Below are 126056 nucleotides of genomic sequence, written 5' to 3' on the forward strand. Positions count from 1 at the left end.
TAGAGGTATACATGTAATTAAATTTCTGTTTGGTTTTTGCCTATTAATCTATTTTACTACAGGTGGGTCTCAGCCAAGAACCTAGAAAAGTAGGTTCTCTCTAGAAAGATTTCCCTCTCGAACGGCAGAGGGAACATTATTTTTCCTCCTCTGCAATGCTCTCTCGATCTTATTCACAGCATGCTCCATTCTGATAGTTTCACATGTACCTCTGCTTCATTCTTTAAGTTGCCCAGTTGCTGCAGCTCCAGTTCCAAACCTGGCATTTCATTTTGGGTGTTTGAAGCTCTAGCGTTGGAATTACCTCTTTAATTAATAGAGAGATGCTCCTCCCAGACCATATGAGTCAAACCATATGGAGGTGTACTGAGAATCAAGCCTAGTGCTGTGCCTCCTATACTTCTTCCAGTTCATAACAAGCTGGTGGAGCTTTGGTTTCCTGCCTACTAAGCAGTTTAAAGGTATACTTTTTTGTTGAATGCACTCACATGAAATGTATCATTGTGCACTCTTGGGTTTGTGAATTGGCATTACAGGGCAAGAATGAGATTCAAATTATTTATAAACCAGTAGTTCAAAGTCACTAAATAATCAGAATAGACATAAGGCTTAGCTCTAGAAGAGGAGCCCTTCTCATATTCTTGACTTTCTTTCTTACTGGATCACTAGAATGCATCATGGCAGGGGCACTCTGGGAGCTCAGGGCATTGTTTATTTACCAATAGAACATCATAGCAGCCAGTACAGCTGAACTGGTGCTACTCTCTGAGCACCATGCTGGCCTGGAACTTCCCTGATACCCAACCCTAGTGGTTCACAGTGGAGATCTCTAAGTAATATAAAGGCATGACATAGCTTTCTTACAATTTTTTTCTGTTTACAAAAGAAAAACAAGTCATTAAAGAAAAAGTGAAGAAAAAGTATTAAGAAGAAAATTAAATTTCCATAAGTCTATCAACCAGTGATAATTACTATGCACATTTCTGGTAATGATGTCAATATTTATCTATATATATATATATGGTTTTTTTTTCCACAATTCAGGTTACACTGTATATTCTATTTTGATGTCATTGTTGTTCAGTTGCTCAGCTCAGTTGTGTCTGACTCTTTGTGACTCCATCGACTGAAGCATGCCAGGCTACTCTGTCCTTCACCATCTCCGGGAGTTTGCTCAAACTCATGTCCATTGAGTTGGTGATGCCATTCATCCATCTCATCTTCTGTCTCCCTGTTCTCCTCCTGCCTTCAGTCTTTCCCAGTATCAGGATCTTTTCCAGTGATTCAGCTCTTCACAACAGGTAGCCAAAGTACTGGAGCTTCGGCTTCAGCATCAGTCCTTCCAATGAATATCCACAGTTGATGTCCTTTAGGATTGACTAGTTTGATCACCTTGCAGTCCAAGGGACCCTTAAGAGTCATCCCCAGCACCACAGTTCGAAGTCATGAATTCTTTGGTGCTCAGCCTTTTTTACTGTCAAGCTCTTACAGCCATACACAACTACTGGAAAAGCCATAGCTTTGAATATATAATGTCAAAGTAATATCTTTGCTTTTTAATACACTAGGTTTGTCATTGCTTTTCTTCCAAGGAGCAAGCATCTTTTAATTTCATGGCTGCAGTGACCATCTGCAGTGATTTTGGAGCCCCCCCAAACAAAGTCTGTCACTGTTTCCATTCTTTTCCCATCTATTTGCCATGAGATGATGGGACTGGATGCCATAATCTTTGTTTTTTGAATGTTGAGTTTTAAGGCAGTTTTTTCACACTCCTTTTTCACCTTCATCAAGAGGTTCTTTAATTCCTTTTCAATTTCTGCCATAAGGTTGGTGTCATCTGCATGTCTGAGGTTATTGATATTTCTCCCCACAATCTTGATTTCATCTTGTGCTTCATCCAGCCCGGCATTTCACATGATGTACTCTGCTTATAAGTTAAATAAGCATGGTGACAATGTACAGCCTTGATGTACTCCTTTCTCAATTTTGAACCAGTTTCAATTCTATTTTATACATAAATATAATTTTTTAAATAACACAAGCACTGGTTCCCACTCCAGTGGTGATTCCTGAAGGGCTATGTCCCATTGCAGACACATTGTTCTCTTTTTAAATTTTTTATTAGAGTATAGTTTATTTACAATGTTATGTTAGTTTCAGATGTGCAGCAAAGTGAATCAGTTATACGTATACATATATCCACTCTTTTTAAGATTCTTTTCCCATATATGTCATTACAGAATATGAGCAGAGTTCCCTATGCTATACAGTACAGGGAACTGTCCTAAATTTATTTTCTACATCTGTGACTCTATGTTTTGAAGATAAGATCATTTTTACTCTTTTTTAAGATTCCATATATAAGCAATATCATATGATATTTGAGTATGTTGTTCTTTTAAAAAAAAAAATCTGCCAACATTTTAAGTCCAGGAAACGAGATGAGAACACAATTTGTGTATCCTGGGTTTCTCCTATCTATACACTGACCAATTTTGCTTAGAACTGACCACACTGATAAAAATTTTACCCTAACTTCTCATCTTACCTACAAGTCGCTCAGTCATGTCTGACTCTTTGTAACCCCATGAACTGTAGTCCGCCAGGCTCCTCTGTCCATGGAATTCTCCAGGCAAGAATACTGGAGTGAGTAACTTTTCCCTTCTCCAGGGGATCTTCCCAACCCACCTAGGGATTGAACCCAGTGATCGAACCGAGGTCTCCGGCATTGCAGGTGGGTTCTTTACCATCTGAGCCACCAGGGAAGCTCATCTTAAGATTCCATCTTCTGAGATTTCCTTTTGAACTGAATGTACAACTAAATCTTTTTTTTTTTTTTCCTATAAGGAATGCTACAAAAGTTGTGAGCATGGTAAGATCCACAAATGTGGAAGGGTGACACCTGGACTACTCCATGTCAAAGTTCATATGACAACGCTTTGTGGAGAACTACAGTATCTGTAAACATAGAAGATCCCTGCAGGGAAGAAATGACAGGAAATAATTCAGGAGCAAAAAGCAGATAGGTGAGGGTCAGCATATTCAGCTTAGAATGTTTAACCAGTATCTGTAGCAAAGGAAGACAACCAAATATGATGCAGGAAGAGTCACTGAGATAAATGCTAATCCATAAAAATAGGAAATTGTTTCCCATCCAATTTGGAAAATATAATTGCCTGATTTAATAATTCCTCACTTATTAGGATAAACAGTAACAAAAAAAAGAGCTCCTTCAGCAGAGTATAAAACAGGACCTGGAGCAAGAAGGCATTCAGATTCAAGAAATATGCTCTTCTGAAAATCGTCCCAGAACCTCTACCCTCTGACACCATGGTCAACTTTTTTTGGGGTTCCATCTGCTCTGACCAGAGCTGTGGCCAAGGTCTCTGCCAGGAAACCTGCTGACCCCCGCAGCTGCTGCCAGACCACCTGCTTCACAACCACCTGTTGCGTCCCAGCTGCAGTGTGTCCAGCTGCTGCCTGTCTGCTGCCAGACCACCTGTCACCCCCGCTGTGGTGTGTCCACCTGCTGCCACCCCACCTGCTGCAGGACCACCTGCTGATGCCCCACCTGCTGCAGGACCACCTGCTGCCACCCCCGCTGCTGTATCTCCAGCTGCTGCAGGCCCACATGCTGTATCTCTAGCTGCTACCACCCCAGATGCTGCAAGACCACCTGCTGCCACCCGGTCTGCTTTAGAGGTTCTTGCTGCTGAACGCCCCGTCCTGCACCATCAACCAACCTGATCAATAGAGTCCAAGTGTTAGCTGAACCATGAGAGGCCAACTGTCAAACCTCAGTTCTAACAGATTCTTATACTAAATTTGGCCTCCAAATATATTGCCCCCTCTCCATCATGATACTATCTCTACTAAACAAGCACAAAGTACCAATTTTCTCTGAAATCTGTCAACAAATATATTCCAATTATATATTTGTTTCCCACCAAATTTTCTTATATGGAGCTTTTCCTAAATCTTAAAGTTAAATCAATGTTAACTGTCCATGCCAGCAAATAAAAAGAATTGTGTCTCATTAGTTTTCATTCTTGAATTGTCATCCTTACCTGTCAATCATTCCATGGTTATTCTCTGCAGAAAGAATAGACTATAGCAGGTGATTTATGGATTTCCACCTCCAGTCACTCAGCACTCCTTATTCTAATATGGGAAGATGATTTCTTATGGGAAGCACTTGGATCTCTCTGCCTGAGGACTTTCTCTGGATGAAGGAGCAAGCTCTGGGAAGGTCAGAGATAGGAAAGTTAATGTTTCAGAGCAAGTAGTGCTTGATTAGTGGACAGAAGTAGGTGGATAAATGACTTAGCTTCTCTTCCCTTGAATGAGGGTATATCATACTAGTTCCTAGAATTCCTTACTGGGATTGAACCCCAGCTACCTTCAGGAGTAATTTGCTCTTTAAAGCTTTCTATTGGCTTCTGTCCCTTCCCTGAATCACTTCCCAAATTCCCTAAAGTGCTTCTTAGGGTCATCTCGCAAATAAATTGTGCTAGTGCTAAGTCACTTCAGTTGTGTCCGACTCTGTGCGACCCCATAGACGGAAGCCCACCAGGCTCCCCCATCCCTGGGATTCTCCAGGCAAGAACACTGGAGTGGGTTGCCATTTCCTTCTCCAGTGCATGAAAGGGAAAAGTGAAAGTGAAGTCGCTCAGTCGTGCCCGATTCTCAGCGACCCCATGGACTACAGCCTACCAGGCTCCTCCATCCATGGGATTTTCCACGCAAGAGTACTGGAGTGGGGTGCCATTGCCTTCTCCGAATAAATTAGTTGCTCTCAAATTCCTGGCTTTGGATCTACTTCTGAGGGCACCCAATCTAAGACACCAGTGTTCCAAATCTAAGTTTCAGTATACTTCAAAAATTTTAATACCATATGGATGGTCGCTATGTTGTTAGACAACTTTTGAATTTGCTGTCAATTGAACCTCTAAATGGTTTGAACATTTTGCTGTTTCTTCTAACAACTTTTGCCTGATTATTTTTAACCTCAGTTCAGTTCAGTTGCTCAGTCGTGTCCGATTCTTTGCAACCCCATGAATCACAACACACCAGGCCACCCTGTCCATCATCAACTCCCGGAGTTTACCCAAACTCATGTCCATCGAGTTGGTGATGCCATCCAGCCATCTCATCCTCTGTCGTCCCCTTCTCCTCCTGCCCCCCAATCCCGCCCAGCATCAGAGTCTTTTCCAATGAGTCAACTCTTCACATAAGGTGGCCAAAGTATTCTTTAAAATGGGGTTTTTCATATCATTATATCTGAGGGACAAAACATACCCACCTAAAGTAACTTGGCTCACCATATTATTAGCTCCCATTCTAAAGGAGACTGTATTTAAAGGGGTACCATCCATTTGTGGATACATCCTTGTTCTGGCAAAGGTGCTAGTATAATTCAAGGAAGCTATGAATCATGCTATGCAGGGCCACCCACAATGGATAGGTCATAGCGGGGATTTCTGACAAAATATGGTCCACTGGAGGAGGAAATGGCAAACCATTTCAGTATTCTTGCCACAAGAACTCCATGATGTGTATGAAAAGGGAAACAGATATGACACTGGAATATGAGCCCCTCATGTCAGATGGTGTATAATAGGCTACTGGGGAAGAATGGAGGGCAATTACTAATAGCTCCAGAAAGAAGGAAGTGGCTGGGCCAAAGTGGAAACAATGCTCGGTTGTGGATGTGTCTGGTGGTGAAAGTAAAGTCCGATGCTGTAAAGAACAATATTGCATAGAAACTTGGAATGTTAGATCCATGAATCAAGTTAGATTGGACATGATTAAGCAGGAGATGGCAAGAGTGAACATCAACATCAGTGAACTAAAATGGATAGAATTGGACAAACTTACTTAAGATGACCATTATATCTACTACTGTGGGCAAAGAATCCCTTAGAAGGAATGGAGTTGCCCTCATAGTCACCAAAAGTCTGAAATGCAAAAACGACAAAATGATCTCCATTCATTTCCAAGGCAAACTATTCAATATGACAGTGATCCAAGTCTATGCCCCAACTACTAATGCCAACGTAGCTGAAGGTGGAGAGCTACAAGACCTCCTAGAACTGATACCAAAAAAAGGATATCCTTTTCATCATAGGGTTTTGGAATGCAAGGGTAGGAAGACAAGAGATATCTGGAGTAACAGACAAATTTGGCCTTGGAGTACAAAATGAAGCAGGGCAAAGGTTAACAGAGTTTTATCAAGAGCACATACTGGTCATAGCAACCCCCCTCTTCCAATAACACAAGAGAGGATTCTACACATGGACATCACCAGATGATCAATATTGAAATTAGATTGATTACATTGCTTGCAGCCAAAGATGGAGAAGTTCTACACAGTCAGCAAAAACAAGACTTGGGGCTGACTATGACCCAGATCATCAGCTCCTTATTGCAAAATTCAGGCTCAAATTGAAGAAAGTAGGGGAAACTAGGCCATTCAGTTATGACCTAAATCAAATCCATTATGATTATGCAATGGAGGTGATGAATAGATTCAAGGGATTAGATCTAATAGACTGAGTGAAGCACTATGCACAGAAGTTTGTAACATTGTACAGGAGGCAGTGACCAAAACCATCCCAAAGAAAAAGAAACGCAAGAAGGCAAAGTGGTTGTCTGAGAAGGCTTTACAAATAGCTGAGGAAAGAAGAGAAGTGAGAGGCAAGGGAGAAAGGAAAAGATATACCCAACTGAATGCAGAGTTCCAGAGAATAGCAAAGAGAAACAAGAAGATCCTCTTAAGTGAACAATGCAAAGAAATAGGGAAAATAACAGAATGGGAAAAACTAGAGAAATTCAAAGAAATTCAAGAAAGTTGGAGATATTAAGGGAACATTTCATGCAAGGAGGAGCACAATAAAGGACAGAAATTGTAAGGACCTAACAGAAGCAGAAGAGATTCAGGAAGAGGTGGCAAGAATACACAGAAAAACTATACACAAAAGTCTTAATGATCCAAATAACCATGATGTTGTGATCACTCACATAGAGCCAGACATACTGGAGTGTGAATTCAAGTGGGCCTTAGGGAGCATTACTATGAACAAAGCCAGTGGAGGTGATAGAATTCCAGCTGAGCTATTTTGAATCCTAAAACATGATTCTGTGAAAGTGCTGCACTCAATATGTCAGCAAATTTGGAAAACTCTGCAGTGGCCACAGGACTGGAAAAGGTCAGTTTCCATGGCAACCCCAAATAAGGGTGATGCCAAAGAATGTTCAAACTACTGCTCAAATTCAAGGCTTCAGAAGTATGTGAACCAAGAACTTCCAGATGTACAGGCTGGGTTTCGAAGAGGCAGAGGAACGAGAGACCAAATTGCCAAGATTTGCTGGATCATGGAGAAAGTAAGGGAATACCATAAAAACATCTACTTGTATTTCATTGACTATGCTAAAGCCCTTGATTGTGTGGATCACAACAAACTGGAAAATTGTTAGAGAGAGGGGAAAACCTGTCTTCTGAGAAACCAGTATGCCAGTCACGAAGCAACAATTAGAACCAGACATGGAACAAGGGACTGGTTCAAAATTGGGAAAAGAGTAAAACTAGGCTGTATATTGCCATCCTGCTTATTTAACTTCTATTCAAAATACATCATGTGAAATGCCAGGCTGGATGAATCATAAGATGGAATCAAGACTGCCAGAAGAAATATCAACAGATTCAGATGTACAGATGATACCACTCTAATGGCAGAAAGTAAAGAGGAATTAAAGAGCCTGTTGATGAGGGTGAAAGAAGAAAGTGAAAAAGCTGGCTTAAAACTCAACATTCAAAAAACTAAGATCATGGCATCTGGTCCCATTACTTCATGGAAAATAGAAGGGGAAAATTGAAAACAGTGACACATTTTATTTTCTTGGTCTCTAAAATCACTGCAGACAGTGACTGCAGCCATGAAATTAAAAGACGCTTGCTTCTTGGAAGGAAAGCTATGACAAATCTAGACAGCATATTAAGAAGCAGAGATATCACTTTACCAACAAAGATGTGTATAGTCAAAGCTATGGTTTTTCCAATAGTCATGTATGGATGTGAAATTTGGACCATAAAGAAGACTGATGCTGAAGAACTGATGCTTTTGAAACTTGATACTGGAGAAGACTTAAGAGTCCCTTGGACTGCAAAGACATCAAACCAGTCAATCCTAAAAGAAATCAACCCTGAATATTCATTGGCAGGACTGATGCTGAAGCTGATGCTCCAATACTCTGGCCACCTGATGCAGAGAGCCGATTCACTGGAAAAGGCCCTGATGTTGGGAAAGATTGAGGGCAGGAGGAGAAGGGCGTGACAGAGGATGATGGTTAGCTAGCATCACTGACTCAATGGACTTGAATCTGAGCAAACTCTTGGGGATGGTGAAAGACAATAGAGCCTGGTATGCTTCAGTCCATGGTGTCACAAAGAGTCAGACATGAAGTAGAGTGACTGAACAACAACAACCACCCCAATTTGTGTATCTTATATTGGGTATGCTAGAAGCAGAGCCTAAAACAGGGATTCTTGCACAAGAGATTCATAAGGAAGTACTCTCAGGAGAAATCATTAAGAAACTGATGGATACATGATAAGGTAGTAGAAAAAGATAAGCCAAAATTATGTTTCATTTGAATGCTATCCTCATCTGACCCCATGGATGAGGCATGTGAATGATCACAAATCTATCCTTCCAAGAGGCAAGGTGGTTGGATATCAGTTATCACCAGCTTTGGACTGACTCTGAGGGCAGAAACCTCCAGGTGTGGTGGCTTTTTAAGGCTGAGAACAAATACTTGGAGAACAGTGTGTGAGAACTGTGTGAACCACTAGAAGTCATGTTCATCGCAGCACTGCTTATAATAGCCAGGACATGGAAGCAACCTAGGTGTCCATCAGCAGATGAATGGATAAGAAAGCTGTGGTACATATACACAATGGAGTATTACTCAGCCACTAAAAAAATACATTTGAATCAGTTCTAATGAGGTGGATGAAACTGGAGCCTATTATACAGAGTGAAGTAAGCCAGAAAGGAAAACACCAATACAGTATACTAATGCATATATATGGAATTTAGAAAGATGGTAATGACAACCCTGTATGCGAGACAGCAAAAGAGACACAGATGTATAGAACAGTCTTTTGGACTCTGTGGGAGAGGGAGGTGGGGATGATTTGGGAGAATGGCATTAAAACATGTATAATATCATATAAGAAACGAATCACCAGTCCAGGTTCGATGCATGATACTGGATGCTCGGGGCTGGTGCACTGGGATGACCTGGAGGGATGATATGCGGAGGGAGGTGGGAGGGGGATTCAGAATGGGAACACGTGTACACCTGTGGCAGATGCATGTTGATGTATGGCAAAACCAATACAATATTGTAAAGTAAAAAAAAAAAAATTAATTAATTAAATAATTTAATTAATTAATTAAAAAAAACAAAGATCCTGGAGGGAACTTTCTTCTCTTAGAGCTGGGACTTCTAGATGCACAGAGCCCACAGACATGGTGAGGGAGGCATAATTCTGGACCACATGGATCACTGGGAGTGAAGATGAGTGGGGTGACCCTCCTCAAACTCTGTGCTGCATTAATATATTCTAATGGGAGGCCATGGATACAGATCATAGGTAAAAATTTTAAGAAGGAGAACACAAATGATGTCTCTCCTCAGTGAAGTTTTGATTTTCATTGAAAAAAATTCAATGTGCTATCTGTAGTAATTTCCCATTATGGTTCTTAACCAATGTTCTGTTTTTCATCCAAGTATAGCTTTTGGTTTTGATATTAGAGTCATCAGAAAGAGTAAAGAGAATTATCCATTTTTCCATTTAAAATTGCTCAAAGTTCAGTGTTCCAAATTCAGAGTCATTTTTCTCCACTATATGTATGGTACCAATTATTTTTTAATATTTTAGCTGCTTCTGCTTCCAATGTAAAATAGCTTAAGGAGGTGGGTCTCAAACTTGTCTGCACAGTAAGATTCCCTGAGAAGCTTTAAAAAATTCTGACACACACCATACACCAGACCAGTTAAATCAGAATTTTTCTGGGCAGAAGCCGGGCAGCAATGGTTTTTTAAATCACTCTTCAATGGATTCCATTATGCAGCCTGCTTTGTGAACCACTGGTCTTTGGCTGTGATTCTCTTCACACTTCTTTATAATGATGACATACCCTGCTTTTGCAGCTGTTTCAAAAACAGGTTTCTTAATCTCCTGGAAATATATAGGAAACACTCCCCTAGTAATCAAAAACTCTCTTATGTTTTATTTCCCCCTAACATCTCACATATAACAAATCAAGTGAAAATCTCTGTCCCCCATATACCATGTTACCTGATAATATAATTATTCAAATGTCTCATATACTTTAGTTTTGCAAACACAAGTTTATAAAATAAAAACATATGAATCAAGTGTTTACTAAGAAAATTTATTGTGATAAAAATATTCCAAGGGACCTCCCTACACCAATAGTGGGAATGTAATTTGGTACAACCACTATGGAGAACAGTATAGAAGTTCCTTTAAAAAGGAAAAACAGAGCTACCATGTGATCCAGCTATTCCACTTCTGGCAATATATCCAGTTCAGTTCAGTTCAGTTCAGTTGCTCAGTTGTGTCCGACTCTTTGCAACCCCATGAATTGCAGCACGCCAGGCCTCCCTGTCCATCACCAACTCCCTGAGTTCACTCAGACTCATGTCCATTGAGTCAGTGATGCCATCCAGCCATCTCATCCTCTGTCGTCCCCTTCTCCTCCTGCCCCCAATCCCTCCCAGCATCAGAGTCTTTTCCAATGAGTCAACTCTTCTCATGAGGTGGCCAAAGTACTGGAGTTTCAGCTTTAGCATCATTTCCTCCAAAGAAATCCCAGGGCTGATCTCCTTCAGAATGGACTGGTTGGATCTCTTTGCAGTCCAAGGGACTCTCAAGAGTCTTCTCCAACACCACAGTTCAAAAGCATCAATTCTTCGGCACTCAGCCTTCTTCATAGTCCAACTCTCACATCCATACATGACCACAGGAAAAACCATAGCCTTGACTAGACGAACCTTTGTTGGCAAAGTAATGTCTCTGCTTTTGAATATGCTATCTAGAGAAAATCATAATTCAAAAAGATGCATGTGCCCCACTGTTCATTGCAGCACTATTTACAGTAGTCAGTACATGGAAGCAACCTAAATGTCCATTGATGGAAGAATGGATAAAGAGAATGTGGCATATATATATAATATTATATATATTACCACAAAGAGTCTGTCTGCAATGCGGGAAACCCCAATTTGATTCCTGGGTCAGGAAGAGCTCCTGGAGAAGGGATAGGCTACCCACTCCAGTATTCTGGCCTGGAGAATTTCATGGACTATATAGTCCATGGGTCACAAAGAGTCAGACATGGCTGAGCGACTTTTGCCAATAGGTATATATATATATGTGTGTGTGTGTGTGTGTGTGTATACACATACATATATATGGATATATATAATGGAATATTGCTTAGCCACATAAAAGAATACAATAATGCCATTTGCATTGACATGGGTAGACCTAGAGATTGTCAACTGAGTGAAGTAAATCAGAGTAAGGCAAATATCACATGAAATTGCTTTTCTGTGGAATCTGGGGGAAAAAGGTACAAATGAGCCTGTTTACAAAACAGAAATAGAGTCCCAGATGTAGGAAACAAACTTATGGTTACCAGGGGAGAAGTAGGGAAGGATAAATTGAGAAATTGGGATTGACATACACACACTGTACTGACCTAGCCTGTTGCTCAGTCGTGTCTGACTTTTTGGGACCCCATGAACTGTAGCCCGCCAGGCTCCTCTGTCCATGGGGATTCTCCTGGTTAGAATACTGGAGTGGATTGCCATGCCCTCCTTCAGGGGATCTTCCCAACCCAGGGATTGAACCTAGGTCTCCCACTTGACAGGCAGATTCTTTGCCATCTGAACCACCAGGGAAACCCAAGAATACTGGATTCCCCTATCCCTTCTCTGAGGGAAATTCCTGACTCATGAATTGAACTGGGATCTCCTGCATTTCAGGCAGATTCTTTACCAGCTGAGCTACCAGGGAAGCCCATACACACACTACTACATATAAAATAGATAACTAATAAGAACCTATTGTATAGCACAGAGAACTCTACTCAATACCCTATAATGACATATATGGGAACAGAATCTAAAAAAAGAGTGGGTATATGAGTATGGATAACTGATTCACTTTATTGTACAGCAGAAACTAAAACAACATTGTAAATCAACTATGCTCCAATAAAAGTTAATGAAAAAACATGGCAAGGTATTTCACTTCAGTTCAGTCATTCAGTCGTGTCTGACTCTTTGCAACCCCATGAACTGCAGCACACCAGGCTTCCCTGTCCATCACCAACTCCTGGAGCTTGCTCAAATTCATGTACATCAAGTCAGTGATGCCATCCAACCATCTCATCCTCTGTCATCTCCTTCTCCTCCTGCCTTCAATCTTGCCTAGCATCAGGGTCTTTTCCAATGAGTCAGGTCTTCACATCTGGCCACAAGGTGGCCAAATTATTGGAGTTTCAGCTTCAGCATCAGTCCTTCCAATGAATATTCAGGACTGATTTCCTTTAGGATGGACTGGTTTGATCTCCTTGTAGTCCAAGTTACTCTCAAGAGTCTTCTCCAACACCACAGTTCAAAATCATCAATTCTCCCATGCTCAGCTTTCTTTTTAGTCCAACTCTCTCATCCATACATGACTACTGGAAAAACCATAGCTTTGATTAGACAGACCTTTGTTGGCAAAGTAATGTCTCTTCAGTGACAAACAAGTTCAAACAACCAACAGGGAGGGGCAAACAACCAACAGGGAGGGAACACAGTCCTACAGATCAGACAAGCAGATTAAAATTTTAATGAGCATGGCCCTGTCCACTAGAGGGATAAGACCTGGCTCTACCCACCACCATCCTCTCTTGCACAAGCCTCTTAGACAGCCTCATCCACCAAAGGGCAGACAGCAGAAACAAAAGCTACAACCCTGCAGCCTGCATAATGAAAACCATAGTCACAGAAAGTTAGACAAAATGAAATGGCAGAGGATTATGTCCCAGATGAAGTAACAAGATAAAACCCCAGAAAAACAACTAAGTGAAGTGGAGACAGGCAATCTTCCTGAAAAGAATTCAGGATTATAATAGTGAAGATTATCCAGGATATCAGAAAAAGAATGGAGGCAACAATTGAGAAAATGAAACAAATGTTTAATAAGATCTAGTACTCTTGCTTGGAAAATCCTATGGGCAGAGGAGCCTGGTAGGCTGCAGTCCATGGGGTCTCAAAGAGCCGGACACGACTGAACGACTTCACTTTCACTTTTCACTTTCATGCATTGGAGAAGGAAATGGCAACACACTCCAGTGTTCTTGCCTGGAGAATCCCAGGGACGGAGGAGCCTGATGGGCTGCCGTCTATGGGGTCGCACAGAGTCGGACACGACTGAAGCGACTTAGCAGCAGCAGCAGAAGAACTAAAGGACAAACAAACAGAGATGAGCAATATAACAACAAATGAAAAATCAATAGCAGAATAACAGAGGCAGAAGAATGGATAAGTTACCTGAAAGACAGAATGGTATAAATCACTGCCACAGAACAGAATAAAGACATTTAAGAATGTCATCAGAAGATGACCAACTTGTCTGTGTTTGCCTGAGACTTTCCTGGTTTAAACATTGTAAGTCCTAAGGCTTGAAAGCCCCCAAGCCCTGGGCTAATAGGAACGATTGGTCACCCCACCATGAAATTAATTGGTAATAGCTAAAATGCAACATTGGTACTTCATCAGTACAGCTCTTAATGCATCAGTGTTAACAATTCTCACAGATTATATGCCAAGCTAAAGATGCTAGACAGAAAAGAGACTACAGTATATATCTTTTGCTTGAGTTTCTAGATCAAAACTAATCTGTGGTGAAAAATATTAAAACAATGATTGTCTCTATAGATGTGGGAAGTTTAATGAAGTGACTTGTGGGAACTTTCTGATGTAATAGAAATGTGCTGTATCTTGGTAGGTGTGGAGGTTACATGGATGTATCCATTTATTAAAACTCATCAAATAACACATTAAGATTTGTGCATTTTGATGTTTTACCTAAAATGTAATAAATTGTAAAATAAAGTTAAAAATATTGACTAGATATATTTATTCATGAATAAACTTCTGTCTTTACCGAACTGTCATGTTGGCTAATTTGCCTTCAGCACAATTTTTTTAGTTAAATTACACTACTATGAACTCCTTTGTTGTTGCTTTACTATACTAAATTATTACAATTGTGTGTGTGTGTGTGTGTGTGTGTGTGTGTGTGTAAGGTCTTCCAAGTAAACCATAAATTTCCTGGGAGGTGACTCTGAAGTACATTTGCAACATCATTACATTTGTAATATCATTACATTTGTAACAACGACTGGCAACATGTGTCTCTCAGATAATCCATTCAACAAGTCTGCTTGGTACATAAGGCAGGAACTTGATACAGGCAATTCCTCAAAGCTTAAATGAACAGAACAAATCAGTAGATCCCCGAGTGTGATCCTTGAATCCCACATCAGAATCATCTGGGTGACTGTTGGAAATGCAGAACCTCAAATTTAACCCTGCAATTAGAAATTCTGGGAGTAGTCTCATGCATACTTAGTCACTCAGTCATGTCCTACCCTTTGCAACTCCATGGACTGTAGCCTGCCAGGCTCCTCTGTCCATCAGGATTCCTCAGGCAAAAATACTGGAATGGGTTGCCATACCCTTCTCCAGGGGCTCTTCCCAACCCAGGGATTGAACCCAGGTCTCCCACATTGCAGGAGGATTTTTTTTTTTTTTACCATCTGAGCCACCAGGGAAACCCTGGTAGTCTCAACCATCTTTAATAAGCCATCTAGAGGATTCTAATGCATTCTCAAGTTGGGCTATCACCAATGGAGGATATGTAGAAATAAAGTTGAATTTACTAAAGTTTACTCACATTTCAAATTTATACAAAAAAAACTTGTTCTATAGATTTCCCAGCTTTGGAAGTAAGTTCTGAAGACAGCCACACTCTGATTAGTCAACCTTTTTTTTTTTTTTTTGCTCCACTGAAGAAATATTAATTAGGAATGAGGTAAAAAATAAAAATGAGGCTATGTCTTACAGAATCTAAGAGACAAACTGGAGAGATATGACACAAACATTTAAGATAGCAAAGTAACCACTTAATCAACAATGTGACCTAGTAGTAGCAGGAACCATAAATTATCTGCCAGGGTTTTAGAATATCAAACATGATCCAAAGTTTGAAGCATCCAAGGAAATCCACTCCAGTGGCATAGAGATCATCAGTGTCATACACATAGAACTGTCCCGTCTTCACTGCTCAAAAATGAGCCACAGAACAGGGCCTTTTCCTCATGTCCCATGCAAGGTGCCATGCTGTGCAGATGGGATTTCTGCATTGGTCATGGGAAGAAATATACAACAAGAAATATGATTTCCCAAATCCCATCCTGGTGGAAACATAGGAGGGGAGAGGAGAGAAGAAATGTAATTCCAGATGCCAAATATCACGTGATAGCCCTCTGTGGAGGACAATGACGCAAGTGTGGGCTAGAAGATGCCAGTGGGTGTGAATCAGAAGGAAAAGCAGATTGGATAGAATTTATTGTATCTAGAAAAGAAATTTTGTTTCCAGTAAGATTAAGCCATTAAATAGACAGCCATAATTGTATATTCTGATAATTACTTAAATGTTATGTAAACAAAAAAAAAGGAAAACATTTTGACAACTCACCCTGTTCTGGCAGTATAAAAGAGGCTATGACACAAGGAGAAGGGGATGGCACCCCACTCCAGTACTCTTGCCTGGAAAATCCCATGGATGGAGGAGCCAGGTAGGCTGCAGTCCATGGGGTCGCTGAGGGTCGGACACGACTGAGCGACTTCACTTTCACTTTTCCCTTTTATGCATTGGAGAAGGAAATGGCAACCCACTCCAGTGTTCTTGCCTGGAGAATCCCAGGGACGGAGGAGCCTGATGGGCTGCCGTCTATGGGGTCGCACAGAGTCGGACACGACTGAAGCGACTTAGCAGCAGCAGCAGCATGACACAAGGAGGCTTCCAAACTTGAGAAATTCACTCTCCTGGAAACCCACCCAGCATCTCCACCCTCTGACACCACGGTCAGCTCCTGTTGTGGCTCCGTCTGCTCTGACCAGAGCTGTGGCCAAAATATCTGCCAGGAGACCTGCTGCCTGCCCAGCTGCTGCCAGACCACCTGCTACCGTCCCAGCTGCAGTGTATCCAGCTGCTGCCGCCCTGTCTGCTGCCAGATGACCTGCAGCCCCAGCTGTGGTGTGTCCAGCTCCTGCCGCCCAGTCTGCTGCCAGCCCACCTGCCCTCGCCCCACCTGCTGCATCTCTAGCTGCTGCTGCCGCCCCTCCTTCTGTGTTTCCAGCTGTGGTTACAGCTGCTGCAGGCCTACCTGCTGCATCTCCAGCTGCTGCCGCCCCTCTTGCTGTGGCTCCAGCTGCTGCCGCCCGAGCTGCTGCCTGCGCCCAGTGTGTGGCCGGGTCTCCTGCCACTCAACTTGCTATCGCCCCACCTGTGTCATCTCCACCTGTCCCCGCCCCGTGTGCTGTGGTTCTTCCTGTTGCTGAATCTCTGCCCATGATTTTTGTCATACTAAGTGTGTCCTCAGAAATCATATAAAATGTGTTGGAGCCAGCCAGTAACTGGGGAATGGGCACAGTGGCCAACTCCTTCTGATTTGGCCTTCAGAGTTGGTGCTCAGTTGTAGGAAGTGACAGATGAAAACATTATTTGTCATATGATTTTAACTCAGGCTCAAATACATCTGTTCTTAGACCAGTAATGTCTTCATCTGAAGTACACGGATTTTGATGATCTCATATGACATTGTTTTTATATGTTCTTAATAAACACCCATTTCCCTAATACTGAAATCTCCTGATTTGGTAAAGATACAACGTGTGTGCATGTGGGTATGTGTACATATCTTTATCACTTTACATTAAGGATCATCTTGCTTCAAATGCAGGAGAGTATGTTCAGGAACAGTTACTTACATTAGGGGTCCTCCTCAACCTACCTCAAGTCCTTTTTTCTCCCTCTTCTTTCCTTTCCTTTCTTCCTTTCCTCCCTCTGTCCTTTGCTCCTTCCTTCCTTCTTTCTCTCCTGTCTTCCTCTCTAAACATAAGACTTTTTCAGAATACTAAGTATACCTTCTAAATCCAGATTTCTGGAAATTAATAAAGATCATGGCAATTTTTCCATAAAAATTCAAAACTTTCTAGTAAATAGATGCTCAAAACTTAAGTACTTCCAGACTAAAACCCCTTCATAATTTTAGTTTCTCATATTTCTGAGATTTCTCCATCTTCTTGTTGGTTTTATTCTTTCATTTTAGGCTTTCATCACCTTCCTTGGTCTTACTTAAGAATGCATGGGCCCTTAAGAGTGCATGAGTCTTTGAGACTCAACTTTCTCATCACCAAAACTCAAGTAAACACGATCCTTCTTAGCTGTGAAAATGTGTCAGAATATATGCAATAGTACTATTTCTACACAACTCTAAGAGTCTATAAGTTTTGTTTCATAATCAGGAGTATATTAAAAACATTTTAAACTCAAAATTTGTTTATATTACCTGTGCTATATTTCTAAATAGTGAACATAACAAAGGGTTTATTATTAGTTCTAGAAAACATTTAGATGTTAACAGACAAAATGGATGGAAGCTCACAGACATCATGTGGGTTTCACCCCAGTGTAGATTGGGAGCTATTTTCTTAGTTTACCATAGAAATGTCTTATACACATTTTCAGATTCACCTTTTTCATCTTACACTGAAATGTTTTGCAGACAGCCCTCTCATTTCATACACTGCTGCTGCTGCTGCTGCTGTGTCACTTTAGTTGTGTCCAACTCTGTGTGACCCCATAGATGGCAGCCCACCAGGCTCCCCCATCCCTGGGATTCTCCAGGCAAGAACACTGGAGTGAGTTGCCATTTACTTCTCCAATGCACAAAAGTGAAAAGTGAAAGGGAAGTTGCTCAGTCGTGTCCGACTCTAGCGACCCCATGGTCTGCAGCCTACCAGGCTCCTACGTCCATGGGATTTTCTAGGCAAAAGTACTGGAGTGGGGTGCCATTGCCTTCTCCACATTTCATATGCTAGAATTGACAAATGTTTTATCATCCTATGTGTTTTTCTTTGATAACTGCTAATTAAAGGATACAGACTATGGCTTTAACATTATGCTTTATTAGTTAGTGCTAAATCAAAAATGGAGGTGTACACTGTCTTTTTCAGTATTAAAATATCTGAGGCATATACTTTCCTGTTTTTACAACAAGAACTGGGTCACAATGGGAATGAGATGGCCCCTGTATCTGGATAATAAAAGGACTATTTAAAAAGGCACTGATAGAGTTTAGGAAAAGCGGCACAGAATAGCTCAGCACCCAGGACTCATAATAGCAAGGAACAGCTACCCCTCATCCTATGCAATGACTTGGATGAAGTAGCCCAAGAGTGGCATGTGAGACTTCTTAGGGTTGCTCTATACAGGCACTTAATATACAACAATTGCCACCAGGGAGAGTTATAGTGTTTTAAAAGATCCCAAAGTGACACAGAAGATATTGTAAAAGTAAAAACCATGAGATAAAATTATGAATCAGAAAGTGTGGCCGGAGTGATTATTCTGTGGTCCAGTCAACTTTATCTTAGGATGGATTTCAAGTGAATAGAGCATCCACTAAATGTACCCTTCACTCAGTCTCATTTGGCCATGCTAATCCTCTGTTTGGCACTGTTCAAGCCCTTCTAGATGGAAAATAGTAAGCAATAAATCATTTCAGGAAAGTATCACAATTCCTGCAACAAGCTCTGCTTCAGGAATAGCTAAAGCAAAATCATAATTCCCACAAGCTCCTTTAATAGTCCTGTCTGGTTAGTATGTGGGAAGACAGTTCTCAGAAATTAACAGCAGACTTTCAAGGATAAAACAAGATGGTTCCTCTGAACTGTTCAGATGTAACTTATATACAAGAATTTACAGGAAGCACAAGTCTAACAAGACTAATATGTCATCACAGACTTGGATACTGTCTTCTTTAAAATGCCAGCCGGAGAGTCCAGCCAGGTGCAATTTATTTTCTCATGGCAGGGAACCCAGTGTACATTTACTGTTTTGCCACATACAGATATTTGAGTTAACTAGCATATTACCACAATTTTAGACTTGAACTTGTAGCCATTAAGATCAAATTAATATTATGCATATTAATATTCTAGTGCATGAAAAATCATTAATGAATTTTAAAAAACAAGTCTAAAACTAGACACAAATACACAAGAGAATTTAATATTTAAAAGTGATATAGGGGAGGAGCCAAGATGGCGGAGGAGTAGGTCGGGGAGAACACTTTCTCCCCCACAAATTCATCAAAAGAGTAAATTCCACAAAACAACTTCTGAATGCCAGCAGAGGACATCAGGCACCCAGAAAAGCAACCCAAGTCTTCGAAAGGAGGTAGGAAAAAATATAAAAGACAAAAAAAGAGGCAAAAGAGGGAGGTGCAGAGTTCCATCCCGGGAAGGGAGTCTTAAAAAGAGAGAAGTTTCCAAACACCAGGAAACCTTCTCACTGCCGAATCTGTGCCGAGCTTTGGAAGCACAGTGGCAACGTAACAGGGAGAAAAAATAAATAAACAATTAAAACTCGCAGATTGCGAGCCCTATGGTAACTCCCCCAGCGGAGAAGCAGCACGGACGCCTGCACACACCATTAGCAAGCGGGGGCTGGGCAGGGAGGCGTGGCGCGGGCTGCATCGCTTAGAGTAAGAACCTGGCCTGAATACCCTGAGCGCTATCTGAGGGAAATAATTTGGGCTAGCAAACCAGACTGTGGGGTATCTACCACGCGAAAAGCCAGCCCTAACCTAAGACACCGCCAGGCCTGCACACAGAACAAAGGACCGAACAGAGATAGCCGGCTGCAGACCTTCCCCCTCCGGTGACAGGCAGCCAGAGCCAGAAGGGGGCAATCGCAGCCCCAGAGAGACATTATCTATAAAACTGTAAGCAGGCTTCTTTGCTAACTAAAACTTCTTGGCGGTCTGGACGGTCAACATCTGCCTGAGAAGGTGCGCCAGTTTTACACCCAGATAACCAAGTGGCGGGGAGGCGATAAGTCGCAGCAATCGCGCTCGCCAAACACCTCATCATCTGAGCTACTCGGATCTGGGAAGGGCACAAAACGCAGGCCCAACCGAGAGTCTGCGCCTCTGAGGACTGCCCAAGTGTCTGAACCCGAGCGGCTTGGACCTGGTAAGTGCAGGCAGCCCAGGGCCGGCCTCGGATGGTTCCCGGTGGAACAACCTAGAGCCTGAGCAGTGTGGGCAGGGAGGCTACACATGCCGTGAGCGGGTGCAGACCCAGTGTGGCTGAGGCACTGCAAATGCACACCAGTGTTATTTGTTTGCAGCATCCCGCCCTCCCTCCCTCCCCACAGCGTGACTGAACAAGTGAGCCTAAACAAAAAAGTGTCCTCCACCGTCCCCTTTGTGTCAGGGCGGAAACCAGACACTGAAGAGACCAGCAAACAGAAGAAGCTATAACAGAGGGAAACGCCTTGGAAGCTACAGGCCATAGATTAAAACCCTGTGGTTACTACGGACTACATAGGAAGGGGCCTATAGATCTTGAGAAATGTTAAGTCGGACCAAGGAACTAGCCAAAAATGAACTGAACCCACAATACTCACAACAAAACCAGAGAAAGACCTAGATATATTTTTACTATTTTTACGATCATTCTTCCTTTTTTTTTTAAATTTTTAAAAAAAATTTTAAGTCCTCTATTGTCCTTTAATTTTCACTTTTATAACCTATTACTTTGCAAAAAACAAAAAAAACAAAAAAAACCCTATATTTTACTTCTTCAGCAAACTTCATATACATATTTTTTATAATTTTTTGACCTTGTTTTTTTGTTTTATTCTTTTCTTTAACATTGTATTTTTGAAATTCCAAACTCTACTCTGGATTTTTAATTTTAGCTTTTTGGTATATGTTATCAATTTTGTACCTATAGTTTTTTTTATAATTTCTATGACTTTTTTTTTCTTTCTCTGTTTCTTTCTCTTCTTCTTTTCTATAACATTGTATATTTGAAATTCCAAACTCTACTCTAGATTTTTAATTTATGCTTTTTGGTATTTGATATCAATTTTGTACCTGTATTTTCTTTATAATTTTTGTGACATTGTTTGTTTTTGTTTGTTTGTTTGTTTTCTCTCTTTATTTTTCTTCTTCTTTTTTTTAACATTGTATTTTTGAAATTCCAAACTCTACTCTAGATTTTTAACTTTTGCTTTTTGGTATTACTTATCAATTTTGTACCTATATTTTCTTTATAATTTTTGCGACCTTGCTTATTTTTGTTTGTTCGTTTTTTCTCTCTTTCTTTTCCTTCTTCTTTTCTTTAACATCATATTTTTGAAATTCCAAACTCTACTCTAGATTGTTAATTTTTGCTTTTATGTATTTGTTACCAATTTTGTACCTTTAAGAACCCAATCTTCAGGACCCATTTTTCACTAGGGAGCGAGATTACTGGCTTGACTGCTCTCTCTCCCTTTGGACTCTCCTTTTTCTCCACCAGGTCGCCTGTGTCTCCTCCCTAACCCCTCTCTACTCTACCCAACTCTGTGAATTTCTGTGTGTTCCAGACGGTGGAGAACACTCAGGGAACTGATTACTGGCTGGATCTGTCTCCCTCCTTTTCATTCCCCCCTTTTATCCTCCTGGCCACCTCTGTCTCCTGCCTCCTTCTTCTCTTCTCTGTATAACTCCGTGAACAACTCTGAGCGATCCAGTTGTGGAGTGCACATAAGGAAGCGATTACTGGCTAGCCCACTCTTTCCACTATTGATTCCACCTCATTTCATTTGGGTCACCTCTAACTCCCTCCTCCCTTTTCTCTTCTCCATGTAACGCTGTGAACCTCTCTGAGTGACCCTCACAGTAGAGAAACTTTTCATCTTTAACGTAGATGTTTTATCAATGGTGCTGTATAGAAGGAGAAGTTTTGAAACTACTGTAAAAATAAGACCAATAACTGGAAGCAGGAGGCTTAAGTCCAAACCCTGACTCCAGGGAACTCCAGACTCCAAGGAACATTAATTGACAGGAGCTCATCAAACGCCTCCATACCGATACTGAAACCAAGCACCACACAAGGGCCAAGAAGTTCCAGGGCAAGACATACCAAGCAAATTCTCCAGCAACAAAGGAATACAGCCCTGAGCTTCAAGATACAGGCTGCCCAAAGTCACCCCAAAACCATAGACATCTCATAACTCATTACTGGACATTTCATTGCCCTCCAGAGAGAAGAAATACAGTCCCACCCACCAGAACACCGACACAAGCTTCCCTAACCAGGAAACCTTGACAAGCCACCTGTACAAACCCACACACAGCAAGGAAACGCCACAATAAAGAGAACTCCACAAACTGCCAGAATACAGAAAGGACACCCCAAACTCAGCAATTTAAACAAGATGAAGAGACAGAGGAATACCCAGCAGATAAAGGAACAGGATAAATGCCCACCAAACCAAACCAAAGAGGAAGAGATAGAGAATCTACCTGATAAAGAATTCCGAATAATGATAGTGAAATTGATCCAAAATCTTGAAATTAAAATGGAATCACAGATAAATAGCCTGGAGACAAGGATTGAGAAGATGCAAGAAAGGTTTAACAAGGACCTAGAAGAAATAAAAAAGAGTCAATATATAATGAATAATGCAATAAGTGAAATTAAAAGCACTCTGGAGGCAACAAATAGTAGAATAACAGAGGCAGAAGATAGGATTAGTGAATTAGAAGATAGAATGATAGAAATAAATGAATCAGAGAGGACAAAAGAAAAACGAATTAAAAGAAATGAGGACAATCTCAGAGACCTCCAGGACAATATTAAATGCTACAACATTCAAATCATAGGGGTCCCAGAAGAAGAAGACAAAAAGAAAGACCATGAGAAAATACTTGAGGAGATAATAGTTGAAAACTTCCCTAAAATGGGGAAGGAAATAATCACCCAAGTCCAAGAAACCCAGAGAGTCCCAAACAGGATAAACCCAAGGCAAAACACCCCAAGACACATATTAATCAAATTAACAAAGATCAAACACAAAGAACAAATATTAAAAGCAGCAAGGGAAAAACAACAAATAACACACAAGGGAATACCCATAAGGATAACAGCTGATCTTTCAATAGAAACTCTTCAGGCCAGGAGGGAATGGCAAGACATACTTAAAGTGATGAAAGAAAATAACCTACAGCCCAGATTATTGTACCCAGCAAGGATCTCATTCAAGTATGAAGGAGAAATCAAAAGCTTTTCAGACAAGCAAAAGCTGAGAGAATTCTGCACCACCAAACCAGCTCTCCAACAAATACTAAAGGATATTCTCTAGACAGGAAACACAAAAACGGTGTATAAATTCGAACCCAAAACAATAAAGTAAATGGCAACGGGATCATACTTATCAGTAATTACCTTAAACGTAAATGGGTTGAATGCCCCAACCAAAAGACAAAGACTGGCTGAATGGATACAAAAACAAGACCCCTACATATGTTGCCTACAAGAGACCCACCTCAAAACAGGGGACACATACAGACTGAAAGTGAAGGGCTGGAAAAAAATTTTCCATGCAAATAGGGACCAAAAGAAAGCAGGAGTAGCAATACTCATATCAGATAAAATAGACTTTAAAACAAAGGCTGTGAAAAGAGACAAAGAAGGTCACTACATAATGATCAAAGGATCAATCCAAGAGGAAGATATAACAGTTATAAATATATATGCACCCAACATGGGAGCACTGCAATATGTAAGACAAATGCTAACAAGTATGAAAGGAGAAATTAACAATAACACAATAATAGTGGGAGACTTTAATACCCCACTCACACCTATGGATAGATCAACTAAACAGAAAATTAACAAGGAAACACAAACTTTAAATGATACAATAGACCAGTTAGACCTAATTGATATCTATAGGACATTTCATCCCAAAACAATGAATTTCACCTTTTTCTCAAGCGCACATGGAACCTTCTCCAGGATAGATCACATCCTGGGCCATAAAGCTAGCCTTGGTAAATTCAAAAAAAATAGAAATCATTCCAAGCATCTTTTCTGACCACAATGCAGTAAGATTAGATCTCAATTACAGGAGAAAAACTATTAAAAATTCCAACATATGGAGACTGAACAACACGCTGCTGAATAACCAACAAATCACAGAAGAAATCAAAAAAGAAATCAAAATTTTCATAGGAACAAATGAAAATGAAAACACAAGAACCCAAAACCTGTGGGACACTGTAAAAGCAGTCCTAAGGGGAAAGTTCATAGCAATACAGGCACACCTCAAGAAACAAGAAAAAAGTCAAATAAATAACCTAACTCTACACCTAAAGCAACTAGAAAAGGAAGAAATGAAGAACCCCAGGGTTAGTAGAAGGAAAGAAATCTTAAAACTTAGAGCAGAAATAAATGCAAAAGAAACAAAAGAGACCATAGCAAAAATCAACAAAGCCAAAAGCTGGTTCTTTGAAAGGATAAATAAAATTGACAAACCATTAGCCAGACTCATCAAGAAACAAAGGGAGAAAAATCAAATCAATAAAATTAGAAATGAAAATGGAGCGATCACAACAGACAACACAGAAATACAAAGGATCATAAGAGACTACCATCAACAATTATATGGCAATAAAATGGACAACGTGGAAGAAATGGACAAATTCTTAGAAAAGTACAACTTTCCAAAACTCGATCAGGAAGAAATAGAAAATCTTAACAGACCCATCACAAGCACGGAAACTGAAACTGTAATCAAAAATCTTCCAGCAAACGAAAGCCCAGGTCCAGACGGCTTCACAGCTGAATTCTACCAAAAATTTAGAGAAGAGCTAACACCTATCCTGCTCAAACTCTTCCAGAAAACTGCAGAGGAAGGTAAACTTCCAAACTCATTCTATGAGGCCACCATCACCCTAATACCAAAACCTGACAAAGATGCCACAAAAAAGGAAAACTACAGGCCAATATCACTGATGAAGATAGAGGCAAAAATCCTTAACAAAATTCTAGCAATCAGAATGCAACAACACATTAAAAAGATCATACACCATGACCAAGTGGGCTTTATCCCAGGGATGCAAGGATTCTTCAATATCCGCAAATCAATCAATGTAATACACCACATTAACAAATTGAAAAATAAAAACCATATGATTATCTCAATAGATGCAGAGAAAGCCTTTGACAAAATTCAACATCCATTTATGATCAAAACTCTCCAGAAAGCAGGAATAGAAGGAACATACCTCAACATAATAAAAGCTATATATGACAAACCCACAGCAAACATTATCCTCAATGGTGAAAAATTGAAAGCATTTCCTCTAAAGTCAGGAACAAGACAAGGGTGCCCACTTTCACCATTACTATTCAACATAGTTTTGGAAGTTTTGGCCACAGCAATCAGAGCAGAAAAAGAAATCAAAGGAATCCAAATTGGAAAAGAAGAAGTAAAACTCTCACTGTTTGCAGATGACATGATCCTCTACATAGAAAACCCTAAAGACTCCACCAGAAAATTACTAGAACTAATCAATGATTATAGTACAGTTGCAGGATATAAAATCAACACACATAAATCCCTTGCATTCCCATACACTAATAATGAGAAAATAGAAAGAGAAATTAAGGAAACAATTCCATTCACCATTGCAACGGAAAGAATAAAATACTTAGGAATATATCTACCTAAAGAAACTAAAGACCTATATATAGAAAACTATACAACACTGGTGAAGGAAATCAAAGAGGACACTAACAGATGGAGAAATATACCATGTTCATGGATTGGAAGAATCAATATAGTGAAAATGAGTATACTACCCAAAGCAATTTATAGATTCAATGCAATCCCTATCAAGCTACCAATGGTATCTTCACAGAGCTAGAACAAATAATTTCACAATTTGTATGGAAACACAAAAAACCTCGAATAGGCAAAGCAATCTTGAGAAAGAAAAATTGAACTGGAGGAATCAACCTACCTAACTTCAGGCTCTACTACAAAGCCACAGTCATCAAGACAGTATGGTACTGGCACAAAGACAGAAATATAGATCAATGGAACAAAATAGAAAGTCCAGATATAAATCCATGCACCTATGTACACCTTATATTTGACAAAAGAGGCAAGAATATACAATGGATTAAAGACAATCTCTTTAACAAGTGGTGCTGGGAAATCTGGTCAACCACTTGTAAAACAATGAAACTAGAACACTTTCTAACACCATACACAAAAATACTCAAAATGGATTAAAGATCCCAACGTAAGACCAGAAACTATAAAACTCCTAGAGGAGAACATAGGCAAAACACTCTCTGACATACATCACAGCAGGATCCTCTATGACCCACCTCCCAGAATATTGGAAATAAAAGCGAAAATAAACAAATGGGACCTAATTAACCTCAAAAGCTTCTGCACATCAAAGAAAACTATTAGCAAGGTGAAAAGACAGCCTTCAGAATGGGAGAAGATAATAGCAAATGAAGCAACTGATAACTAATCTCGAGAATATACAAGCAACTCCTACAGCTCAACTCCAGAACAATAAATGACCCAATCAAAAAATGGGCCAAAGAACTAAATAGACATTTATCCAAAGAAGACATACAGATGGCTAACAAAAACATGAAAAGATGCTCAACATCACTCATTATCAGAGAAATGCAAATCAAAACCACTATGAGGTACCATTTCACACCAGTCAGAATGGCTGCGATCCAAAAGTCTACAAGTAATAAATGCTGGAGAGGGTGTGGAGAAAAGGGAACCCTCTTACACTGTTGGTGGGAATGCAAACTAGTACAGTCACTATGGAGAACAGTGTGGAGATTCCTTAAAAAACTGGAAATAGAACTGCCTTATGATCCAGCAATCCCACTGCTGGGCATACACACTGAGGAAACCAGGAGGGAAAGAGACACGTGTACCCCAATGTTCATCGCAGCACTGTTTATAATAGCCAGGACATGGAAGCAACCTAGATGTCCATCAGCAGATGAATGGATAAGCAAGCTGTGGTACATATACACAATGGAGTATTACTCAGCCATTAAAAAGAATACATTTGAACCAGTTCTAATGAGGTGGATGAAACTGGAGCGTATTATACAGAGTGAAGTAAGCCAGAAAGAAAAACACCAATACAGTATACTAATGCATATATATGGAATTTAGAAAGATGGTAATAATAACCCTGTGTACGAGACAGCAAAAGAGACACTGATGTATAGAACAGTCTTATGGACTCTGTGAGAGAGGGAGAGGGTGGGAAGATTTGGGAGAATGGCATTGAAACATGTAAAATATCATGTATGAAATGAGTTGCCAGTCCAGGTTCGATGCACGATACTGGATGCTTGGGGCTAGTGCACTGGGAGGACCCAGAGGGATGGTATGGGGAGGGAGGAGGGAGGAGGGTTCAGGATGGGGAACACATGTATACCTGTGGCAGATTCATTATGATATTTGGCATAATTAATACAATTTTGTAAAATTTTAAAAATAAAATAAAATTAAAAAAAAAAGTGATATACACAATGGAGTATTACTCAGCCATTAAAAAGAATACATTTGAATCAGTTCTAATGAGGTGGATGAAACTGGAGCTGATTATACAGAGTGAAGTAAGCCAGAAAGAAAAACACCAATACAGTATACTAACGCATATATATCTAATTTAGAAAGATGGTAACAATAACCCTGTATACAAGACAGCAAAAAAGACACTGATGTATAGAACAGTCTTTTGGACTCTGTTAGAGAGGGAGAGGGTGGGATTATTTGGGAGAATGGCATTGAAACATGTATAATATCATATATGAAACAAGTTTCCAGTCCAGGTTCAATGCACGATACCGGATGCTGGAGCTGGTGCACTGGTACGACCCAGAGGGATGGTATGTGGAGGGAGGAGGGAGGAGGGTTCAGGATGGGGAACACATGTATACCTGTGGCGGATTCATTTTGATATATGGCAAAACCAATACAATATTGTAAAGTTAAAAAATAAAATTAAATTTTAAAAAAGTGATATTAATATTTTCAATACATGGGGGGAATATATTACTTAATGGTGTTGGGCTATATTCATATCAGATTCAAAAATGCTTAAACTGCATATTCTATATCTGTATAAATACCTAATAGACCAGTTGAGGTATTTCAAATTCTAAAAGATGATGCTGTGAAAGTACTGTAGTCAATATGTCAGCAAATTTGGAAAACTCAGCAGTGGCCACAGGACAGGAAAAGGTCAGTTTTCATTCCAATCCCAAAGAAATGCCATGCCAAAGAATGTTCAAACTACTGCACAATTCCACTCACCTCACACACTAGCAAAGTAATGCTCAAAATTCTGCAAGCCAGACTTCAACAGAACATGAACCAAGAATGTCCAGATGTTCAAAATGGATTTAGAGAAGGCAGAGGAACCAGAGATCAAATTGCCAACATCTGTTGGATTGTAGATAAAGCAACAGAGTTCCAGAAAAACACCTACTTCTGCTTTATTGACTATGCGAACGCCTTTGACTATGTGGATCACAACAAACTGGAAAATTCTTAAAGAGATGGGAATACCAGACAACCTGAACTTCCTCCTGAGAAATCTGTATGCAGGTCAAGAAGCAACAGTTAGAACCAGACATGAAACAATGGACTGGCTCCAAATTGGGAAAGGAGTTTCATCAAGGCTGTATATTGTCACCCTGTTTATTTAACTTATAAGCAGAATACATCATATAAGCTGAGATCTTAAGCAATCTTAAGCACCATATAAGCATAAGCTGGAATCAAGATTTCTGGGAGAAATATCAATAACTTCAGATATGCAGATGAAACCATCCTTATGGCAGAAAGCAAAGAGGAACTAAACAGCCTCTTGATGAAAGTGAAAGAGGAGAGTGTAAAAGCTGGCTTAAGATTCAACATTCAAAAAACAAATATCATGGCATCTGGTCCCATCACTTCATGACAAATAGACCAGGAAACAATGGAAACCATGAAAGACTTCATTTTTGGGGGCTCAAAAATTATTGCAGATGGTGATTGCAGCCATGAAATTAAAAGACACTTGCTCCTTGGATGAAAAGCTATGACCAACTCAGCATATTAAAAAGCAGAGACATTACTTTGCCAACAAAAGTCCATCTAGTCAAAGCTATGGTTTTTCCAGTGGTCATGTATGGATGTGAGAGTTGGAGATGTATGGCAAAACCAATACATATGTAAAGTAAAAATAATAATAATAATAATAAGTAAATAAATAAAATAAAATAAAAAAAAGAAAGCTGAGCACCGAAGAATTGATGCTTTTTGAATTGTGGTGCTGGAGAAGACTCTTGAGAGTACCTTGGACTGCAAGGAGATCAAATCAGTCAATCCTAAAGGAAATCAGTCCTGAATATTCATTGGAAAGACTGATGCTGAAGCTGAAACTCCAATAATTTGGTCACCTGATGTGAAGAACTGACTCATTGAAAAAGACCCTGATGCTGGGAAAGATTGAAGGCAGGGGGAGAAGGGGATGACAGAGGATGAGATGGTTGGATGGCATCACCGACTCAATGTACATGAGTTTGAGCAAGCTCCAGGAGTTGGTGATGGACAGGGAAGCCTGGCGTGCTGCAGTCTATGGGGTCACAAAGAGCTGGACATGACTGAGCAACTGAACTGAATTGAGAACAATATTTGAAAATATAAAACATGAAACTTTGAACTTCACAAAAGAAACTATGGGACAATGTTTATGCAAATTTACAACTGGATAGATTTTTCAAAGTGTGACGCTTGCCCCAGGAGCCATAAAAGAAAAGATGAATAAATTTGAGTATAAATTCAATGCATGAAGGAGGGCACCCAGAGCTGGTGCTCTGGGACAACCCAGGGATAGATTTGGGAGGGAGGTGGAAGGCAGTTTCAGGATGGCGAGACACATGTACACCCATGGGTGATTCACGTCGATGTATGGCAAAAACCAACACATTATTGTAAAGTAATTAGCCTCCAATTAAAATAAATAAATTAATTTAAAATGTAAACATCTATGTGGTAAAAACACAGAAGCAAAGTTAAAGAAGAAAGACAAACTAGGAAAAATGTTTGAAATTCACATTATATGAAAAGGCTAATTTTGATAATATACAAAGAGCTCCTGCAAAAATCACTGTATGAAGGCTAAACACAGTGAAAAAACAAAAGCATAATTATAGATATTATGGAATTTTTCCCTACAATTTTCTTTGTAGAAAAAAGTTTAAAAATAAAATAAAATTTAAAAAAAAAAAGAAAAAATACCAATAGCTCTTTAACATATGAAGAATTGTCTAATCTCCTTTACGATACGGTAGGCTGCCGTCTATGGGGTTGCACAGGGTCAGACACGACTGACATGATTTAGTACCAGCGTCAGCCTTTACTATAAGAGAAATGCAGATTAAAATCGCATGGAGAAACCTTTTCACCTACCATCATGTTGACCAAAATATGTACATAAATAGATGCCTATATATAGAAATATATGTCTATATGTGTATCTATAGATCTGCCTGCATGCCAGAGACCTGGGTTTGATTCCTGGGTCGGTGAGCTCCCCTGGAGAAGGAAATGGGAACCCATTCCAGTGTTCTTGCCTGGAGAATCCTTATGGACAGAGGAGCCTGGCAGCCTACAGTCCATGAGGTCACAAAGAGTGGACATAACTGAAGTAACTTAGCATGCAGCACGTAGGCACATTAAGTGCATAACTGTGCCAAATATTCCATTTTAATTTTTTGATGCATACATCTTTTCCATATCTCCAAGTGATTTCAGTTCCTCTTCTTCTTCTTTGTTTTTTAACACAACTTACCATTTCTGTTAGTCTATCCTTTAAATGTTTAGACTAATATCCCCTAGGAGGTAGGATGGAGAAGGAAATGGCAACCCACTTCAGTATTCTTGCCTGGAGAATCCCGTGGACAGGGGAGCCTGGCGGGCTGCCGTCAATGGGGTCGCACAGAGTTGGGTACGACTGAAGCGACTTAGAAGCAGCAGCAGCAGGAGGTAGGAAGCTTTCATATACACTACTGTTAAGTTACTTCAGTCGTGTCCGACTCTGTGCGACCCCATAGACGGCAGCCCACCAAGCTCCCCCGTCCCTGGGATTCTCCAGGCAAGAACACTGGAGTGGGCTGCCATTACCTTCTCCAACGCATGAAAGTGAAAGTGAAGTCGTTCAGTCGTGTCCGACCCTTAGCGACCCCATGGACTGCAGCCTACGAGGCTCCTCCGTCCACGGGATTCTCCAGGCAAGAGTACTGGAGTGGGGTGCCATTGCCTTCTCCAACATATACACATACACATATATATATACACACATACATATATATATATATATATATATACACACACATATATACACACACACACATATATATGTGTGTGTGTGAGTGTGTGTGTTTGTGTGTGTGTGTGTTCAGTGTCTGACTCTTTGCATCCCCGTGGACTGTAGCCCACCAGGTTCCTCTGTCCATGGAATTTCCCAGGCAAGAATACTGGAGTGGGTTGCCATTTCCTCCTCTAGGAGATCTTCCCAACCCAGGGATCGAACCCACATCTCTTATGTCTGCTGCATTGGCAGGTAAATTCTTTACCGCTAGTGCCATCTGGGACATTTGTGTGAATGTATATACATATAAAGTGTATAAATGGCTAAACTGAGATATCTTTTGTAACTCTTATGAAGATCCCTTCTTATAGTTCAGTTTGGTCAAAGTATCTGCTGATAATTTCTTTGCAATAACTCTATGATGTTTATTGCCATCACCTGATTCTGAGAGCTCACCTCTCACCCTGACCCAGTTCAACCTTTTAAGCAATGTCTCCCTCATTTTAGCATTTCTAAATGCAGATCAAAATAGTTCATATATAGTGTATATATTTTATTACCTCCCCACCTAAAGACTTAATAGATCTACTCCTTTTTTTTTTTTCTTCTAGAATTCAATGCTACATAAGACCTCTCCCACATTCCAGGAATCTCAACTTCTCTCTCATTACCTCTTAAAATAGACTTTCCAGACATACCCCTTTCAGCATCACAAACCAGGGTTATGCCCAATCTCAAATATAGCTCCTTCTTTTAAATCCCCCTTCTGTCCATCTATATGAATAACACATGTTTTCAAGGTCAGTGTGTCTTCTTTGATGGTCTAGACAAAATCTTCACTCATTACACAGACATCTCCTTTATCAAAAACTCATCTCATTTCAGTCCCTGAAGACATGAAGATGAGTAAATCGGAGTCTTTGTACAAATGGAGTTTATATTCTAGAGTGAGCCAGATACATAAGTGCATCTCTGGTAGAGAATTATATGATAGAGCCCATGAATACACAAAGCACAGCAGAAGTGCATCAGAGGAAGGACTTGACTTTTCATGGCATCAAGGAAGATTTTGGAGGAAGATGGCAGTTGAACTCACTGATAAAAGTCACTAGGAGAATGCTGAACTCACAAGATTTTGCAGGAAGAGGGAATATCAAGAAGATTACCTTCTCTTTCCTAGAATGCTGTTTTTCTCTAAATGCCTGTGGCACTAAAGAGACCTCTAATTTAGCAGCCTAATCATATCTGGTTTTGGTTATAAAGCTTTTTATGGATGCAATTTCTATATAAGTACAGGTAAGATAATGAATGTTATTTATATTCCTCTTAATGCATCTAAGAATATCTTAAGCATAAGTAATACTACAAAAACTGCTAGGCATTTTAGCTCAGAATATTTGAAAAAGATTTTAATAAAATGTCCACAAAGCATAACTATGACATATTTTGATTCAAAACTATTGTGTCAATTACTGTACCCTAGCCTAGAAGACACATCTGAAGATCAAAGACATTTCTGATTAATCTCAGATGACTGTTTGCTACTTAAAAACACTGAGTCACAGCTAACTGTTTCAAAGTCCATCAGGGTGATGAGAAATAACACAGTTTGTAATGTCATTAGTTCAGTGACCACCCAGTATACACACAATGAATCATAAGTTTTTGAATCATAAGTTTTCTCACATTCAAAAAGTAGAGCTTACTTCCATTTTCTCGACAAACATGCCATCTGATTGAAACGTGAAATTTCCACTAGAGATCCTAATCTCATCAGAAACTCTCCCAAAATCATATCAAGGTGAGAAATAAACAAGGAACAGAGGCCCACCGATGTCACATGATACCCAGGGACTGAAGTCTTGTAACCTTACAAACTAAAGAAGAAACAGAAGAGGTGATTCATGTGAGAACACTGGGGAACTTGAGAAAAGGGAAATGATTATTTTCTATATATTGCCAGATTTTACTAGAAAAACACATATGACTTACTAATTGCATTTTAGTCATATAAACCAAAAGAAGGAACTAGTCTCTTCATAATCACAGAAGTCCCTCAGTTGGGTATAAAAGAGGACATGGGAAGAGAAACTTCCAAATTTGAGAAACTCACTCTCCTAGAAACTCACCCAGAACCTCCACTGTCTGACACCATGGTCAGCTCCTGTTGTGGCTCCATCTGCTCTGACCAGAGCTGTGGCCAAAGTCTCTGCCAGGAGACCTGCTGCCGCCCCAGCTGCTGCCAGACCACCTGCTGCAGGACCACCTGCTGCCGCCCCAGCTGTGGTGTGTCCAGCTGCTGCCGCCCGGTCTGCTGCCAGCCCACCTGCCCTCGCTCCACCTGCTGCATCTCTAGCTGCTGCCGCCCCTCCTGCTGTGGGTCCAGCTGCTGCAGGCCTACCTGCTGCATCTCCAGCTGCTGCAGGCCCCAGTGCTGCCAGCCTGTGTGCTGCCAGCCCACCTGCTCTCACCCCACCTGCTGCATCTCTAGCTGCTGCCGCCCCTCCTGCTGTGCGTCCAGCTGTGGGTCCAGCTGCTGCAGGCCTACCTGCTGCATCTCCAGCTGCTGCAGGCCCCGGTGCTGCCAGCCTGTGTGCTGCCAGCCCACCTGCTCCCACATCTCCAGCTGCTGCCGCCCCTCTTGCTGTGGCTCTAGCTGCTGCCTGCGCCCAGTGTGTGGCCGGGTCTCCTGCCACACCACTTGCTATCGCCCCACCTGTGTCATCTCCACCTGCCCCCGCCCCGTGTGCTGTCCCTCCTCTTGCTGCTAAGCCACCTCTCTGAACCCACCCTCTCCTCTTTATCCATCTTATCACAGAAGCAGACTCCATTCGTCACACAGACACCAGAGGAGAGGCCATTCCCGTAGTCTGTGTGTCCACATCCTGACCTCAGGCCAGACTCTCTCCTTTGTTGGCCTTTTCCTTACTAGCAAATGAAACTAGGTGGTATTTATAGAAAGAAATTAGCAGAGTTGCCCCAGTTCTATACTTGACCTTTTGATTTGGGGCTACTGGGTCTTCCAGTCCCAAACATGAAAATTCCTACAGGGCCTATAGGGGCCCTGGTGTCACAGCCTCAGATTTGAAAGTCTGGGGACTGCATCCTATAAAGCTTTTACAGTGATATTTTTGTATCTTGTTTCTGCTTCTGAATAAAGCTCCACTTTCCTGGCCCATACAATGTTCTTGTGTTTGCTGCTTTATAATGATTGTCCTCTTTTCCTGGGAAATGGTATTCAACATATTAATACAACTCTATCAGGCTTACCAATTTCTGCTTTCACCTTTAGGACAAATCCAACATGCAGTGACATAGAAGAAAACAAACAAGCCCAGAAATAATACGTAACGCAATGTCTCCAAGAGAACTGAAAAATAATAATTTCTTTAAAAAATTTAAGGTTATGGAGGAGAAGGATTATACCCCACAGCAAACCTTTCTTAAATATTTTTAAAGCATGTGCTGTATGCTCAGTCATGTCTGACTCTTTTCGACCCCGTGGATTGTAGCCCACCAGGCTACTCTGTCCATGGGATTCTCCAGGCAAGAATACTGGAGTAGGTTTCCATTTCCTTCTCCATTTTAAAGCATATATTTCCCTAAAATTCCACTCCTCTCTTAGTTGCCTCATCCCTCCATTTTCCTTGCTTCCTTCCTTCTTTTTCCTTCCCTCTCTCCAAATGCACTGCTCTGCCCTTGCTCTTCTCCTTGGAAAACCAGAGTCCTCCCTTGGGTTTATCTATCCCACATGTAACCCAATTTATTACACTCTTAGACTTCTTATTTCCTCTCCATCCACTGACAACAAAATAATTGTTTAGCAAATCAATCTTCCTGAGAAGTTGGGGGCTAACAGAATACTGAAAATATTCAAATTTTAGTATTTTCTTATCTTAACGACTTTTCCAGGATGTGTATTTGACAGATGGGTCTGAGGTACCTTGTCAACATATCCTATGAGAAATGTGGAAACTAGTAGGGAACCCAATTAAAGGACCAATTTTGATCTTAGGTTAACTCAGAACCATCCCAAATTCCTATGAAGTCTATCCTAGGAAAAAAGGATAAAAACAAATTCCTGATGAATTTATGCTAGTAAAAGTAGGAGAAATATATAGAAAGCTTTGTATATGCATATTCTAAGAGTTATAGGGTAAATAAGTAATTCAATGGTAATGAATCATGAATGTGTTTGACTTCCATAAATTCTACACATAAATAATAATGAGATAATAATTTAAGTTGTATGGGGCATTATTGCTCACTCTTACTCAAAGCACAGAATTCCAAATGAATCTGAGATGGTAGCTGAGAATTGGTTGCACCTTCTCTTGGTCTCAGCATAAGAAAAATTTTTTGTTTTATTTTTCTCTGGAGTGAGGGGCTCTTTCAGTACTTTTCTTCACAATAAAGAAATATTTACTCATTTAATTATTTTTTTAATTTATGTTTAATTAGAGGATAATTGCTTTATAATATTGTGTTGGTTTCTGCCATACATCAACATGAATCAGCCATAGGTATACATATGTCTCATCCCTCTTGAATTTTCGCCCCAGAAACAGAATATGTGAAGAATTGGAAAGGAAATAAACCAATATATCTATCATTATTTGCAAATAATATGATTATCTTCATGGAAAATGCAGTAGACTTTCACAGACCAGGAACTGGTTTGTGTATTAGTTACCTAATGTTGGTTAACAAGTTGTCCCCCACAAAAACATTTATTATCTCATTAACTTTCTGAGGGTTAGAAATCTGGAAGTGGCATGTCAGGAGCTCTCATGAGGTTGCAGACAAGTGGTTGGCCAGGACTGCACTCTTATGAAAACAGGAAAATCCACTTCCAAGCTCACTCACATGGCTGTTGGCAGGAGGACGTTCTTCACCACATGGACTGATCACTCAAGGTAGCTGGCTTCCTTCAGAGTGAGTGACCTGAGAAGGATCCAGAAACAGAAAGAAAACCCAAATCTTACAACAACCTAGTCTGGAAAGCCCTATGTCCTCGTTACTGCTGTATTCCATTCATTTGAAGTGAATGGAATGTCCAGCTTACACTTAATGGGAAGGCATTTCACAGGACATGAGTCAGAGGAGGTGGGATCCTTGAGAGTCATCTTAGTGTCCTCCTACCACAGTCTGCAAGTGAGGCACTTACAAATCGAAAATGATTTCTAATGCCATGGGCCAGTAGGTGTTTTCTTGGGTTATAGGAAGTTAGATGTCTAAAGAGAGGATACATATGGCCTAAACTAATGGAAAACTCCAACATTTGTAAGTTGAAAGAGGAGCAACAGCAACCACAAGAGAATGGAAAGGGATAAATAGAGAGGTTAAAAAGACAGCTAGTAGACTGCAGGGTCCAAAAGAGAGGCTTCTTGAAAAATTAAAGGACAGAATGTAACTTCCAGCCATGACAAAGCAGATATAAGACCAAACCTCTCAATGAGAATGGCTGTGAGAAACAGATAAAGTTAGGAAAATAGTCATGTACAGTTGTGAAAGCTGGATCATAAAGAAGGCTGAGGGCTGAAGAATTGATTCTTTTGAATTGTGGTGCTGGAGAAGACTCTTGAAAGTCCCTTGGGCTTCAAGGAGACCAAACCAGTCAATCCTAAAGAAAATCAGTCCTGAATATTCATTGGAAGGACTGATGCTGAAGCTCCAATACTTTGGCTACCTGAAGCAAAGGGCTGGTTCACTGGAAGAGAGCCTGGTGTTGGGAAAGATTGAAGGCAAAAGGAGAAGGGGACAGCAAAGGATGAGAGAGTTAGATAGCATCACTGAGTCAACGGACATGAATTTGAGCAAGTTCCGGGCGATGGTGGGGAATAGAGGAGCCTGGCATGCTGCAGTCCATGGGGTCACAAAGAGAGGGGTGGGGCATGATTTAGTGACTGAACAACAGTCTTTGGGAGTTGACTTATGCAGGTAGTATTGAGAACCCACAGTCCAAGAAGAAAATAAAATCTGTTCCAGGTAGAAGATAAAAAATCACCTCAAGCCTCTACAGTTTTTTACATATGTTTGGCATTCAATAAAAATAATTACCAGGTATATAAGAATCAAAGGACCATATTATTAAAAACAAGGAAAAGTCAACAGAAATAGACTCAAGGATTTTTTGTGGGGAATATTTTGTAACATTTTCCCTTTTGGGTAACTCATGAAGTCTATGTGTAGTCTTAGAAGCTTATTTCTCTTCACAGTTAACGTTATTTTGTTTTTTAAGGGATTATTTCTCTGTGCTATAATTTCTGCTTTTGTCTCTGATGTTTCTAAGGATGTTCACTATTTTGTTAGCGTTTCTCAACTTGAGATTCCTCTCCTATTCATTTAGTGTGAATTGGAAAGCTTAGTGATACTGCTGTGGTTTAGATGTCCACAGGCACTTTGATCACCACTTACAATTCCTAGTGGGGAGATAAGGTTTTCTTGTCCCCATCTTACTAGGTTCCACTTCAAGAATGCAAACTATGGATAGAACGCTCCCTTCCTAGACCTTGTCTTGTGAAAGGTTTAAAGTCATTTCTTGCACCTACCTGGGTTTCATCTACCAGCCTCCCATTTTGAAAGCTTATAACTAGATACCAAACCTTCACAATCTTGGATATCAGCTATCATATGCAGTTGGCATTCTCTTTTTCTTTCTGGAAAATGAGAATTTTTCTTTCCCTTTAAGTTTGGCTATGTAATGGAAATATTTTAAAAATATTTCTCAAGGATTTCTATTTGCTTGACCTAGAAGGTGGGTCTGTTAGCATCAACTTCATCTGCCATGTTGTTAAAAGTCCTATATTTTCAGGGACCCAAGAAGATGAAAAAGATTATGGCATTAGTTAGAAACACAAGAAAGTCTTCTTATAGTAGAAGCTCCTATTAAGATTTATCATATACTTTAATATTTCCCCCCAAAGACACAAACTACTTCCTCTTAATATACTAACACTGCAGGAAAAGATTTTTAATCTTAATTCGTTTAAATATTTTTTTACTTTTTATTTTTTTTCACATACCTCTGTTTATTTGTTATCATTTAAATAGGCACTTGCTTATTTACGAGGGATGTTGGATTATTTTGTGGTACTTTCTTTTTCTTTTAATTAATTTATTTATTTTAGTTGGAGGCTAATTAGTTTACAATATTGTGGTGATTTTTGCCATACATTGACATGAATCAGCCACGCGTGTATATGTGTCCCCCATCCCAAACCCCTTAACACCTCCCTCCCCAAAACACAAATTTAAACCACAATGAGGTACCATTTCATGCCAGCTGGAATGGCTGCTATCTATCAAAAAATCTACTTTTTATTTTAAATTCAAAGAGTAATATGAACTTCTTTATACCATATAGTTTTTACCTATATTCAAAATCATGCCACATTTTTTTTCTCTCATAGATGGATATAGGTAGGTAAATAGATGATAGGTAGAAATAGATAGGTAGATTATGATATGATTTAGATAAAAATAGACTTAGAGTTAGGATTAGGGCTACATGAATCAAATTTTACTATGAGGATGGTAGACAGTGATTTTTAACTCCCTTTTTATTTCTGTATTTATTAGCTGACATTCTACTGTCATGGATAACTTTCTCTTATTTTTTTACACAATGGGCCTCAGTATCGACTCATGGATTTTTATTTAATGGGTTAAAATTCTTTACTGCCATTTATTCATTGTGTGGTTCAAGTTGCTCCTTATTGGGTCCGTGAGAGTCCCTTCAAGGTGGCTCCAAATAGTTTTTCATACTTAAAAAAAATGAGTCATTGGTAACAGGTTCAAATTGGATACAGGAAGTAGTACCTGACACATCCTTTGAAGCACCAGAGACAGTCCGGTATCTAGTCAGCATTCTTGACTCACGGATTAGATCTGTCTTCCTCATGGCGTACAAGTAACTCACAAGGACGACCATTTTTCTCTCTATTTGCCTACAATAATTCTGCTTCTATTTTGACATCAAAATAGATCTTAGCATCATGACGACAATCCATCCAAACAACATCATGGAGTCATACACAGATCACAGGTAAATTCCAGTGATGGAGTCTGCGACAAACAGGGAAAGAGGAAAAGCAATTCTGTAAGAAAGGCTGGACTGGAAAATTTTAACACACTGGGAAAAGGAAATCTTATTTTCCTTCATTTTAAAATAGTTAACGAGAAAAACATGATGATCTAACATAATGACTAATGTTTCTTTAGTAGTTTCTTTAGTAGTAATGTTTCTTTAGTTTTTAGGTAACTGAACTAGGAAGCAGTCTAGGACATGAACACAGCAGTCTCAGTAGGGTATAAAAGAGGACAAGCAGCAGAGATACTTCAAATCACTAAGTTCACTCTCCTATTAACATCAGAACCTCCACCCTCTGACACCATGGTCAGCTCCTGTTGTGGCTCCATCTGCTCTGATCAGAGCTGTGGCCGAAGTCTCTGCCAGGAGACCTGCTGCCAGCCCAGCTGCTGCCAGACCACCTGCTGCAGGACCACCTGCTGCCGCCCCAGCTGTGGTGTGTCCAGCTGCTGCCGCCCGGTCTGCTGCCAGCCCACCTGCCCTCGCCCCACCTGCTGCATCTCTAGCTGCTACCGCCCCTCCTGCTGTGTTTCCAGCTGTGGGTCCAGCTGCTGCAGGCCTACCTGCTGCATCTCCAGCTGCTGCAGGCCCCAGTGCTGCCAGCCTGTGTGCTGCCAGCCCACCTGCTCCCACATCTCCAGCTGCTGCCGCCCCTCTTGCTGTGGCTCCGGCTGCTGCCTGCGCCCAGTGTGTGGCCGGGTCTCCTGCCACACCACTTGCTATCGCCCCACCTGTGTCATCTCCACCTGCCCCCGCCCCGTGTGCTGTCCCTCCTCTTGCTGCTAAGCCACCTCTCTGAACCCACCCTCTCCTCTTTATCCATCTTATCACAGAAGCAGACTCCTTGTGCTGTCCCTCTTCTTGCTGCTGAGCCCTCTGCCCTGTGACCACTGTCTCCATTTACCTCTGTCCCCATAGATGCAGACCCTCCTTTGGGGTTGATGTTGCTCAGCTAAACTGGGCTTCATAATTCCCGTGAGGAACCAGACCAAGCTGTTGAAGGAGATGGATATGGCATGGAGCACTTCTCCAGTAACAGATTTTCCCCTTTCAACTGAAAATTGGTAAACTCATTCTTCTAACTTCTTTTCCTAAGACTTTTCTATAACCTGATCTATTTCTGTACCAAAATAAAGTGATACTTTCCTGTAATAAAAATTCATTGTGACTTTTTTCTCCTTTAAGATTTTGTCTTTGTTGCTAGACAAACTACACCCACAGGACACACAGCAGGGCCTTGCCACTTCTCAGTGATAGTCATTCACTATCTAATTCTTTCCTAGGTGCCTGCTAATTTCATGAGCAAATCAGCTAACAATATAAATCCTAGCCCTGGGAAAAGAACAAAAAAGTGAAAAGTAGTTTGGAGAACTTCTCGTATATAAAAGCAAAAAGAACACAGTATATGGTTCAGGCATCACATCAGCTATGATAGCTACACAATGTGCTATTTAACAGTCTGCAAGTTTATATTCAGACTTGCACTCAATGCTATTGGTGTCATCCATGCAGCAAACCAAGTGTGCACTGATTCTCCCCTATTTACAATAGGACCTCAGTGGTGATTTTTTTTTTCCTGAAGAAGTTTTAAATCCACACGTACTCAAAGGACAGATAGGTGACCTAAACAAGTGAAGCAGGTCTTTGATAAGACAACATGTTTGCTGGAAACTGGCAAATTGCAGTCTGCATGACCACATCTGAGAGTAGCGTTGAGCTCCTGTCAACTGTTTCTGTAGGAAAATGGGAGCCAATATTTTCACTGAAAAGTTTGGCTGCTTTCAGTGGTTCCTTCCAGATGTCATTCTTTTCTTTCATTCATTCTTGGATATTTATTAAATGTGAGACACTGTTAAAGGCACTGAAGTATCTGGGGAAAACAACACAGAACAAACTCTCTGCACTAATGGGGTGACATTGAAGTGGACTTTCTCAGAAAAAATCACTGTTTGGTGTGTTTACTTGTAAATATTTTTTCTATACATTTATCCACTCAAGTTTATGCATAGTTTTTTTTTCTTCTATGCTTTTACTTATACAAATAAGATGAGCTTTTGAGCCATTCTTTAGATGCAGGTATTAGTGCTACAAATGGGGACAGAGTCCCCTTTTAAAAGGTTTTAAAAGTTTTTCTGAAAGTAGAGAATCAGCTGACAGTAGCCTATAAATTGGGCTCATAGAATATTATATATAGATATTTATATAAAGGCAATTGTCAGTGCAAAATACATACTTTCCTAAATATTAAAAGACATACTAAGAGAAAAGAAGATAAAGCAAATAATGAAAGATTATATATAAAGGTACAGAGATACATGTATTAATATATACATTAAATATGTATATATATAATTCACCATACACTATACATCACCATTCATTATCTATTTTGTTGTTGTTCAGTTGCTACACTGATTTGACTCTTTGTGTCCCCATGGACTCAGCACTCCAGGCTCCCCTGTCCTTCACTATCTCCCAGGCTTTGGTCAAATTCATGCCCATTGACTCAATGATGTTATCTAAACATCTCATCCTCTGCTACCCTCTTCTCCTTTTCCCTTCAATGTTTTGCAGCATCAGATGACTCTTTTCCAATGAGTCAGCTCTTCTCAACCAGTGGCCAAAGTATGGGAACTTCAATTTCAGCATAAGTCCTTCCAATGAACGTTCAGGATTGATTATCTTTAGGATTGACTGGTTGAATCTCCTTGCAGTTCAAGGGACTCTCAAGAGTCTTCTCCAGCACCACAATTCAAAAGCATTAATTCTTCGGTGCTCAGCCCTCTTTATGGTCCAACTTTCACATATTGGAAAAATCATAGTTTTCACTATATGGACCTCTGTCAGCAAAGTTATGGCTCTACTATTTATTAATAATACACTTTCTGGGTTTGTCATAATTTTCCTTCCAAAGAGCAAGCGTCTTTTAAATTCATGGCTTCAGTCACCAACCACAGTGATACTGGAGCCCAGGAAAATAAAAGCTGTGACTGTTTCACTTTCCCCCCTTCTATTAGACATGAAGTTATGGGACCAAATGCCATGATCTTGGTTTTTATAATGTTGAGTTTTAAGTCAGCTTTTTCACTCTCCTCTTTCACCCTCATCAAGAGGCTCTTTAGTTGCTTTCGTCTTCTGTCATTAGAGTGGTATCATCTGTATATCTGAGGTTGTTGTTATTTCTCCCTGCAATCTTGATTCCAGCCTGTGATTCATCCAGCCTGGCAATTTGCATGATGTACTCTGCATATAAGTTATATAAGCAGAGTGACAATATACAGCCTTGACATACTCTTTTCCCAATTTTGAACGACTCTGTTGTTCCATGCCCAGTTCTAATTGTTGCTTCCTGACCCTCATACAGGTTTCTCCAGAGATAGGTAATGTGGTATGTTTTTCTCATCTCTTTAAGAATTTTCAACAGTTTATTGTGATCCTCACAAAGCCTTTAGTATAGTCAATGTAGCAAGAAGTAGATGCTTTTCTGGAATTCCCTTGCTTTTTCTGTGATCCACAAATGTTGGCAATTTGATCTCTGATTCCTCTGCCTTTTCTAAATCCAGCTTGTACATCTGGAAGTTCTGAGTTCACTAACTGCTGAAGCCTAGCTTGCAGGATTTTGAGCATAATCATGCTAGCATGTGAAATGAACACAATTGTACAGTAGTTGGAACATTCTTTGGCATTGCCTTTCTTTAGGGTTGGAACGAAAATGGAACTTTTCCAGTCCTGGGGTCACTGCTTTTTCCAAATGCAGCACTTTAAACAGCATCATCTTTTAGGATTTGAAATAGCTCAGCTGAAATTCCATCACCTCCACTAGTTTTATTCATAGTAAATATGCCTAAGGCCCACTTGACTTCATACTCCAGGAGGTCTGACTCAAAGTGAGTGACCACACCATAATGGTTATCTGTGTCATTAAGACTTTTTACATACAGTTCTTCTGTGTTTTCTTGCCACCTCTTCCTGAATCTCTTCTGCTTCTGTTAGGTCCTTACTGTTTCTGTCTTTATCATGTCCACCCTTGCATGAAATGTTTCCTTGATATCTCCAGTTTTCTTGAAGAGATCTCTAGTCTTTCCCCTTCTATTGTTTTTGTGTGTTTTCTGCAATGCTCACTTAATAAGACCTTCTCATCTCTCCTTGCTATTCTCTGGAACTCTGCACTCAGTTGGGTATATCTTTCCCTTTCTCCCTTGCCTTTCACTTCTCTTCTTTCCTCAGCCATTTGCAAAGCCTCCTCAGACAACCACTTTGCCTTCTTGCATTTCTTTTTCTTTGGGATGGTTTTGGTCATTGCATCCTGTACAATGTTACAAACCTCAGTTCACAGTTCTTCAGGCACTCTGTCTACTGGATCTAATCTCTTGAATCTATTCATCACCTCCACTGTATAACCATAATGGATTTGATTTAGGTCATTCCTGAATGGCCTAAAGGTTTTCCCTACTTTCTTCCATTTAAGCTTGAATTTTGCAATAAGGAGATGATGATCTGAGCCACAGTCAGGCTCCAGGTCTTGTTTTTGCTGACTGTATAGAACTTGCTGCAAAGAATATCATCAATCTGATTTTGGAATTGACCATTTGATGACATCCATGTGTAGAGTCGTCTCTTGGGTGGTTGGAAAAGGGTGTTTGCTGTGACCAGTGTGTTATGTATTCTCTTGACAAAACTCTGTTAGCCTTTGCCCTTCTTCATTTTGTACTCCAAGGTCAAACTTACTCCAGGTATCTCTTGACTTTCTACTTTTGCATTCCAATCCCCTGCAATGAAAAGGACATCTTTTATTTATTTATTTTCTTTTTGGTGTCAGTTCTAGAAGGTCTTATAGGTCTTCATAGAAAGAGTCAACTTCAGCTTCTTTGGCATCAGTCGTTGGGGCAAAGCCTTGGATTATTGTTGAATGGTTTGCTTGGAAATGAACCAAGATCATTCTGTCATTTTTGAGATCGTACCCAAGTACTGCATTTCAGACACTTTTGTTGACTGTGAGGGCTACTCTATTTCTTCAAAGGGATTCTTGCCCACAGGAGTACATATGATGGTCATCTGAATTAAATTCACCCATTCCTGCCCATTTTAGTTCACTCACTGATTCCTAAGATGTGGATGTTCACCCTTGTCATCTCCTGCTTGATCACATTCAATTTATCCTGATTCATGGACCTAACATTCCAGGTTCCTGTGCAACATTGTTCTTTACAGCATCAGACTTTACTTTCACCACTAGTCACATCCATAACTGAGTGTCATTTCCACTCTGGTCCAGCTGCTTCATCTTTCTGGAGCTATTAGTGATTGCCCTCTGCTCTTCCCCAGTAGCATATTGGATACCTTCCCACCTGGGGTCTTATCTTCCAGTGTCATATCTTTTTGCCTTTTCATACTATTTGTGGGGTTCTTCTCATAACAAGAATAATGGAGTGGTTTGCCATTTCCTCCTCTGGCAGGCCAGAGGAGGAAATTTTTGTCAGAACTCTTCACTATGGCCCATCTATCTTGGGTATCCCTGCATGACATGGCCCATAGCTTCATTGAGTTATGCAAGCCCCTTCACCATGACAAGGCTGTGATCCATGAAGATATCAGTATATTTTATATATATTATACTTTATGTTACTATATATATTATATATATAGTAAAAACTACTTGATTAAAACCAACAAATTGATCAATTGATGATACCAATACATGGAACAGGCTAAATAAGCCACATTATGTCCAGAGAATGGGCTACTTTGTGGCTGAGAATGGAATGAAGAATATCTGAACATACTACTATAAAGTAATCTCTGGGATAAATTGTTAAATGAGAAAAAAGCAACTTGGAGTCAAGTGTGTATATTATATACCATTTATCCAAGAAACAAAGGAGCTACAGATATGCAAAAATGTTTTTGAAATAGCAATAAGAAGGAAAACTTTAAATTATAAAAATGACTATCTATGGGGAGCAAGGGAATGCACAGAGGGATTAGGAATAACTTCTTTGGATAAGCCTGGAGTTGTAGAATTTAGTTTGGAGCCACACATACTTTGTGTAATTACACAAACAAATTTAGAAAGTGATTCCTAGAAATGCAAAGAAAACACTGGTGATGTGCTCCATTCCATGCATGTTGATGATGATATATGGTCCAAGAGTTCACCTCAGGTATTTACTGTCCAGCTGGAGACAGACATTTAGGTATAGTCCAATGTGCAAAATTCTAGTGTTGCAAATGTAATGAAGTAGAATGGAGGAGCAGATGATTTTTCTTTAAATATGTCAAGGAAAACCATAAGAAGAGACTTCTAAACTGGAACTCAAATGAAAAATAAAAAAGTACTGAGTTGTTATAGGAAAAAGAACATTCTAAGGAGATATAACAGCATGATCAAAGGTGTGGAATTAGGAACACTGGACTGGAAGAAACACAAGCTAGAATCAAGATTGCCGGGAGAAATATCAATAACCTCAGATATGCAGATGACACCACCCTTATGGCAGAAAGTGAAGAGGAACTCAAAAGCCTCTTGATGAAAGTGAAAGTGGAGAGTGAAAAAGTTGGCTTAAAGCTCAACATTCAGAAAACAAAGATCATGGCATCCGGTCCCATCACTTCATGGGAAATAGATGGGGAAACAGTGGAAAGAGTGTCAGACTTTATTTTGGGGGGCTCCAAAATCACTGCAGATGGTGACTGCAGCCATGAAATTCAAAGATGCTTACGCCTTGGAAGGAAAGTTATGACCAACCTAGATAGCATATTCAAAAGCAGAGACATTACTTTGCCAACAAAGGTCCATCTAGTCAAGGCTATGGTTTTTCCAGTGGTCATGTATGGATGTGAGAGTTGGACTATGAAGAAGGCTGAGTGCCGAAGAATTGATGCTTTTGAACTGTGGTGTTGGAGAAGACTCTTGAGAGTCCCTTGGACTGCAAGGAGATCCAACCAGTCCATTCTAAAGGAGATCAGCCCTGGGATTTCTTTGGAAGGAATGACGGTAAAGCTGAAACTCCAGTACTTGGGCCACCTCATGTGAAGAGTTGACTCATTGGAAAAGACTCTGATGCTGGGAGGGATTGGGGGCAGGAGGAGAAGAGGACGACAGAGGATGAGATGGCTGGATGGCATCACTGACTTGATGGACGTGAGTCTGAGTGAACTCTGGGAGTTGGTGATGGACAGGGAGGCCTGGCATGCTGAGATTCATGGGGTCGCAAAGAGTCGGACACGACTGAGCGACTGATCTGATCTGATCTGATCTGATACTTCAAAGACTGGCTTCCACAGTGGCTCAACTGGTAAAGAAACTGCTTGCCAATGCAGGAGACACAAGAGATGTAGTTCAGTCCCTGATCAGGAAGATCCCCTGGAGATGGAAATGGCAACCCAGTCCAGTATTCTTGGCTGAAGGATCCCAGGAACACAGGAGCCTGGTGGGCTACAGTCCATGGGGTCACAAAGAGTTGGACAAGACTGAGTGCTCACGCACACATGCACATACTTTATAGACTATTAAGATTATAGGCTTTGCAATCTTAATTCATTCTTATGTGGACTCTTAGAGAATAGCAAGTACCTTATGGGGTCTTTGATAAGAAAAATCAAGATAATAATTACAAAGCATTCAGCAGAATATTGGGCACATGGCAAGCACTTACAAATAGTAGCCATTTATATTATCTCATTTTTTTTGAAAGTATGTAATACTTGTTGTATTTATTTTTGGCATTATTCTGGCCTTTTAATAGATGATATATTATTGGAAAGAAAGAAATAACAAATATAAAATATATAATTTTAAGGCAAAAATAACATTTTAAGATTTAAGAGTACTCAGAGAACTGTTTAAGCTAAGGCAAAAGATCAATAACTATTGTGAAAAAGAAATATTAGTTCCAATATATTGGCCGGAAGTTTTTCCCAGGATATTTTTTATTATAATATTTTATTGGAGTATGGTTGATTTACGTTATGTTAGTTTCTGTTGTACAGCAAAGTAAGCCAGTTACACATACACTTACGGAAGTGAAAGTAAAATTCACTCAGTCGTGTCCAACTCTTTGCGACCCCTTGGACTATACAGTCCATGGAATTTCCCAGGCCAGAATACTGGAGTGGGTAGCCATTCCCTTCACCAGGGGATCTTCCCAACCCAGGGATCGAACCCATGTATCCTGCTTTGCAGGTGGATTCTTTACCAGCTGAGCCAGTAGGGAAGACTAAGAATACTGGAGTGGGTAGCCTGTCTATTCTTCAGCGAATCTTCCTGACCCAGGTATCGAACCAGGGTCTCCTGCATTGCAGGCAGATTCTTTACCAACTGAACTATCAGGGAAGCCCACACATACATGCATATCCACTCTTTTTAGATGCTGTTTCCTTACACAGAGTATTGAGTAAAGTTTCCTGTGCTATTCAGTTCAGTTCAGTTCAGTTCAGTCGCTCAGTCGTGTTCGACTCTTTGCGACCCCATGAATCTCAGCACGCCAGGCCTCCCTGTCCATCACCAACTCCCGGAGTTCACTCAGACTCACGTCCATCGAGTCAGTGATGCCATCCAGCCATCTCATCCTCTGTCGTCCCCTTCTCCTCCTGACCCCAACCCCTCCCAGCATCAGAGTCTTTTCCAATGAGTCAACTCTTCGCATGAGGTAGCCAAAGTACTGGAGTTTCAGCTTTAGCATCATTCCTTCCATTCAGTAGGTTCTCTTTATGTTAGTTATCTATATGCAGTAGTGTATATACAACAATCCCAATTTCCCAGTTTATCCTTGTTTTAAACACATAATGCTTGTTTTGGAAACTCATGCTTTGGTGTTTTGACTACTTGTCAAAATCTTGCCTTTTAACATATTTGACTGTCTGTAGGATAAGGAGCATGGAGAAGAAAATGGCAACCTACTCCAGTATTCTTTCCTGAAAAATCCTACGGACAGAGGAGCCTGGAGGGCTACAGTCCGAAGGGTCACAAAGAGTTGAACACGACTGAGTGACTAAGCTTGAGCAAGAGGATAAAAAGCAAGGCTTGCCTATTTATAGCCTCTTTAACCAGAATGACTTGAATTCAAATTTTTGAAAGAGTACAAGAAAAAGATGCTTTAAATGAAACCTTCTGTATAATGCAGAATTCATTGCATATGTTGGCTTATGAAGACAGGTCAAACCCACTCATTTTTAGCACACTATAGGGAAAAGTTCTTACCACTGAAAAGGAAAAATTAAAAGCTAACTCTTGAGGTAGTCATTACAATGAGACTGGAAGTCTTTTGTAACCCCCTGACTCTCTAATCAGCCAGGAAACACACCCTAGTCTTCTTTCATTGTACAAAAGTGTCAATAAGCCTACCTCCCCACCACAGTCTCCCCACACTGTACACAGAACCCCAACAAGAGTCTTTCTTCTTATTTCCTTATCAGCACTCTGCCTGTCAGTAGCATGCATTATTTCCACTTTGACATAAAAAGAGACAGGGCCATTCTCAAAGTAGTATCATGGAGTTATACACAAAGAAGGAAAAAAAGTGACACATAAAAACTCAGTGATAGAATATCACATGATATTTCCAACATAGAAGACACATTAGAGGAAGAAAAACAAAGTGGCTACACACGGCTTAACAAGATTCAGTGAATCATAACAATAGAAAAAAGGAAATGATGCCTTAGATATTGATGCTTTCAGATAATTAACTTCATAAACACAATTATGAACTTAGTAGTAATGTTAATTGATTATCCAGAAGGAAAAATAACAAGGAAAAAGCATTGCTCATGGTAAGACCAGTTAAAAGCAGAGTATAAAAAGAGACAGGAGTAAGGAAACAGTTAAAAACAAGAAGCCACCCTCTTGCAAGCCCACTCGTGGATCTCCACTCCTTCCATTGACACCATGGTCAGCTCCTGCTGTGGCTCCGTCTGCTCTGACCAGAGCTGTGGCCGAAGTCTCTGCCTGGAGACCTGCTGCCGCCCCAGCTGCTGCCAGACCACCTGCTGCAGGACCACCTGCTGCAGGACCACCTGCTGCCGCCCCAGCTGTGGTGTGTCCAGCTGCTGCCGCCCAGTCTGCTGCCAGCCCACCTGCCCTAGCCCCACCTGCTGCATCTCTAGCTGCTACCGCCCCTCCTGCTGTGTTTCCAGCTGTGGCTCCAGCTGCTGCAGGCCCACCTGCTGCATCTCCAGCTGCTGCAGGCCCCGGTGCTGCCAGCCTGTGTGCTGCCAGCCCACCTGCTCCCGAACCTCCAGCTGCTGCCGCCCCTCTTGCTGTGGCTCCAGCTGCTGCCTGCGCCCAGTGTGTGGCCGGGTCTCCTGCCACACCACTTGCTATCGCCCCACCTGTGTCATCTCCACCTGCCCCCGCCCCGTGTGCTGTCCTTCTTCTTGCTGCTAAGCCCGCCACCCTGTGACCACTGTCCATGTTTACCTCTGTCCCCACTAATGCAGACCCTTCTTTTGTGCTGATCATTAGGACACCTGGGCTGGGGCTGATGTTGCTGAACTGATTTGGGTCTCATGATTTTAATGAGCCCACCACAGGCCCACTATCTCTGTGAGCACATTCTGGCATCAGTCCAAATTCTACTTGTCTGGACCTCTCCCCTTCATCCAAGTGTGAATTTGTTTGTATTAGTAACATACCAACTCTTGTGTTGATCAATTCACTTCAAATTCTCCTTCTTAACTTTTGGCCTTCAAGTCATCAAGCAGCTAAAATTCAATTTCAGTATTTCTGCATTATGAATTTTTATAGTTGCTCTCTTAATTGCTCCAGTGAAAATTCCCCTTTATCATTTTTATTCCCCAAATTTTACTAAGTTGTAACCCTATGCCAAAAATAAACTATCACTTTCCTATATGAAACATGTAGTGTGATGATACACTTCTTTGAGATTTTTTATGCATTCTGGACAACTGTATTTTACCTACACTTGTAGAATAGATAACATGGCTTTGTTAATTTCACAATAGAGGTTAAGCTCCCTAGTCACAGCTCAGGTCTCATTGTAAGTCTCCTTAGTTCTTAGACAAAATAGATATTCTCAGGAATTCATGAATAAAAATCAAAGAAATGATACCTTCTGCAAAATCTGGAAATAATTAATGCTCTATGGGACCTCTTTTTCATACTGTCTACCTGTGAAATCAGTTAATAATTATAAGAATAATGGAACTGAATGTTTGTAGCTGGGAGAAAACACAATGAAAGGTTAAAGGTGATATGTTAGAAATTAAAAGAAAGGACACATGTAAAAGCCAGAAGTTTCATTAAAGTCGAAGTCAAAGTGTTAGTCGCTAAGCCATGTCTGTCTCTGTGCAACCCCATGGACTGTAGCCTGCCTGCCTTCTTTTAGTCCATGGAATTCTCCAGGCAAGAATACTGGAGTGGGTTGCCATTCCCTTCTCCAGGGAATCTTCTGACCCAGTGATTGAAACCCGGTCTCCCGCATTGCTGGCAGACTTTTTACCACCTGAGCCACAGTTCAGTTCAGTCGCTCAGTCATGTCCGACTCTTTGCGACCCCATGAATCGCAGCACGCCAGGTCTCCCTGTCCATCATCAACTCCCAGAGTTCACTCAAACTCACGTCCATCGAGTCGGTGATGCCATCCAGCCGTCTCATCCTCTGTTGTCCCCTTCTCCTCCTGCCCCCAATCCCTCCCAGCATCAGAGTCTTTTCCAATGAGTCAGCTCTTCGCATGAGGTGGCCAAAGTACTGGAGTTTCAGCTTTAGCATCATTCCTTCCAAAGAACACCCAGGCTGATCTCCTTTAGAATGGACTGGTTGGATCTCCTTGCAGTCCAAGGGACTCTCAAGAGTCTTCTCCAACACCACAGTTCAAAAGCATCAATTCTTAGGCGCTCAGCTTTCTTCACAGTCCAAATCTCACATCCATACACGACTACTGGAAAAACCATAGCCTTGACTAGACGGACTTTTGTTGGCAAAGTAATGTCTCTGCTTTTGAATATGCTATCTAGGTTGGTCATAACTTTCCTTCCAAGGAGTAAGCGTCTTTTAATTTCATGGCTGCAGTCACCATCTGCAGTGATTTTGGAGGCCCCCAAAATAAAGTCTGACACTGTTTTCACTCTTTCCCCACTATTTCCCATGAAGCGATGGGACCAGATGCCATGATCTTCGTTTTCTGAATGTTGAGCTTTAAGCCAACTTTTTCACTCTCCTCTTTCACTTTCATCAAGAGGCTTTTGAGTTCCTCTTCACTTTCTGCCATAAGGGTGGTGTCATCTGCATATCTGAGGTTATTGATATTTCTCCCGGCAATCTTGATTCCAGCTTGTGCTTCTTCCAGCCCAACGTTTCTCATGATGTACTCTGCATATAAGTTAAATAAACAGGGTGACAATATACAGCCTTGACGAACTCCTTTTCCTATTTGGAACCAGTCTGTTGTTCCATGTCCAGTTCTACTGTTGCTTCCTGACCTGCATACAGATTTCTCAAGAGGCAGGTCAGGTGGTCTGGTATTCCCATCTCTTTCAGAATTTTCCACAGTTTATTGTGATCCACACAGTCAAAGGCTTTGGCATAGTCAATAAAGCAGAAGTAGATGTTTTTCTGGAACTCTCTTGCTTTTTCTATGATCCAGTGGATGTTGGCAATTTGATCTCTGGTTCCTCTGCCTTTTCTAAAACCAGCTTGAACATCTGGAAGTTCACGGTTCACGTATTGCTGAAGCCTGGCTTGGAGAATTTTGAGCATTACTTTACTAGCGTGTGAGATGAACGCAGTAGTTTGTGCAGTAGTTTGAGCATTCTTTGGCATTGCTTTTCAAGCTCAAAGGAAACTTTCATTGGCAGCATAGAAATCTACTCTCATCTCCTGCAGCTAGAGGGTAGATCAAGCTGAGGATCAAGCCTAGTTCAGTTCAGTTCAGTCTCTCAGGCATGCCCAACTCTTTGCAACCCCATGGACTGCAGCATGCCAGTCCATCACCAACTCCATAGCTTACTCAAACTCATGTCCATCGAGTTGGTGATGCCATCCAACCATCTCATCCTCTGTCATCCCCTTCTCCTCTGCTTTCAATCTTCCCCAGCACCAGGGTCTTTTCAGGTGAGTCAGTTCTTCGCATCAGGTGGCCAAATTATTGAAGTTTCAACTTCAGCATCAGTCCTTCCAATGAAAATTCAGGACTGATTTCCTTTAGGACGGACTGGTTGCATCTCCTTTAGTACTGGAAAAACCATAGCCTTGACTAGATGGACCTTAGTTGGCAAAGTAATGTCTCTGCTTTTTAATATGCTATCTAGTTTGGTCATAACTTTTCTTCCAAGAAGCAAGCATCATTTAATTTCATGGCTGCAGTCAGCATCTGCAGTGATTTTGGAGCCCCAAAATTAAAGTCTGTCACTGTTTCCATTGTTTCCCTATCTATTTACCATAAAGTGATGGGACTGGATGCCATGATCTTAGTTTTCTGAATGTTGAGCTTTAAGCCAACTTTTTCACTCTCCTCTTTCACTTTCATCAAGAGGCTCTTTAGTTCTTCTTCACTTTCTGCCATAAGGGTGGTGTCATCTGCATATCTGAGGTTATTGATATTTCCCCTGGCAATCTTGATTCCAGCTTGTGCTTCTTCCAGCCCAGCGTTTCTCATGATGTACTCTGCATATAAGTTAAATAAGCAGACAGAAGGCAGACAGACTGAAATCACAATCACAGAAAACTAGCCAATCTGATCACATGGACCACAGCCTTGTCTAACTCAATGAAACTAAGCCATGTCGTGTAGGGTCACCCAAGATGGACGGGTCATGGAGGAGAGGTCTGACAGAATGTGATCCACTGGAGAAGGGAATGGCAAACCACTTCAGTATTCTTGCCTTGAGAACCTCATGAACAGTATGACTAGAGTTGCTACAACATAATTTGCCCAGAGAATGGCTGAACTTGCTAATGAGAGACTATATTCCCAAAAGATATGCAGGACTCTGACTGCTTCATAGTTAGTGGTGTTCTTTTTCCATCAGGAAGCACATATTGTCGTGTTGTCTTTCTTTTTGTGATATTAGCTGCTGTGGGTGATTATTGCCTAGAACCCCTGCTTCATTAGCCACAGCAAAAACATCATTTTGCAGTTCTATTATTCCTCTGCCATGTATTACCTAGAATAATTCCATAAAGAGAAAATTCCCCTCATCAGTGTTTGGTTATCTTGAGGAATAGTATCTGCAGAAAAGGCAAAATAAATGCTTGAGTCTTTCTCTTTATTTAGCAGGGTACCTCCTTCAAAAGAAACCAAAGAGTTTTATAAAATTCCCATCAATATGAACTTATGGATTTCAATATACTTGACGGTGTATCAATCCATTCCAGTTCACATGCCAAGTGATGTTCAAATAAGCAACTTCCAATTGGCCTTGGGTTTTTGTGAATGAATCTGGTAGTCCTCAAGGACTTCCTTGCTTTTTAATATAACAAGATATTCCAAACTCATTTGTATATTTCTTTCCCCAGATTTCTAATCACTCATTTCTCCAAGGAGTCCTTATTTCTTTCAGAAGGAAACACTGTTTGAGACCATAAGTTGAAATATGAGAATGCTCATTACTCCTAAAGCATTTTCTATCAGCCTTTTCAGTGTTTACAACTAGAAGACATAAATATAAAGGCAGACCATGGCATGAGTTTCTACTGAGAACTACAGGGTTTTTACTTAACTTCAGATACTTTTACCTACAAATCTCTTTTCTACCAATGCCCCAAATACCAGTTCTCAGTGACACCAGTGTAATAACTCACTTTGTTTATCCCTCAATGTTTGCATACCAGTTCAGAATAATATCACCAACATTAAAAACAATATAGTTACTGAAAATAAACTCAAGATTGCTTTTTAGCTTTTAAAACAATCTTGGAACTGCTCCTGTCCCTGAAGTTATACCTCGATATATAGTTAGGTTCCTTTGTTGCTTTTGTTGTTATTTTAACAATTTTGAGAAATTTTTGAAAATTTGTTTTTTATAATTTTGCAAAATATTTGCATAGGTTCAAAGTCAAAGCTACAGAACAGGGTGTATTCAATGAGATAACCTTTTATCCTTTGTCTTCCCTACCCTATTCCCTCCACCCTTTATGGTCAAGATTTTTTTTCTTTAACAGAAGTATTTTAATTTTTATTTATTTTTTTCACTTTACAATATTGTATTGGTTTTGCCATACATCAGCATGAATCCACCACAGGTATACACGTGTTCCCCATCCTGAACCCCCCTCCCACCTTCTTCCCTGTACCATCCCTCTGGGTCAAGATTTTTAAAAATTATGAGTAGTACTGCCATTACTTTTTTTTCAGCCTTGTTAACATACAATTGACATACAAAACCTACATATACTTAAAATGTACAATTTTCTGTTTTATATGTGCATACTCATGAAATCAACACTACCATCAAGATAAAGGACACCCATCACCCTCTTTTGTGGGTGTGCTTCTCTCCCATCCCCTGCCCATGGGCAACTGCCATTCTGGTCACTATAAATTTATTTGCATTTTCTGGAATTTCATGTAAATGGAATTCTTCACTCTGTACTCTATCTTGCCTGGCTGTTCACTCAGCCCAATTAGACTGAGATTCATGTGGTTGTCTGTATTACTAGCTCATTTCTTTTTATTGCTGAGAAATGTGGACTTGTAACATTTTTTTATCCACTCACTTGTTGATGGACAGTTGGGTTGTTTCTGGATTATTTTTTCTATCACAAATAAAGTCACCATGAATGTTTGTGAACAAGTCTTTGTACAGATCTATACTTTAAATTTCTCTTGGGTAAATACTTTGAAGTGGAAGGGTTAGGTCATATGGTACGTGTATCTTTAACTCTTTAAGAAAGTGTCAAACTGTTTCACAAAGTGATTGTGCCATTTGATGTCCCTTCGTTGTACAACAGCTTCAATAACTTCACATTAACATCAATGTTTGCTAAGATCAGTCTTGTTAATTTTAACCATTGTAGGTGTGTGTGGGCTTCCCAGATAGCACTAGTGGTAAAGAGCCCACCTGCCAATGCAGGAGACAGAAAAGAAGAGGGTTCAATGCCTGGGTCGTGAAGATCTGCTGAAGGAGGGCATGGCAACCCACTCCAGTATTCTTGCCAGGAAAATTCCATGGACAGAGAAACCTGGCAGGCTACAATCCATAGGGCTATAAAGAGTTGAACATGACTGAAGCAACTTAGTACGCAGAGTGTGTATAGTGTTATTGTGATTTTAACTTGTATTTTCCTAATGGTTAATGTTGTTGAACATTTTTTCCTGGGTTTCCTTGCCTTCTGTGTATTTTCATTGGTGAATTTCAAATCTTTTGTTCATTTGGAGGTAGAGGGTTATTCATTTTCTTATTATTGAATGGTAAGAGTTCGAGTTCTTTATATGTTCTATAAAAAATTATTTGTTAGATTATGTTCTATATTTTCTCCAAGTATGTGGCTTACCCTTTTATTGCCCAAAAGGGTAATGAAAAATTTCATTTTGATAGAGTCCAATTAATTGATTGTTCTGGGGTGAACTTAAGTTACTTAATAGTTTGATCCTCTCAAGACTTACTTGTAAGCTGTGTGAAATAGTACCAGAGTAGCTTTACTCCAGAAAAATTTGTGAACAGAAAATTTGCCCAGAAAAATTTGCCTCACTCTTGAGTCAATACCTTTCAGAGTATTCTAACCATGATTTATGAGGCTCTTCACTCTGAATCATGGAAACATGGACTATTTCTGGCCCAGTGTTAGCTCTGAGGATTGCTCCCTCTGCCTTTTACTGGGATGACTAGTGGGGGGGTTCTCTGCCCTTGACTAGTTTCTTCGCTTGCATGCACTGATCGGTAATTAGCTCAACATTCCAAGTGGACTTTCTGCGGATCTCTGGGGTTCTCTATGCAGCTCCCTTCTCTCTAGTATCCTGCCCTGCAAATTCTAGCTGTCTTTCCTCCTTCATCCCAGCTCCATCTCAAGTCAGCATAATTACCAGGCTCTATCTGATTCTCCCTCTTGGAGCTGCATCCCAGAAACTCTCTTCAAGAGATAAACTGGGGCAGCCCTAGGATCACCTTAGCTGCTTCCCTTCTCTAAGGCACCAGTGTTGTCTCTTGATTGCCAAGCCAATCCCCATCACTCCCTCTTAGCTGGAAGTGTAGTCCCTCTTTCTTGTTTTCTCATCTCCTCTTTCTTTATTCTTCCATTATTTTATAAAATAATGTAAGCAAATATTTTCTATATTTATTTTCTTGCTTTTAGAGATATTATAGAACACTACAGATATTTTATCCATTGTCTTGACCATATCTTAGCAATATATCCTAGACATTACTTCATAGTAGCATGTACAGATTCTCCTTATCACTTTTTACCCCTGAATATCAGGTTGGCTCAAAAGTAATTATGGTTTCTGTGAATTTTAAATCATTATAACTATGCTCAAATACATCTTTATTAGGAACCATTACAATCAACTCATTTTTGCCAATGAGAAATGTTTGTTCATTCCCGTAGCATAAAAATCCATGCTTCAGGGTTCACTGAATTCTTGGAAAGCATTTTCTGCCTCCTGAAAGTTGTGGAAGTGTTTTCCCTGCAAAAACTTGTTGAGATGCTTGAAGTGGTAGTTTGTTGGCTAGAGGTCAGATGAATATGGCAGATGAGGCAAAACTTCGTAGCCCAATTTCTCCATCGTTTCAAGTGTTGGTTGTGTGACGTGCAGTCTGTAATTGTCTTCAAGAATTGGGACCTTTCTGTTAACCAATACTGGCTGAAAGCATTGTAGTTTTCAGTGTATCTTGTTGATTTGCTGAGTATACTTCTCAGATGTAATGGTTTTGCCAGGATTTAGAAAAATGTAGTGGATCAGTTGGGCAGCAGACCATCAAAGAGTGACCATGACCTTTTTTTGGTTGCAAATTTTGCTTTGGGAAGTGCATTGGAACTTCTCAGTGCAACCACTGAGCTGGTCATCAGTGGTTGTCATATAAAATCCATTTTTCATCACATGTCACAATCTGATTGAGAATGGTTCATTGTTGTTGTATACAGTAAGAGACAACAAAATGATTTTTTTGATTTTCAGTCAGCTCATGAGGTACTCACTCAAGGAGCTTTTTCATCTTTACAATTTGTTTCAAATGCCAAATGACTGAAGAATGGTTAATGTTGAGTTCTTTGGCAATTTCTTGTGTAGTTGTAAGGGGATCAGCTTCAGTGATTGCTCTCAATTGGTCGTTGTCAACTTCTGATGGCCAGCAACCATGTTCCTCATCTTCAAGGCTCTCATCTCCTTTGCAGGACTTGTTGAATCACCACTGCACTGTATGTTTGTTAGCAGTTCCTGAGCCAAATGCATTGTTGATGTTGTGAGGTGTCTCTGCTGCTTTACACCCCATTTAAACTCGAATAAAAATATCGCTTAAATTTATTTTTTGTCTAACATCATTTCTATAGTCTAAAATAAATATAAAACAAACAGCAAGTAATGTCATTAGCAAAAATCAAAGTGATAAATGTGCATTAAAATGATGCATAACATAACCACACTTATTTAAGAATGTATTCCAATATCAAACAGAAAATTTCAACAATGCACAACCGCAATTACTTTTGCACCAACCTTAATATTATTCCATAATGGGAACACACTATAGTTTATTCACCAGTACCATATCGAAGGACATCAGATTTACCGTTGCTTTGTTTTTACAAATAGCACTGCTATGAATAATCTTGCATGTTTTCATATTTTTTCCTGAGTACTTTTTGGATAATTTATAGACTTGGAATAGCTGAATCAAAGAATAATGCTGCTAATTATTATCAAATCATCACAAGAAAACTATGAGCAAACTTATTTCCATAGTCTTATGATCAGAGAATGTTGTCAGATCTTGAATTTTTGACAGTCTCACAGGTGCGAAGTGGTATCCCATATAATTTCATTCCTATTATTATGAGTGAGATTCGGTATCTTTATATGTTGAAGAAACAGCTGCATTTTATTTTCCATCAGATTTTAGGTCTTTTATCTAATTGAATCTAATTTTATAAGTGCTTTATATATTAAAGCCATTAACTCTTTGTCTTTGCCATACATTGCAAGTAATTTTATTTTCAATTCATCAGTTCATTATTCGTCTTTTTTTTTTTTTACTTTGTTTATGGGGGATTCCTATGTATTTCTTTTTCATTACAAATAATTGTCTTTTCACTGTTAGAACTTAATTGCCAAATGTATGTGTATACCATTGAAAACTATTAAACTGAGTCCTCTTTAATGATGAGATCTTCTAGTGCTTCCATTCCCATCTTGTAAGTGGTCCTAGTTGACTCTCTTAGAAACATCTATTGCTTGAATATCTTCCTTACCACACTCATTGTAACCAACCCAGAAAGGCATTCACCTCTCACCCCTAGACTGCAACCACCACCTGTCTTCCCACTTTCTGTCACTCCACCCACCTCTAGCTAAGTAATATTTACAAAGCTGAGATATTGATTCACAACTTACTCCCAACTGTATGATGATATCCACTTTCCTTTGTATAAATTCAAGATTATCTTTAAATTCTCTCATTCTATCAGTGAACATTATTTTTTTTTCTATTCTTCTACATTTACCAGCCAGACAAGTCATCTACTTAATCATAAGTCAACCTACGCCCTCATTCAATAATGTCCCCATTGTCTGCTCTTCTCTTTTCCATCCATCTAGATCATCTGTAGCATGTTAAAGGATAAGTAAATGCCCTGTGTTTTCAATAAATCCATGGTCATTCAACTAACATTCACTCAGGGCAATTGCTGGGTATCATATCTATAAAACTGAATAAGACAGTGCTTGACCTCATAGGGGCAAACAGAAGGACTGGAAATAGACATACAAACTAGTTACAATCAAGTGTGATACTCTAGATCAGAGGCATATCTTAAAACAAAAGGAGGGAAGGACTCATTTTGAATGTGGTAGAAACCAAGAAAGACATTAGAGATGATTTTGTGTCTTGGCTGGACATTTAAGTACAAGCAAGTGTTTGCTGCGTTGACAAGGGATAAAGCATATTTACACAAATGAGACAGCAAGAAAATTACTTAGGAGTATAATATTCATAACTTCTTTGAATGTTCTATGGGAGAACCACCTTCCCTGCTTACTGTGTGACTTCAATCTATCTGAGCCATATTACTTCATGTCAGAAGAATTAAGAAAATTGTGTTTACCTCGCAGAGTCCTTGTGAAGTGTAAACAAGATAACAATTATATAAGACTCAGAAAATTCCTAACATGTAGTAGGCACTCAAAAATAGTAACTATTAGTGTTATATTTCATAAAAGTATATGGATTTAAATATATAATTCGTATTTTGCTTAGTAATCACACTCTAAATAGCTGCAAACCTCATGTGTGTGTCTTATTTGTCTTATTTGAGTGTATGTGGGAAAGAAATTAAGCCTTAATCCCTTAATCTTTCCTTTATATCAAGGAAAAATCTCAAATGTATCTTGCTAAGAGACAATACCTCATAATATAAAAAATATACTTCAATAATACTCAGTTATACATAGTTCACTGAGTATGTTGACCTACTAAAATATAGATTAAAAAAACTTATAATATGTAATCTCTGAGGAACATCTCAATAATAATTTAATAATGTTAAAAAGGATCCATCATGCCAAGGTGTTTTTACTATTTAGAAGTAGTGAATCACTGCACTACAACTCTTTCAAGTTGAATAGATCCAATAAAGAAAACACTTTATAGATAGAACCAATAAAGAAAGTGGCGCCAGTGGTAAAGAACCTGCCTGCCAGTGCAGGAGATGTAAGAGACGTGGATTCATTCCTGGACCGGGAAGATCCCCTGGAGGAGGGCAGGGCAACCCACTCCAGTACAGCACAATAAAGAAAATAGGTGCTTCCTTTGGGATCTTTTAAAAAACTGAGACATTACTTTGCCAACAAAGGTCCATCTAGTCAAGGCTATGGTTTTTCCAGTAGTCGTGTATGGATGTGAGAGTTGGACTGTAAAGAAAGCTGAGCGCCGAATTGATGCTTTTGAACTGTGGTGTTGGAGAAGACTCTTGAGAGTCCCTTGGACTGCAAGGAGATCCAACCAGTCCATCCTAAAGGAGATCAGGCCTGGATGTTCATTGGAAGGACTGATGCTAAAGCTGAAACTCCAATACTTTGGCCACCTCATGTGAAGAGTTGACTCATTGAGAAAGACCCTGATGCTGGGAGGGATTGGGGGCAGGAGGAGAAGGGGACGACAGAGGATGAGATGGTTGGATGGCATCACTGACTTGATGAACATGAGTTTGGGTAAACTCTGGGAGTTGGTGATGGACAGGGAGGCCTGGCGTGCTGCGATTCGTGTGGTCGCAAAGAGTCGGACTGACTGAGCGACTGAACTGAACTGAACACCTTAATGAACATCCAGTAGTCCAAAGGAATCAGAGTATTCTTCATTGTACATGAGTGATCCTCTCTCCTAATCTATGATGGGTCTTTAATCCTATTTTCCCACCAGCATTTCATATGATTGCTCTTAACCTCTTTGACAGCAGAGGAGATTTAGTCCTCACTCTCAGCATATTATCCTGGAGTTAAATACATAAATAAAAACTTGTGAAATCCAGCAAAACAATGTCTTATAATGAGTCTACTTGAAGGATACATCAGATAAGGGAAGAAATATGGGTGCTGATTCACTTGGCTTTAACCAAATTAGATAGCTCAGAATACAAGAGGAAAAGGAAATGTGCCATTTTTAAATATAGGAATATTTACCAGATAAACACAATTATATAATTTGCTAAAAATGAACTGATTTTCTAGTGAGATAAAAACAACAACAATAATCCTGCACATGCTCAAAGTAGTCCTCAGCAGGGTATAAAAGTGACAGATGGCAAGGAAAGATCATACTCAAGAACCTCACTCTCCCATTAACATCAGAACCTCCACCATCTGACACCATGGTCAGCTCCTGTTGTGGCTCCGTCTGCTCTGACCAGAGCTGTGGTCGAAGTCTCTGCCAGGAAACCTGCTGCCGCCCCTGCTGCTGCCAGACCACCTGCTGCAGGACCACCTGCTGCCGCCCCAGCTGTGGTGTGTCCAGCTGCTGCCGCCCCGTCTGCTGCCAGCCCACCTGCCCTCGCCCCACCTGCTGCATCTCTAGCTGCTACCGCCCCTCCTGCTGTGTTTCCAGCTGTGGGTCCAGCTGCTGCAGGCCCACCTGCTGCATCTCCAGCTGCTGCAGGCGCCAGTGCTGCCAGCCCACCTGCTCTCACCCCACCTGCTGCATCTCTAGCTGCTCCCACCCCTCCTGCTGTGGGTCCAGCTGTGGGTCCAGCTGTGGTTCCAGCTGCTGCAGGCCCACCTGCTGCATCTCCAGCTGCTACCGCCCCTCCTGCTGTGGTTCCAGCTGTGGGTCCAGCTGCTGCAGGCCTACCTGCTGCATCTCCAGCTGCTGCAGGCCCCAGTGCTGCCAGCCTGTGTGCTGCCAGCCCACCTGCTCCCGCATCTCCAGCTGCTGCCGCCCCTCTTGCTGTGGCTCCGGCTGCTGCCTGCGCCCAGTGTGTGGCCGGGTCTCCTGCCACACCACTTGCTATCGCCCCACCTGTGTCATCTCCACCTGCCCCCGCCCCGTGTGCTGTCCCTCCTCTTGCTGCTGAATCTCTGCTTTGAACATACTGCTTCCTCATTTCCTCCCTCCCCACAGCTGCAGAGCTTCTTTTTAAAATTGGAGGGTTCAAGAGAACTGGTCCCTTGAATTTCACTGGCAAACACCAGACATACCAAGCCCACGTTCTAACTTCTGTCTAAACTCCCTTCCTTTCTAAATTAGATCACTCAGAATCTCGTAGGAAATTACAATCTCCCAGCACTCCTCCCTTTTTCTTGAGCACATCTATTTTTCATACTTAAGGAATTTGTCTCCATCACTTTTGGGGCCACTGATTTTTATTTAACATGGAATTCCAATGAAGATTTCTTTGAGTACTCTTTTTTAAAGATTTTCTTATGTCTTCTTATTTCCATGAACCAAAATAAACCTCCTCCTACCAGTACTGAGAATTGAATCTGATTGTTACTCTCTTTCTTTTTTGTAAGGATTCTTATTTTGATCCAAATAATTGTATTTTGCCTGCACCTTCCAAACAACACACATTAGTTGACCTTCAAGAGAGGTCAAAAGACATTGATCACTTCTTAGTTATGTCTAAAAAATAGATAAATTAATCATTTTCTAGTCTTCATGGGGGAAAGGGGTGAAATTGAAGTGATAGGGAATCTATGAACATAATTACAGGAGAAAAGATTTGGAGATTGAACACAATTCATGATTTTTAACACCACCACCTTTCAGGGTTTTTTCACCTATAAAAGCATCACATAGATAGTTTAGTAAAAGTCTATGCATTTTCTACTTAGGGTCACATGCAATGAGTCCTTCATCTACATACACAGTGAAAATGTTTGTCACTCAGCTGTGTCCAAGTCTTTGTGACCCCATGGAATGTAGACCACCAGATTGCTCTGTCTACCTAACTCTGCAGGCAAGAATACTGGAGTGGGTTGCCATTCCGTTCTCCGTGGATATTTCTGCCCCAAGTACCAAACCCCAGTCTCCTGCATTGCAGGCAGATTCTTTATCTTCTGAGTCCCCATGGAAGCCCCTGCATATTCACTGGAGTTCTGCTTTATTTTTGTAGCCAGAGCTTCAGTAGATTTGGTTTATTATTATTATTCAGAATATTCTGTTTATTCTGCCTTATAGTGGGGCTACCTTCAGTGCCAGGCAGGTGATATAAAGCAATGAAACAGACCTGGTGACAGTTCCTAGGTATTGCTGGTGACTGTGAGTTTAGGTCCAAGACAAAGAAGGGACCTTTCCAGTGCCATGCTTTATGTCCACTGAAACTCTATCCCAGCTTGATTTCTCCAGCTGTCCACTTCTGCTCATTTCCCTTCCCTTTTCTTCTAGAAGTCCTAATCCAAGAACACTTCTCAATAAACAACCTGTTTGCAATTTTTCATCGCTGGGTCTGCTTCTTAGGGAACTCATACAGTCCCCAAAAGCAATTTGTAATTCACAACAGTTAATTTGAGAGCTGGATAGACTGACTGAAATGTAGTTTTCATTTTTTAGTGTATAATAAGTTGGAGCTTAAACATAAACTTGGAAAACTTATGGAACTGAATATGTAGAGAGAACTGTGAATTTTATCCAAAGTACACATATTCTTTTCTAAGGATTTTATGTCACTTATACACCAATATCAGCTTTAGTTAAAAAAATTTAAATAACACAAAAGAATGTGTTCAGAAGTGAGTTTCCTGTTGTTGGTCTTTGCCAATTCCATTCAAAACCTATTTTCACAAACATACATTCTTATTGGATGCATTTGTATGACATTTATGTCTTTATTCATTAACCCAGCTTTAGCTGTACATTTTTTTGTTCTGATGTTTATTCAATATTATTTTTTGGCCTTCAGAAAATGTGAATACATTCCTCCAATATGAGATAAGTACATTATTTCACAGACTTCTCTACATATTTTTTATATTTATTACACAGATCTGTGAATTCATTTTTCCCACTACATGTTATGAAGAAATCTTGCTAAATACATGGGAAATCCATCAGTTTTCTATATCAGCCAAATTCACTGTTAACAATAATATTCAGTTGATTCTGTGGGATTTCCTGATGTACAATCATGGCAGCTAAGAGCCCCAGCCTCAGAATGTCCCCAGATTCATTCCCCAGTAACCCACAGTGGTAATCGCGTTATTAACTCAGACGTTTAGGTTTTTCTTTCTTTCCTGTCTTTGTTTCCACTTCCTCATCTGTACTTCCCAGAATCACTCCGCAAAGTGAACTACTTGCACTCACATCTCTGTCTCAATATCAACTTTGGGTGAAATTCAAATAAAAACAATAGATGTTCAGCAAATATTTTTAGCTGATTGATATTAAACCAGTGATGGTGGTTAATTCTCACAAAAGAGATCTAAATTGTGATATCTGGAAGTGCAGACAAGTGTCAACACTTGTGTTCACCTTCTTTCTATCATATCTGTTTCTGTGTTACTATATCACATGTATCCATGGTGTCCTATAAGTAAGTTCCATTCTATGAATCAAGTTTGAATTTCCACAAATGTGTTTTATCAAGTGACACGTTGCTTTTCACATAAACAAATGTGGTTTTCCTTAAGTGTAACCATGATCCCTTTGTTTGGAATGTTTCTTCCACTTTTCTCGACCAGGCAAACATACATATATTTTTTTTTTTTTATTTTATTTTTAAACTTTACATAACTGTATTAGATTTGCCAAATATCAAAATGAATCATATTTTTTAAAGAAACATGACATACCCTTAAGTCACCCCAAAGCCTTCATTCACTTCACATACATTTGTCACTAATGTGCTCTGTCTCAGTAACGAAATTAAATTTTATAGTTAATGCCTTCAGGGTGTCTGCATCGCAATAGTGGAATGACAGAAAGTAACTGTGGGACAGCAGAGAGTGCAAAATTCAGAGCACAATGCAGGAACAAATTATATTTAAACAGGGTAGTTAATCATTGGGAGGAAGCATTGAGGGGAAACCTGGGGTTCTGAGAAAGGAATAGTAGTTTGCAAAGATAACCATAAATATAAAACATTCCAAGAAGATGAAATGGCTTCAGCAAAGGCTTGCAAGCTTTATTTTCCACCTCTTCCTCAGCTGTCTTAAAACAGCTTAACTTCTGTTTAATCTTACAGAATATTCTTTTCCCCTTAATGTTTCTATGCTTCTTTGGCCTATTGCTTAAAGAAGTAGTAAGAATACATACTACATTATAGCTGCATTAAAGATTCAATACAAATAAAAGATATTCAGCACAATGCTCAGTGAACTCAGCACAATACCTGGTAAATTTAGCATGCTGCTGCTGCTGCTACTGCTGCTAAGTCGCTTCAGTCGTGTCCGACTCTGTGCGACCCCATAGACGGCAGTCCACCAGGCTCCCCTGTCCCTGGGATTCTCCAGGCAAGAACACTGGAGTGGGTTGCCATTTCCTTCTCCAATGCATGAAAGTGAAAAGTGAAAGCGAAGTCGCTCAGTCGTGTCCGACTCTTCGCGACCCCATGGACTGCAGCTTACCAGGCTCCTCTGTCCATGAGATTTTCCAGGCAGGAGTACTGGAGTGGGGTGCCATTGCCTTCTCTGAAATTTAGCATAATGCACAGTAAATACTCTGCAAATGATAAATATCATTATTCCTCACCTTTTATTGAAGATGTATGAAACTTATCCACATACTATATATGCTGATTTTAGTTTTTCATTTAAAAATAGCATAGGAAGCTCAGTCTGGTGCTCTAAGACAACCTAGAGGGGTGAAACGGGATTGGGGTGGGAGGGCGGATCAGAGGGAAAGGATATATATACAGTTAAGGCTGAATCACATTGTTGTACTGCAGAAAGCTACACAACCTTGTAAAGGAATTATCCTCCATCTAAAAAATAAGACTTAAAAAATAACTGCCATTCTTTTGAAAATGAAAGTTGCACATTCATGTCTAGCTTGTTGCGACCCAATGGACTATACAGTCCATGGAATTCTCCAGTCAAAATACTGGAATGGGCGGCCATTCCCTTCCCCCGGGGATCTTCCCAACCTAGGGATCAAACCCAGATCTCCCACATTGCAGGTGGATTCTTTCCCAGCTGAGCTATCAGGGAAGCTCTTCTTTTACCTATTTCCAAACTGTTTCTTAGGCATGTGTCTCATTCAAGCATCTACAGGAGGAAGATGAGGAGTTACATGTCAAGTTCTCTTACTACCCAACAGAATGTCTTCACTCAGTTGAAGCCTTATTAATTCCAAACATTTTTATATATAACGAATGCTTTTGTAATGAAATCTCCTGTGTACGTGTCTGACAACTAAAAGATAAATCAAAGTATCCCATTCTGGTTACCTAACCTGGGAGGCATAGAGCAAAAATGTGTTTCTTCTATTTAAAAGCTGTGAGTACTGCTAAGTGCTTGAGACCTTGGAGTGAAATCAGACACAGAATTTGTAACTTCCTCGTGGTCTATCTACCTGACCATCCAAGAGGCCCACAGAGGATCACATTCATCCATATTATTTGTGGGACATCCTCCCCTCAAACAGCTTGTTTTCTAATTCGTTTCCAGTGTTTAACCTCACCGGCACTTGTTCCCCTCACCTTTGAGACAAAAATATACATGAGTCATATAAGAAACTTTTTCTCTCTGAAGTTCAGAGAGCAGTGATAGGAGAGAATATCACACTCAAAAAATAAGTGTTGGAGTCATGACTAATGCTTTGTAAGCATTGAACCCACCAGGAGTAAAGGTGACACCCACAACAGGAGAACTAGGACAGGGCTTTCAATTGGACACACAGGTGCTTACCAGGAAAAGGAAAGGTATTATTTTCTCCATTTTCGAATACTGAATAAGAAATACATAATTATGTAATTAAATGATCAATTTTCCTAAGAGGGTAAACAATAACAAGGAAAGAATTATACAATGATAGCAGCTCTTCAGCAGGGTATAAAGGGGGCTGTGGGCTGAGAAGACTCTCAGACTCAAGAAGCTCACTTCCCTGGAAATTCACCCAGACCTCCACCTTTTGACACCATGGTCAGCTCCTGTTGTGGCTCCGTCTGCTCTGACCAGAGCTGTGGTCGAAGTCTCTGCCTGGAGACCTGCTGCCGCCCCAGCTGCTGCCAGACCACCTGCTGCAGGACCACCTGCTGCCGCCCCAGCTGTGGTGTGTCCAGCTGCTGCCGCCCGGTCTGCTGCCAGCCCACCTGCCCTCGCCCCACCTGCTGCATCTCTAGCTGCTATCGCCCCTCCTGCTGTGTTTCCAGCTGTGGTTCCAGCTGCTGCAGGCCTACCTGCTGCATCTCCAGCTGCTGCAGGCGCCAGTGCTGCCAGCCCACCTGCTCTCACCCCACCTGCTGCATCTCTAGCTGCTCCCACCCCTCCTGCTGTGGGTCCAGCTGTGGGTCCAGCTGCTGCAGGCCCACCTGCTGCATCTCCAGCTGCTACCGCCCCTCCTGCTGTGGGTCCAGCTGTGGGTCCAGCTGCTGCAGGCCTACCTGCTGCATCGCCAGCTGCTACCGCCCCTCCTGCTGTGCATCCAGCTGTGGGTCCAGCTGCTGCAGGCCTACCTGCTGCATCTCCAGCTGCTGCAGGCCCCGGTGCTGCCAGCCTGTGTGCTGCCAGCCCACCTGCTCCCGCATCTCCAGCTGCTGCCGCCCCTCTTGCTGTGGCTCCGCCTGCTGCCTGCGCCCAGTGTGTGGCCGGGTCTCCTGCCACACCACTTGCTATCGCCCCACCTGTGTCATCTCCACCTGCCCCCGCCCCGTGTGCTGTCCCTCCTCTTGCTGCTGAATCTCTGCTTTGAACATACTGCTTCCTCATTTCCTCCCTCCCCACAGTTGCAGAGCTTCTTTTTAAAATGTGGAGGATTCAAGAGAACTGGTCCCTTGAATTTCATAAGTAAACATCAGACAGACTGAGCCCTCGATCTAACTTCTCTCCAAACTCCCCCACTTCTAAATGAAATCACTCAGAATCTACCCAAAAATTACAATCTCCCAACACTCTTCCCTATTTCTTCAGGACATCTGTTTTTTCATGCTTAAGGGATTTGTCTCCATCACTAGTGAGGCCACTCGATTTTTATCTCTCTGATATGGAAATCCAATGAAGATTTTTTTGCTGTACTCTTTGGTAAAGATTTTCTTATGTCTTGTTATTTCCATGAACCTAAATAAACGTCTTCCTACTGGCACTGAAAATTGAATCTGATTGTTACTCTCTTTCGTTTTTTAAAGGATTTACATATTGATCCAAAGTAATTGAATTTTGCTTGCACCTGCCAAACAGCACAAATAATCAACCTTCAAGAGAGGTCAAATGACATTGACCACTGCCTAGTAATGTCAAGGAAATAGGTATATCAATCATTTTCTAGTCCTTATGGGGGAAAGGGGTGAAACTGAAGTGATAGAGCATCTATGAATATAATAACAGGAGGAGATATTTGGAAAGATTGAACACAATTCATGATTTTTAACAACACTAGCTTTCAGGGTTTTTTCACCTATAAAAGCATAGCATAGATAGTTTAGTTAAGTCTATGCATTTTCTACTTCGGGTCCCATGCAATGAGTCCTTCCTCCACATACACAGTGAAAATGTTAGCACTCAGCTGTGTCCAACTCTATGCGACTCTGTGGATTGTAGCCCACCAGGTTCCTCTGTCCACGGAATTCTGCAGGCAAGAATACTGGAGTGGGTTGCCATTCCGTTCGTTCTCCAGGGGATCTTTCTTCCCCAGGAATCGAACCCAGGCCTCCTGCACTGCGGGCAGATTCTTAATCTTCTGAGCCACCATGGAAGCCCCTACATGTATACAGTGGAATTCTTTTATTCTGGTAGCCAGAGCTTCAGTAGATTTGTTTTATTATTATTATTCAGAATATTCAGTTAATTCCGCCTTGTGGGGGGGCTACCTTCAGTGCCAGGCAGGTGATATAAATGAATGAAACAGACCTGGTGACAGTTCCTAGGTATTGCTGGTGACTGTGAGTTTATGTCGAACAGTAAAAAGGACCTTTCCAATGCCATGCTTAGATGTCCACTGAAACTCTATCCCAGCTTGATTTCTCCAACTGTCCACTTTTGCTCACTTCCCTTCCCTTTCCTCCTCCAAGTACTAATCCCAAATACACTTCTCGATAAATACCCTGTTTGCTAATTTTCATATCTGCGTCTGCTTCCTAGGAAACTCAAACAGTCCCCCAAAGCAATTTGTAATTCACAATAGTTAATTTAAGACTTGGAAAGACTGACTGAAATGTAGTTTTCATCTTTAGGTTTACAGGAAGTAGAAGCTTAATCATAATCTGAGAAAACTTATGGAAATGAATCTGTAGAGAGGACTGTGAATTTTATCTAAAGTACATTTATTCTTTTTTAAGGATTTAATGTCACTTATACACAAACACATGCTTTTAAAAAAAATGAATAACACAAAAGAATGTGATCAAAATGAGTTGCTCATCATTTAGTCTTTGCCAATCCCATTCAAAACCAATTTTTACAAATGGAAATACATTCTTATTGAACGCATTTGTATAACATCTATGTCTTTATTCACAAAGCCAGCTTTAGTTATACATTTTTTTTCTGATGTTTATTCAAATATTATTGTTTTGCCTTCAGGAAATGTTAATACATTACTCCAATACCTGGTCCTATATTATTAAATTATATTATTTGACAGATTTGTTAACATATATTTTATATTTATTGTTGAGAACTGTGAATACATGTGTCCCATTAGATTTTATGAAGAAATATTCCTAAGTGCATGCGAACTCTATCAGTGTTCTAAGCCAGTCAACTTCACTGTTAACAATAATATTCAGGTGATTCTTTGGGATTTTCTAGACATATAGTCATGGCAGTGAATAGCTCCCAGCCTCAGGTATGTCCCTGGATTCATTCCTCAGTTACCCACAGTGGTAACCGCATTATTAACCCAGACTTATGGGTTTTTCTTTCATTCCTGCCTTGCTTTCTCATTTCCTCATGTGTACTTCCCAGAATCCCCAACCCCACCCCCCAAGTGAACTACTTGCACTCACATTTATGTTTCAATATCTATTTTGGGTGCAATTGAAACAAAGACAATGGATGTTCAGCAAATTTTTTTGTTGATTGATATTAAACCAGTGGTGGTGGTTACTTCTCAAAAAAGAGAGCTAAACTGGGATGTCTGGAAGTGAAGAGAACTAGTTTCAGCATTTGTGTTCACCTCCTTTCTATCATATCTGTTTCTGTGTTAATACAGTATATGTATCCATGGTATCCTACAAGTAAGTTCCATTTTATGGATCAAATTTGAACTTCCACAAATGTGTTTTATCAGGTGACATGCTGTTTGCCACATAAACAAATGTGGTTTTCCTCAAGTGTAACCATGATCCCTTTGTTTGGAATGTTTCTCCCACTTTTCACTACCAGGCAAATGAGTAATAATTTTTAAAGTTCCATTACCTACCCATAAGTCATCCAAAAGCCTTCATTTACTCAACAAACATTTGTCACTAACATGCTCTATCCCAGTAACCAAATTAAATTTTATAGTTCATGCCTTCAGGGTGTCTGCATAGCAGTAGTGGAATAGAAAGTAACTGTGGGACAGCAGAGAGTGCAAAATTCGGAGCACAATGCAGGGACAAATTATATTTGAACAGGGTAGTTAATCATTGGGAGGAAGCATTCAGGGAAACCTGGGGTATGGACAGAGAAATAGTAGTTTGCAAAGATAACCACAATTATAAAACATTCCAAGAAGATGAAACGGCTTCAGCAAAGGCTTTCAAGCTTTATTTTCCACCTCTTCCTCAGCTGTCCTAAAACAGCTTAACTTCTGTTTAATCTTACAGATTTTTTTTTTTGGTCCTCTTAATGTTTCTGTGCTTCTTTGGACTATTGCTTAAAGAAGGAGTAAGAATATACACTATATTATATGCTGTAGTAAAGATTCAAAACAAATATAAGATATTAAGCACAATGCCTGGTAAATTTAGCATCAGTTCAGTTCAGTTCAGTTCAGTTGCTCAGTCGTGTCCCACACATTGCGACCCCATGAATCATAGCACGTCAGGCCTCCCTGTCCATCACCAACTCCCGGAATTCACTCAAACTCACGTCCATAAAGTCGGTGATGCCATCCAGCCATCTCATCCTCTGTCGTCCCCTTTTCCTCCTACCCCCAATCCCTCCCAGCATCAGTCTTTTCCAATGAGTCAACTCTTCACATGAGGTGGCCAAAGTACTGGAGTTTCAGCTTTAGCATCATTCCTTCCAAAGAACACCCAGGGCTGATCTCCTTCAGAATGGACTGGTTGGATCTCCTTGCAGTCCAAGGGACTCTCAAGAGTCTTCTCCAACACCACAGTTCAAAAGTATCAATTCTTCAGTGCTCAGCTTTCTTCACAGTCCAACTCTCACATCCATACATGACCACAGGAAAAACCATAGCCTTGACTAGACGGACCTTTGTTGGCAAAGTAATGTCTCTGCTTTTGAATATGCTATCTAGGTTGATCATAACTTTCCTTCCAAGGAGTAAGCATCTTTTAATTTCATGGCTGCAGTCACCATCTGCAGTGATTTTGGAGCCACAAAAAATAAAGTCTGACACCGTTTCCACTGTTTCCCCATCTATTTCCCATGAAGTGATGGAACCAGATGCCATGATCTTAGTTTTCTGAATGCTGAGCTTTAAGCCAACTTTTTCACTCTCCTCTTTCACTTTCATCAAGAGGCTTTTGAGTTCCTCTTCACTTTCTGCCATAAGGGTGGTGTCATCTGCATATCTGAGGTTATTGATATTTCTCCCGGAAATCTTGATTCCAGCTTGTGCTTCTTTGAGCTCAGTGTTTCTTATGATGTACTCTGCATATAAGTTAAACAAGCAGGGTGACAATATACAGCCTTGACGTACTCCTTTTCCCATTTGGAACCAGTCTGTTGTTCCATGTCCAGTTCTACTGTTGCTTCCTGACCTGCATATAGGTTTCTCAAGAAGCAGGTCAGGTGGTCTGGTAGTCACATCTCTTTCAGAATTTTCCACAGTTTATTGTGACCCACACAGTCAAATGCTTTGGCATAGTCAATAAAGCAGAAATAGATGTATTTCTGGAACTCTCTGGCTTTTTCCATGATCCAGTGGATGTTGGCAATTTGATCTCTGGTTCCTCTGCCTTTTCTAAAACCAGCTTGAACATCAGGAAGTTCACGGTTCGCGTATTGCTGAAGCCTGGCTTGGAGAATTTTGAGCATTACTTTACTAGCATGTGAGATGAGTGCAATTGTGTGGTAGTTTGAGCATTCTTTGGCATTGCCTTTCTTTGGGATTGGAATGAAAACTGACCTTTTCCAGCCCTGTGGCCACTGCTGAGTTTTCCAAATTTGCTGGCATATTGAGTGCAGCACTTTCACAGCATCATCTTTCAGGATTTGAAATAGCTCAACTGGAATTCCATCACCTGCACTAGCTTTGTTCGTAGTGATGCTTTCTAAGGCCCACTTGACTTCACATTCCAGGTTGCCTGGCTCTAGGTTAGTGATCATACCATCGTGATTATCTTGGTCATAAAGATCTTTTTTGTGCAGTTCTTCTGTGTATTCTTGCCACCTGTTCTTAGTATCTTCTGCTTCTGTTAGGTCCATACCATTTCTGTCCTATATTGAGCCCATCTTTGCATGAAATGTTCCCTTGGTATCTCTAATTTTCTTGAAGAAAAAAAATTTCTCTTCAAGAAATTTAGCATAATGCACAGTAAATACTCTAAAAATGATAAATATCATTATTCCTCATCTTATTGAAGATGTATGAAACTTATCCACATACTATATATGTTGATTTTAGTTCTTCATTTAAAAATAACATAGGAAGCTCAGTCCGGTGCTCTATGACAACCTAGCGGGTGGGATGGGATTGTGGTTTGAGGGCGGCTCAGATGGCGGGGACATATATATATACTTATGGCTGAATCACATTGTTGTACTGCAGAAACCTACTCAATCTTATAAAGGAATTATCCTCCATTTAAAAAATAAAGACTTAAAAAAATAACTGTCATTCTTTTGAAAATGAAAGTCACTCAGTCAAGTCCAGGTCTTTGCAACCCAATGGACTACCCGGTCCATGGAATTCTCCAGGTCAGAATACTGGAATGAGGGGCCTTTCCCTTCTCCAGGGGATCTTCCCAACCCAGGGTTGAACCCAGATCTCCCACATTGCAGGTGGATTCTTTCCCAGCTGAGCTATCAGGGAAGCCCTTAGTTTAACTATTGCCAAACTGTTTCTTAGGCATATGTCTCATACAAGCATCAACAGGAAAAAGATGAGGAGTTACCTGTCAAGTTCTCTTACTACCCAACAGAATTCTTGGATCCATATTTTTGAAGGCTTAATAACGCCAAACTTCTTTGTAATTAATGAATGCTTTTATAATGAAATATCTGTGTACATGTCTGACAACTAAAAGATAAACCAAAACAGCCCATTCTAGTTGCTTAGCCTGGGAGGCATACAGCAAAAATGTGTTTCTTCTCTTAAAAGCTGTGAGTATTGCTAAGGGCTTGAGATGGTGTGAAATCAGACACAGAATTTGAAAATTCCTCATAGTCTACCTATCTTCCTGACCATTCAAGACGCCCACTTAGGATCACATTCATCCACATTATTTGTGGGACATCCACCCCCAAACATCTTTCTTTCTAATTCCTTTCCAGTGTTTCACCTGACCAGTACTTGTTCCCCTCACCCTTGACAACAAAATATAAACGAGCTGTATAAGAAATTTTTCTCTCTGAAGTTCAGAGAGCAGTGATAGGAGAGAATATCACATTCTAAAAAAAGATGCTAGAGTCATATGATAAAAGCTTTGTAAGACATGAACCAACCAGTAGAAAAGGAAGAAGTGGGACAGGGCTTTCAATTGGGCACACAGGCACTTACCAGGAAAAGGAAAGGTATTATTTTCTCCATTTTGGACTACTGCATCAGAAACACACAATTATGTAATTAAATGATCAATTTTCCTAGGGGGTTAAACAATAACAAGGAAATAATGATGTAATGGTAGCAGCTGTTCAGCAGGATATAAAGGGGGCTGGGGACCAAGAAGACTCTCAGACTCAAGAAGCTCACTTCCCTGGAAACTCACCCAGAACCTCTACCCTCTGACACCATGGTCAGCTCCTGTTGTGGCTCCGTCTGCTCTGACCACAGCTGTGGCCGAAGTCTCTGCCAGGAGACCTGCTGCCGGCCCAGCTGCTGCCAGACCACCTGCTGCAGGACCACCTGCTGCCGCCCCAGCTGCGGTGGGTCCAGCTGCTGCCGCCCGGTCTGCTGCCAGCCCACCTGCCCTCGCCCCACCTGCTGCATCTCTAGCTGCTACCGCCCCTCCTGCTGTGTTTCCAGCTGTGGGTCCAGCTGCTGCAGGCCCACCTGCTGCATCTCCAGCTGCTGCAGGCCCCAGTGCTGCCAGCCCACCTGCTCTCACCCCACCTGCTGCATCTCTAGCTGCTGCCGCCCCTCCTGCTGTGCGTCCAGCTGTGGGTCCAGCTGCTGCAGGCCCACCTGCTGCATCTCCAGCTGCTGCAGGCCCCGGTGCTGCCAGCCTGTGTGCTGCCAGCCCACCTGCTCCCGCATCTCCAGCTGCTGCCGCCCCTCTTGCTGTGGCTCCGCCTGCTGCCTGCGCCCAGTGTGTGGCCGGGTCTCCTGCCACACCACTTGCTATCGCCCCACCTGTGTCATCTCCACCTGCCCCCGCCCCGTGTGCTGTCCCTCCTCTTGCTGCTGAATCTCTGCTTTGAACATACTGCTTCCTCATTTCCTCCCTCCCCACAGCTGCAGAGCTTCTTTTTAAAATGTGGAGGATTCAAGAGAACTGGTCCCTTGAATTTCATAAACAAACACCAGACATACTGAGCCCACATTCTAACTTCTGTCCAAACTCCCTCCCTTCTAAGTGAGAACACTCAGGATGTTCAAGGAAATTACATTCTCCCAACACTCTTCCCTATTGTTTTAGGACATATGTTTTTCATGCTTTAGGAATTGTCTCCATCACTTGTGGGGCCACCGATTTTTATCTCTCTGACATGGAAATCCAATGAAGATTTTTTTGGTGTACTCTTTGTTAAAGATTTTCTTATGTCTTGTTATTTCCATGAACCTAAATAAACGTCCTCCTAGTGACACTGAAAATTGAATTTGTATGTTACTCTCTTTCTTTTTTATAAGTATTTACATTTCATTCCAAAGTAATTGTATTTTGCCTGCACTGCCAAATAGCACAAATTAATCAACCTTCAAGAGAGGTAAAATAACACTGATCACTATTAGTTATGTTTAGAAAATAGATAAATAATCATTTTCTAGTCTTTATGGGGCAAAAGGGTGAAACTGTAGTGATAAAGCATCTATGAATACAATAACAGGAGGAAAGTTTTGGAAAGATTGAACACAATTCATGATTTTTAACAACACCACCTTTCAGGGTTTTTTTCACCTATTAAAGCAATGGATAGATAGTTTAGTAAAGTCTATGTATTTTCTGCTTTGGGTCACATGCCATGAGTCCTTCATCCACATACACAGTGAAAATGTTAGTCACTCAGCCGGGTCCAACTCTATGCGACCCCGTGGGTTGTAGCTCAGCAGGCTCCTCTGTCCACAGAATTCTGCAGGCAAGAATACTGGAGTGGATTGCCATTCCGTTCTCCAAGGGATCTTTCTGCCCCAGGGGTCGAACCCAGGTCTCCTGCATTGCTGACAGATTCTTTATCTTCTGAGCCACAATGGAAGCCCCTACATATACAGTGGAGTTCTGCTTTATTTTTGTAGCCAGAGCTTCAATAGATTTGATTTATTATTATTATTCAGAATATTCCATTTATTCTGCTTTATAGAGGGGCTACTTTCAGTGCCCGGAAGGTGATATAAATGATTGAAACAGACTTTATGACAGTTCCTAGGTATTGCTGGAATGTGTGATTTTATGTCCAAGAGAAAAAAAGGGAACTTTCTAGTGCCATGCTTAGATGTCCACTGAAACTTTTTCCTAGACTGATTTCTCCAACTGTCCACTTCTGCTCACTTCCCTTCTCTTTCCTTCTACAACTGCTAATCTCACAAGCACTTCTCAATAAACATCTTGTTTGTATATTTCAATCTCTGAGTCTGCTTCCTAGGGAACTCAAACAGTCCCCCAAAGCAATTGGTAATTCACAATAATTAATCTGAGAGCTGGAAAGACTGCCTGAAATGTAGTTTTCATCTTTTAGTATATAATATGTACGAGCTTAAACATAAACATAGAAAGCTTATGAAACTGAATCTGTAAAGAGAACTGTGAATTTTATTGAAATTACATATTCTTTTCTAAAGGTTTTATGTCACTTATACATAAACACATGGCTTTTTAAAAAATTTAAATAACACAGAAGAATGTGATCAAAATTTAGTTTCCTATCATTAGGCTTTGGCAATCCCATTCAAAACCTAGTTTTACAAATGGAGATATATTCTTATTGAATGCATGTGTATGACATTTATGTCTTTATTCACTAACCCAGCTTTAGCTCTACATTTTTTTGTTCTGATGTTTACTCAAATATTATTTTTTGGCCTTCAGGAAATGTTAATACATTCCTCCAATACCAGGTACATATATTATTTTACAGACTTGTTTACATATTTTTATATTTTAGCACAGATCTGTGAATTCATTTTCCCATTATATTTTATGAAGAAATCGTGCTAAATGCATAGGAAATCCATCAGTTTTCTATATTAGCCAACTTCACTGCTGACAATAATATTCAGTTGATTCTGTGGGATTTTCTAGACACACAGTCATGGCAGCTAATAGCCCCCAGCCTCAGGTAGGTCGCCAGATTCATTCCGCAATTACCCACAGTGTAACCGCATTATTATAGACGTATGGGCTTTTCTTTCATTCCTGCCTTGCTTTCCCACTTCCTCAGGTGTACTTCCCAGAATCGCCCCCCCCAAAGTAAACTACTTGCACTCACATCTTTGTCTCAATATATACTTTTAAACCAGGGATGGTGGCTAATTCTCACAAAAGAGAGCTAAATTGGGATGTCCAGAAGTGAAGAGAACCAGTGTCAACATATGGATTCACCTCCTTTCTATCATATCTGTTTCTGTGTTAATACAGTATATGTATCCACGGTGTCCTATAAGTAAGTTCGATTCTGTGCATCAAATTTGAACTTCCACAAATGTGTTTTATCAGGTGACACGTTGCTTGCCACTTAAACAAATGTGGTTTTCCTCAAGTGTAACCATGATCCCTTTGTTTGGAATGTTTCTCCCACTTTTCTCAACCAGGCAAAACAGACATATTTTTTAAAGGACCATTACATACCCTTAATTTATCCAAAAGCCTTCATTCACTCGACAAACATTTGCCACTAATATGCTCTGTCCCAGAAACAAAATTAAATTTTATAGTTCATGCCCTCAGGGTGTCTGCATTGCAGAGAGTGCAAAATTCAGAGCACAATGCAGTGACAAATTATATTTGAACAGGGTAGGTAATCATTTGGAGGAAGCATACAGGGGAAACCTGGGTTTTGAGAGAGGAATAGGAGTTTGCAGAGATAACAACAAAGATGAAACATGGAATGAAGCGGCTTCAGCAAAGGGTTGCAAGCTTTATTTTTCACCCCTTCTTCAGCTGTCCTAAAACAGCTTAACTTCTGTTTAATCTTACAGAAGTTTTTTTTTTTTTTTTTTCTTTTCCTCTTAACGTTTCTATGCTTCTTTGGCCTGTTGCTTAAAGAAGTAGTAAGAAAACACACTATATTATATGCAGCATTACAGATTCAAAACAAATATAAGGTATTCAGCACAATGCTCAGTGAACTCAGCACAGAGTCTAGTGAGTTTAGCATAATGAATAGTAAATATTCTACAGATGATAAATATTATTATTCCTCACCTTTTATTGAAGATGTGTGGAACTTTTCCACATACTATATATGTCAATTTTAGTTCTTCAGTTAAAAATAACATAGGAAGCTCAGTCCTATGCTCTATCACAACCTAGAGGGGTGGGATGTGATTGGAGTGGGAGGGCAGATCAGAGGGAGGGGATATATATATATATACTTATGGCTGAATCACATTGTTGTACTGCAGAAAGCTACAAAACCTTGTAAAGGAATTTTCCTCCAATTAAAAAAATAAAGACTTAAAAATATAACTGTCATTCTTTTGAAAATGAAAGTCACTCAGTCATGTCCAGCTCTTTGTAACCCCATGGACTATACAGTGCATGGAATTATCCTGGTCAGAATACAGGAATGGGTAGTTGTTCGCTTCTCCAGGGGATCTTCCCAACCCAGGGATCGAACCCAGGTCTCCCACATTGCAGGCGGATTTTTTTCCCAGCTGAGCTATTAGAAAGCCCTTCTTTTAACTATTGCCAAACTCTTTCTTATGCATATGTCTCATTCAAGCATATACAGGAAAAAGATGAGGAGTTATCTGTCAAGTTCTCTTACTACCCAACAGAATGTCTTGGATCCATATTATTGAAGACTTAATAATTCCAAACATGTTTATATATAATGAATGCTTTTGTAATGAAATATCCTGTGTACAGTCTGACAACTAAAAGATAAACCAAAATATCCCATTCTGGCTGCCTAGCCTGAGAGACATACAGCAAAAATGTGTTTCTTCTATTTTTTTTTTAATTTTTATTTTATTTTTAAACTTTACATAATCGTATTAGTTTTGCCAAATATCAAAAGCTGTGAGTACTGCTAGCAGTGCTTGAGACAGTGGAATGAAATCAGACACAGAATTAGAAACTTCCTTGTAGTGTAACTATCTTCCTCACCATCCAAGATGCCCACATAGGATCCCATTCATCCATATAATATGTGGAACACCCTGCCCCCAAACATCTTTCTTTCTAATTCCTTTTCATGTTTAACCTGACCAGCACTTATTCCCCTCACCCTTGACAACAAAATATACATGAGTCATATAAGAAACTTTCTCTCTGAAGTTCAGAGAGCAGTGATAGGAGAGAAGATCACATTTAAAAAAAAAGTGCTAGAGTCGTAAGACTAATGCTTTGTAAGCATTGAACCCACCAGGAGTAAAGGTGACACCCACTAGGGAAGGCTAGGACAGGGCTTTCAATTGGATACACAGGTGCTTACCAGGAAAAGGAATGGTATTATTTTTTCCATTTTCGAATACTGAATAAGAAAAACACAATTATGTAATTAAATGATCAATTTTCCTAAGAGGGTAAACAATAACAAGGAAATAATGATGTCATGAGAGCAGCTTTTCAGCAGGATATAAAGGGGGCTGGGGACCAAGAAGACTCTCAGACTCAAGAAACTCACTTTCCTGGAAACTCACCCAGAACTTCCACCCTCTAACACCATGGTCAGCTCCTGTTGTGGCTCCGTCTGCTCTGACCAGAGCTGTGGTCGAAGTCTCTGCCTGGAGACCTGCTGCCGGCCCAGCTGCTGCCAGACCACCTGCTGCAGGACCACCTGCTGCCGCCCCAGCTGTGGTGTGTCCAGCTGCTGCCGCCCAGTCTGCTGCCAGCCCACCTGCCGTCGCCCCACCTGCTGCATCTCTAGCTGCTACCGCCCCTCCTGCTGTGGGTCCAGCTGTGGGTCCAGCTGCTGCAGGCCTACCTGCTGCATCTCCAGCTGCTACCGCCCCTCCTGCTGTGCGTCCAGCTGTGGGTCCAGCTGCTGCAGGCCTACCTGCTGCATCTCCAGCTGCTGCAGGCCCCGGTGCTGCCAGCCTGTGTGCTGCCAGCCCACCTGCTCCCGCATCTCCAGCTGCTGCCGCCCCTCTTGCTGTGGCTCCGCCTGCTGCCTGCGCCCAGTGTGTGGCCGGGTCTCCTGCCACACCACTTGCTATCGCCCCACCTGTGTCATCTCCACCTGCCCCCGCCCAGTGTGCTGTCCCTCCTCTTGCTGCTGAATCTCTGCTTTGAACATACTGCTACCTCATTTCCTCCCTCCCCACAGCTGCAGAGCTTCTTTTTAAAATGTGGAGGGTTCAAGAGAACTGGTCCCTTGAATTGATAAGCAAACACCAGACATAACGAGCCCACGTTCTATCTTCTCTCCACAGTCCCTCCCATACAAATGAGATCACTCAGAATCTCCCAGGAAATTACAATTTCTAAACACTCCTCCCTTTTTCTTCAGGATATCTCTTAATCATGCTTAAGGAATTTGTCTCCATCACTTTTGGGTCCACTGATTTTTACCCCTGATATGGAAATCCAATGAAGATTTTTTGGTGTACTCTTTGGTAAAGATTTTCTTATGTCTTGTTATTTCTATGAACCTAAATAAATGTCCCCCTATTGGCACTGAAATTTGAATCTGATTGTTACTCTCTTTCTTTTTTAAAAAGGATTTACATTTCAACCCAAAGTAATTGAATTTTGCCTGCACCTGCCAAACAGCACAAATTAATCAACTTTCAAGAGAGGTCAAATGACATTGACCACTGCCTAGTTATGTCTAGAATATAGATAAATTAATCATTTTCTAGTCCTTATGGGGGAAAGGGGTGAAACTGAAGTGATAGAACATCTATGAATATAATAACATGAGAAGAGATTTAGAAAGATTGAACACAATTCATGATTTTTAACAACATCAGCTTTCAAGGTTTTTCACCTATAAAAGCAGTGGATAGATAGTTTAGTAAAGTCTATGTATTTTCTACTTTGAGTCACATACAGTGAGACCTTCGTCCACATATACAGTGAAAATGTTAGTCACTTAGCTGGGTCCAACTCTATGCGACCCCGTGGATTATAGCTCAGCAGGCTCCTCTGTCCATAAAATTCTGCAGGCAAGAATACTGTAGTGGGTTGCCATTCCATTCTCCTGGGGATCTTTCTGCCCCAGGGATCAAACCCATGTCTCCTGCATTGCGGGCACATTCTTTATCTTATGAGCCAACATGGAAGCCCCTACAGGTATGCAGTGGAATTCTGCTTTATTCTGGTAGCCAGAGCTTCAGTAGATTTGGTTTATTATTATTATTACTATTCAGAATATTCAGTTTATTCTGACTTATAGTAGGGCTACCTTCAGTGCCAGGCAGGTGATATAAATGAATTAAACAGACTTGGTGACAGTTCCTTGGTATTGCTGGTGACTGTGATTTTATGTCCAAGACAAAAAAAGGGACCTTTCCAGTGCCATGCTTAGATGTCCACTGAAACTGTATCCCAGCTTGATTTCTCCAACTGTCCACTTCTGCTCACTTCCCTTCTCTTTCCTCCTAGAACTACTAGTCCTTCTCGATAAATACCCTGTTTGCTAATTTTCACCTCTGTGTCTGCTTCCTAGGGAACTCAAACAGTCCCGAAAAGCAATTTGTAATTCACAACAGTTAATCTGAGAGCTGGAAAGACTGCCTGAAATGTAGTTTTCATCTTTTAGTGTATAGTAAGTAGAAGCTTAATCATAATCCAAGAAAACTTATGGAAATGAATCTGTAGAGAGAACTGTGAATTTTATCTAAAGTACTTTTATTTTTTTCTAAGGATTTTATGTCACCTATACACACACATGCTTTTTTTAAATTTTTGAATAACACAAAAGAATGATCAAAATAGTTGCCCATCATTTGTCTTTGCCAATCCCATTTAAAACCAATTTTTACAAATGGAGATACATTCTTATTGAATCTTTTTGTATGACATTTGAGACAGCAAAAGAGACACAAATGTATAGAACAGTCTTTTGGACTCTGTGGGAGAAGGAGAGGGTGGGATGATTTGGGAGAATGGCATTGAAACATGTATAATATCATATAAGAAATGAATCGCTAGTCCAGGTTCGATGCAGGATACAGGATGCTTGGGGCTGGTGCACTGGGATGACCCAGAGTGATGGTATGGGGAGGGAGGTGGGAGGGGGGTTCAGGATGGGGAACACGTGTATACCAATGGCGGATTCATGTTGATGTATGGCAAAACCAATACAATATTGTAATTAGTCTCCAATTAAAATAAATAAATTTAAATTAAAAAAATAATAAAATAAAAATTTTGAATAACACAAAAGAGTGATCAAAATAGTTGCCTATCATTTGTCTTTGCCAATCCCATTCAAAATCAATTTTTACAAATGGAGATACATTCTTATTGAACCCTTTTGTATAACATTTATGTCTTTATTCAGAAACCCAGCTTTACTTGTACATTTTTTTTTGTTCTGATATTTATTCAAATATTATTTTTTAGCCTTCAGGCAATGTTAATACATTCCTCCAATACCTGGTAAGTATATTATTTGACAGATTTGTTTACATATTTTTTATATTTATTGTTGAGAACTGTGAATACATGTTTCCCATTAGATTTTATGAAGAAATATTGCTAAGTGCATAAGAAATCTATCAGTGTTCTAAGCCAGTCAACTTCACTGTTAACAATAATATTCAGGTGATTCTTTGGGATTTTCTAGATGTATAATCATGGTGGTGAATAGCCCCCAGCCTCAGGTATGTCCCCGGATACACTCCTCAGTTACCCACAGTGGCAACCTCGTTATTAACCCAGACATGGGTTTTTCTTTCGTTCCTGCCTTGCTTTCTCATTTCCTCATGTGTACGTCCCAGAATCCACCCCCTCCCCCCACCTCCGCCAAGTGAACTACTTGCACTCACATTTATGTTTCAATATCTATTTTGGGTGCAATTGAAACAAAGACAATAGACGTTCAGCAAATATTTTTTGTTGATTGATATTAAACCAGTGGTGGTGGTTACTTCTCAAAAAAGAGAGCTAAATTGGGATGTCTGCAAGTGAAGAGAACCAGTGTCAACTCTTGTGTTCTCCTCCTTTCTATCATATCTGTTTCTTTGTTAATACAGTATATGTATCCATGGTGTCCTATAAGTATGTACGATTCTATGGATCAAAGTTGAACTTCCACAAGTGTGTTTTATCAGGTGACATGTTGTTTGCCACATAAACAAATGTGGTTTTCCTCAGGTGTAACCATGACCCCATTGATTGGAATGTTTCTCCCACTTTTCTCTACCAGGAAAAAAGACATATTTTTTAAAGGACCATTATATACCTGTAAGTCATCCAAAAGCCTTCATTCACTCGACAAACATGTGTCACTCATGTGCTCTGTCCCAGTAACAAAAATAAAATTTATAGTTCATGCCTTCAGGGTGTCTGCATAACAATAGTGGAATGATAGAAAGTAACTGTGGTGCAGCAGGGAGTGCAGAAAACAGCACAATGCAGACACAAATTGTATTTGAACAGGGTGGTTAATCATTGGGAGGAAGCAAGTAGCGTAAACCTGGGGTTTTGAGAGAGGAATAGGAGTTTGCAAAGGTAACGACAAAGATGAAACATTCCAGGAAGATGACATGGCTTCAGAAAAGGCTTGCAAGCTTTATTTTTTACCTCTTCCTCAGCTGTCCTAAACAGCTTATTGCTACTGCTAAGTCACTTCAGTCGTGTCCGATTCTGTGCGACCCCATAGACGGCAGCCCACCAGGCTCCCCCTTCCCTGGAATTCTCCAAGCAAGAACAGTGGAGTGGGTTGCCATTTCCTTCTCCAATGCGTGAAAGTGAAAAGTGAAAGTGAAGTCACTCAGTCATGTTCGACTCTTAGCGACCCCATGGACTGTAGCCCACCAGTCTCTTCCATCCATGGGATTTTCCAGGCAAGAGTACTGGAGTTCTGTTTAATCTGACACAAATTTTTTTTTGCTCTTAAAGTTTCTATGCTTCTTTGGACTATTGCTTAAAGAAGTAGTAATAATACATGCCGTACTATATTTTGCATTAAAGATTCAAAACAAATATAAGATATTCAGCACAATGCTCAGTGAACTCAGCACAATCCTGGTAAATTTAGCATAAGGCATAGCAGATACTCTACAAATGATATAAATGATAAATATCATTATTCCTCACCTTTTATTGAAGATGTATGGATGTATGTTGATTTTAGTTCTTCATTTAAAAATAACACAGGAAGCTCAGTCCGGTGTTCTCTGACAACCTAGAGGGGTGGGATGGGATTGGGGTGGAGGGCAGATCAGAGGGAGGGGACATATATATACTTATACCTGAATCACATTGTTGTACTGCAGAAAGCTACACAACCTGGTAAAGGAATTATCCTCCAATTAAAAAATAAAGACTTAAAAAAATAACTGTCATTCTGAAAATGACTTTTGAAAATGAAAATGACTTTGAAAAAACTTTTGAAAATGAAAGTTGCTCAGTCATGTCCAGCTCTTTGTGACCCCATAGACTATATAGTCCATGGAATTCTCCAGGTCAGAATACTGGAATTGGTAGCCATTCCCTTCTCCAGGGGATCTTACCAACCCAGAGATCGAACCAAGGTCTCCCACATTGAAGGCATTCTTTACCAGCTGACTTACCAGGGAAGCCTGTTTTTAAACTATTGTCATGCTGTTTCTTATGCATGTGTCTCATTCAAGTATCTACAGGAAAAGGATGAGGAGTTATCTGTCAAGTTCTCTTACTACCCAACAGAATTCTTGGATCCATAGTTTTGAAGAATCATTCCAAACATGTTTATATACAGCAAATGCTTTTAAAATGAAATATCCTGTGTACAAGTTTGACAACTTAAAGATAAATCAAAACATCCCATTCTGGTTGCCTAGCCTGGGAGACATACAGCAAAAATGTGTTTCTTCTCTTTAAAAGCTGTGAGTACTGCTAAGGGCTTGAGACAGTGGAGTGAAATCAGACATAGAATGTGAAACTTTCTTGTGGTCTACCTATCTTCCTGACCATCCAAGATGCCCACTTAAGATCACATTCATCCATATTATTTGTGGGACATCCTCCCCCAAACATCTTTCTTTCTAATTCCTTTCCAGTGTTTCACCTGACCAGCACTTGTTCCCCTCACCCTTGATAACAAAATATACATGAGCCATATAAGAAATTTTTCTCTCTGAAGTTCAGAGAGCAGTGATAGGAGAGAATATCACATTCAAAAAAAAGATGCTAGAGTCATAGGATAAAAGCTGTATAGGACACTGAACCAACCAGTAGAAAAGGTGACACCCAAAAGGAAGAACTGGGACAGGGCTTTCAATTGGACACACAGGCACTTAACAGGAAAAGGAAAAGTATTGTTTTCTCCATTTTGGACTACTGCATCAGAAACACACAATTATGTAATTAAATGATCAATTTTCCTAGGGGGTTAAACAATAACAAGGAAATAATGATGTAATGGTAGCAGCTGTTCAGCAGGATATAAAGGGGGCTGGGGACCAAGAAGACTCTCAGACTCAAGAAACTCACTTTCCTGGAAACTCACCCAGAACATCCACCCTCTAACACCATGGTCAGCTCCTGTTGTGGCTCTGTCTGCTCTGACCAGAGCTGTGGCCGAAGTCTCTGCCAGGAGACCTGCTGCCGCCCCAGCTGCTGCCAGACCACCTGCTGCAGGACCACCTGCTGCCGCCCCAGCTGTGGTGTGTCCAGCTGCGGCCACCCAGTCTGCTGCCAGCCCACCTGCCGTCGCCCCACCTGCTGCATCTCTAGCTGCTACCGCCCCTCCTGCTGTGGGTCCAGCTGTGGGTCCAGCTGCTGCAGGCCTACCTGCTGCATCTCTAGCTGCTACCGCCCCTCCTGCTGTGGGTCCAGCTGTGGGTCCAGCTGCTGCAGGCCTACCTGCTGCATCTCTAGCTGCTACCGCCCCTCCTGCTGTGGGTCCAGCTGTGGCTCCAGCTGCTGCAGGCCTACCTGCTGCATCTCCAGCTGCTGCAGGCCCCAGTGCTGCCAGCCTGTGTGCTGCCAGCCCACCTGCTCCCGCATCTCCAGCTGCTGCCGCCCCTCTTGCTGTGGCTCCGGCTGCTGCCTGCGCCCAGTGTGTGGCCGGGTCTCCTGCCACACCACTTGCTATCGCCCCACCTGTGTCATCTCCACCTGCCCCCGCCCCGTGTGCTGTCCCTCCTCTTGCTGCTGAATCTCTGCTTTGAACATACTGCTTCCTCATTTCCTCCCTCCCCACAGTTGCAGAGCTTCTTTTTAAAATGTGGAGGGTTCAAGAGAACTCATCCTTGAATTTCATTGGCAAACACCAGAGATACCGAGCCCACGTTCTAACTTCTCTCCAAACTCCCTCCCATACAAATGAAAACACTCAGAATCTCCCAGGAAATTATATTCTCCCAAAACTCGTTCCTATATCTTTAGGACATCTGTTTTTCATGCTTAAGGAATTTGTCTCTATCACTTGTAGGGCCCCCGATTTCTATCTCTCTGATATGGAAATCCAATGAAGATTTTTTGGTGTACTCTTTGGTAAAGATTTTCTTATGTCTTTTTATTTCCATGAACCTAAATAAACTTCCTCCTATTGGCACTGAAATTTGAATCTGATTGTTACTCTCTTTCTTTTTTTAAGGATTTACATTTTGATCCAAAGTAATTGAATTTTACCTGCACCTGCCAAACAGCATAAATTAATCAACCTTCAAGAGAGGTCAAATGACATTGATCACTGCCTAGTTATGTCTAGAAAATAAATTAATCATTTTCTAGTCTTTATGGGGAAAGGAGGTGAAACTGAAGTGATAGAGCATCTATGAAGATAATAACATGAGAAAAGATTTGGAAAGATTGAGCACAATTCATGATTTTTAACAACACCACCTTTCAGGGTTTTTTCACCTACAAAAGCAGCAGATAGATAGGTTAGTAAAGTCTATCTATTCTCTGTTTCGGGTCACATACAATGAGTCCTTCGTCCACGTACACAGTTGAAATATTAGTCACTCAGCCGTGTCCAACTCTATGCGACCCTGTGGATTGTATCCCACGAGGCTCCTCTGTCCACGGATTCTGCAGGTTAGAATACTGTAGTGTGTTGCCATTCCATTCTCCAGGGGATCTTTCTGCCCCAGGGATCAAACTCAGGTCTCCTGCATTGTGGGCAGATTCTTTATCTTCTAAGCCACCATAGAAGCCCCTGTACATACAGTGGAGTTCTTCTTTATTCTGGTAGCCAGAGCTTCAGTAGATTTGGTTTATTATTATTATTACTATTCAGAATATTCAGTTTATTCTGTCTTATAGTGGGGCTACCTTCAGTGCCAGGCAGGTGATATAAAGCAATGAAACAGACCTAGTGAGTTTCTTGGTATTGCTGGTGACTCTGATTTTATGTCCAAGAGTAAAAAGGGACCTTTCCAGTGCCATGCTTAGATGTCCACTGAAACTCTATCCTAGCTTGATTTCTCCAACTGTCCACTTCTGCTCACTTCCTTCCCTTTCCGCCTAGCAGTACTAATCCCAAGATCACTTCTCAATAAACACCCTGTTTGCTAATTTTCATCTCTGGGTCTTCTTCCTAGGGAACTCAAACAGTCCCGAAAAGCAACTTGTAATTCACAACAGTTAATTTGAGAGCTGGAAAGACTGACTGCAACGTAGTCATCATCTTTTAGTATATAATAAGACTTCCCTGGTGGCTCAGATGGTAAATCATCTACCTACAATGCGGGAGACCTGGGTTCAATCCCTGGTTTGGGAAGATCTCCTGGAGAAGTAAATGGCAACCCACTCCAATATTCTTGCCTGGAAAATCCCATGGACGGAGGAGCTTGGTAGGCTACAGTCCATGGGGTCGCAAAGAGTCAGACAAGACTGAGCAATAATATATAATAAGTACAAACTTAAACATAAACATATAAAACTTATGGAACTGAATTTGTAGACAGAAGTGTGAATTTTATCTGAAGTACTTTTATTCTTTTCTAAGGATTTTATGTCACTTATACACAAACACATGCTTTAAAAAAAAATTGAATAACACAAAAGAATGTGATCATAAGTGAGTTGCCCATCATTTGTCTTTGCCAATCCCATTCAAAACCAATTTTACAAATTGATATACATTCTTATTGAATCCTTTTGTATGACATTTATGTCTTTATTCACAAACTCACCTTTTTTGTACATTTTTTTTCTGATGTTTATTCAAATATTATTTTTTGGCCTTCAGGCAATGTTAATACATTCCTCCAATACCAGATAAGTGTACTATTTGAAAGATTTGTTTACATATCTTTTTATATTTATTGCTCAGATCTGTGAATTCATTTTGCCATTACATTTTATGAAGAAATATAAAAGTGCATAAGAAATCTATCAAATTTCTAAGATAGCCAGCTTCACCATTAACAATAATATTCAGTTGATTCTGTGGGATTTTCTAGGCATATAACCGTGGCAGCTACTAGCTCCCAGCCTCAGGTAGGCCCCAGATTCATTCCTCAGTTACCCACCATGGCAACTGCATTATTAACCCAGAATTTTGGCTTTTTCTTTCTTTCCTGTCTTCCTTTCCCACTTCTTCATGTGTACTTCCAAGAATTGCTGCCCAGGTGAACTACTTGCACTCACATCTTTGTTTCAATATCTACTTTGGGTGCAATTCAAACAAAGACAATAGATGTTCAGCAAATATTTTTAGCTGATTGACATTAAACCAGTGATGGTGGTTATTTCTCATAAAAGAGAGCTAAATTGGGATGTCTGGAAGTGAAGAGAACCAGTATCAACATTTGTACTCACCTCCTTTCTATTATATCTGTTTCTGTGTTAATACAGTATCTTTATCCATGATTGCCTGTAAATAAGTTCCATTCTATAGATCAAATTTGAACTTCCACAAAAGTGTTTTATCAGGTGACACGTTGCTTGCCACTTAAACAAATGTGGTTTTACTCAAGTGTAAACATGATCCCTTTGTTTGGAATGTTTCTCCCACTTTTCTCAACCAGGCAAAACAGACATATTTTTTAAAGGACCATTACATACCCTTAATTTATCCAAAAACCTTCATTCATTCGGCAAACATTTGTCACCAATGTGCTCTGTCCCAGTAACAAAATTAAATTTTATAGTTCATGCCCTCAGGGTGTCTGCATCACAGAGAGTGCAAAATTCGGAGCACAATGCAGGGACAAATTGTATTTGAACAGGGCAGTTAAATCATTTGTAGGAAGCATTCGGGGAAAGCTAGGGTTTTGACAGAGGAATAGTAGTTTGCAAAGATAATGACAAAGATGAAACATTCCAGGAAGGTGAAGCAGCTTCAGCAAAGGCTTGCAAGTTTTTTTTTCACCCCTTCTCAGTTGTTCTAATACAGCTTAACTTCTTTGTAATCTTACACACAAGCTTTCTTTTTTTCCTCTTAACATTTCTATGCTTCTTTGGCCTATTGCTTAAAGAAGTAGTAAGAATACACTCTATATTATATGCTGCATTACAGATTCAAAACAAATATAAGATATTCAGCACAATGCTTAGTGAATACAGTACAATGCCTAGTGAATTTAGCATAATGAATAGTGAGTACTGTACAAATGATAAATGTCATCATTCCTCACCTTTTATTGAAAATGTATGGAGCTTATCCACATACTATATATGTTGATCTCAGTTCTTCATTTAAAATAACATAGGAAGCTCAGTTCAGTGCTCTATGATAACCTAGAGGGGTGGGATGGGATTAGGGTGGGAGGGCAGCTCAAAGGGAGGGGACATATATATAATTATGGGTCAATCACATTGTTGTACTGCAGAAACCTACACAACCTGGTAAAGGAATTATCTTCCAATTAAAAAATAAAGACTTAAAAAATAACTGTCATTCTTTTGAAAATGAAAGTCATTCAGTCATGTCCAGCTCTTTGCGACCCCATGGACTATACAGTCCATGGAATTCTTCAGGTCAGAATATTGGAATAGGTAGCCATTCCCTTCTCCAGGGGAACTTCCCAACCCAAGGATCGAACCCAGGTCTCCCACATTGCAGGCAGATTCTTTTCCAGCTGAGCTATCAGGGAAGCCTTTCTTTTAACTATTGCCAAACTGTTTGTTTTCATACCATTCATGGGGTTCTCAAGGTAAGAATACTGAGGTAGTTTGCCATTCACTTCTCCAGTGGACCATGCTTTGTCAGAACTCTCTACCGTTACCTGTCTGTCTTGGGTGGCCCTACACAGCATGGCTCATAGTTTCATTGAGTTAGACAAGGCTGTGGTCCATGTGATGAGATTCGTTAGTTTTCTGTGTTTGGTTTTCAGTCTGTCTGCCCTCTGATGGAGAAAGATAAGAGGCTTATGGAAGCTTCCTGATGGGAGAGACTGACTGAAGGGAAAACTGGGTCTTGTTCTGAGGGGTGGGGCCATAGAATTTTCTGTTGATTGGCAAGGCTATGTTCCCTCTGTGCTATTTACCTGGGGCCAAACTATGATGGAGGTAATGAAGATAATGGCTTCCTCCTTCAAAACGTCCCATGCACACACTGTTACACTCAATGCCCCCAACTCTGCAGCAGGCCACCGCCAACCCACACCTCTCCAGAGACTCCTGGACACTCACAGGCAAGTCTGGGTCAGTCTCTTGTAGTGTCACTGCTTGTTTCTTCTGGGTCCTGGTGCACACAAGGTTTTGTTTGTGCCCTCCAAGAGTCTGTTTCCCCAGTCTTGTGTAAGTTCTGGTGGCTCTGTGGTGGGGTTAATGGTGACTTCCTTCAAGGGGGCTATGCCATACTTCCTCCAAGGGGGCTATGCCAGGTCTACTGTACCCAGAGCTCCTGCCCCTTCAGCAGCCCACTGCTGAACGGTAACTCCTCAGGAGACACTCAAACACAGTTCTGTCTCAGTCTCTGTGGGGTCTTTAGGTCCTGGTGTGAACAAGGTATGTTTGAGCCTTCTAAGCATCTCTAGCATGTATGGACAGTGATTCTAAATGCAATTTTTCCCCTTCTACCATCTTTCTGGGACTTTTCCTTTGCCCTTGGACTTGAGGTATCTCCTTAAAGTCATTCCAGTGCCACACAGCCACCACTCCAGCATCAGCTACCATCTTGCAGGTGCTTCTCTGCCCTTGGATATGGGGTATCTCCTCACAGTCACCCCAGCACCGCATAGCCAATGCTCCAGGGCCTATGGACTTGCTGGAGCTGCTGCATGCCGAAGAATTGATGCTTTTGAACTCTGGTGTTGCAGAAGACTCTTGAGAGTCCCTTGGACAGCAAAGAGATCCAACAAGTCCATCCTAAAGGAAATCAGTCCTAAATATTCATTGGAAGCACTGATGCTGAAGCTGAAACTCCAATACTTTGGCCACCTGATGCGAAGAACTGACTCATTTGAAAAGACCCTGATGCTGGGAAAGATTGAAGTCGGGAGAAGAAGGGGATGTCAGAGGATGAGATGGTTGGATGGCATCACCGACTCAATGGGCATGAGTCTGAGTAAGCTCCAAGAGTTGGTGATGGACAGGGAGGCCTGGCGTGCTGCAGTCCATGGGGTCGCAAAGAGTCAGACATGACTGAGTGACTGAACTGAACTCACTGAATCTGTTTCTTATGCATGTGTCTTAGTCAAGCATCTACAAGAAACAGATGAGGAGTTATCTGTCAGGTTCTCTTACTACCCAACAGAATATCTTGGATACATATTTTTGAAGGCTTAATCATTCCAAACATGTTTATATACAACGAATGCTTTTATAATGAAATATCCTGTATACAAGTTTGACAACTAAAAGATAAATGACAACATCCCATTCTGATTGCCTAGCCTGGGAGACATACAGCAAAAATGTGTTTCTTCTCTTTAAAAGCTATGAGTATTGCTAAGTGCTTGAGACAGTGGAGTGAAATCAGACACAGAATTTGAAACTTCCTTGTGTTCTAACTATCTTCCTGATCATCCAAGATGCCCACATAGGATCACATTCATCCATATTATTTGTGGGACATCCTCCCCACAAATATCTTTCTGTCTAATTCCTTTTCAATGTTTCATCTGACAAGCCATGTTCCCCTCACCTTTGACAACAAAATACACATGAGCCTTATAAGAAACATTTTATCTCTGAAGTTCAAAGAGCAGTGATAGGAGAGAATAGCACATTCAAAAAAAAAAAATGTTAGCGTCATATGACTAATGTTTCATAAGACATTGAACCCACCAGGAGCAAAGGTGACACCCACTAAGGAAGAACTGGGACTGGGCTTTCAATTGGACACACAGGAGCATACTAGGAAAAGGAATAGTGTTATTTTCTCCATTTTGGAATACTAATTGAGAAACACACAATTATGTAATTAAATGATCAATTTTCCTAGGAGGGTAAACAATAAGAAGGAAATAATGATCATGATAGCAGCTTTACAGCAGGATATAAAGGGGGCTGTGGGCCAAGGCGACTCTCAGACTCAAGAAACTCACTTTCCTGGAAACTCACCCAGAACCTCCACCCTCTAACACCATGGTCAGCTCCTGTTGTGGCTCCGTCTGCTCTGACCAGAGCTGTGGTCGAAGTCTCTGCCTGGAGACCTGCTGCCGGCCCAGCTGCTGCCAGACCACCTGCTGCAGGACCACCTGCTGCCGCCCCAGCTGTGGTGTGTCCAGCTGCTGCCGCCCAGTCTGCTGCCAGCCCACCTGCCGTCGCCCCACCTGCTGCATCTCTAGCTGCTACCGCCCCTCCTGCTGTGGGTCCAGCTGTGGCTCCAGCTGCTGCAGGCCTACCTGCTGCATCTCTAGCTGCTACCGCCCCTCCTGCTGTGCGTCCAGCTGTGGTTCCAGCTGCTGCAGGCCTACTTGCTGCATCTCCAGCTGCTGCAGGCCCCAGTGCTGCCAGCCTGTGTGCTGCCAGCCCACCTGCTCCCGCATCTCCAGCTGCTGCCGCCCCTCTTGCTGTGGCTCCAGCTGCTGCCGCCCGAGCTGCTGCCTGCGCCCAGTGTGTGGCCGGGTCTCCTGCCACACCACTTGCTATCGCCCCACCTGTGTCATCTCCACCTGCCCCAGCCCCATGTGCTGTCCCTCCTCTTGCTGCTGAGCCCACTGTCTCCACTTACCTCTGTCCCACATATGTAGATCCTTTTTTGTGCTGACCCATAGGACTCATGGAGTCTAGCTGACATCATTCAGTTAGTTGAATCTCATGATTACAGTGGGTCCACCACTGTTCTTCTGACTCTGTGAACATATTCTGGCTCATTTATAATTCTTCCTTGTCATATTTTCCTTTCTATATCAGCACCAAATAAGAATTAATTTGCAATCCATCAGATGAGAAATTGTCTCAGTCCTCTCAATGTTTCATTCTTCCTGATATTTTGGTCATGATCTGCAGGTGGTCCACAAGGTGGCTATTATCTGCAGCTGCTGAGTGGCACTGACTTGACACCCTGAGATCGGGGGTTGGGGGGTCCAATTTACCCTTTATTTTCTCCTCAAGTGAATTTCTTTTGTTTTGTCACTTCTCTGCTTTCTAATAAGCTTCTCTGCATATAAAAATTCACTGGTATTTTTTCCTATTATTTTCATGATCATTTTACTTACTAACTAGGCAATTTATATTGTATATGAAGATATAGGAAGAATAACCCATGTTGAAATCACTTTGACAATAGATGCTACATCAGATATAGATGATTTAAGATTTTAGAGCAAAACTGGCATGTATGTATATGTGCATGTGCATGTGACTTAATATACTAAAGTAGGGCAGAGTTAATCAAAACACATTATACCCTTTAATACTAGCTCCCTTTTAGAAAAAAAGGATAAAATTTCTGAGTGTGGAGTACATGTCAAAGAAATTTTTAAAAATTGCCTGTAAAGAATTTAATGTATTCAATTCCTTTCACTTAATAAACAACATTTCCAAGTTATAATCATAGATGGGTTATATGTCCCATTGAGTTCAGTTGAGGAGATACCATGTTTCATTGTATTTAAAAAAAAAAAAAAAACACTTTATTAAGGTCTGATTGATGTATTAAAAAGTTATATATGTTTAATGAATACAACTCAATGAGTTATATATTACTGTATTTTTTTCAGCTTTTATTTTATTTTATTTTTTAAAATTTAAATTTATTTATTTTAATTGGAAGCTAATTACCTTATAATAGTGTATTGGTTTTGCCATACATCAACATGAATCCGCCACGGATGTACACGTATTCCCCATCCTGAACCCCCCTCCTTACCTCCCTCCCCATACCATCCCTCTGGGTCATCCCAGTGCACCAGCATCCTGTATCTTGCATAAAACCTGGACTGGCGATTCATTTCTTATATGATATTATACATGTTTCAATGCCATTCTCCCAAATTATCCCACCCTCTTCCTCTCCCACAGAGTCCAAAAGACTGTTCTATACATCTGTGTCTCTTTTGCTTTCTCTCATACAGGGTTATCGTTACCATCTTTCTTTTTTATTTTTTTATATTTTTTTTATTTTTAAACTTTACAATATTGTATTGGTTTTGTGTTACCATCTTTCTAAATTCCATATATATGTGTTAGTATACTGTATTGGTGTTTTTCTTTCTGGCTTACTTCACTCTGTATAATAGGCTCCAGTTTCATCCACCTCATTAGAACTGATTCAAATGTATTCTTTTTAATGGCTAAGTAATACTCCATTGTGTATATGTACCACAGCTTTCTTATCCATTCATCTGCTGTTGGACATCTAGGTTGCTTTCATGTCCTGGCTATTATAAACAGTGTTGCGATGAACATTGGGGTACATGTGTCTCTTTCAATTCTGGTTTCCTTGGTGTGTATGCCCAGCAGTGGGATTGCTGGGTCATAAGGCAGTTCTATTTCCAGTTTTGTTTTGTTTTGTTTTAGATTGTTCATTATTTAATTTTATTGGAGTATGGTTAATTTACAATGTTGTGTGGGTTTCATGTTTACAGCAAAGTGATTCACTTATACATATACATGGAAATGTATCATCTTAAGAATTGTAATTGATTTCAGCATTATATTTGCCCCCTTCCCCCAGGAACTCTTGAAATCTTTTCACTATAACTGTGCTGGGAGAGTATGTGTGACATTGCCACTAGAGAGAGAAAAAAAGTTGTTTATCAAATGTTTCTTACTATTCTCTCCCAGCATTGTTTTGACAGGAACTATAGTGTTTTCAACAAAAGTATTGACAAACTTGAAAATCAGCTTCTCCTTGATCATCACAGATGGCATCGATGAAGCCATTTGATGCTGCTGTTGTGTAAATTTTGTTACATTTTGTTCTGGGAATGGGGTCAATATGGTCATAGATTGAAACCTGGGCACTTGGGCAGCAGTGAGATCAATGCTGTTCTACATTTCTTTCATCGATAAGCTCTGGAGAACCACACTCAGACCCCACTCTGCATTCGTATTTTGGTAGACATTTCTCCAAAAAAGTGGATATTAACTCTTTCCTATATGATAGAAATAACCAGCAGCACATTCCTACTTCAAGAATCAGAGGTTTATAAACTCCCAACAAAAGTTTATCACGATTTAATTTGTTAGATCTCTAGGATATTCTACACCTTGTCCTCTCTTGGTGCACCTGAAGGGTACAATTGTTAATCTTAAGAAATTAACAGACAAACATAGGTATCTCTACAGTATAGCTTTTTTTTTTTATCTCAGTTCTTTTTTTTTTTTTTGAATTTGAATAATGCTTTTTGTTTTTTTTTTATTTTATTTTTAAACTTTACATAATTGTATTAGTTTTGCCAAATATCAAAATGAATCCGCCACAGGTATACATGTGTTCCCCATCCTGAACCATCCTCCCTCCTCCCTCCCCATTCCATCCCTCTGGGTCATCCCAGTGCACCAGCCCCAAGCATCCAGTATCGTGCATCGAACCTGGACTGGCAACTCGTTTCATACATGATATTTTACATGTTTCAATGCCATTCTCCCAAATCTTCCCACCCTCTCCCTCTCTCTCAGAGTCCATAAGACTGTTCTATACATCAGTGTCTCTTTTGCTGTCTCGTACACAGGGTTATTGCTACCATCTTTCTAAATTCCATATATATGCGTTAGTATACTGTATTGGTGTTTTTCTTTCTGGCTTACTTCACTCTGTATAATAGGCTCCAGTTTCATCCACCTCATTAGAACTGACTCAAATGTATTCTTTTTAATGGCTGAGTAATACTCCATTGTGTATATGTACCACAGCTTTCTTATCCATTCATCTGCTGATGGACATCTAGGTTGCTTCCATGTCCTGGCTATTATAACAGTGCTGCAATGAACATTGGGGTACACGTGTCTCTTTCCCTTCTGGTTTCCTCAGTGTGTATGCCCAGCAGTGGGATTGCTGGGTCATAAGGCAGTTCTATTTCCAGTTTTTAAGGAATCTCCACACTGTTCTCCATAGTGGCTGTACTAGTTTGCATTCCCACCAACAGTGTAAGAGGGTTCCCTTTTCTCCACACTTTTTTGCTTGTAGACTTTTGGATCGCAGCCATTCTGACTGGTGTGAAATGGTACCTCATAGTGGTTTTGATTTGCATTTCTCTGATAATGAGTGATGTTGAGCATCTTTTCATGTGTTTGTTAGCCATCTGTATGTCTTCTTTGGAGAAATGTCTATTTAGATCTTTGGCCCAAACTTTTGATTGGGTCATTTATTTTTCTGGAGTTGAGCTGTAGGAGTTGCTTGTATATTCTCAAGATTAGTTGTTTGTCAGTTGCTTCATTTGCTATTATCTTCTCCCATTCTGAAGGCTGTCTTTTCACCTTGCTAATAGTTTCCTTTGATGTGCAGAAGCTTTTAAGGTTAATTAGGTCCCATTTGTTTATTTTCGCTTTTATTTCCAATATTCTGGGAGGTGGGTCATAGAGGATCCTGCTGTGATGTATGTCAGAGAGTGTTTTGCCTATGTTCTCCTCTAGGAGTTTTATAGTTTCTGGTCTTACATTTAGATCTTTAATCCATTTTGAGTTTATTTTTGTGTATGGTGTTAGAAAGTGTTCTAGTTTCATTCTTTTACAAGTGGTTGACCAGAGTTCCCAGCACCACTTGTTAAAGAGATTGTCTTTAATCCATTGTATATTCTTGCCTCCTTTGTCAAAGATAAGGTGTCCATATGTGCGTGGATTTATCTCTGGGCTTTCTATTTTGTTCCATTGATCTATATTTCTGTCTTTGTGCCAGTACCATACTGTCTTGATAACTGTGGCTTTGTAGTAGAGCCTGAAGTCAGGTAGGTTGATTCCTCCAGTTCCATTCTTCTTTCTCAAGATCGCTTTGGCTATTCGAGGTTTTTTGTATTTCCATACAAATTGTGAAATTATTTGTTCTAGCTCTGTGAAGAATGCTGTTGGTAGCTTGATAGGGATTGCATTGAATCTATAGATTGCTTTGGGTAGTATACTCATTTTCACTATATTGATTCTTCCAATCCATGAACATGGTATATTTCTCCATCTGTTAGTGTCCTCTTTGATTTCTTTCACCAGTGTTTTATAGTTTTCTATATATAGGTCTTTAGTTTCTTTAGGTAGATATATTCCTAAGTATTTTATTCTTTCCGTTGCAATGGTGAATGGAATTGTTTCCTTAATTTCTCTGTTTTCTCATTATTAGTGTACAGGAATGCAAGGGATTTATGTGTGTTGATTTTATATCCTGCAACTTTACTATAGTCATTGATTAGTTCTAGTAATTTTCTGGTGGAGTCTTTAGGGGTTTCTATGTAGAGGATCATGTCATCTGCAAACAGTGAGAGCTTTACTTCTTCTTTTCCAATTTGGATTCCTTTGATTTCTTTTTCTGCTCTGATTGCTGTGGCCAAAACTTCCAAAACTATGTTGAATAGTAATGGTGAAAGTGGGCACCCTTGTCTTGTTCCTGACTTTAGAGGAAATGCTTTCAATTTTTCACCATTGAGGATAATGTTTGCTGTGGGTTTGTCATATATAGCTTTTATTATGTTGAGGTATGTTCCTTCTATTCCTGCTTTCTGGAGAGTTTTGATCATAAATGGATGTTGAATTTTGTCAAAGGCTTTCTCTGCATCTATTGAGATAATCATATGGTTTTTATTTTTCAATTTGTTAATGTGGTGTATTACATTGATTGATTTGTGGATATTGAAGAATCCTTGCATCCCTGGGATAAAGCCCACTTGGTCATGGTGTATGATCTTTTTAATGTGTTGTTGCATTCTGATTGCTAGAATTTTGTTAAGGACTTTTGCATCTATCTTCATCAGTGATATTGGCCTGTAGTTTTCTTTTTTTGTGGCATCTTTGTCAGGTTTTGGTATTAGGGTGATGGTGGCCTCATAGAATGAGTTTGGAAGTTTACCATCCTCTGCAATTTTCTGGAAGAGTTTGAGCAGGATAGGTGTTAGCTCTTCTCTAAATTTTTGGTAGAATTCAGCTGTGAAGCCGTCTGGACCTGGGCTTTTGTTTGCTGGAAGATTTTTGATTACAGTTTCAATTTCCGTGCTTGTGATGGGTCTGTTTAGATTTTCTATTTCTTCCTGGTCGAGTTTTGGAAAGTTGTACTTTTCTAAGAATTTGTCCATTTCTTCCACGTTGTCCATTTTATTGCCATATAATTGTTGATAGTACTCTTATGATCCTTTGTATTTCTGTGTTGTCTGTTGTGATCTCTCCATTTTCATTTCTAATTTTATTGATTTGATTTTTCTCCCTTTGTTTCTTGATGAGTCTGGCTAATGGTTTGTCAATTTTATTTATCCTTTCAAAGAACCAGCTTTTGGTTTTGTTGATTTTTGCTATGATCTCTTTTGTTTCTTTTGCATTTATTTCTGCTCTAAGTTTTAAGATTTCTTTCCTTCTACTAACCCTGGGGTTCTTCATTCCTTCCTTTTCTAGTTGCTTTAGGTGTAGAGTTAGGTTATTTATTTGACTTTTTTCTTGTTTCTTGAGGTGTGCCTGTATTGCTATGAACTTTCCCCTTAGGACTGCTTTTACCGTGTCCCACAGGTTTTGGGTTGTTGTGTTTTCATTTTCATTCGTTTCTATGCAAATTTTGATTTCTTTTTTGATTTCTTCTGTGATTTGTTGGTTATTCAGTAGCGTGTTGTTCAGCCTCCATATGTTGGAATTTTTAATAGTTTTTCTCTTGTAATTGAGATCTAATCTTACTGCATTGTGGTCAGAAAAGATGCTTGGAATGATTTCTATTTTTTTTAATTTACCAAGGCTAGCTTTATGGCCCAGGATGTGATCTATCCTGGAGAAGGTTCCATGTGCGCTTGAGAAAAAGGTGAAATTCATTGTTTTGGGATGAAATGTCCTATAGATATCAATTAGGTCTAACTGGTCTATTGTATCATTTAAAGTTTGTGTTTCCTTGTTAATTTTCTGTTTAGTTGATCTATCCAAAGGTGTGAGTGGGGTATTAAAGTCTCCCACTATTATTGTGTTATTGTTAATTTCTCCTTTCATACTTGTTAGCATTTGTCTTACATACTAAGGTGCTCCTGTGTTGGGTGCATATATATTTATAATTGTTATATCTTCTTCTTGGATTGATCCTTTGATCATTATGTAGTGACCATCTTTGTCTCTTTTCACAGTCTTTGTTTTAAAGTCTATTTTATCTGATATGAGTATTGCTACTCCTGCTTTCTTTTGGTCCCTATTTGCATGGAAAATCTTTTTCCAGCCCTTCACTTTCAGTCTGTATGTGTCCCCTGTTTTGAGGTGGGTCTCTTGTAGGCAACATATGTAGGGGTCTTGTTTTTGTATCCATTCAGCCAGTCTTTGTCTTTTGGTTGGGGCATTCAACCCATTTACGTTTAAGGTAATTACTGATAAGTATGATCCCGTTGCCATTTACTTTATTGTTTTGGGTTCGAATTTATACACCGTTTTTGTGTTTCCTGTCTAGAGAATATCCTTTAGTATTTGTTGGAGAGCTGGTTTGGTGGTGCAGAATTCTCTCAGCTTTTGCTTGTCTGAAAAGCTTTTGATTTCTCCTGCATACTTGAATGAGATCCTTGCTGGGTACAATAATCTGGGCTGTAGGTTATTTTCTTTCATCCTTTTAAGTATGTCTTGCCATTCCCTCCTGGCTTGAAGAGTTTCTATTGAAAGATCAGCTGTTATCCTTATGGGTATTCCCTTGTTTGTTATTTGTTGTTTTTCCCTTGCTGCTTTTAATATTTGTTCTTTGTGTTTGATCTTTGTTAATTTGATTAATATGTGTCTTGGGGTGTTTCACCTTGGGTTTATCCTGTTTGGGACTCTCTGGGTTTCTTGGACTTGGGTGATTATTTCCTTCCCCATTTTAGGGAAGTTTTCAACTATTATCTCCTCAAGTATTTTCTCATGGTCTTTCTTTTTGTCGTCTTCTTCTGGGACCCCTATGATTCGAATGTTGTAGCGTTTAATATTGTCCTGGAGGTCTCTGAGATTGTCCTCATTTCTTTTAATTCGTTTTTCTTTTGTCCTCTCTGATTCATTTATTTCTACCATTCTATCTTCTAATTCACTAATCCTATCTTCTGCCTCTGTTATTCTACTATTTGTTGCCTCCAGAGTGTTTTTAATTTCACTTATTGCATTATTCATTATATATTGACTCTTTTTTATTTCTTCTAAGTCCTTGTTAAACCTTTCTCGCATCTTCTCAATCCTTGCCTCCAGGCTATTTATCTGTGATTCCATTTTAATTTCAAGATTTTGGATCAATTTCACTATCATTATTCGGAATTCTTTATCAGGTAGATTCCCTATCTCTTCCTCTTTTGTTTGGTTTGGTGGGCATTTATCCTGTTCCTTTATCTGCTGGGTATTCCTCTGTCTCTTCATCTTGTTTAAATTGCTGAGTTTGGGGTGTCCTTTCTGTATTCTGGCAGTTTGTGGAGTTCTCTTTATTGTGGCGTTTCCTCGCCGTGTGTGGGTTTGTACAGGTGGCTTGTCAAGGTTTCCTGGTTAGGGAAGCTTGTGTCGATGTTCTGGTGGATGGAGCTGTATTTCTTCTCTCTGGAGTGTAATGAAATGTCCAGTAATGTGTTATGAGATGTCTATGGTTTTGGGGTGACTTTGGGCAGCCTGTATCTTGAAGCTCAGGGCTGTGTTCCTTTGTTGCTGGAGAATTTGCTTGGTATGTCTTGCCCTGGAGCTTGTTGGCCCTTGTGTGGTGCTTGGTTTCAGTGTCGGTATGGAGGCGTTTGATGAGCTCCTGTCAATTAATGTTCCTTGGAGTCAGGAGTTCCCTGGAGTCAGGGTTTGGACTTAAGCCTCCTACTTCCTGTTATCGGTCTTATTTTTACAGTAGTTTCAAAACTTCTCCTTCTATACAGCACCATTGATAAAACATCTACGTTAAAGATGAGAAGTTTCTCTACTGTGAGGGTCACTCAGAGAGGTTCACAGCGTTACATGGAGAAGAGAAGTGCGAGGAGGGAGTTAGAGGTGACCCAAATGAGATGAGGTGGAATCAATAGTGGAGAGAGTGGGCTAGCCAGTAGTCACTTCCTTATGTGCACTCCACAACTGGACCGCTCAGAGATGTTCACGGAGTTATACAGAGAAGAGAAGAAGGAGGCAGGAGACAGAGGTGGCCAGGAGGATAAAAGGGGGAAATGAAAAGGAGGGAGACAGATCCAGCCAGTAATCAGTTCCCTAAGTGTTCTCCACCGTCTGGAACACACAGAAATTCACAGAGTTGGGTAGAGTAGAGAGGGGTTAGGGAGGAGATACAGGCGACCTGGTGGAGAAAACGGAGAGTCCAAAGGGAGAGAGAGCTGTCAAGCCAGTAATCTCGTTCCCTAGTGAAAAATGGGTCCTGAAGATTGGGTTCTTAAAGGTACAAAATTGGTAACAAATACATAAAAGCAAAAATTAAAAATCTAGAGTAGAGTTTGGAATTTCAAAAATACAATGTTAAAAAAAAAAGAAGAAGAAAAATAAAGAGAGAAAACAAACAAACCAACAAAAACAATGTCACAAAAATTATAAAGAAAATACAGGTACAAAATTGATATCAAATACCAAAAAGCATAAATTAAAAATCTTGAGTAGAGTTTGGAATTGCAGATATATGATGTTATATAAAAGAAGAAGAGAAAGAAACAGAGGGGAAAAAAAGTCACAGAAATTATGAAAAAAACTATAGGTACAAAATTGATAACATATACCAAAAGGCTAAAATTAAAAATCTAGAGTAGAGTTTGGAATTTCAAAAATACAATGTTAAAGAAAAGAAGAAAAAGAAAAAAACAAAACAAAACAAAACACGGTCAAAAAATTATAAAATATATATATGAAGTTTGCTGAAGAAAAAAAAATAGGGTCTTTTTTTTTTTTTTGCAAATAGTGATAAAAGTGAAAATTAAAGGACAATAGAGGACTTAAATTTTTTTTTTTAATTAAAAAAAGAAAGAAAGATTGATCGTAAAAATAGTAAAAATATATCTAGGTCTTTCTCTGGTTTTGTTGTGAGTATTGTGGGTTCAGTTCATTTTTGGCTAGTTCCTTGGTCTGACTTATATTTCTCAAGGTCTATAGGCCCCTTCCTATGTAGTCCGTAGTAACCACAGGGTTTTAATCTATGGCCTGTAGCTTCCAAGGCGTTTCCCTCTGTTATAGCTTCTTCTGTTTGCTGGTCTCTTCAGTGTCTGGTTCCCGCCCTGACACAAAGGGGACGGTGGAGGACACTATTTTTTTTTTTTTTTTAGGCTCACTTGTTCAGCCGCGCTGTGGGGAGGGAGGGAGGGATGCTGCAAACAGATAACACTGGTGTGCGCTCGCAGTGCCTCAGCCACACCGGGTCTGCCCCCGCTCACGGCGCGTGTAGCCTCCCTGCCCACACTGCTCGGGCTCTAGGTTGTTCCTCCGGGAACAATCAGAGGCCGGCCCTGGGCTGAGCTCCCAGGTCCAAGCCGCTCAGGTTCAGGCACTCGGGTAGTCCTCAGAGGCGCAGACTCGGTTGGGCCTGCGTTTTGTGCTCTTCCCAGATCCGAGCAGCTCAGGTGATGTGTTTGGCGGGCGCCAATGCTGCGACTTATCGCCTCCCCGCCACTCGGTTATCTGAGTGTAAAACCGGCGCACCTTCTCAGGCAGATGTTGACCGTCCAGACCCCCAAGAAGTTTTAGTTAGCAAAGAAGCCTGCTTACAGTTTTATAGATAATGTCTCTCTTGGGCTGCGATTGCCCCCTTACGGCTCTGGCTGCCTGTCACCGGAGGGGGAAGGTCTGCAACTGGCTATCTCTGTTCAGTCCTTTGTTCTGTGCGCGGGCCTGGCGGTGTCTTAGGTTAGGGCTGGCTTTTCGCGTGGTAGATATCCCACAGTCTGGTTTGCTAGCCCAAATTATTTCGCTCAGATAGCGCTCAGGACATTCGGCCTGATTCTTACTCTAAGGGACACAGCCCGCGCCCCACTTCCCTGCCCAGCCCCCGCTTGCTAATGCCGTGTGCAGGCGTCTGCGCTGCTTCTCCGCTGGGGGAGTTACCGTAGGGCTCACAATCTGCGATTTTTAATTGTTTATTTATTTTTTTTCTCCCTTTTATGTTGCCCTCTGTGCTTCCAAAGCTCGGCACAGATTCGGCAGTGAGAAGGTTTCCTGGTGTTTGGAAACTTCTCTCTTTTTAAGACTCCCTTCCTGGGACGGAACTCCGTCCCTCCCTCTTTTGTCTCTTTTTTTGTCTTTTATATTTTTTCCTACCTCCTTTCGAAGAGTTGGGTTGCTTTTCTGGGTGCCTGATGTCCTCTGCCGGCATTCAGAAGTTGTTTTGTGGAATTTACTCGACGTTTAAATGCTCTTTTGATGAATTTGTGGGGGAGAAAGTGTTCTCCCCGTCCTACTCCTCCGCCATCTTGGCTCCTCCCTCCTATTTCCAGTTTTTTAAGGAATCTCCACACTGTTCTCCATAGTGGCTATACTAATTTGCATTCCCACCAACAGTGTAAGAGGGTTCCCTTTTCTCCACACCCTCTCCAGCATTTATTGTTTGTAGACTTTGGGATCATAGCCATTCTGACTGGCGTGAAATGGTACCTCATTGTGGTTTTGATTTGCATTTCTCTGATAATGAGTGATGCTGAGCATCTTTTCATGTGTTTGTTAGCCATCCTTATGTCTTCTTTGGAGAAATGTCTATTTAGTTCTTTGGCCCAAACTTTTGATTGGGTCGTTTATTTTTCTGGAATTGAGCTGTAGGAGTTGCTTGTATATTTTTGAGATTAGTTGTTTGTCAGTTGCTTCATTTGCTATTATTTTCTCCCATTCTGAAGGCTGTCTTTTCACCTTGCTTATAGTTTCCTTTGTTGTGCAGAAGCTTTTAAGTTTAATTAGGTCCTATTTGTTTATTTTTGCTTTTATTTCCAATATTCTGGGAGGTGGGTCATAGAGGATCCTGCTGTGATGTATGTTGGAGAGTGTTTTGCCTATGTTCTCCTCTAGGAGTTTTATAGTTTCTGGTCTTACGTTGAGATCTTTAATCCATTTTGAGTTTATTTTTGTGTATGGTGTTAGAAAGTGTTCTAGTTTCATTCTTTTACAAGTGGTTGACCAGTTTTCCCAGCACCACTTGTTAAAGAGATTGTCTTTTCTCCATTGTATATTCTTGCCTCCTTTGTCAAAGATAAGGTGTCCATAGGTGCGTGGATTTATCTCTGGGCTTTCTTTTTTGTTCCATTGATCTATATTTCTGTCTTTGTGCCAGTACCATACTGTCTTGATAACTGTGGCTTTGTAGTAGAGCCTGAAGTCAGGCAGGTTGATTCCTCCAGTTCCATTCTTCTTTCTCAAGATTGCTTTGGCTATTCAAGGTTTTTTGTATTTCCATACAAATTGTGAAATTATTTGTTCTAGTTCTGTAAAAAATACCATTATTAGCTTGATATTTTTAAGAAAATATGCCAGATCTGGATGGTGTGCTTTGTTTCTGAGTATATATCTCAGAGTTTTCCTCATAATTCAAATGTCTCCTCACTTAACAAATGTCTCCTCACTTAACAATTCAAATGTCTCCTCCTCCTCACTCACTTAACATAACTTAAATATCTCCTCCTAGGAGGTTGGAATTTCAGAGTTCACTTTTTAAAGATTCTTTTAATTGATGCTTATTTGTAGTTTTGAGTAGTTCTCAGTTGGGGTACACACTGACTCAGGGTGGGGGGCACATTGATACTGAATTCTACAAAGAAGATTGAAACCTACCCAATGAGTAAGTAATGGCAAGATTTCCTAACCCCTGATTTAGAATTTGAAATAGCAACACCTTTGGATAGTGTCCACTCCAGTATTTTTGGGTTTCCTTGTGGCTCAGCTGGTAAAGAACCCGCCTGCAATGTGGGAGACCTGGGTTTGATCCCTGGGTTGGGAAGATCCCCTGGAGAAGGGAACAGCCCCCCACTCTAGTATGCTGGTCTGAAGAATTCCATGGACTGTAGAGTCCATAGGCTCGCAAAGAGTTGGACATGACTAAGTGACTTTCACTTTCACTTTTGGATAGTGTCAGAAATTACTTTCCAAAATAATGTTCTATGACTTGTCTATAAAAATATTTTAAAATTGAACTAAAAGTTAAAGCATCATTATAGCATCAAACATTCTCTACTAAAACACTTTCTATGCTGGCTACTTCCAGGATGAGGAAAGTAAGGGGAGCTCATCTGAAGGAAACACACAGACCACCTTCTTCACAAGGGTAATGTAGAAATAAACTGAATATATATTGTCTCAGTTGCCAATTGCTATATTACAATCCATGCCAAAGTTTAATAGCCAAACACAGCAACAATTTTTTATTTCTCACAATTCTGTGCATTGACTGGGCATTCTGATGATCCTTCCTGTTCTCACTCATACCACTGTGCTGATCTCAAAATTTAACTGGGATTCAAAGTTCCAAGATTTACATGTCTGGTAGTTGACTCTTTCAGGAAGGAAAGGAAAATGCTTGAAGACTTCTTAAGGCTTAGATTCCAGAACTCATATAACACTATTTCCACTGTATGCTATTGGTCAAAGCAAGTCATAAGGCCAAACTAGACACAAAGAGTAAGGAAACAGAATCTACCTCTTGATGGGAAGAATTGCAAGACATGCTGGCCAGTTCAGGGCTGAGGCAGAATGCGGAAGCTCTACTAAGTCAATGTCAGTCCTGAGGATCCCTTCCTTCCTGTCTTCCACTTATTTGAATATAAATAAGAACATTGATTCATGTAGGTGATATGGATTCCCACCTCTATGAATTACAATGAGAAAGTTTTGGCTACAATTATTGGCAGAGAGGGGGCTTCATGTAATGACAGCTCTTCATATTTAAGAGAAGAGAAATAAGGAAAATGAGAACTTCCAGACTGCAGAAAGGTCCCAGGTGTGCACCTGACATTAGTTGCTCATGGGTTGTGAAAATTTGTCACCTCCTAGTAACAAACTCACTGCAGATGGTGACTGCAGCCATGAAATTCAAAGACGCTTACTCCTTGGAAGGAAAGTTATGACCAACCTAGATAGCATATTCAAAAGCAGAGACATTACTTTGCCAACAAAGGTCCGTCTAGTCAAGGCTATGGTTTTTCCAGTGGTCATGTATGGACGTGAGAGTTGGACTGTGAAGAAGGCTGAGCGCTGAAGAATTGATGCTTTTAAACTGTGGTGTTGGAGAAGACTCTTGAGAGTCCCTTGGACTGCAAGGAGATCCAACCAGTCCATTCTGAAGGAGATCAGCCCTGGGTGTTCTTTGGAAGGACTGATGCTAAGGCTGAAACTCCAGTACTTTGGCCACCACATGCGAAGAGTTGACTCACTGGAAAAGACCCTGATGCTGGGAGGGATTGGGGGCAGTAAGAGAAGGGGACGACAGAGGATGAGATGGCTGGATGGCATCACTGACTCGATGGACGGGAGTTGGTGATGGACAGGGAGGCCTGGTGTGCTGCGATTCGTGGGGTCTCAAGGAGTCGGACACAACTGAGTGACTGAACTGACTGAGTAACAAAAGAGATTGTATGACCCCTACACACTTGAGATTGTATATGATGGAAAAAGCCAAAAGAGATTTTTTTACTTAAAAAAGCAAAAGGGAAAATGTCAAGAGGCAATGCTTCTCTCGCAATGTCCCACCTTCTCCTTCCCCCACTGTGCCCACAAGTCCATTTTCTATGTCTGCATCTCTATTCCTTCCCTGCAAAGAGACAGTAGCATTGACATATATACACTACCATGTGTAAAATAGGTAGTTAGTGGGAAGCTGCTGTATAGCACAGAGAGCTCAGCTCAGTGTTCTGTGAGGACTTAGAGGGCCGAGATGGTGGGGAGGGAGATTCAGGAGGGAGAGGATGTATGTGTACATAGAGCTGACTCACTTTGTTGTACAGCAGAAACGGACACAACACTGTAAAGCAATTATAGTCCAATAAAAATAATAATAATTAACAAAACTACAAACTACCAGTCAAAAAACAAATGTCAAGTGGCAGAGAGTGCCATCTCTTTCATTTTTTTTATCAAGAGACTAAGACTACTGAAGCTTTGCAGAAGACATGGAAAGAGACTCTGACGCGAAAGAGTTCATTGTTATTGGCTTGATCTCAAAAGACAGAGAACCCAGAACATCTCTTTGATTTAGGAGGAGGTATGGCAGTTGGACAAATTCTCTAGTCATCTCCTGCTAAAGCTAATATTTACTATGGATTAATGGAATATTTACTCTCCAGTGCCCTCCATTCCCCCTCCCCTACCCCAGCTGAAAAAGCAATTTCACTGAACGAAAGTCCCTAAAAGACTTTGGAAGCCACCGTTTTCACCATTATACAGATGAACTGTGTGGTTTCTGGTGTTAGGTAACCACATGGTTGAAGGAGTGGAGGAAAGTATTATTTGTCATCATAAAATCAAACTGACAAGAGTAGAACCCCCAGTATTCAGGGGCAACCAAGACCAATAGTTGGTTAGTAAATAAAAAATAAAGTCATAGAGTGCTTCCACACCCAAGGAACACGGAAGTTCTAAGGCAAAGATAATTCCTGAAGAACATTAACTCATGATAAATAATGACACATCACAAGAGGAAATGGACCTCCACTGGTTCACCCTCATAATGGTTTAGACCTTGCTATTGCTGGGAGTCCCAGGGATTTCTCTGGCCCAAGACAGATGATTTTCTCAGCCTGGTATTCTTACACCATAGCAAAGAGTAAAATTGGATTTTAAACTCATTTATATTGCAAGCAGTTCTACATATAGATTTTGTTTTTCTTCTATCAACATTCACATAGAAGAAGATTCACCGGGCTTCTCTTGCTAAGAATTTCCCGTTCTGGCTATCTCAGATGAGAGATCCTTCCAAACTCTTTTGTAATCTTTTGGGCCCAGTAAGGGAGTTAAAACCCTAGCCCAAAGTCATTGGTTCATATCCTGAAGAAGCTTCAGCATCAGGTCACAGATTGAAAATTTTGGTCTTAAGTTCCAGCTTCATTTTGGAATCTGGAAATTTTTGTTTTCTTTTTTAATTTTTATTAATTTCTATATTTTTAATTAGAGGATAATTTCCTTGCCACAAAAAGTTGGACACGACTGAACAACTAACATTTTCAAAATTTCTTTACAATATTGCGTTGGTTCCTGCCATATATCAGCATAAGTCAGCCATAGGCATACAAATGTCCCCTCCCTCTTGAAACTCCCTCTCACTTCCCACCCCATCCCACTCCTCTAGGTAGTCACAGAGCACTGGGTTTGAGCTCCCTGCATCATACAGCAAATTTTCATCAACTATCTCTTTTACATATGGCAGTGTATATGTTTCAGTGCTGTTCTCTCTATTCATCCCACCCTTTCCTCCCCCCACTGTGTCCACAAGTCTGTTATCTATGTCTGCATTTCCACTGCTACCCTGCACATAGGTTCATGAGTACCATTTTCTAGGTTCCATATATATGTGTTAATATATGATATTTGTTTTTCTCTTTGACTCACTTCACTCTGTGTAATAAGCTGTAGGTTCATCCACCTCATTAAAACTGACTCAAATGTGTTCTTTTTATGGCTGAGTAATATTCCATTGTTGGAGAAAGAAATGGCAACCCACTCCAGTGTTCTTGCCTGGAGAATCCCAGGGACAGAGAAGCCTGATGGCCTGTCGTCTGTGGAGTCGCACAGAGTCGGACACGACTGAAGCAACTTAGTAGCAGCAGCAATATTCCATTGTATATATGTACCACAATTTCTTTATCCATTCTTCTGTTGATGGGTATCTAGGTTGATTCCATGTCCTAGCTTTTGTAAATAGTGCTGCAATGAACTTTGGAGTACATGTGTCTTTTTGAATTATAATTTCCTCAGAGTATATGCCTAGTGGTGGGATTGTTGGGTCATATGGTAGTTTTATTTCTAGTTTTTTAAGGAATAGCCATACTGTTGTCCATAGTGGCTGTATCAGTTTACATCCCCAAAACAATACAAGAAATTTATTATTTTAAAAATTATATCCAGGGACTTCCTTGGTGGTTCAGTTTAAGACTCTGCACTTCCACTGCAGGGGACACAGTTTAATATATGAAATGAATTGCCAGTCCAGGTTTGATGCATGATACTGGATGCTTGGGGCTGGTGCACTGAGATGACCCAGAGGGATGATACGGGGAGGGAGGAGGGAGGGGGGTTCAGAATGGGGAACACATGTATACCTGTGGTGGATTCAAGTTGATGTATGGCAAAACCAATACAATATTGTAAAGTAATTAACCTCCAACTAAAATAAATAAATTTAAAAAAAGAAAAAAAAAGAAAAAAAATCCCTGGTTGGGAAACTAAGATCCTGCATGCCATGGCACAGCCAAAAAATAAAAGTGATGTGGAGAATGGGAATTCTTTTGCAGTCCAGTGTTTAGGCCTCAGTGCTTTCACTGCCATGGACTTAGGTTCGATCCTGCAAGCCACTCAGTATGGTCAATAAATAAATAAATAAAACAAAAAATTATATCCAGAATCCATATATATGCATATATATAGTCAGGGGGGAGATTTCATATCAGTTTGGTATCTGTGCTGCTGAGGTCCTTCAATTAACTTTCCCAAGAGAAAATTTTGTCTGCTAGTCATTGAAATAATTGGTACACAATGAAATAGGATTTCTAATGAAATATTTGATTAAATCAATAGCTGCTTTCATAAAATCAGTGCCATTCCCAGACTTTTCCCTGTTGAATACCTAATCAAAGACAAACTATTAGGAGACAGATAACATGAATTTCTTAAGGAGAAACCAAGCAGCCCCTGTTTAATCAATGACATTTCTTGGTTGATCAGGATGAAAAGAGTAAGTAAAATGAAAGTTACCCACATGAATGGAGATCCAGAGGATGAAATCCAGTTGGACTTTGTAAAAGTCTTTATTCAAGCTTCATAACAAAGGTTATAAAGTAACTAATTTGCACTCTGGCAGATTAGATCACTCTTCACTAATATTTACTGTCTGCCTCTCCTGCGTCTTTGGGAGACGTGTCCTCTCCCCATTTCCTAGCCATGATTTGGACTTCACCGTGTGACTTGCTTTGGCCAATGGGGTATTAGAAGACACAACCCTAGCCAAGATTTGGAATGTGTTTGCATGATGGGAATTGCTCCCTTGTGCTGTCAGAAATAGGGTTACTAGGTAAAATGCAGGATGCCTCATTAAACTGGAATTTCAGATAAACAACAAATGATTTTTTATGTAAGGATGCCCTATGCATACTTACATATACTTACACTAAAATATTATATACTTACAGTAAAATATTATTTGTTGCTTATTTGAAATTCAAATTTAACTGAGGGATGTGTATTTTTATTTGCTGAATCTGGAAACATGAATTCAGATGGCAGTCCAAAACTAATCCATGGCCAGAAACCAAGACCAGCCTTAAAAATCAGCCAAACTCAACTGAACTGCAGACAAGTGGCCAAGAAATAAATACTTGCTATTGTATGTTATAAGAGTTTGTGGTTGTTATGCAGCAAGAGTTGACTAATTCAACTGTGGTGGCAATGAGAAACTAGTAAATATATCAATTGGTATGAAAAGATTAACCAGATAGTTTTCCATAAATGAAATAACAATAGGGGAATGCCCAAGTGTTTTGCTGGACTTGATTTTATCTCAACAAACTTTCTGGAAGACTAGATTAATAATAATTTCCAGGTTTATAGATAAAATTAAGCTCTTAAGATTGGTCGCTAATGGCCCGGGCAGGATGTCTGCCTCTGTGAGAGTTCCTGTGGCTGAACACTGTTTGAGAACTCCACTACTGGTGTCCCCATAGCCAGGGAGAGCCACAGGCACACCCTACCTCCCCAGGAGACACTCCAGGACCAGCGGTGCCGCACACAATTGCTCCATGGCCCAGAAGAGAAGAGCTGGGAAGCAGGCTTTGGGGGACCCGGTCAACAAGAGAAAGCTCCTGCCCACAAAACTCCAGCACAACAGCCCCAATGTGGACTGCAAGGAAGGGCTGCTGACCAGACAGAGGTGGAGAGTCAGGATAACCCCCTGGAGACCAGCACATGGAGCAAAGAGGAGTGGCCCCAACTTTGGTTCATCTTTGCCACCACAGACCCAGTCTTACTTTATGGAGAACATGCAGTTTGCGTAGTGGGAAAAGCACACGCTAATGTGTAAGCAGAGCCAGATATTCATTTCCCTCAGCATGCACTAGTGAGGACAGGTTTTCCTTCCATAGCTGTGGAGAGTCCAAACACAATCCACAGGGCATCTTCAACCCCAAGCCAATTGCAGGAGCACAGGTTGGACTGTCCCTCTTTCTGAAGAACATGAAAGGTTCCAAGCCTCACAGTTGAAGAGGATCTTGACTACTTAGTGGACCGGGTGGATAATGCCTGAAAAAAAAAAGAAAAACCCTGCAAAACAAGCTTTAAGATATTTATGATGTGCCATATGAGATGCAGTCTCTATTTTGAAGTTTTGTTTTATTTTTTATTGGAAGTTTTGTTTTATTTTTTATTGGTGTTTAGTTGATTTGCAATATTATATTGGTTTTGGGTGATCAGCATGGCGATTCAATATTTTTATAGATTATACTCCATTACAGGTTGTTGGTTATGGTCCTCTGTGTTGTATGATATATCCTTGTTGCTTATCTATTTTATACAAAACAGTTCGTATCTCTTAATCCCCTGAAAGGGAAAGTGTTAGTAGCTCAGTCGTGTCTGACTCTTTGCGATCCTATGGACTGTAAGCCTGCCAGGCTCCTCCATTCGAGCCTAGCAAAGTTGTTGAAAGGGAGTGGGTTGCCATTTCCTTCTCCAGGGGATCTTCCTGATCAAGGAATCGAACCTAAGTCTCCTTTATTGTAGGCAGATTCTTTATTGCCTAAGCTACCAGGGAAGCCCCTTGATCCCCTACCCCTAATTTTATTTTGAAATGCTAGGATGTGCTTCTCCCCAGTTCATGGTAACCCCGACTAGTCCCTGATAGACATAGTGCTTTCCGGAACAGGACCATCACAGACCATTTTGTGCCTCAGGCTGAAATCGAAGGACATGCAAGATATCTCAATAGTTTATTTAAAAATAAGTGCAAATATTTTTAAAAGCACTTAAGAATAGTAAAAAGTGAAATTATTCATCTTAAATTGAGGAAAAATCCCATTGGATTTTGTAAGCATGTTTGTTAAAATGTAAGTTTAAGGGTCAGACATACTTGGGATGAACCCAGACTCTTGAGAGCTGTGTTATTCCAATTATTTAAGAACTGTATAACCTTGGGCAAACTAGTTAAACTCACTGAGGTTCAATTCTTTATCTACAGGGGTAATAATATGTACTCATTTGATCGCTCTGATGACTAATAAGACAGGTAAAGATACCTGTTATAGTCCTTGGAATGTACATGTGTGTGCATGTGTGTGCGCATGCACATGCTCACTTGGGTCTGACTCTTTGAAAACCCACAGACTTAGTCCACCAGGCTCTGCTGTCCATGGAATTTTCCACGCAAGAATACTGGAATGGGTTGCCATTTCCTACTCCAGGGGATTTTCCTGAACCAGGGATCAAACACACCTCTTCTGTGTCTCCTAGTACTCGATACATATAGTAACTTAAAGCTCTTACACACTGAGAAGAAAAACGAGTGCTCACAGCATCAGCAAACAAAACAATACATCCAGAGGGAACTATTATAAACTGTTCTTAGGGGAAAATGGGTATAAGCTTCCAGTAAGGGCCTAATTAAGAAATTCCTTGTAAAACTGTGATACATTAGTTCAAAGGACTGTTGAGGCCAAGAATGTCCACAGAATGTAAGTCATAAATAAAAATGCTATTTGTAAGCAAATCAGAATATATTACTCTTACATCAAATTAAAATATGCCTCTGCCCACAATATTTCATGTAATTCTAGCCATATTATGTCAGAGAACATTTAGTCTGTACAGTAAAAATCAACTAATATTATAAAAGGAGCCAAGAGAGTATCTTGGCATGAGAAATAGAATGAACTTGATATAATCCACATTCATGATATCTTTCATGATATCATTGAAGCAAAAATAAAACTGATACCCTCATGACAACAACAAAAAGCCTCCTCCTTGTAGCTCAAGGGGGTAATTTTAGGACAAATGACGTTTTAAAAGCATTTGATTAGTGATTTGCAAGCTCTTGGCCCTTCTTTTTCCATTTAGTACATGGCTGACAGGACAGGATTCTTTTTTTTTTTTTTTTCAAATTCAAAGGAAAAGTGTAAATGTACTTCATACATAAGATTCAAATTTATAGAACTCATCATAAAGAGTAAAGTATAGGGTGAAGGTACAATTGAAAAACCATAAAAGGAATTAGACAACTGCATATCTTACAGAGCCACCATGTGCTACCAAGGGAAGCCAGACTATACTTTAAGACCTGGGAAAAAGCAGTCCCCCCACCCCATCCCAGCTCTAAGTCAACCTCTATTTATCCTCTGTGCTACTGCACAGATCTGGCCCAGCGTGCAAGCCCTGAGGCCCTTTGGGGTTATCTTTCATTGGGGTAAGTTGTTTCCTCATTCATTTTTAGTTGGGGACTTCCCCGGTGGTTCAGGGGTAGAGAATCTGGGTCGAGAAGATGCCCTGGGGAAGGAAATGGCAATCCACTCCAGAATCCCATAGAAGGAGGAGCCTGGCGAGGACTCCAGTCCATGGGGTCACAACTTAGCGACTAAACAACGGCAACAATCACTCTAAGTGATCCCTACTTGAGATTGTCAATTATATTCCAGTAAAACTGGGGAAGGAAAAAATACTTAAGATATTCTCTCTCCTGTCTGACAACTGTATCATCTGCAGAGCCTGATAAACAGAAAAGTCACAGTAGACGTTGTTTACTGAGGAATGAGGAGACTGGGACCCCATGAGGTGACCATGGTAAAACCACATGACCCTTTTTATAAAATGAGGAGATATATGTATAAGTTCTCTGCCATCTCTTTGCAGAATCTACACATGCAATGACAACCCCAAGAAATTACACAGATAAAAATTGCAATGGATGCTTGATGAGGGTTTTATCGTTAAGGTAGAGGTTGAGTTTGGTTTGGAAGGTGAGGAGGGTACAGAATCCACTAGGACCACCCAGGCCCTCCTGGGGAGGAGTGATTAAACCATGTGGCAGCCATCCTGGGTGCCATGTGGCCCTCCTCATATGGAGAACCACAAACCTGCCTTTCAGTGAGTCATGGAGGAGACACCTGGGAAACAGGTGACACTGGGCTGCCTGGAGTGCTACTGTGAGCCTGTTAGCTTCATGTGCACGGTTGTAAATACCAGGTCACTGTTTGGGTGGCAATTATGGGAGTCTTTGAAGTCCAGAAATAAAATGCTAACTACAGGGCCAAAGGATGAAGTAATTAAATACTAACATAATTTGGAAAACACATTCTTTTTTATATGGATGAGTATATTTCAAAGGAAATTTCACTAGCTTCAAATCATGTGGCTAGATTTGGTGACTATAAACAAAACAAGAAAACAGAAAATATCTGTGGGGTGTGTGCGTGGATATAGGGGTAGAGGGTTACCGAAACTGGTATTAGTCAATGCTAAATCCTCACTTAATTGGCCAGAATATTAACAAGGAATGGCATGAGTCTCTGGGGATCATCAGCTCCAGGTCAGGGTATATAAAGGGCCCCGAGCAGGGGGAAGACACTCACACCTGTGAACACTCAACTCCTCTCACCACTTCAACCCCACTCAGCCCCACACACCACCATGACCGGCTCCTGCTGCGGCCCCACCTTCTCCTCCCTCAGCTGTGGCGGAGGCTGCCTCCAGCCCTGCTGCTACCGCGACCCCTGCTGCTGCCGCCCAGTGTCCTGCCAGACCACCGTGAGCCGCCCCGTGACCTGCGTGCCCCGCTGCACGCGCCCCATCTGCGAGCCCTGCCGCCGCCCAGTCTGCTGCGACCCCTGCAGCCTGCAGGAGGGCTGCTGCCGCCCCATCACCTGCTGCCCCACGTCCTGCCAGGCCGTGGTCTGCCGCCCCTGCTGCTGGGCCACCACGTGCTGCCAGCCCATCTCTGTGCAGTCCCCCTGCTGCCGCCCCACCTGCTGCCGGCCCGCCCCCTGCCGCACCACCTGCCGCACCTGCAGGACCTCCCCCTGCTGCTGAGACCCCACTTTCTTATAAAGCAACATCCTGGAGCCTAAGCATCCACTCTGCATTTTAATTACGTTGAAAGAAAAATAGACATTCTTTCATAAGGTGACAATAGTCATTTTTATGTTTTACCATTTGGATATATAAGCAGATGTCCAGTCAAATTTGCAGCTGTCAATCCCAGGGACGGGGGAGCCTGGTGGGCTGCCATCTATGGGGTCGCACAGAGTCGGACACGACTGAAGTGACTTAGCAGCAGTAGCAGCCATCAGCAGAAGTCACAATTGATGCTAAATCCATCTTTAAAAGTCCCCAGAGTGGGTGTTACAAACTCATTCTGAATTCCAGAGGCTGCTCAAACTCTCCCCTCCATCTTTTGTAATGTGTTGCCTGCTTATTTTTCAATAAACTAATTTTTTCCTGTAACACCCCCGCTTCCTGATTCATTCATTAGTGCATGTTTATGAGTGTACACAGATGAGCAAACAATGAAAAGGAAGACAGATGGAGAGGATGAAGGAGACAGGAGAGGGAAAGAAGAGGTACAGGGATCCAGGTATGAGTCTTAACAAGTGGTACAGGACTGTGAGACCAGTCCTCAGACTGCCCACGTGTGTAGGAAATCTGAGCACACTAGGTCCTCCGTGGCTTGTCCTTTGCCCACATCTCCAGGTTCATGTCTCAACAATCCCCAACTATATTTCACTCTAAACAACTCTGAACTTCTCACAGTTACTGGCACAAGTCGTGAAGTTCCATGTCTTTGCTTTTGTCATGTTCTTCATTTAATCTGGAATATCTTTTCATCTACCCCTTCCCTCCACCCTCTCCATCTACCTAACCCTGAGTCATTTCCAAGATTCAGCTCAGTCTTCTCCAATTGTTCTGTCCTAAGCCCTCCATCATGTATGGATGTGAGAGTTGGACTGTGAAGAAAGCTAAGTGCTGGAGAATTGATGCTTTTGAACTGTGGTGTTGGAGAAGACTCTTGAGAGTCCCATGGACTGCAAGGAGATCCAACCAGTCCATTCTAAAGGAGATCAGCCCTGGGATTTCTTTGGAAGGAATGATGCTAAAGCTGAAACTCCAATACTTTGTCCACCTGATGCAAAGAGTTGACTTATTGGAAAAGACTCTGATGCTGGGAAGGATTGGGGGCAGGAGGATAAGGGGACGACAGAGGATGAGATGGCTGGATGGCATCACTGACTCGATGGACGTCAGTCTGGGTGAACTCCGGGAGTTGATGATGGACAGGGAGGCCTAGCGTGCTGCGATTCATGGGGTCGCAAAGAGTCGGACACGACTGAGCGACTGAACTGAACTGAACTGAACTGAAGCCCTCCATCACACAAACACACATGCATAACATGCACGAACACACATGCACACACCCACAAGCTAGGTTAGGTGCCCCTAAGTTGTGCCAATAACATCCTATACTTCCTTCCCTCTTCACAAGGCATAGTATTGAGATTATCTATTTCTCTACCTCCAATGAAGGAGCCACACTTTTCCTGGTTCCCATTACTGAGGTCAATGTTTAGAATATAGCTGGTAGTCAATTTCTATTTATTGAATCAAAATACATTAGAAGGGAATTGTCTTTATGAAAAGAATTCTAAAAGCTATATATTTACTTAAAGCAAAAAATTCATCAGTTTAACTTAAATTTTCTGACCTCCAGTTTTCCCTGTCTACAAAATGAGAAAATTAATATTTATCAATGTAAATTTCTGGGTAAGTTAAGCAACTTAATGCATATAAAGTGCCTGACACATAGGAAGCACCCCTACTGTTACCAAACCAATTTTGATCTGCTCACTCATGCACAGTAAAACAAATCTTTTGACACTGCATTGTGGTGAAGAAAAGTGCAGAGTTGATTGCAAGGCAACCAACATGGAACCAAGCAAGGAGAATGGGCAGCTTGGGCTCAAAAGACCTGAACTCCCCAGTGGCTCTCAGGGAAGTGTTTTTAAAGGCAAGGTGAAGAGGAGGGTCTTAGGGTCCAGGATCAGCTCACACTCAATTTTCTGATTGGCTGATGGTGAGGTTAACAGGGTGATATTTCAGGAATCTGCCTTCAACCTTCTGATTCCAATTGGTCTGGGGTCTCTGTGCTTGTGATCAGCATGCAATTAATTTCTTCCGCCTGATGGGGGGTTTAGTGTCTGCAAAACAACTGAAGGGTATGGCTCAGAATAGTATCCTTGATAAGGAACTGAAAGTCCTTGACTTTGTTTTATGGCTGAACTATCATGATTTTGTCTTGCTTGACTGTCTTCCTTTGTTTCTGTGTTTTCTCATTTCTTCGATTAAATTTGCTCTTTGGAACTTGGGGGAGGCTTAGGAAGCTAAAGCTTTTCTGCAAACAAAAAGCAGGCAGGGGACAAGGGGAATTTGTTCCTGGGAAGGCCCCACAGCATCCTGGCCTGTTTCAATACCATTCATATTTGTTGAACATTTGATCATCGCTGTAACAAACAAGCTCAAAAGATGTGCTACTTATTACACATCATATTATTTTAAGTTGGAAGGCATTCAAGGGAAGACTTTTTTCAGGATAATCCATAACCACTTCCAGAGACTAATTTTCTAAGAACTATAATAAAGACAGCACAAAAAAATTCGTTGTTAGGTCAGGGCTGTTTCAGGATGAAAGGGCTCTTTAAAGGCTGATTTACAGTATGTAGGAAAGAGTCCTTGATGGCAAGATTTATGAGTATGAATAGGGGTTTATCATCAGGGGTAATAAGAACTGGGGATATATATGCATTTGATAGTTACACTTTCCCTTTCACCCTAACCCAAAGGAATTAAACACAAAGCTGTAGGAGACTCCAAAAGATTACTTGTTTAGTCTTCCTTAGATTTAAGGAGATACATACTTAAACCACTCAGAAGAGATATTTATTTTTTTTAATTCCAGAAATAAATCCCACTAGTTCCCTGATCACCACAGGCCTTTTGTCTTTTCCAACTAAAATATTTTCTCTTTTCAATTAATAATACCCATATCTTCTATCTTCTACATTTTTGTGGATTTTATAATAAATTTGGATTATGAAGAACATCAGAGACTCTTGTTACAGATGAGGAAACTGGGGCTGCTAGTGTTACAGTATTTTCTCTAAATTACAAAATTGACAGGTGGTGGAGGAAGAATTTATTTTTTAACTTTTCATTTTATATTGGAGTATAGCCAATTAATAATGTGGCGATAGCTTCAGGTGGATGGCAAAGGGACTCAGCCATACGTATATACGTATCCTTTCTCTCTCAAACTCCCATCCCAACCAGACTGCCACCTAACACTGAGCAGAGTGCCCTTTGGTATACAGTAGGTCCTTGTTGGTTATCCCTTTTAAATAAAGCAGTGTGTACATTTCGATCCCATTCTCCCTCTCTCTCCCTGCTATCCTTCCCTCCTGGTAACCATAAGTATTCCATTCTCTAAGTCTGAGTCTGTTTCAGTTTTGTAAATAAGCTTATTTGTATTATTTCTTTTTAGGTTCTGATATTTCTCTTTCTCTGTCTGACTTATTTGTCTTCCCCGTCCTCCTCCTGCCCTTTTCCCCTCAATCTTCCCCACTCCCATCTCTGACACTTATGAGTGGAGGCTATTTTAAGGATCATTTTGGAGAACACAGAATGCATTTTCTATTTTCAGAACTTGCAAAATGTCCTACCATCCAGGGCGCCCAAACTAGTTTCTAAAAAAACATAACTCATGACACTCATAACAAAACACAACTCATAAAACTATTGAGGTGAGGGCATGGCTTTTTCTGGCCATCAGAAAGAGTCATCATCACTACATGCTTCAATCCAACTAAAAAATCCCATAATTTATCACCACCTTAGATAATGTTTACTTGCTTCTACTCTAACGATTATGCTCTTGCAGAACATCTGGAATTTGCACAATGTAACTAAAAAAGCCCATGAGATAAAGGCCAGGGACAAATCCCTTTTCTAACAAACTTAGGTCCATTAGTGTGCTATAGCAAGGGAGACCACACGGCATTAGAAACACAGGACATCCCACCAAGTGAAGGTAAAGGTTTTTATAGGATTTTGAGGAATGGGAAAATTCAGATAAAATTACATGAAATGGTAGGTTCAAAGAGAAATGTGGCTTTGTGTAAAAGAATTAACAGCAGCGCTGGGCAGTGAAATGGACTTACTGTCTCCTTTCTCTGGAAACCATATAGTTAAGATAACTGCAGAATGTGGTATCTGAAAATCTCATATCTGATTGTCTGCCCCCTGGATTGGATATTGAGACTGCTTTTGTGTTAAGGTGATTAAGGTCCTATCCAAGCAATAGTGGGATGTCCCTTATTACTTGGGATTCCCAGGTGGCTCAGTGGTAAACAATTTGCCTGCCAATGCAGAAGATGCAAGAGACACAGGTTCCAGCCGTGAGTCAGGAAGATCTCCTGGAGTAGGGAATGGCAACCCACTTCAGTATTCTTGCCTGTAAAACTCCACGGACCGAGGAGCCTGACAGGCTACAGTCCATGGGGCCGCAAAGAGTCAGACACAACTAAGCATAGCACAGCCCTTATTACTATTGTTACTTCAAATAGCAAAGTTTCTGACAGTCCATGATCACAAAACACAAGATTTCTTAGGACTGTGTCCATTTGCCAGTTAAAATAAGCAATGAGTTTACAGACGTATTCCTATTCCTAATGTTTGAATCTCTGTATATATTCTAAGGGATTCCCTGGAATCCCTTAGGTAAAGAATCTGCCTGCCAATGCAGTAGGTGCGGGAGACTCAGGTTTGATTCTTGGGTGGGGAAGATTCCCCGAAGGAGGAAATAGCAACCCATTCTACTAGTCTTCCCTGGGAAATCCTATGGACAGAAGAGCCTGCTGGGCTACAGTTCATAGCATCGCAAAAGAGTTGGACACAATTTAGTGACTAAACAAACAATACATTCTAAGCCGAATAACAATATGCTAAAATAAACCATAAATTAAGCGAGTTCTTATTTTATTTCCCTATATGAGACAGAATTTTTGATTACTACTACTACCTGTTCACTCTTTTAAGGTGACTCAGAGTTGGAAAAAGACCAGGAGCTATGCATCAGTGTTTGTACTCAAAAGATGGTGTGAAGTATTGCTGAAGCTTTGCCACTCTTTTACCTGTACATCTCTGGAGAAATCATTTCACCAATTTGGCCTTCCACAAATTGGGATAGACTATCATGGATCAGAAACTCAAAGGCCTTTAAGGACCAGAATTATGATGGACCAAAGTGTGTCAATTGCCTCAGCAACCTTTGTTCAATGTTATCTTTTTTTTAGCATTTATTTATTTATTGTCACATTTTTGGAAGTATAGTTGGTTTACAATGTTATGCCAATAGAAAAGAGTACAGTGTTATTTTTAACCTTTTTTCCAATTTATATTTATTTTCTGTACCCCCATTTTTCTTAGCTGAGACTGAAAAAGACAAAACAATTTTATCAATCACCAGCTCACTTACTTCCCTTTGTCATTTTTAAAATTTTTATTATTTTTTTGGCTGTACCATGTGTCATCTGTGATTTTCTTTCACCAACCATGGATGGAACCCATGCCCCCTGCAGTGGAAGCACAGAGTCTTAACCACTGGACCACCAGGGAAGTCCCTCCCCTTGTCTTTCTTAGAAGCCTACCTTCACACTTGATATGTAAGCAAGCAAAATCCTCAGCCAACAAACCAAAGCATCTACAACAGCAAGATAATTAGTCCCTTTATAAATATTTTAATGTGTGTTGAAGAACTCAGTACAAGTGCTTATGTCACACCTAGGAAGTAAGAAATATTCCAATTTCGGTGTTATTTCTAAGACTCAAGAAGGAATACTCAGAAAGGCATAATATGAATAAAATCTTTACTTCATTTGGCCTTACTGTTGCATGAAAAGTTTGTCTCCTTTAATTGGTTTCCCTGCCTTTGTCTTGCCTTTCTAAAATTTGTAATTACTCTGTGATAAGAAACTACAGTATAGCACTATTTACTTAGTAAGGGTCCCATATGTTGCTATGAAGTGATAGGCCAATTCAGGCCACTAAACAGCATTACTTGAGTGACTTACGTGGTCATTTCCTGATAAACAAGGTGAAATAACACATTATTTTACAGAAGCACTGGGCCATTTGTTCCATTGCAGAAGCAGTACACATCACCTTTTACAAGCCATTTTGGTTTTCCAGAAACTCATCCTTCATTTCAGCATCAATCAGAAACCAGGCTTACCACTCCTGAACCTTATAGTCCCATTAGTCCTGGATGATGAACAGAGGAAAGTGTGATGGTGGCAGCACTGGATTCCTCAAACTTTCAGCTCATCTGTCACATGACATGGTCTGGAAGGATTAGCTATTCAATGAGTAATTTTTCAAATTATGTAAATCATTAAGTATTCATTTCAAGGGGAAAAGCAGACAGGAAGAAAGAAAAGCACCCATCAGCGATGCTTGTATTGCTGCCTCAGCAGTTGAATCCACCAATCTGGGGTTCTCATTTCAATGGGCAACCACAACTCCAGGAAACAACAGCTTGTCATGGGATCATCAGCTCCTGGCCAGGGTATATAAAGGGCCCCGAGCAGGGGGAAGACACTCACACCTGAGAACACTCAACTCCTCTCACCACCTCAACCCCACTCAGCCCCACACACCACCATGACCGGCTCCTGCTGCGGCCCCACCTTCTCCTCCCTCAGCTGTGGCGGAGGCTGCCTCCAGCCCTGCTGCTACCGCGACCCCTGCTGCTGCCGTCCAGTGTCCTGCCAGACCACCGTGAGCCGCCCCGTGACCTGCGTGCCCCGCTGCACGCGCCCCATCTGCGAGCCCTGCCGCCGCCCAGTCTGCTGCGACCCCTGCAGCCTGCAGGAGGGCTGCTGCCGCCCCATCACCTGCTGCCCCACGTCCTGCCAGGCCGTGGTCTGCCGCCCCTGCTGCTGGGCCACCACGTGCTGCCAGCCCATCTCTGTGCAGTCCCCCTGCTGCCGCCCCACCTGCTGCCGGCCCGCCCCCTGCCGCACCACCTGCCGCACCTGCAGGACCTCCCCGTGCTGCTGAGTAGCGCTGCAGGAAATCACCCCAGGTATTCAGAAACTTGTGCCAGCCCTTCCCAGCCCTGATGGATCAGATGAGAGATACTACTTTTGAAACCTACCTGCCTGCAACAATTAATTGAGCAGTAACTCTTGATGCCTTTTCCCGCATAAATATGTACCTAAATCTTGCCTTCTTTGATGGTCTTTAGAAAAATTCCAGCTTTCAGGATTTGAATTCTTGGCTTTAAAAAATGAATAAACAAAGATTAAAATTGCTCTTGAATAGAGCCCTAGTCCACTGATTCATCATCACTTCTCTACTGTTTCAAGATGAGATATTTTTCTAGGATAATATTACATTTATCCTGGGGCTCTGCATGGTAAAATAATAAATTTTTGTTTCTCAGACGCAAATGTGTTTCTTTATTGTTTATTAATCTTCAAAAGTTCATTTTTTTAGCTTATGTTATAATATGGGGGGTCAGAAGAAACAAGTGAAGAAAGATTTTCCAAGGGCCATTATTTTTTAATTTTAGGAACAATTCATGCACAAGGTCTCTAGTTTTAATAGCAATCCAGATAATTCAGAACCTCTTAAATGAACCACCTTCATATTTCAAGTCAAAGTTTTCATTCATGTTGAAGAAGTGGAGACTTGATAGGAAGTCTCTCTGATCCCAAACTTGACTAATGAATCATTCTCACATCTGTGATAAGGGGGAGGAAACCTAAGTCCTAAATATTCATTGGAAGGACTGATGCTGAAACTGAAGCTCCAGTGTTTTGACCACCTGATGCAAAGAGCCAATTCATTGGAAAAGATCCTGATGCTGAGAGAGAGACTGAAGGCAAAAGGAGAAAAAGGCAGCAGAAGATGAGCAGTTAGGTAGCATCACCGACTCAATGGACATGAATTTGAGCAAACTCTAAGAAATAGTAAAGGACAGAGTAGCCTGGCATGCTGCAGTCCATGGGTTCACAAAGAGTGAGACACAACTTGGCGACTGAACAACAACAACAGCCTAAGTCAGAATCCCATTTGTTCCCTGACCTAGAAAACTGTGCAGTGATTAATATCAATTGGTACCTGGAATTCCTAACCACTGAAATGCCTGTCCTAGAAGAACCAGTATGCCATATTTTCCAGAATCCCTCCAGCCAAGGAAGGAGAAATGTAGCTTGGCTAGAACCATTTCTAATTTAGAACTCTAAACAACTTTACTATCCAAACCATGCCAATGTATTTGAAATAATAACATTAATCCACAGTAGATCTGTTTTTGTGGCGTTTAAATACTTGTAAGCTGGTCAGGAAACTAGCCACTATTGTTATCCTGAGAAATAATGTATTGAATTCCTGGCATCTGATCTTAAAGAGTTTTTGGAATGTGCTTTTTATTTACCTGGTCTCATCTACCTGCCCAGCTACAGGAATCAGGCAAGGAAACCTTTGTGAAGACCCAGATCTTGACTGACTTTGTTCACTGCTGGATTCCCATTGATCAGCACAATACTTGACACATAGTATATGATCAGAAATTAGTTACTACATAATTGAATGAATACATTCTAAGGATTGGAAGACAGAAAGATTTCATTACACCCCAGTTCTCTTCTCAGGCTGGACATGTGCATTCTTACAGTAAAACAAGAAGCCACAGCTTGAAGAGAAGTAGTTTTCTTGGAATAAAGTTTTCTCAACAAGTAGCTCATTATTTTTAAAACCTTTACATTGTCAGTATGTACAATGGAATTTCCTCTTAATTAAGTTTGACTCTTTTGTTGTTGTTCAGTCGCTAAGTCATGTCTGACTCTTTGTGACCCCATGGACTACAGCACACTAGACTTCCCTGTCCTTCTCTACCTCCCGGAGTTTGCTCAAATGCATGTCCATTGAGTCAGTGATGCTACTTAACTGTCTCATCCTCTGCCTCCCTCTTCTCCCTCTTCTTTTGCTTTCAATCTTTCCCTAGCATCAGGGTCTTTTCCAATGAGTCAGCTGTTCGCATCAGGTGGTCAAAGTATCTGACAATTTACTGGTTGACAGTTCAAAACTCCAGTTTCTATCTATATATTCTTGATCATTGTTTTTTATTAATAATTTAAAAAATTATCTTCTTTAATTCTCTCACTACACTTTGTTTTCCTTTTGTCAGAATTTTCCTCCTTAACCTTCTAGAGACTTGCTCATATTGTAGTGTTTTCTCAGATGTAGAATGTTGTGCTTGATCCCAAGCTCATCATTATTATTGGATCATGTTTGTTGCACTGTAACACCACACCCTGGTCAGCCACAGTGGCTGGTGCAGGTCTGGATAAGCCTGCAAGGGATTCTGTGGGCAGAATGCTTGAAAAGAAGGCTTAAATTGCAGCCTTCAGTCACAGATCTAGAACAGACTTGATTGTAAAACATGGGTCAGAACCAAGCAAATCCAGAGGCAGAGGGAAAAAAAAAAAAAACTGCCGAGTGACATGATTTTCCTGCAGACCCTGACAATTTGAAATAATTGAACATCACAAGGGGTCTGTAAGCAGAAGGAAGACTGGTACATGAGGAGACACTGAAGCAAGAGACAGTGGGGTAAAGGCAAGGCGGGCTTGAGACCACCTAGGGCTGTGGGACCTGTACCTGGGGGGTTCATCGTGCTGGCCGGCTGCTACCTTCATCTAGATGGTGGTTCTGTTTATAGTGCCTCAAGATCACTCAACTATGTCCAACTTTAATACTTTTTCCTTAAAGTGTGTTTTGGAATTCTGAGAAGGCTCTGCGGGAGATAATTCCTCACATTCTTGAGGATACTAATTAAGACATAGAGTTCTTCCAGATGACTCTCAAAATTAGCCATTTCACACAAAACAACAATTTTAAAAATAATTTGTCATTAAAATTCCTAAATAAAGCAGAAATTGCTTATTGACAGGAAATGAGGTTTCCACAATTTCATTCTTCAACTCCTCAGGCTTACAATGTTGCCATAGATTGGAATAACTAATAACTGCTGGAATAACTACTGGCTCCAACACTAGCAGATGGCTTTAGGCAAGTCACTTATCTGGCTTTATGCATGAAATAAGAGATATAACAATAACTGCCTCATAGGATTTCTTTTTTTTGAAGTATAATTTACAATGTTCTATCATTTTCAAGAGTACAGCAA

At 40.7% G+C, this 126056-nt stretch overlaps 10 protein-coding genes and 1 pseudogene across 13 annotated transcripts; all 11 read left to right on the top strand.

Moving 5' to 3' along the window:
• The first annotated feature begins 2843 nt into the window (after nucleotides 1–2843).
• Nucleotides 2844–17586, top strand: LOC102390566 (annotated as a pseudogene).
• A 16113-nt stretch (nucleotides 17587–33699) lies between these two features.
• On the top strand, nucleotides 33700–40884 carry LOC102390228 (keratin-associated protein 4-7-like). The gene is made up of 2 exons (XM_045164793.1): nucleotides 33700–34442; nucleotides 40550–40884. Exon 1 carries the CDS (start codon nucleotides 33713–33715, stop codon nucleotides 34403–34405), a length of 693 nt encoding a protein of 230 aa, XP_045020728.1. The 5' UTR covers nucleotides 33700–33712; the 3' UTR covers nucleotides 34406–34442; nucleotides 40550–40884.
• Nucleotides 40885–49553: 8669 nt separating this feature from the next.
• Nucleotides 49554–80764, top strand: LOC123464528 (keratin-associated protein 4-11-like). The gene is made up of 2 exons (XM_045164796.1): nucleotides 49554–50093; nucleotides 80339–80764. The coding sequence occupies exons 1-2, from the start codon at nucleotides 49613–49615 to the stop codon at nucleotides 80353–80355; spliced, it is 498 nt and encodes a 165-aa protein (XP_045020731.1). The 5' UTR covers nucleotides 49554–49612; the 3' UTR covers nucleotides 80356–80764.
• LOC112583518 (keratin-associated protein 4-11-like) lies at nucleotides 61656–62411 on the top strand. Of its 3 annotated transcripts, none has more exons than XM_045164791.1 (2): nucleotides 61658–62061; nucleotides 62158–62411. In XM_045164791.1, the coding sequence occupies exons 1-2, from the start codon at nucleotides 61703–61705 to the stop codon at nucleotides 62399–62401; spliced, it is 603 nt and encodes a 200-aa protein (XP_045020726.1). In that variant the 5' UTR covers nucleotides 61658–61702; the 3' UTR covers nucleotides 62402–62411. The 3 variants fall into 3 exon arrangements, with proteins under 3 accessions (XP_044794917.2, XP_045020726.1, XP_045020727.1); XM_045164792.1 differs by having other exon boundaries at nucleotides 61660–61986; nucleotides 62173–62411; XM_044938982.2 differs by having other exon boundaries at nucleotides 61656–62411.
• On the top strand, nucleotides 67314–68577 carry LOC112583519 (keratin-associated protein 4-11-like). 2 transcript variants are annotated; one of them, XM_044938978.2, is made up of 2 exons: nucleotides 67317–67762; nucleotides 67847–68577. In XM_044938978.2, exons 1-2 carry the CDS (start codon nucleotides 67404–67406, stop codon nucleotides 68160–68162), a joined length of 675 nt encoding a protein of 224 aa, XP_044794913.1. In that variant the 5' UTR covers nucleotides 67317–67403; the 3' UTR covers nucleotides 68163–68577. The 2 variants fall into 2 exon arrangements, with proteins under 2 accessions (XP_025135025.1, XP_044794913.1); XM_025279240.3 differs by having other exon boundaries at nucleotides 67314–68577.
• On the top strand, nucleotides 74479–75575 carry LOC123465556 (keratin-associated protein 4-7-like). The gene has a single exon (XM_045164795.1). It carries the CDS (start codon nucleotides 74549–74551, stop codon nucleotides 75161–75163), a length of 615 nt encoding a protein of 204 aa, XP_045020730.1. The 5' UTR covers nucleotides 74479–74548; the 3' UTR covers nucleotides 75164–75575.
• LOC112583521 (keratin-associated protein 4-9-like) lies at nucleotides 79724–80764 on the top strand. Its single transcript, XM_025279251.3, has one exon. It carries the CDS (start codon nucleotides 79801–79803, stop codon nucleotides 80353–80355), a length of 555 nt encoding a protein of 184 aa, XP_025135036.3. The 5' UTR covers nucleotides 79724–79800; the 3' UTR covers nucleotides 80356–80764.
• A 4929-nt stretch (nucleotides 80765–85693) lies between these two features.
• LOC112583522 (keratin-associated protein 4-7-like) lies at nucleotides 85694–86798 on the top strand. The gene has a single exon (XM_025279253.3). The coding sequence runs from the start codon at nucleotides 85761–85763 to the stop codon at nucleotides 86385–86387; it is 627 nt and encodes a 208-aa protein (XP_025135038.3). The 5' UTR covers nucleotides 85694–85760; the 3' UTR covers nucleotides 86388–86798.
• Nucleotides 86799–92652: 5854 nt separating this feature from the next.
• On the top strand, nucleotides 92653–94121 carry LOC102391238 (keratin-associated protein 4-9-like). Its single transcript, XM_044938979.2, has one exon. The coding sequence runs from the start codon at nucleotides 92714–92716 to the stop codon at nucleotides 93281–93283; it is 570 nt and encodes a 189-aa protein (XP_044794914.2). The 5' UTR covers nucleotides 92653–92713; the 3' UTR covers nucleotides 93284–94121.
• A 21247-nt stretch (nucleotides 94122–115368) lies between these two features.
• LOC112583523 (keratin, high-sulfur matrix protein, IIIA3) lies at nucleotides 115369–116257 on the top strand. The gene has a single exon (XM_025279258.2). It carries the CDS (start codon nucleotides 115445–115447, stop codon nucleotides 115841–115843), a length of 399 nt encoding a protein of 132 aa, XP_025135043.1. The 5' UTR covers nucleotides 115369–115444; the 3' UTR covers nucleotides 115844–116257.
• A 6193-nt stretch (nucleotides 116258–122450) lies between these two features.
• Nucleotides 122451–123306, top strand: LOC112583524 (keratin, high-sulfur matrix protein, IIIA3). Its single transcript, XM_044938984.2, has one exon. It carries the CDS (start codon nucleotides 122522–122524, stop codon nucleotides 122918–122920), a length of 399 nt encoding a protein of 132 aa, XP_044794919.1. The 5' UTR covers nucleotides 122451–122521; the 3' UTR covers nucleotides 122921–123306.
• The last annotated feature ends 2750 nt before the right edge of the window (nucleotides 123307–126056 follow it).

The sequence above is a fragment of the Bubalus bubalis genome, chromosome 3 (assembly GCF_019923935.1).
Source record: "Bubalus bubalis isolate 160015118507 breed Murrah chromosome 3, NDDB_SH_1, whole genome shotgun sequence".
In the NCBI taxonomy this organism is placed as follows: Eukaryota; Metazoa; Chordata; class Mammalia; order Artiodactyla; family Bovidae; genus Bubalus; species Bubalus bubalis.

Bases quoted from the DNA above. Each gene is read 5' to 3' on its own strand.
- LOC112583524 (XM_044938984.2), top strand. From the start codon at position 122,522: ATGACCGGCTCCTGCTGCGGCCCCACCTTCTCCTCCCTCAGCTGTGGC.
- LOC112583521 (XM_025279251.3), top strand. From the start codon at position 79,801: ATGGTCAGCTCCTGTTGTGGCTCCGTCTGCTCTGACCAGAGCTGTGGT.
- LOC112583523 (XM_025279258.2), top strand. From the start codon at position 115,445: ATGACCGGCTCCTGCTGCGGCCCCACCTTCTCCTCCCTCAGCTGTGGC.
- LOC102391238 (XM_044938979.2), top strand. From the start codon at position 92,714: ATGGTCAGCTCCTGTTGTGGCTCCGTCTGCTCTGACCAGAGCTGTGGT.
- LOC112583522 (XM_025279253.3), top strand. From the start codon at position 85,761: ATGGTCAGCTCCTGTTGTGGCTCTGTCTGCTCTGACCAGAGCTGTGGC.
- LOC102390228 (XM_045164793.1), top strand. From the start codon at position 33,713: ATGGGAAGAGAAACTTCCAAATTTGAGAAACTCACTCTCCTAGAAACT.
- LOC123464528 (XM_045164796.1), top strand. From the start codon at position 49,613: ATGGTCAGCTCCTGCTGTGGCTCCGTCTGCTCTGACCAGAGCTGTGGC.
- LOC112583519 (XM_025279240.3), top strand. From the start codon at position 67,404: ATGGTCAGCTCCTGTTGTGGCTCCGTCTGCTCTGACCAGAGCTGTGGT.
- LOC112583518 (XM_044938982.2), top strand. From the start codon at position 61,703: ATGGTCAGCTCCTGTTGTGGCTCCGTCTGCTCTGACCAGAGCTGTGGT.
- LOC123465556 (XM_045164795.1), top strand. From the start codon at position 74,549: ATGGTCAGCTCCTGTTGTGGCTCCGTCTGCTCTGACCACAGCTGTGGC.